Raw genomic sequence first — 121,896 nt, 5'->3', positions numbered from 1 at the left:
CACGTCACATGAATCCCGAGAGCACGGGGCTGGCCCCGGTGTCCCTGAAGACTCGTTGCCTTTTCTCAGAATGATCAACAAGTCACTGTCTTCAGAGAAGCGTCAAGCCCTGGTCAGCGTCCTTAGCAAACATGTGTCATTATTTGATTTCGCGCAGAACGCTAACAAAGTTCGCGTTCCAACTACGCGGGCGCGCCACAGGATTGACACGGGGTCCGCGCATCCCATAAGGCAGAAGCCTTACCGCGTGTCCGCGTCAGAGCGCAAGATCATCGCTGAACAGGTGGACGACATGCTAGCCAAGGGCGTCATCCAAGATTCCTCTAGCCCTTGGGCTGCGCCGGTCATCCTCGTGAAAAAGAAAGATGGGTCCTGGAGGTTTTGTGTCGACTACCGGCGTCTCAATTCTGTGACGAAAAAGGACGTGTATCCACTTCCCCGGATCGATGACGTTATTGACTGCCTTCATTCCGCATCCTACTTTTCATCTGTGGACCTCCGATCAGGCTATTGGCAGATACCCATGCATTCAGCTGACAAAGAGAAAACCGCTTTTGTGACCCCAGACGGCTTGTTTGAATTCAACGTCATGCCTTTCGGTTTGTGCAACGCGCCTGCAACATTCGAAAGGTTTATGGACACGGTACTGCGCGGCCTTAAATGGGAGATTTGTTTGTGTTATCTTGACGACGTCGTCATTTTTGGCCGCACCTTTGCAGAACACAACCATCGACTGGACGTTGTTCTGACGTGCCTTGAACAAGCTGCCCTTACACTCAATTAAAAAAAATGTCACTTTGGCCAACGAGAGGCGCTAGTACTAGGACATCTGGTGGACAAGCACGGGGTACGACCAGACCCACAGAAGGTCGCTGCAGTTAGCGGCTTTAAACAACCGCAGTCACAACGCGAGCTGAGGAGCTTCTTGGGTCTTTGCTCGTACTTCCGACGTTTTGTGCCCAACTTTGCCGATACTGCCTACCCCCTGACTTCATTGCTGCGCAAGGATAACCCTTTCACCTGGACAGCAGATTGCGATTCCTCGTTTCGTCAACTGAAGTTCCTGCTCTCTTCTGGACCCATACTTCGTCATTTTGACCCCTCTGCCACTACAGAATTGCACACCGACGCGAGTGGAATCGGCCTCGGCGCCGTCCTCGTGCAGCGCTTTGGTGACGCCGAGCATGCCATTGCCTACGCCAGCCGTTCGTTGAGCAGGGCCGAACAAAATTACACCGTCACTGAGCAAGAGTGTCTTGCCGTCGTCTTTGCAGTCCAGAAGTTCCGGCCATATCTCTACGGACGTCGCTTCACAATCGTTACGGACCACCATTCACTATGTTGGTTGGTTGGTCTCCGCGACCCGTCTGGCCGCCTTGCTCGATGGGCGCTACGTTTACAGGAATTTGACTTTGCAGTCCGTTACAAGAGTGGCAGACATCATGCGGACGCTGACTGTCTTTCGAGGCTCCTTCTACCAACAAGTGAATGTGACGCCGACAATTTCGATGAGTTTCTGGCCGCCATCGACGACATTCTTTTTCCTGATCTGGCCACCTTCCGGGAAGAGCAGCGTGACGACCGCAGCCTGGATGCCCTCTTCGCCTCAGCTGCTCAGCCAACAGGCAACAATGGCTTTGTCATCCAAAGTGGCCTGCTCTACAAGAAGAATTATGCGGCTGATGGTGCCCGCCTCCTCTTAGTGGTCCCTAAAAATTTAAGAACCCACGTGCTCCGTGCTATTCACGACGACTCGACCGCTGGGCACCTGGGTTTCACCAGAACATACCACCGCATTCAGGGCCGATTCTACTGGACCAGTATGCGACGGGATATAGAGAAGTATGTGGCCAGTTGTAACAAGTGCCAACAATTCAAGCGCCCTAATACTGCTCCGGTTGGACTGCTTCACCCTGTGGCGCCAACATCAGCTCCTTTCGAAATGATTGGAGCGGATCTTCTCGGCCCATTCCCGCGCTCAACAAACGACAACCGTTGGATTATAGTCTGCGTCGACCATCTGACGCGCTATGCTGAAACCGCAGCGATGCCAACGGCCACGGCTCTTGATGTTTCGAGCTTCCTCCTATCCTCCGTTATACTCCGTCATGGACCCCCTCGTGTTATTGTGAGTGATCGCGGTCGCCAGTTCGTGGCCGACGTAGTCGAAGAGCTGTTGCGTCTCTGTGCTTGCCAGTTTCGCCACGCGACCCCGTATCACCCACAGACAAATGGTCTCGTCGAGCGCACTAACAGAACTTTGACCAACATGCTTTCGATGTACGTGGATTCCAGGCACAAAAATTGGGATGACATCTTGCCTTTTATCACATACGCCTACAACACCGCAAAGCATGAAACTACAGGCTACAGCCCTTTCTATCTTCTTTATGTTAGACCACCCCGCAACTTCCTTGACACCATTCTACCTTTTACTCCTCATGGGGACTCTTCTATTGCCCAGACTCTCTGCCGCGCTGAGGAAGCACGCCGCATAGCTCAACTCCGTACGTTGGCATCCCAGGACCACTCCAAGATCCGCTACGATTCAAGACATAAGAATGTGTCATACGACAAAGGGGACATTGTATGGCTTTGGACACCACTTCGCAAGCGCGGCCTGTGCCAGAAGTTTCTGGCTCGTTACACCGGGCCTTTCGTCATCACCGATCGCCTAAGTGATGTAACCTACTCGATTGCTCGGCTCGTGTCCAATGGCTACCGGTCTAAGAAGACGCAGCTTGTTCATGTCGCTCGCCTGAAACGCTGTCATCCACGTGACTCCGAGTGGACGTAACAGTTACTCGCCCAGCGGGCTTCGTCTGTGAAGGGAGGAGTGTTACGCAAAAGCTACGGCAAGGACGGAGGAAGAGGAGAACGAAGTGCGCTTGTCTTGGTAGCAGCTCGGTGTCGGCGCGGCCCCTTATCATCAATTCATCTGTAAAATAAACGCACCCCATCGTAACAATATATCGATTCGTACTTTTTGTGTAATATATCGCTGTAACTTGTGCACAGCTGTCAAGCTTTCATCACAACTTATAGAAGTAACGACAGTTGGACGGGATAAGACACAATAAAATTAGTTTCTTTTAACCGTACTTACCGACATCACCAATAAATGCATTAGATTTTCATAACTTCCTGGCCATTTAGGTGTTACAGGCAGGAGTGAATTGACATGATGGTGATAAAAATGTATTTATTGAATGATCGTTCGAATGCCTATTATGTTGAATAGAAAGGGGAGAGGGGTAGGAGTATTCAGAGCCCTCTTGAAGCTGCGCATCCTTAGCGAAGCACAAGAGCGAGTCTAGAATGGCCCTGTCGGAATCCGCTGATCCATTTGCTGGCCTAATCAACTTCTCGTAGGACGACACTCGCACCGCCCTCAGGTGGGGGTCCCGCTGCTTAGGGTAGCACTGGCACTCCCAAAACAAATGGGCTGCGGATGGTCGCGTGGCCACGCCACAGTCAGGGCACCTGTGCGGCGCCTGGGGTGCTTCTTGGTCCTCAGAGGCTGCCGATGGAACAGGTTCCTGCGACGGAAGGGATTCAGGAGAAGGGAAAAGGGACGTCTCTCCCGGCGTGGCTGGTACTGTCGGCACCGCTCCAGCACGTCCGGTGTGAGGACGAAGCCGGAACGGAGCCTATGCAGCAGCACCTGCCCCGACCCGGGAAGACCCGCAGGAAGTGGGCTTGGGTCTGGCGGGACACTCGCACGGAGTTCCCTCTTGCGTCGGTTGGCTGCTGCTCTCAATAGCTCTGCCTGGGTCATACGGTGGTCCTTTTGTTGTGGTGCTTGTGCTGGTGCTTAGGGTTTCCGGAGGATATCGGGAGACGACGCGGTTGGAAAGAAGGGCCCACGCCACATCATAGCCTCTCTCATTTCCCTCGATGCTCTGGTGACCAGGGCTCCAATGAAGTGTTGCAGTGACCCCGCGGGCCTCCGCACGCCTGTAGTCGCCTGCTTGACTAAGAGTACTTCTGATGAGGCTGTGTGGCGAGACTTGCAAGCATGCAGCGCATATTGGGAGTCAGTGTATATATCGGTGTGTTTTGCCAGCGTGCTGCTTGATACCTGGTCTATTGCCCAGTCTATCGAACGGAGTTCAAGGTCCAGTGGGTCGTCGGCATCAACAGTTATGAAGGTAGAATATGTCGCACAAGAACCTACTACGTGGTAGGCGACTACTCCGTCACTGGTGCGTGGGTCGAAAGCTGCGTCAGTGTAGACTTGTTCTTGGCTTGGTGGTGCGACATAAAAGCTGCTAGTTTACGTAAATAGTTCTTGCACAAGATTAATAATTAAAGCATGCCTGAAGGCAAAGAAGCGCTGTTGGATACGATTGCAGCAGGAACGTGGCTTCCGTCATACCTCGTGCTAAGCACATAGAAGCGAACCACTGGTGGGTCCAAAAATGTGGTACCGAACCTTTTAAGGAAAATCTGCATATGAGAACCTATGAGCCGGAAGTGTCTACAGGGTGCATTGTAGACCCTTGCTGTTGTAAGAGATATGGTACGGAATATAAAAATTGCCAGCGTTCAACGTATTTTTCATGAAAGAGACACTCGCAAGGCATGATGAGTATTGTTGCGAGCAATGAAGCGCATGGAAAGCTTCTGAACTGATTCGAGTGTTACTGCAAATCAGTCTTTAGAGTCGCAAAAGACAAAGCCTTATTCAAGTTAGGAGCGAGCAATAGTTTCTTACAGTAGTTATAGTAGGATTTTAAGAATGTTGGTACAAAAAAAAATAATCAGTGCCATTCCACTCATTGAAGGTGGATGACCAGCGAAGCTGTATATGTGGTGATTGATCGTTGCTTCGCTTAAACGTTCCAAGTTTGCGGGATCGGAGACACATAGACGGTTCGCATTTATTTCTCGTCGTGCTCCTGACGGGCTGCACGCCTACGCTGGCCCGCTCGTCGTCGGTGGTCTCCTTCCGCCGCGCCCATTCCCTTTTCTGTTCACGCCGGCGTTCTAGGTAGATACGCTGTTCTTCTTCAGACCGCAGAACACGCGGCCTACTCATTTCACAGTCAGCGCAGAACTGAAGAAAAGAACAGACGTAGAACATGACGTCAGGAGACAGAAGACACTCAGATTGGTTGGCACTATTCTGAATACGCGAGATGACATACTGGTGTATGGTGTGAACGTAGACATGGCTGACGCTGGTGAAAGTGTGGTATCTGTTCTTTTCAGCTTAATATATGATAATGGTTGTATTTGGACCGAAGCTATTAAACTTATTTTTGCAAGTTGGCGTAGTACTTAACGTCTGGTGAACCATCGCCGCGGGTCGTCCCGGTATTTCACTGTCTTCGGTACCGGCCCACGGTTTTTGTTCTGTGGACATCGCTCCGCTGAAAACTAGCCATATAGAGGTTCGCTGTAAAAGAACGCGACAGAGATAAGACAGAGTCCGGTTTGCGTTATTAGTAATGATTTGTCCTTCTGTATTAAAAGATTGGTTACTTGAAATATCAACATCAAATACATATATGCGTTGCTATGGTGCTTATTGTATCTTAGCGGCAAGGTCACGTAGGTCAAACGCGGAGCACTCTAGTAGTGCAAGGCATGTGCAAGCGCGAGCTGCTGTGTCGAGAATTGCACTGCATCGATACTGTGCCCTACCTTTAGGAGCGTTCTCTTCCATACAAGAAGATATATACCGATATGGTAATATTATCTTGTGCGGTAGTGTTCAAACGTATGCGGAAAAACGGAGAACCATTTTCCAGATGGTGGGGAGGGACGCGACTAATGTAGTGAACATTTTGCCGAGAGTGGGGTTAAAATGAGTGGTTAATCAGTTTTATACCCTATGGTATGCTGTGGACGTGTGGTGGATCATGTGGCGCTCGGTTAGTAGCGCTTCAGCCACTTTATACACACATACGTGCCCTCCATCACTGAGGCGTTCCCGAGGTGCCCAATGTGGAGGCACAAAATCGCGCACGATGAAGAAAGCAAGGTGAAGTGCTGTAGTGGCAGGAACGGCTGCTGTCACAGCGTAGTGGGTGAAGTGATCAACACTGACGATGACCCATCGGCTCGCACAGCTGATGTACCGAACGGACCATAAAGGCTGATACCTACGTGCTTGAGAGGATGCTCTGTGAAAAGTAGAGGTTAAAGTCGAGAAGGCGTTTGCGCCATTGACATGCGGTGCAGGCAACAATGCACCTGTGGGCAAAGCTGTATATACCACGCCACTAAAAGTGCTGGTACAAACTCGCATATACCTCCAGCCCGCCAACGCGAGATCTCTCAGGATCGGAATGAAAAATATCACAGACGCGACGGCTGACTACAAGAAGGCACTTCCAACTATCAGACATATGGTTGTGGCGGTATATTATGTTGTCTCGCATAGCGAATTGAGAGCATTGACGAAGGAATGCGTGGAAAGGAGAGATGGCAAGGAAAGCGGACATCTGATCAAGAATAGTAACAATCTAACAATAGTGTTCGCTCTGCTCCAAGGGCATATAATGAAGCATCCGCACCTACATATCTGTGTGATGTGCCGAGACAAACGCCGCGTCAGCGCTACCGGAAAGCCGTGAAGGGAGTCCGCGCCAGAGTGCTTGCGGCAAGATCTGTAGACAACTTGGATGTCGTTCTCAAGCCGCCGAAGTGCCAGAAGTGAAGGCTGCCCGGGGGATCCCTTAGGAACGACAACCAGCACAGTGCGTGATGGTCCATGATGACGCAGAAAAGACGGCCATAGAGGTAGGGTCGGAACATCACGAGATCCAGCGCAATGAGCAGGCATTCTTTTTTTGGTGACAGAATATTTGGTCTTTGCTTTCGTCCCTGTACTTCCGGGAGGAAATACAGGGGCGTTCTTCCTCCGTAGGGCTGTACGGGGGCTGTACTTCCTAAGTATGGCTGGGCCATGGAGTTCTGCTGAGGGGCGTCATCAGTCTAGGTAGCCACCTGACTTGTGCGTGCGTCATTGGTGTTGTAACCTTAGTATGCTGGTGGCTCTCCAATCTTCTGACGAATGACTGCTGCATGGTCGAAGAGAAAAGTTGTACGGATTTTTGGGTAAGCAGGAAGACCTGGCGGACCACCCCTTCACGAATGAAGGCCTTAATTCCAGGCAGGCGAGGAACCTTTATTTACACAGCCCCGTCATCAGTCTACCCATATGGTTTTTTAACATAGCCTAGTATGGAACTAATAAAGAGCGCATTGTATATTTTGCTCCGATTGGTCTTTTCTGTTATTTTCACCGATTTGATTTATTTAACATTAAATTCTCTACAGCAACCAACGATGCTATTGAAGTTACATTAATGATCGAGATAGTCAGGGGGGCTCGTTATTTCTCCTTATATAATGCATTCGTCAGCGGAAAGCCCTGCTTGCGACGACAGTTGGTCAGCACACCAGATTTTACTTGGTAGCGATGCGATGTAAGCATAGAAACGCGCTTAAGCGAAGTCCACGAAAAGGAGTGCGGAAACACATGGACTACGTGTGTGCCATGGTTCCTTTCACATATGTCTCTTAGGTGCGTTTCGATGCTTGCAATGCTCAACTAAATCGTCATACTAGCAGTAGTAATGCAGGTTGTCGTCATTAGCAGATACTTGGTTGGGGCAGGCAGCCGAGAAACTATCTATTTTACCACATTATGGCCGACATTAGGATTGAAAGTTTCAAGTTTGATTGCTAACTAAGATTTGCGCATGGCGCGGCAGTGACTAGCTTTATACTTTTCGCGGAATATCTATGCAAGAGTTGAATTGGACTTCGAGTATGTTACCCGCCTCAACTATAACCGTCTATTAGACGCGTGCTTCAGTTTTGCTGCTCCGCATGCACGACAACTTGTACGCTCTGGCTTCTGCGGCAAATTCATCACTGTATGGGCGATGTCCTGCACCGCAAAAGTCTACCCGCTAAAACAAAGTAGCGCCGGTGATTTTCCCAACTTAGCCCGCTCACCGACGAAATCGCCGCAGGTCATGTCTTATGCTCTCCAGAGCGAGCCTCTGACGTTGTTAACTTGTGTTCATTACAGTGAGTATCGTCAGTGGAAGGCTGGGACCATATTGTTTCCCTGCCACGCAATAGATTTTTTCAATGTGACGAAGAGGTGCATTTCACCCAAGCGCATCATCTTGTTCCTATTCAATGGCTGTTCCAACTCAAGTGGAGTGTTTGCAAGTTTGATTTAACAATAGCCACAGCTAGCACTCGCAATGGGGGCAACACGATTTAAGCCGCATGCTTTAACGAGCTAGAACGTTCGACCGCTAAACGACGTGGATAGTCTGCATATGAACCACAAACTTTCTTGTGTGTTTTCAGCTTGCAAGAGGCATTGAAATCACCACCATGGCATACCTTGGCGATTTAAGGGTACCATATTCGAAGCAAAATGCCCAGCAAAAAGCAGCGGGGATGTACCAGGCCTGCCTTGCCTTTGCCAAGTCACGCAGGACGGAAGTAAGCATCAATCTTATTTCAATGGCAAAGGAGAAAAAAAATTTTTGGACGTGAACATAATAGACGCAGCTAGATTCAAAGGTGATTTGACTGGACTGTCACTGCGGGTACTACGTCGTCGAAACGAAACTATATAGCCCAGCAGATTGGATACATCCTAGCACTTACTATTTCGGCTCCAAATTAGCGCAGCAAAAATACTAGCATTGTAAATAAAGTTACATTCTTTCCTGGGTAGCAAGCCGTAAATACCACGGAGCAGTGGGAGTCACACTATCCAGCTCTGACCTGGAGGTGAAACTGGCATTTGTGGGTCAAGTTAGGTGGGCGACAGACCTCAGTGGGGCCTTGGACTTCGGACCCCACTCATAACGTACGGTTCCCATTTGCGCTTTCACTCTTTACAATAAAATTTTCAGTAAATAGAATAATTGGTTGAAAGGATGGGCCACGTTCACCGCCTTAGATATAAGCAGCGCTGGCTAACACAACCAGGGCTATTCGCAAACACAAGCGGCCAAGAAAGTGGACATCGAGTAACGGTGTGGTAGCGTAAGAATTTGTAAAGCAGCACACGCGCAATGCCGAACACCTGCGTTTAGTCCCCGCATGCGCAAAACTATCTCCTTTCATTTCCCGTCGTCTTATTATTTCTTCATTTCAGTTAGGCATAACAATAGCTTTTATTGGACTTCGTGTGACCTTATTTTATTGCATACTCTCAACATCAAATATTTCCATATCTTTGTTAGTAGTCATAGAACGTTCACATTAATTATTAGAAAATGTGGTATAGAAAAAATGTGCTGATTCAACACGCATGTCAGTGTTCGTATGAAGCGTATCTTTAGTGAAGCGGTTGAATAAATGCTATACAACTAACAACGATGTGCACAATTCAGTATACTTTCATCATGTGCCACGTGTTATGTGATGCAATCATTGGGTTGTTTTGCGCGCCAATGAACGCAACTTCTGTAGTTCTTGTATTACAGTTCCACAGCCCACTCTAGCGGATAAGCCAAAACTTCACACCGGCCAACAGTTTAAGTCACGAAAAATCAATATATTGTAAAGGCGTTTATTAGGCACCATGCTTTTGGGCCGACCGTTAGCTTAGGGTCTGAGATCTCAGCACGAGCGGCGTTTGACCCGTGTGAGATCGCGTCACTCTTCAGCAAGTCTTGCCATGCCAGAAATTAGCGCTTATTCAGATACATCCGCCTAGTACGGTAGAATTGTGTCGATGGTGTGCGACGGGTGCCGCCCGTACAGAAAAAAAAATTGGTGAAAAGCCAGTGGTGGTCTGAGTAGCAGTGCAATACACGTAAATTACAAAGGGCAGAATGGTGTCCCAATTAGAGCGGACGGAAGCGACGTACATGGCAAACATGTCCCCTAGCGTACGGTTGAAGCGTTCTGTAAGGCCATTGGTTTGTGGGTGGTTCGCCGCAGTTGTGCGATGAACAACGTGGCCCTCATTGAGAATGGCTTCAGCTACTTCGGACAGGAAGACACGTCCGCGATCACTGAGCCGTTCCTGGGGTGGCCCATGTCGCCGGATGAATCGTCGAAGCAGGAAGAAGGCAACATCGCTCGCTGTAACTGCCGGTAGGGCGTCTGTTTCGGCGTATCGCGTCAGGTGTTCGACTGCCACAATGGCCCAGGGATTTCCAGCCGACGTCAGGGGAAGGGGCCCATTCAAATCAATGCGGACGTGTCAAAATGGCCGGGTAGGGGAATGTGAAGGTTTGAGACAGACTGGCGAGAGGCGGGGTACTGGTAGTCGGGACAAAAGCGAACAAACTTGTGAACGTAGCTGCACATCCCGCGCCAGTAATACCACTGTTGAAGGCGCTGGTAAGTCTTTAAAACTCCGGAGTGCGCACACTGTGGATCAGCATGAAAAGCTGCGCATACTTTGGAACGCAGACTGCGGGGCACCACTAACAACCACTGGCGCCCGTCATGGCTTTAATTGCGTCGGTGCAGCAGGTTGTCCCGCATGGCAAAATGACGTGCTTGGCGACCGAACGTGCCAGTGCTTGGTTGTGCTGAAGAACCAGGACGGAACTCTATCAGGGTGGCAAGCCAATGGTCCTTGTGCTGCTCAGAAACGATGGTGTTAAAGTCTATGGAAGAAACAATAATCTGGGATAGAGAGGAGCAGGGATTCTCAGGCAAGGGAGAGGGCGTTGGCGTCAGAATGCTGGCGTCCGTTGCGGTGCAGCACGTGGATATCGTACTCCTGCAGGTGAAGTGCCCATCGAGCAAGACGGCCCGTGGGGTCCTTCAAGAACGACAGCCAACATAGAGCATGGTGATCTGTGACTTAGTCAAGTGGACGGCCATATAAATAAGGCCAGAACTTAGTCAGAGCCCAGATGATGGCCAAGCAATCTTTTTCTATCACAGCATAATTTGTCTCAGCTTTCGTTAGCGTACGACTTGCATAAGCAACGACAGTACCGAGGCCAACTCTGCTGGCATCTGTAGCACCTCAGTAGGAGCTGTCGAGTCGTAGTGGTGCAAAATGGCCGGAGTCGTAAGCAGATGACGGAGCTATGTGAAGGCCCCGTCGCAATAGAATAACCACAAAGTGAGGGGCCCGTTGTGTGTAAGGCGCTTCGTCAGTGGTGAGATGATGGCGGCGAAATTCCGAATAAAGTGTGTGAAGTAAGAACAGATACCAATAAAACTGCGCAATTTTCGACGGTCGTTGGCTTAGGGAATTCGGCGATGGCCTGAACTTTGGCTGGATCTGGGAGTATCCCATCCTTGGATACGACGTAAACGAAGATTGTCAGCTGCCGAGCTGCAAATCCGCACTTCTTTAGGTTTAGTTGTAGGCCGGCGTTTGTTAAGCACGTCAAAACACACTGTACGCGTAAGCCTACTTGTAGGCTAAATCCGCAGCATACGACTGCCAGAATCCAGATGCGAAAAATAGTTCGGCATTTTCCGTCCGTGAGGGTCATCGACGACGCCCTGACGGCATGAATTCGTGACGCGTAGTCACGTGATGCACCGTCCATCCCGGAAAAGACGGATTTAGTCCGTCGTGTGGATCCACCATAAAGATAGCTAATATGCATATGCTGACGCAGTATGCGGCTGCATTCTATGGACATTACGTACACTACGTGTGTTCCTGCATTTAGCCATGTTGGTCGATCACGTAGTTTCACTCAAACAGAACTAGGAGGAAGATATCGTTCCTGCGGTTACAAAAATGCCGATGTGGAGAAATGACCTACCGGCGGTTTTTATTGCTGGGTGCATGGAACCAAGCAACTAAATTTTTTTTACGAATGTTCCTTTTGTTTCTCATTTGTTGTTTGACGCATAAAACTGGAGATATTGGTTTGACTGCCATCGGTTGCAAGCTGTCTTTCCGTCCACTTGCCCTTTTTCTTAGAATTCCTACAGCAATACAACTTAAACGTATTTCCCCTGGGCTTACGTTGGATTTGTGGTATGTTGGCTTCCTGCGGTCGCGAGCGACAAGAAGCCTGCGTTTCCCTTATTCTGGTTCATCGTATAGAACGTCTGAACAACGGCAGCCTTCGATATTTTCGGGCCGCATGCGAGTTTTCTTGTCGCCACGTGCCTGCTCGTGACGTTGACTAACTGCGCGACGCTTAGAATTAAGAGGACACGCCCATCCGCTGCAACAGCCATAATTGGTGCTGGCTAACACTGTTTGGGCCAGACCTGGTACAGATGCACCAATACGAAAGAAAATGGGCAAGTGCATAGATGTCGCCACAGTTGAGATGCTACAGCCTGCCACACCTAATGGAGAAGGCGCGGATTAGGCATTACCTTTCTCGTTTTATTTTTCAATTACGTTCAAAAGCTTCCAATGATGTCATTTATTCCGTTTTGCGTTTGCAAAGCTTGGAACGTGCAAACGCACAGTGATTTGCCCATCTGGCTCTCAAGTGTGCCAGTTGAGTCCACAGCTGCTGTATTGACCAAAGTTATTGCTCTTTTAGGACATCCGAGTGTGGTATTGCCTTAGAGTTCCGCATTGAGAAAATAGTTTTGATTGAGGTTTCTTTGCATGATTTCTGCATATGTGAGTCAAACAAATATACTCTCTTCCCACGTGTTAACAAGTTTAGCAACATGAGCAGTCTGCATTTTTGAACATTCACAAGTACACGTGTCAGATCGTACTTGCCTGAAAGTTGAACGCGTGGGAGTGTGTGCTGGTGCCCGTTGGTATTAAGCTCCTGCTTGTTACCGTTTTCCTGATTTTATTACCTTTCCAGTGCACGGCAAGCAAGAGCGATTAACGTGGTCAACCCATATATGCCACTTCACGTGTCCACTTCTCATTTGTCAATACTACTCTTCATAGTGCTTGTAATTTTCAGCCCCCAGCGACGTTCGGCGCTTGGTTCAGCTGATAAGTGCCAGTTTACGTTTACGCGAATGCGCTGCAGTATGCCTTGTTCGATCCCAAACTGGCAGCTAATGTGCAGGGGCGTTGCTTCTCTGACCTAAGATCGAAGGATGAAATTACCAGCGCTTGAGAGGTCTCTTCAATTCTTAAAAGCGTGTGAATGAGAGCTAGCTGGTACGAATCCAACGGTGAAAAAAGAGCGCTAAATAAACACGGACAAGAGAGGAACACAAGACAAGCGCTGAGTGCCAACGATTTAACCGTAATAACCGCCTGCGTGAGTACGCTAATACCGTGATGACAAAAAGCGGGAGTAGGGAGTTTTAGTACAGCGGAAAACAGCAAATGCAAGGATTTAGCGTTAGCGTTAGCGCTGCGTGCTGCAAACTGCGCATGCGCAGACTGTAAACGTAGCCAGAACTCTTACGTACGTACGCTATTTGCGGAATATAGCGTTCAAAGCTAGCGCACGCAAGGGATTCCGTACGTAGGGCAAGATGGCAGTGCCTGTTGAAGCGAGAGCCGTCTACTTCGGATCTATCGAGTCGTCGGCCTGCACTGTTCGGCTCATTCGTTCCCCACTAATGCTCGTGTTTGCTTTAGATTAGTATGATGATGCTTCGACAGCGGCGTATAGGTGACAAATGGGCGTTGTTTCCGATATACGTTCTCGATTAGCGGCGGAGTAGGCTTAACGAGAGGGTTTGCTCATGTTTGCTGTATCCGCCTCGAGATGGCGCCCAAGTGCATTTGCGTTAGCGTTTTGCTCCGTTCCGCTATTCTAAAACACTACCTTGTACCGCGCAGCGCAGCCTTTCTTTGGGTTAGCGTTGCGTCGCGCGCTAACACTAACTTAAGCGTTTTCCGCTATACTAAAGCTGCCTAGTAATCTGGCCATCCACTGTGCAAAATGTGGCTGCTATCCGGTTTTTCAAGAGACACTTCTTCTGCGCCGGTACAGAACCCAAGTAGCACGCGAGATATTCGAAGTGTTTGAAATTATGTGCAAAGCTGACGCATGCGTCAGAGCTTCTTCGATCGCTTTTACGAGTTTAGGCATCTCCGCCACTAATCTGATAATGTTTTAGTTTGACCTTTACAAGTACACTTCTTAATCACTTCACACAAGTGCGGTTGAAGTGCATGATAATTCGCCCTCCCCGCATCCCCCTTTTTCTAAGGTATATTTGTACATCAGCACAATAAACCCAATTAGTTGGCAGTCAGCACTAGAGCACTGCACGGGCCGATTTTTGCGGCCCGGGCCCGGCCCGGGCCCGTTTTTACATTGGGCGGCCCGCCCAAGCCCGATCAAAACTTTTATGGCGAGACCCGGGCCCGGCCCGGGCCCGGAAATAATCTCCGTTACCCGCCCGGCCCGGCCCGCCACCCCTTTACCTTAAGCCTGAGCCCGGCCCGAGCCCGACTCGAACCCGGCACCCGGCCCGAGACCAAAAAATACATGTTTTTCAGAGTTGAGAAGCCCGAGAATAACTCGCACAAAGCCCGAGCCCGGCGCGGGCCTGCGTCAAAAAGCACACGCCGTGCCCGAGCCCGGCCCGAGCCCGTGGAAAAGCTCCTCTACCCGGCCCGGCCCGGCCCACGGGCCGGGCCTGGGCCCGGGCTTTCGGGTAAGCCCGAGCCCGTGCAGTGCTCTAGTCAGCACTTGTCATGCGTTCCTCCCTTGTCCATGCTTACGTAGCGCTGTTTTTGCGACGATGGTTTCTTCAATTCGTCTGGCAATTCCTGCTGGACCTTTGGAAAGCGCTCGTAAATGTCAGCGAATTATACTGTAACAGGGTGTTTTATTTGATGATGTTTTGATTTATGTTCATCGCAGACTCATTATCTCGTCGAATGGATGGCATCCCTGGACCTGGACCTGATGAACAAGACAAGATTGGCTGCAGTCAACCCAGTTGCAATGATGGTGCGCAGTTCTCTTGACCTAGGAGTCAAGGCTGTGGTCGCCGTTGTACTTTTCGACCGGCACTTCGAATTCGGCAAGAGAGTGATGCAGGTGTGGAAATTAATTCTTGTTTATTGTGCAGCTTGCATAACGATGTGAGATCCACGTGTGTATGGTGCAGCAATACTGGCGATGAAGGCGGAATGAAGTTTGAACAACATGCATTTTCGATAACGAAGCCCAATCACAGTGTTTTTTAGCAACGTTGTAGTGATAGTGAATGGTAAGGCATGTTGACACAACATAGTTGACATAACGGAGCCTTATCACTGTGGTGGGCGTCTTAGCAAGGCTGTAGTAATACTGAACATGAACGCTGAATTATGTTTTTATGGCATGCAGTTTCTATAGCAAGGATATACAACTTTGCGTGCGTTATAGAAAAGCAGTAGTAATACAGTTGTTATGACGCTCTTTGGCCAAACTTGGCCCTTGCGCCAAAAAAACCTACAAATCATCACCAGTAATACTATTGTTGGAAGCGAATAAAGGTTAGTAAAGGACGAGCGTTTATTGGTGGTATATATAAAAATCGATATTGACATTATAGCGAAAAATTCAGGTGGAGTTGTCCCATGTGAGCTAGCCTCAAGTTTATCATGTTTGTTTGAATTTATGGCACCCATCGCTACTAATGCAATATTATCATTTATTTCATAGAAGCAAATAATGTGCAACGAAAATACCCTCTATGAGATTTGAGATTGTGATTCTTATGTTATAATCCATTTTGTAAAAACAGTGCAGACAACACACAGCCACGAAATAATTTGCAAAAAAGAGCTTACTAGCAATAGGTATTATTCATACAAGCGAAATGATATATGTGCACACAATATCTATTTCTTAATTCAAGGTCTTCACAGGCTTGGAAGTGGAGTATTGCATGGAGGGGGGTTACAAAAGGTTAAACAATAAAAAGGAGCAAAAATCTTGTTACACATAAACTCACCAAAATGGAACGTATACAATAGTGAGCGATAAAGGTGACTTCCAGTTCAAGCAATTCAGCTGGAGTAGGAAATTTGTAATTCTACAGGTAATTAAATTTACAACACAATCACATGACATATTCGCGTAATCAATTCAAAATCAACGTTTAAAATGTGCGCTTAACTGTTGTCTAAAAATCACGGCATTATCAGTATTAGCGGTTGTGTCAGGAAGATCATTCCAATATTTAATAGCCTGCGGTAGGGCGGATGAATTAAACACGTTAGTTTTGCCAAAAAGGCGTTGAAACCTATGTTCATTATGCAGATGTCTTGATAAACGGAATGTACGAGTTAAGGTTAAGGGAAACGAATGATCACTGTGAATTATTCTGTGCAATAAACAAAGTAGCGAAATAATTCGACGTTTTTCTAAAAGCGGGAGTGTTAGTGCTATCTTGATGCTTGTTATGCTAGAATGCATGCTATAATCTCTGATGATGAAACGAGCAGCTCGGTTCTGAATAGCTTCAAGGTGATTGATTAGATAAATTTGGTAAGGGGACCAAATGGGCGCATTATATTCAAGTTGAGGGTGGACAAATGTCAGATATGCTAGCTAGCGAGTAGTTCATTTATTTATTTATTTATTTATTTATTTATTTATTTATTTATTTATTTATTTATTATTTATTTATTTATTTATTTATTTATTTATTTATTTATTCATTCATTCATTCATTTATACATACCGTCAATCCAAATAGGGATGATAACAACATTTAAAATGTGCACCAACGTGTTGTCTAAAAATCACGGGATTATCAGTATTAGCTGTAGTACGTGTCAGGAATAAGGATTTGAGGAGCATCGTAAAGATTACGCTTCAGATAGCCGAGTGTACGTGATGCTTTTGCTGTAATTATGGTGGTATGAGTTGACTGTGAAAGAGTTGGTATAAGATGGACGCCTAGATTCTTATACGAGGATGGGCTGGAAAGAGAATGGTTGTTAAGCGTGCTAGCTAGCGAGTAGTTTGAGGAGCATCGTAAGATTACGCTTCAGATGGCCGAGTGTACGTGATGCTTACATCTATTACGCGTAAGTTCCTTCCTTTGGGGCCACGTTAAAGATCCCCTGGTGATTAAAATTAATCCGGAGTCCCCCACTACGCTGTGTCTCGTAATGAAATCGTGGTTTTGGCACGTAAAATTCCCGAATTCATTCATTCCTTTCCTGAGCATCGTGTTTCTGGGATCTGTAGATAGGATCTTAACGGGGTTCTAAACTACCTCTGATTGCAGTCCAGAAATAGATTAAATGTTAAAACAGACTACTTGCGAAACACTTGCCGCACAGTGTACTTCAATGTGTTTAACAGAACAAAAATTACTGGCAATCAAAGATCGGCTGTAAACACCTTCACAGTGCTCACGGTGCTTCTTCAATGCCTTGCACAGTAAAGGTTACGGCGGAACGGGGTAGTGCCCACAACACTCTGTTTAGTTTACGTAACCGGGGCGTGCAGTTCAAATTTAACTTGTGGACGTTCACATAGACGCCACTACTTCTTATTTGGCGCCTACGAGACACCAATCTCAGAGGCTATCCATAAGCTTAGGGTTCGAGTTCACGGCGTCTCATTCCTTTGCTGTGGCTACTAGATAGCTACGCACGGCTATTTTCGCACCAAGTGACATGATCAGAACATACCTTTTCTTATGTCTACGACAATCACACAATTGCCAAGGCTTGAACAAACTTAATATTCATGTTCGCTCGTGGGTGTACGACGGCTCGGCGCGCATTGGCTAAGCAATGGATGCCGTGCTCCGTGCATCTGGTGCATCTTGCTCCGTCTCCTAAGGATAACGGGCTTCGAACATAATGGCGACACACCTCGACGGTGTGCAACTCGTGAAGCAGACGACCTGTTCGCCAGATGTTGGCGTTCGCACCTTGAGTAATCGTCACCAACAGATACCAATTAGAGCCCGCTGTTGTCCTCAACGAGCCGCAGGAGCACAGCGAGCTCGTTTGTCGCAAAACCACACGGCGGCCGCGGTGTCTACGGATGCTACAGACACACCTAAGTGCAACTAAAGTGGCTAATTTATGTGCAGTACAGGGCTGATGTGCGCGCTCGCACTCATGTGCTCCAGTCTGACAGCTGATATTGTGCGGACCAATTTGGCGCTGAACCAGCCTGACCGACGGATAGTACCGGCTTGGAAATTGCGCGTTTTGAATCGCCATCAACAGCTCAATAGGAAACGGAAGAATGCCAAGGCGTCTAGCCAGGAGCTGCCAAGAGTGAGCGCGTGTTGGCAACCGTATGTCTGGTGTGACCTGATGTTTCGCACGCTTCGTGGCTAGTAGAGTGTTCAAATATGAGTTAGCGAGGCCGACCGCTACGAAACTAATAAGCAGTGTAGCCAAAGCTTCATTCCACGCGGCGGGCGCGGCCAATCGTTAGCAAATGATAGTCGGCTATAGTACGATAGTTGAACTAACGGAAGTACCCAATTCCTATCAAAATTCAAAACGCACAATTTCGCTTATTTCAGCCTGTTTATAAGCGGTGTGTATAAGTACACCCTGTAACAGAAGGGTGAAATGCACTGATTCGGACACCCTTCTTGATGGATGTCAGCTATCGGCTATTAGTAGCCATCCAGGGAAATCTGGTATATGACGAAATGTAGCTGTCAGAAAGAGTGAGCAGAACGCTTTTCAAAAGAGAGTGTTTGAGAAAAACCCAAATTCGTGCTCCACTTGCTAGCCCCACGAGCCGTGCACGAGTGGAACATTTGGCACACGTGTGCACAGCAGCATATGCCACCCGCTGAATGTGTTTTTTGCAAAGCAAGAGGCGTGGTTCAGGGCCCCTTCAGGACGATGTCTTTGGGATATATCATTCCAAGTGTTGTAGTAAGTTAAAAAATATATTGTGTTCATTGACAAACCAATTTTATACTTCTATAAATTTCCTTCTCATGATCAGGGTCCCTTGTGAGTAATTGACCTAGATAAACGTACTCCTTTAAAGACTCTAGAGGATGACTACAAATCCTGAATTCTTGTGCTCTTGCCAGGCTATTGAGCATTCTCTTTGTCTTCTGCATATTCATCTTCAACCTAACTGTAACACGTTCTCTGCTAAGGTCCTCAGTCATTTGTTTTATTTCATGTCCATTGTTGCTGAATAGGAAAATGCCATCTGCAAACCGAAGGTTGCTGAGATATTCGCCGTTGATCCTCATTTCAATGCCTTCCCATTCTAAGAGCTTGAATACTTCTTCTAAGCATGCAATGAAGAGCATTGGAGAGATTGTGTCTCATAGCCTGACCCCTTTCTTGATAGGTAACTTTCTACTTTTCTTGTGGAGAACCAATGTTTCTGTGGAATCTTCGTAGATATTTCCCAAAATATTCACGTATGCCTCCTGTAATCTTCGATTTCGCAATACCTCTATGACAGCTTTGATCTCTACTGAATCAAATGCCCTTTCATAATGTATGAGCGACGTATAGAGAGGTCAATTGTACTCCGCAGATTTTTCGATTGCCTGATTGATGAAATGAATGTGATCCATTCTAGAATACCCTTTCCTGAAGCCAACCTATTCTCTTGGTTGATTGAAGTCAAGTGTTGCCCTGATTATCTTGGAAATTATCTTGGGAAATGTTTATACAGCACTGGGAAATCAGGCTAATGGGCCTAGAAATTTCAATTCTCTAACGTCTCCCTTCTTATGGATTAGTATAATATTGGCATTCTTCCAATTTCTGGTACACTTGAAGTCCTGAGTGATTCCGTATAATTGAGCGAAAGATTTTCGAGCATGATATCTCCTTCGTCTTTTAATAAATCGACTGTTATTCCTTCTTCTCCAACAACGTTTCCCTGGGTCATGTCATTGCAAGGCCCTTCTAACTTCATCGGTAGTTTTAGAAGGAACCTGTGTATCCTGTTCATCACTACTTGGAATGAAAGTAGCCTGGCTGCTTTGGGTACTGTAGAAGTCAGTATACGATTATTGCGCTGCTTTTACTATGTCATCGAAATTGCTGATGATATCACCCTGCTTATATTTCAGTGCATACATCTTGCTTTGTCCTATGCCAACTATTATTATCGCTGATTTCATGCTGCGCTCATATTTTACGGCTTCCTTAATCTTTCCCACGTTATAATTTCGACTATCTCTTAGTTTCTTCTTGTTGATCAGCTTTGACAGTCCAGCGAATTCTATTTCATCTCTTGAGTATGACATTTTCATCCTTTATCGCTTGTTTATTAGGTCTTTTGTTACTTGTGAGAGCTTACGTAACTGGTTGCCTTGGTGCCTTACCTCCCACTTCAATTGCTGCTTCTGAGATCAGCCTAGTTACGGTTTCATTCACTACATCTACGTTACCTTCATCGTTCTGTTCTAGAGCCGCATATTTGTTTGCGAGCACCAGCTTGGATTGGTCTATTTTGTCCTTACTGCGTCTAGGTTGGCCTGTTTCATCTTTTCTAATATTACTCTTTCCTGTCTTCACATTGATAGACATTCTAGACCTCAGTAACCTAAGGTAATTGCACTTTACCCCACCTAACACTTCTACATCCTGCACTATGCAGGGACTGGCAGAAAATATGAAATCTATTTCATTCCTTGTTTCTCCATTAGGGCTTTTCCAGGTCCAATTCCTAATGCTGCGCTTCCTGAAGAAGGTATTCATTATTCGGAGCCTACTCCTTACCGCGAATTCTACTAACATCTCTCCTCTTGCATTCCTAGAATCGATGCCGCAGTTGCCAATTGCTTGCTCACCAACCTGCTTTTCCCCCACTTTTGCATTGAAGTCGCCCATGACTACAGTATACTGAGTTTGCACCTTTCTCATTGCTAATTGAACATCTTGATAAAACTGTTGTATTTCTTCATCGTCGTCACTGGAGGTTGGGGCGTAGGCTTGTACTACCTTTGTTCTATATCTCCTATTCAGCGTTATTATAATGACTGCTATAGTCTCATTAAAGCTGTAGAATTCATCAAGGTTGCCCGCTATGTCCAATTGGATTAGAAATCCTTCCCAGTGTTGTCTCTTATCTGGAATACCTATGTAGCAGAGGACGTGGCCGTTAGTCAGCACTGTATAAGCCTCACCAGGTCTTCTAACCTCACTAAGGCCAATAATATCCCAGGCAATGACTGATAATTCCTCAAACAGCCTGCTAGGCTAGCCTCACTCGAGAGCACTCGTGTGTTGAACGTTACCAGGTTCTGTTGCCAGTGGTGCTCTGTCCGGATCCAGATATTCTTAGCATCCTCTGACGCGTCACAGGTCCGACCGCCGCCTTGGTGAGGTGCTCCGCCGTTGCTGGGGACTGAGGTCCGTGGGTTAACGGTTGTGGTCATGAAGGAGGTAGTGGCCGAATACAGCCCCAAGGGAGGCTAATTCCTGTTATGGTGAAAGTGTGCCTATGTTGAAGCTGAGTGCACCTTCCTAATTTGGTTCCACCTGGACTAGTATAGCCCCACTGGCACTCAGCAACTTTTTTTTGCCGGTGTCAGGCGCCACTGCAAGCCTGAAAGGTAGTGGACTAGAGGAGAATTCTAATCTACCACCTTCGAATTAGAAGCCCGGTTTTCTACCACTGCTCCACGCCACTACCTTTTTCGCCAATAGCCCTCCGCTACTGGTATAAAGATTTCTGTCTACACCCACTTCGCCTATATGTAACTCGACGTCCCAAATCCACGCAAACTGGTGGTTGCTCCAGTGACACGTACGCCTAAATGATGCATTAACATGACGAAGAAAACAGAGCTTCTTTTGAAATAGCTGAAGACTGCCCCGTTCCGATAAGAATAGAAGATGGCTGCCCGCTGAATGCTCTAGCAATGGCTACTCGGAGCTGCTGGGGAGAATGACTTTATTTGCGTATACAATCATATTGTTCTTGGCAGTATAACTTCGTCGGGTTCATTGTACACCTATACGACATGATTCTGCCAACTCTTCTTCACTGAGGATCGAGTCTAGGCGGCATTTCGATCCTTACGTTGCAGGCCGCCGCAATTTTTGACAAGTTTCCTCAAGCAATGAAGTGGAAGCGGTCCAATCGCAGACGCCTGCACCACCCTCCAAATGCGTTTTTTTCTTGTTTCCCTGTGCTAGATCCACCTTACTGATTTCCTCTCCCATTTTGCGTGTTGCTTGGCTCTTATCAGCCAATTCGGTCAGAAGAAAGTGTCAAGGTAGGCAATGCTATTTTAATTGAAAGAAAGCGAAAGAGAGCTCGTATAAACCAGGAGAGCGTTTGATAGGGTTGTTGCATCAGCGGCTGCGTAGACGTGATGTCAGGAGATTGCACTTATGGCCGTTGTTATTAACATATGCTAATAGTACTTGCCTCCTTCGGCTAAGCTTCTTTTGAACTACAGCACCGATGACAGAAAAAATGGAAGCCATTTCACTTTGTGAATGTGGGCTATACCAGCGGAGATGTTCTTCGGCAGTATGCACTGCACGCGGCCTCTCCATACCAGCGCGCCTACATACTAACTGTCTATTTGGTTCCTTGCGCTGGCGCCGAAATTCAGCAGGTGGCTTGTTTGAAACTATTTGTTACACCAAATTATCGATGCGCACTACGAGCATTAGCGCTCCCTCGGAGCAGCCGACCGGAGCAGCCGTGTAATTCAGTGGAGCTGGGGTAGCGGTCATAACCACATCACGTTCACGCTTCATGAAATCTCGAACAATACCAATCACCATAAAATTCGTACACCGCACCACTGAATCCGAAATGTCTCTCCAGAAAGTTTCTCTGAAATTTTGCATCGCACCCTTGTGCTTGTCCGATTGACTGGCGTTTTACCTACGTCACTCCGCCGCATTCTCCGCTTGCGTACAAGTTACTAGAAAACGTAGCGCTATCTTCGTTTGCGTAATTTCTTTCAATATTATAGGTATCCGGCACATTCAAAAAGGAAATGCACAACACGAAAGTGATCTTCAGAGTCGCCTATGCACGGGCAGCTCACGCGCCTTTATTCCAAGCTGCGACACGACACAGACATTTATGACCCCACAATATAGCGTTATTTAAGAGAGGAGACTAGTACCTGCCAATAAACTTGTATCAAGCAATTAATATTGAGCAGCGCCTATACTTCTTGCGTACTGGAAGCAGTGCGGCCCAAACTCAACCAGCGCTGTTTTCTAATACGAGCCAGCGAGCTCCAGCGAATAAATGTGCGTTCACAACACAAACCAGTGCGCCCCAGCGTCATGGCAATGAAACCAGCGACTCGTCCAGTGTGACTCGGCTCATATCTAGCGATCTCACCGGTGTCCCTGTGACTCCCAGCGAGTGCCAACGCCCCCATTGCTATCCAGTGTCAAAAACGCGCTGGTTTGACACTGGGAGGCACTGGAGGACGCGGGTTTTTGCTATAGGGATGTCTCCCCTCACATGGACTTTTCAATATCAGCGCCTGAGTATTTCCGTGTCGACGCAAAGCAAACCAGTAGGGCATGTGCTGACATTTTTCGTATTCAGCTTAGGCGTTGCGCTGCTAAGCACGAGATCGCGGGATCGAATCCTGGCCGCGGCGGCCGCATTTTGATGGAGGCGAAATGCAAAAAGCCCGTAAGCTTTCGATGTAGTGCACGTTAAAGAACCGCAGGCGGTCAAAATTAATCCGGAGCCCTCCACAACGGCGTGCCTCATAATCTGACATGGTTTTGGCACGTAAAACCCCAGAAAGAAGAAGACACCTTGCGTAGCAAGTTGAAAGTTAGGAAACCACCCAATGCTACATGTCACCGACCCCGTGAACGAGGCGCAAACGCCGGACGAAATTCCAAAGCCGACTTATCAGCTTCCGAAAATAATCCCACGAAAGCAAGGACAATTAAGAATGGGCCCTCTGGTGCGCCAGCGAACTCTCCTCCTCCGCCTTCCTTCCTCCTCGTTTCTCCTCTCTTTCGCGCTCCTTTTTCGACCGTTGCGCCGCCTACACCACTTGAAACACGTGCACTTGTTTATCTTTCACCGCTGATCAGGTTCGACGATCGCCGACTGTGTTCGTTGCTATCGTCGTGCTCCTAGCCAGTCGGTAGACGCTTCTCGGTCGAAAAAGGCGATGGAGCGTGATCGTAAACAAACGCAGCCAGCGCCCGGGGGCTCGACGGTCCACCTGATGCCATTAGGCTAATACCTACGCGGCGTCGGCCTCGGACAGGGTGTGCGAGGACGCGGCGGCATTCTTCAAAGCGTGACGCTACTTTTTATATATAAGGGCTCTAGGTTTTCGCGCCACCGTAACGTGACGAACGTGGCGTCGCCAAGCTCCACCGACGCTGGCTAACGCGCACACTGCGTCGGACTACAACGTGGCCTGAAAGGCGTCGCCATGTTGCTACCACTTGTTTTCGTAACGCTAAAAATATCCAAGTTATGTGGAAACAACGAGCACTTGCAGCTAGCACGTACGTAAGGAGAATGTGTACAGTTCATTGCGCATACTTAATTGACAGACCAGAAGGCTATTTGTAAGATTAGGACTCAATATTTAAGGTGCAATAAATGGTGCGTTTGCAGGCGCCTCAACTAGAATGACACCATAGTGAGGGAAGCTCAATATCGCGTTGATTGCGCCTCTCGCCTGAGTCGCATTTAGTCGTGTGCGCTTGCGCGCGTGCGCAAAATTGCAACGTGGGGGTGCCCTTGCGGTTGCTGATTTCATTGCGTGGGCGCTATGGGTAGCCTTTCCGCTAGGATTGGTTATAATAACTCCTTTCGCCAGGAAAATGGTTCATAACGTCTATGTGCGTTTTGCTCACTTCTTGCGTACAGTCACATTCAAAAACGGTGTGCTGTGCAGCACTACAACTATCCCCGAGATGTACAATCTCTCAAGGAACCATGAGCAGCTAAAATGAGGGCTAAGTTATTTTGCTATTTACCTTTGCTTCCTGCGGCTCACAAATCCATTGCTGGATGGTGCTGCATAAACTTAACAGGAATATCCTCGCCGTGGGATTTTGGAAGTGTTGACACCTTTTTTTTTCGTTTTTATTCACAGATAGAGTACAGCAAAGAACAAGCCGAGTGGCTAACGGAGTGGCGCCTGAGTTCTGAACGTAATAACCTCAACGACTACGTAAGTCTTCTCAGGGAATATGGCTTCAACTCACCTGATGACGCGCAGCTGGCCTCGAAGATACTTGGATACGAAAAAGAACGTGAGACGTGTTCATGTGCTTTTTATCCTGTGTATGTAAGTCGTGGGGATAGCGTTTGCGCTGCTTCGAGCAACCTCGTATGTGCTGTTCTGTGAGAGCGCGTACATCGTCATCATGTAGTGACATAACGCTTGATAATATTTCCTTGAATAATTCTCCAATGATGTTTTTAACAAACTTTGACAACATAAATTACAAATGTATATGATTTTATTATAGTTAAAGGAATCAAAATAAAAAAGATATTTTGCGGTAATGTAATGCACATCGTAAAGAAATTCCTGTGAAGCTGCTTACTACCTTGATGAAACTGCGTTATCACATTCTAAATCTTAAAGCGACATTTCTGCTTTCACATGATCTCTTACCACGATATTTAGCTTTCTTCAAGTTTGATAATTTTAAGTGTACCCTGTCTGCTTAGGCTACGACACCGTCCTGTGATAGTTCATGCTTTCCACAGAGTGATTCTTCTACTTTTCCGACCACTGGCTATTTAGCGTTGCATACGACTTCTCGTAGCAGGAATAATGTATGGCTTATTGAAAGTGTTCTGCAGATGCCATTTCCCAAGCCAACGCTTCCTTCACCTGTCCCAATTATTTATCAATGTAATATAGCCCTGGGTCAAAATTATCTGTTCAGACTGAATCAGTGCCTGACATAAACCGCCGTATACTTATATCTCTGCACTATAAGTATAAGGATACGTGTTATTTCCAATCACGCAAGTAATCTTTTTGCGTTTACAATAAGGACAAATGTGTTTGTTTCTACATTAGTCGCAGTATTTCAATATGCCCCTAAATAGCACCACCGTGTAGAAACAAATATTCGTAACACAAGAACAAACCCGTGTGCACTTGACTTACTTGCCTATTCGAAGGGCAGTTCAGCACTAGAACTTCACAAAATTCATGTTCACACCTTAAGGTTCTCTATGCGCAGTCCATGTGTCACAATATTATAGCCTTGCACCTCCACCGAAATTGTCGCGTAAACGCTGTTTAAGTACACGCTGAGTCAGTCTCCAGGCGTCAGCACTTTCCGAAGCATTAGCGTCGATCGACATGTGATTCCAAGAAGAACCTCATTCTCCTCTTCTTCATTCATTTGCTCTGCCACACTCTGAGACAATATATTAGACTAGTGCACTTCTGTCGGTGAGAACGTCAAAAGCAACAGCCTCACTTCTTAAACAAGGAGTTATGTTAGTGTTTCTCTTCAACTTACCGCCTCTTTTTTACTTTTTAACACGAAAGTGTTTTATGCCGGGGTCCACCAAGACTTCACTGACGTATTTCCGTCACGGAAATACGTCATAGAACATAATACAAAGAAAGAAACCAGAAGAAAAAGTTCCACAAACATGCAAAATTTGGAAATCGAACCCACGACCTCTCGGTCCGCGACGATAGATCGCCGAGCGTTTAACCCATTGCGCCACAAACGCATTTGCAGAGAGCTACACAGACGCGCCTTATATATCTAACACTCCTCCGTGTACCCGCGCTCTTGCTCGGGGCGGTGCCGCCGCCTACGAGCAGAAAAGAGAAGTACTGCATTATGACACTAACGCGCACCGACAGTGAACGCTTCGGTGGTCTCAGCACTACGACGCCTCGATGCCAGCATTCGAAGGGACGCTGGCATCAAGAAGCACTACCAACGCCACCTAGGTGGCGTTCACCGTACTCAGCACAGTGGAGCGTGGCCTCCGCAATTAGCTCTGAAAATGTTTCTGAAGTTGATCGCGGAGGCTGCAATTACGACGCGCTGTACGCGCTGATTTGACTCGGTGACGATTCAGTTACGTGCTTTGTCTTGCGCGTTGTATTAGTGTGTCAGTTACGTGCTTCGTCTTTCGCGTTGTGCTAGCGTGTGCAGCGTAGTCCAGCTTCCATATGCACGACGGTTGCTCATGGTCATCGACGTTGGTAGTCGTGATGGAGGAGACGTGCCACCAGGCGTCAGCGTAGGTGCATCAACGCCTAAGGGCGCTTTAGCCACAAAACACCAATAGACATTATATATCAATGTGCAATAAACATTACACTACTTCTGTGAAGACACGTTTCACTTTCGTGTTCTATACCGATTCCTATATAAGAGGGATCAACCACATTTTTTGTATAAACGTACTGAAGCAGATTAGTCTTTTGTTATATATCATTGACGCGAAATACGAGAGCTTCTCTTTGTGTCACCCTAAAATAATTATGATGTAAAAAATTATCAGTGATTTCACTTCTTTATTGTACCCGTTCGATTCTTGGGACGAGTTATTAGAGGGAGACTGGAGAGATTTCATCCCGAAATATGCTTCGACCGCCACTACTAGCTTGCACACTTTCCTGAAGTCATATCTTTAACGCAGTTCTTCTGACATCCAGTCTCTTTTATGGCAAACGCAATTAATTGAGGGCATCGTAGTGCAGGCATGCCAAATCAATACTCGATCACTCAAAGCATAGTAGTGTGTGCCATTTCCACCAAAACCGTTAATATTTATCTACGTATTGGCCGAGTAATACGAAACTACTCCCGATTTCCACATACTTCCTTAGTTTAGATAAATAATGAGTAAGAGTCCTTTAGGATTTTGCATAGTACGGCCACTTATCTCAAGCACTCACTCATTATATGTATGTCATCACCTCACGACCTGTTCAGTATATTTAGGTACGTGTTATATTGTGTATTTCTTTTTCTCCTTGTGCGCTGTATCCTCTAGCAGTTTGCTGCCAGTGTGGCACGGACAAGTGAGGTATTTTCTTGGCCTTTTGCCGCTTCTCCCACGGCAGTCAGGTTCTGATCTTGTCTGATATAAAGCAAATGCAATAAATTAATTAAAGACGCCATAATAGACAAAACTGTGTACAGCACTAACGACCAGACCGCGAAGTGAGGGCAGGTCTATAGTGCATAAAGCTGTTTATTCATAAACGTGAAGGGTGCCGATCATGCGTGAATAGGATAGTGCTTGGTATTGTCGGTTGTATGTGCTGTTATTGCATGACAGATGCAATTAAGCATTCCTTCGTTCCACCTACAGTCAGGTAATAGAGCGAACAAGCTGCAAAAAACGCAGATTTTGTAACATTTGCGTCATTTTGTATAAAGTGGCAAAATCATGGTAGTTTTCTTTGTAGTTAACCTTTTAGTATTATAGTGCCCTGAGAGACAATGCAATCACAGCATGACACGGCTGCTTCTCTCAGGCATTTAAAACATCTACTAAATCTCATGAACATGTGTAGATGCAGGCTATTTTGTGCTATTTTAAGTTTTGGAGCCACCGCTACGTCTCATGTGCGTACGTGCAATGTGTTCATTTCGCATGAATGCGGCTATTTAGGATAGAATACGAGTTTTCTGTAAATGTGTGCCATTTAAATGCAATCTATTGCCAACTTCTTGTTCATGTCTCAAAAGTAGTTTAGGTGAGTGAATGAATGAACTATTGAGTGAACAAACGAAAAATTCGGGCAAGTTTGCACTCGCTCGTGCAAAACTTAGGCAGAGCGAAACTATCCATCCTCAAGTCTTACTGGCTGCTACTATTACTAGGTATTAACTTTGTTGCTGCTAGGTCTTACCTTGGTTTAACCTAACTACGCATGTAAGGAAGGTATTCTCGAGCGATCATTTTCGGAGGTACTTTCCCTTTCGCGACATTTCGCGTGATTAGCGGTGGACGCGTCGGCGCCTACGAGCGACATCGTTCCTTGCATGCCACAAACGCAGGCAGGCTAACAACGATTGGCACAGTGCCAAGAACGCTGTTGCTTGCCGACGCCGAATGCTTCGGAGGATAGCCGCTCGAAATCAAGCGAATGTTGACACGACTAGGTGCAGCCCCTTTTATGGCAATCTGCGAGGCCAAGCCATGCACACTGGGCGAAAGCTATGCACAGTGTACGGGATGCGCGCAGTTGACGACACGCAGGGATGACGTCACCACGCATGCGCAGTAGCGCGCAGCTGGCGGGAGCTCGGCGGAGCCGTGTCTGTGTCGGGCGTAAGCGCGCGCGTACCTGCGCCGGCGGTTACTAGGCAACGCGAGGTGACGTCATTGCTACTGCTTCGGCGCATGCGCGGCAAGGCGAGGTTAGACCAGGTGGTGCGCAGCTGTGGCTTGGTTGTTGCTAGGCAGCCTCGCGGAGTTTCTGCGAACTTCGGACGTTTCTGGTCCAGCTTTAACAGCTTCGCTGTTAATATAAAATAAACAAATAACTAAATACATAAAAATCACCTGAAAGTTAAATGAGGAGGATGACTGCAGCGAATGAAGGGCTGCCACTCAGCTATGCTAAATACCAGTGACTAATATTGACAGAAGAGCGAATGATCGATCACAAGCTGTTCATCGTCCGGTTGATAGAAAAATATTGTCAGATTCGTTGTCACACTAGGAGCGGAAGAGAAGTCCCTTAAACACAAGTAGATGTTTCGGACGACGAGTTAGACGTAGTGCAAACCATTTCCGTTAACTTTTTGCAGCTGCTTTCGGCGTGAGCTGCTTCGAGAGAAAGGAGTAGGGGCTGCATAGTACTGGCCAATAGAGTGTTAGAGTTCATGAGAAATACGAACAATTTCGCCCACACTTCGGTTAGCTCATCAAAGTTTGTACATCGAAGCTGTTAAGGGCTCACTCTTCGATGGTCGCGTCCGGCAATAGAAAAAACTCTCATTGGCTGTATACTGGATGTGCGAGTGAAAGTGCGCGGGGGCGAGGGACGCGCGCTTTCACGGGGAGCGAACGCACGGCGGGGAGCAAACGCGACTTATGTGCGCGTGAAAGCGCGCGAGCGCGAGGGACGCGCGCTTTCACGCGGAGCGAACGCACGGCGGAGAGGAAACGCGACTGCCCAGTGGAAGGGGAGTGGGGAGCGGTGAAGAGGAGCGGCTAAACACCGTGTCGACAACGGCGTACGACACGCGAACAACTGTTGGTGGTTGTGGTAAAAACTTATTTATAGGCCTTAAAATTGCTGCGAAGAGACTCCGGCTGGTCGGACGTTCTTGGCTTGCAGGGGGGGCTCAGTCCAGCGCTCTGCTTGCGGCTGCCGCTCTGCGGGCCCGGTCACTCAGACTTAGCTGATCGTCCAGGCTCTCGCCGGCCAGCAGCTCTTCCGATCGCTCCGCTGTGGGATGTTGTATGGGGGGTACGGCAGTGATAGCCTGACATGCCCACGTGATATGATATAAGGTTGCTTTATCTGAGCACCATGGGCAGCGAGGAGCGTATGCCGTAGGATGGATGTATTCTACTGAGGATGTGCAAATTGGGATACGTGCCGGTTTGGATTTGTCTCCAAGTGACTGATTCCTCTTTATTTATTGTTCGGTGTGGTGGGGAATGGCAGACTTCTCGGCAGACTTGCGAGAGGCCTGCTGGGGCTGTTGGCGTGTGGGTTGCTGCTGTTGCCCCTTGGACTTCCGGTCCTGGTTCTGCGGCTGTTGCTACTGGCCAGGTCCTGCAGGGGGTAGGGGAGGGAAAGACTGCGACCGCGAGTGAGAGAGGCTGCACGAAGTCTCCCCCTCCTTGCTGAACCACCTGCGTTTGGGATTGGGTGGGTTGCGCTGGGGGTTGTGCCCACGGGGTTGGGTGGGTGGGGTTGGCCGTGGCCGCAGGGTCTTCAGTCTCTGTGAGCACTGTTTGGCGCCCGTCAGGTGGCCTTCCCCACATATTTGGCATTTGGGAGCACAGGGGTGACCGTACCGCACTGCCGACACACTCAAGCGCTCGGCGTAGGACACACGTCTGTTCGGTGCCCCGCTTGTAAGCAGACTTGGTAGGCTTGCCGCGTCGGCTTCTATGGGTGGCAGGCTACCTCCCCCCCTCCCCCGTAATACAGTACATAGCGCGGGATGAGGTGGCCCTCGAAGGTGAGCAAAGCAGATTTGGTAGCACCAAGCATCCGCGCACTGTGCACTCTCGCCCCCTGTGTGCGCACGCGGAGGTTGGCAGTGAGTTCTTCAGGAGTAGTTCCGGGGTCTGTATGTCCGCGTCTAACCTCTTCCATGCCAACTGGGTCACTGGTTAGTGCCGGCACTTCCACAAGACCCTCGTAATCATATACCTGCTCACTGCATCTGGAGTGTAAATACATTGAGCAGCTTTTATTATATATCAAAATTCATCTTCGTAACTAATCTGTGTGCTTCATTTTGCAGTTGAAGTTATCACCAAAAGCCAGAATTCTTCCAAGAACGTCGTTGAGCGCACACCCATTCGTTCCCTCGGTAACTACACAAAGCCACACATTACTTCAGGTATCTGGAACTGCTTTACTACATTCACTGCATGCTTGCAAAATAATTTACGCGCAATTTTGTGATGCTGCTTAACGCGAATTAACGATGATTCATTACAGTGCACATTTCAAAAAGCAATAGGCGCTCTGGTGCCAAACACACCTGCCAAAAACGCAATCCCCTCTAATTAATTTTTAAAATTCTAGACATTTAAAATTCTAAAAGATGCATTTGTAAGATAGGTTGTGCGAACAAAGATTTATCTACCTCAGTGCCATTCGGATTGTTCCCTGAGAGCAACTCATGATATTGAAAAAAAAAATAACCATAATTGACGGAGAGCGAAAATTTTGCCTTATCATCTTAGAAAGATTGTGCGTCACTAGGCACAATGCGATGTGCGCCCCGGCTTTATTTGTTCTTATATAGCCGTAATTCGTACAAAAATAGTAATTTAGAGCATATTCCAAACTTTTTCATGATGTGTGTACATGTATCCTTAGTAGTTGGGATCACTACTTCCGTGAGTATTATGTCGTATAATATGGCTAAAACATTTCAGCGTAACGCAGTAACACGTTAGAAAAAAAGCATCCCCAAGTTGAAAAAATCACACTTTTCTCGTGTTTCCAGCTGAAACTTCCGCATTAAGGTTTTTGACCTAAATACATGAGAGACTACACGTTTCACAGAAGGACACATAGCAAGTTGCCTCGGATAGCTGAACATAGTAACTTTATGAAATTTTTTGCCTTCATACGGAGCCGTGGACCAGCAGCGAATCTTCGTTTGAATACACGCAACAGGGTGAAGTCGAGGTTTTGACGGAAGCCCGTCTGGTCGGGAGGCATCATGAAGAAGGTTAAAAAAAAGGCCACCGACCACTGAATGAATACAACAAAAGACGTTTCGGCTCCCCTGACGGGAGCCTTGTTCACAATGAAATCAAGGACGTGCGATACAATGTTTACACGGTTTAAAATATGACATAAGCTGCGCGTGTAGATAGGAGGGGGGGAAGGTTCCGTCCTTCCGGTTGAGGGTGCTATCTATCATTTGGATTGTGAGGGATTCTAAGTGATGTCTTGAAGTTAAATTTGACTTCAAGACACCACTTGGAATCCCTCCTTGTAATATCTAACCCCGCAAATAGGGCATAAATCAATTTTTCTAAGAAATCTGAAATTGCCAGCGGTGAAAGGTGACCTTGGGCCAGTAGTGACTATATTGAAAATGATGACAAGTTACAATGTTCAATTGGCTCTTAAGTACCGCCATCACCAATGAAATAAGGGGTGTTCGTCATTTTCTGCTTCCAGGGGAGCATTGAAAAGTACATGGTGACGTCAATTATACACTTGCACATTTCGTAACGTTTTGGTGTTCAGAGTCGTTCTGTGCACCATAAGGCTTTCATCAACAATGCAAAGGAAGGAGAAGTCGGGCATGGAAGTCGAGAACTAGTCAAGAAAGCGACAGAACATTTATTAGGTCACCAGCGATCTCGGCTGACGCCCGAGTTACTGCACAAAATAACACAGATAATCAATACGCGTTTGAATCAGATATTTAGTTTCCTAATATTGAAGGACAGTCAGAACTGCAGAGACACGTGTAGAAAAAAGAAGTAAAATGTAGTCGTGCTTATGAGCTTTACTAAGGCAACCATTTTCCTTTTCTTCGACTTCCGATCGAGGGTTACCAAACCAGTGTATACATAGCAGTTTGCTCGATTAATAAATTGAACAGTTTGGAAAAGGTAATCACTTTACTACATACTGAGCAGCACAAAGTATCGCAATATGTCAGCGCTCTAACATACAGATCCCAATTACCTAAGTACACTTTAAGCTGTCGTGTTTGTTATGGCCTGATGATATCGAAGTAAGTGCTCTCTTGACCAACATACAGACTGTCCCAACTATCATGCACAAAGATTTGAAAATATGCATATGTCACGTAGCTGGACCGAACCAAGGCAATATTTGCGGTCTTTTGGAGATTATGGGATAATTTTTAGCATTCCGCCTAATTATATATTTAGCTTTAATGACTTATTCTACTTCTCAAATAATATAACTAAATGAAAAGTGTCAATGATAAAATGGTTGAGCAACGTGGAAGACTGCTTATACAGCCTTCTGTTCTTGAATAAATGCTACATAAAAGTGCTTTTCCGAGCATGAAACAAGCCTGCGAATACACGCAAAGTGCCTCGAGCAGCCAGTCGCGCTGCACTGATCAATAAAGCCAACAAATAATGCAGCGAACGAAAAAAATAACGGAAATTACTTGTAGCTTGTGATTGAAGTGCAAAAGAGTGGAGGGGAATAAAACGACTTGCCGCGGCTGGAGACGGAACCCACAGTCTTGGGTACTTAAACATATCAACCTAGCACTTTTTTTTTCTATAGCCACTCAACGTCGTGGCACTGAATGTGTTAATAGCTTTCAATTTAGCAGTTATTCGTAGCCGATGTTAAACAGCGGCAAGATATTTTCCGTCTACTTTAATTCCTCTTGATCTTATCACTTCTAAACTTCTATTAAAAACTACAGAGAACTTCCCCTATGATTGCCTTGCCTTATTCTTCTTGGCTTCTTATGGTTGTAGATAAACCTCCAGGCCCCTTAGTGGCCCTTGCTATCGTTTCTACACTAATATTAACTTCTTGCCGTTTCTTTATTCTTTTTATACTATCCAGATGAATGGGAGGCCTATTTTTCCAAGTACACCAACGGCCTCTATAAGGGTTCGGATTCAATTCAACATGAACGACTTGTGGTCAAGGTGCTCGTGAAGCTGTTCGAGAGCAAGTTTGTGGGTGAAAACGGGCTCAGATACCTTGTCGCCTGGAGCATCTACAGGCAGCTGCTTACTTATACAGTGCCAGAACGGCTTTTTGGAAAAAGTCCTGTTAGCTACCAGCACGTCAAGAAATATTGCTACGCGCTCGTTGGAAAAGTGATGAATCGGGCGATGAAGAGCCCCTACTTTCAGTCACGTACGTCTCCTACGTTTAAAACTTCTCACAGCGTTAGGCATAGAGACATTGTCGAGCTACAAGTTTGTTGTGCAGATGTGCCGAAAGCATTATACTGTCCCTGAAGAAAATTGAGTAATTTTGAGAATTACGCCATTAGTAAATATAAAGGTACCAGCTAGAAAGGGGATTCCCAATATAGCTCCCACTTTTTTTAAGGGTGGGCTAGTTGCAACATTAGAACTGCCGGCCGGCTGCAGTTGAGGCCAGCTTCGTCCAGACCATAGTAACTCGACATGGGGCGAATCACTTTAAGCATAAATCACTAGTGCGCTCATGTTTGTTGAAGCGCGCACAGCCTTTGCATCATCACCAAATGAGGAGACAGTTGCATTTAACGGGCTCTATGATCGCGTCACCGCTAGTCCGTCCATTTCACGGGTTCTTTAACGCATTTAGAAGCTATCCTTTCAATGGTATTATGAGTTTATCTGGCGATGAAAAGAAACTCTTTGGAAGGTAGATTACGGCGGAGGTCGCCTTCACAAAGCCGGACAAATATGTTAGCGCGGAATAAACTAAACATTGCATACTTCATATTTCTGTTGATAGAAGTGCATAATTGTGTTCCTTGAAAAACAGTGCGTCGTTCTACGTGTTACTGAGCTTTCACGCAAAAGTGTTTCATGTTCTTTAACATCTCACCGAGTGCTGTAGACGTCCAGATCGCACACGATTTACCGGCAACATCCTTCATGGATATTTTACTAGGCCACAAATATTTGTTTAAAGGGATACGGACATAAAAGTTGGCGGGTGTTTTTTTTTTGCGTCGGAACAAAAGTTGACCTGTTGAAAATGACGAATACAACAAGCTGCTTTAAAAAAAACGAGAAACATGTTTTTTTTTGCGATCTTAAGCTGCACCCCGCCTCCAAGCGGCTGCCGGCAAAAGCTGAAATTTGACGTCATAACACCCACCCTCACGCGCGCGCGGCCAAGGTCAGCCACAGCCGTTGCAGTGTTTCCGGGGGTATCGGTCCCTTGCAGCGTTTGTTTAACTTCTTTCGGCGATCTTTGCACGTGGTTCGTCGGAAACATTATTCCCGTCGACGCTCCACGCAGGTGGTACGTCTTACATGCGCCTTCCCGCGGTAGTCGCTTGGTGTGGAACGCGTTCGTCGCGGCGGAATGAAATGCCGAGACATTGCTGTTATAACAGCATCATCAGTCGTGACACGCCGTCGCACACGTTTCCCAGATACGAGAAGGTGCGTAGACTTTGGATACCTGGCTGTCAGCCATCATGCCCAGCCCTATAAAAAATGACTTCATTTGCGCGGACCACTTCGTCGGCGATGATTATGTGACCAGCCCGGCTGTGCTGAAAAGCCTCGGCATGCCGCTCAAAAGGCAACGCCTAAAGCCTGACGTTGTGCCATCAGATTTCTCACGAAAACGCAAGGCAGCAATGATCAGTGGCGCGTTTGAAAAGAGGAGGCGAAAAGATGTCGGTACTGTTTTCGTTCACTTACAGCCTTCTTGAGTTGTGTGAGGGCGAGGCTGGGGCGAGATGCCCGAGGCTGGGCACGAAGGCAGTAATGTCTTTAAAGAAGTTGGCAAAGCATAGTAAAACAATACAAGGCTTGCGCGCGCGAGCGCGACTCACGAGATCAGTCCTACATGGCAGCGGGGCAAACACACACACAGTTCTGCTTCTCCACAGGCTAAAAGGGGGAAAACTGGGGAGAACGCCAGCAGGCGCTGTCATCTGTCGGGTGGCTGGCGAAGTGGACGTGATAGTCTCGGAGGCACTGATACTTTACAGCAGCTACATAAACTACTATTCAGTCATCCAGGCAGTGCTGAAGTACCCCCGAGCTGGCTCGCCTACGTGCGCTCTTGGAAAAGCAAATTTACAGAGGAAATGACAAATAATTCTTCCACAAGTGTGTGGTGCAGAGGTAAATCTTCACGCCACGGTTCGCGAAAACCTGACTGGCACTTCGACGGCCGCCTGCTCTTCTCTGTCGCTTGACGCGGAAAGCTCGTAACCGTAAGCGGTAATATTTCTTGCCAAGTTGGAATGGTCCTCGTGTTCAGACGTGTACTCATCGCTGGTAGACGTACCACAACTCGAATCCATGCTTACGATGGCGGCGTCAGCGCGCTTCTAATGACCGCTCCCGCCTGCTGGCTATCCGACGAGGGTGTCGTGACGTCACGCCTTCCAACTGGCGTGGGTCGGGCGGCGAGGCGCACGCTCACAAAAACGCCAAAAATAAAGCCATCGGATCAAAAGTGAGCTAAGTGAGTACTTTTCTGTGTAATCACACACTGAGGATTCATTTTCAGCATTTTCGTAAAATTTTCAGATTTTGTGTCCGTATCCCTTTAAGCAAATGACGCTTAACGTCATTAAACCGTGTGGGTTTCCCTACTTTCATTGCATAACTCATCTCGATTGGCAGAGGAGCATAGGTCGTCTTGGCTGTTTTCTGTTTTCTCCCGCCTATTTAGAATTTTGTAAATAAATTGTGTGTAAGGTATCTGCCTTTTTAAATAATGTTTATATTGCCACGCATCTTCAATAGGGGGCTGACGACGTTTATTGAGAGCGGCTGGGCTCTGGCGAAAACGGCGGCGATAGCTAACTATCGAGCGGGGCGGTTAGCACGCGCACTTCTTTCTTCTTGCGCCTCTGCGCTTGCCCTATTCCCACTACTACAGGTGACCATTTCCCCCTTCCTTGGTAAGGGCATAGGCTCGATGCTCAAGAAGTGGTGTAAGAAAGAAAAAAAAAACAACAACAACAAAACAACACACGCTCAATGAAGATGCTCGCGCACAGAACACAGCGAGAGCTACAGCAGCGTAGCTAGAAACAATTCTCTACCTCTCTAGAAACGGAGAGGTAAGTGCATTAGGTGCAAATGGGAGCGTAAAAATCACGAACGCGCAACGTAGGGCTTCATGCGTACGACGTGAACTACGTCAGAACTACGTGGTTGTCGACGCCGTGTTTGCGCCGCACTGTCTGGAACGACTTCATAGTTCACGTCACTAATGCGGCGCAGCACTTTGTAGGGGCCAAAATACCGGCTGAGAAACTTTGCACAAAGGCCACGGCGGCGAACAGGGGTCCACACCAACACTTGGTCTCCGGGACTGTAGCGCACTTGCCGGTGACGGATGTTATAGCGCCGTGCATCTGCGTGTTGCTGCTCACCGATGTGCAGCCGCGCGAGCTGGCGAGCCTCCTCAGCGCGCTGAGCAAATTCTTCGGCGTCAGTAGTTAGGTGCTCGGCGTCGTGGCACGGAAGCATAGCGTCAAGCATCGTCTGTACTTCGCGGCCGTAGACAAGGCGAAATGGTGTGAAGCACGTTGTTTCTTGTACGGCGGTATTATACGCGAACGTCACATAAGGCAGGATACGATCCCATGTTTTGTGCTGGACGTCGATGTACATAGAAATCATGTCTGTGACGGTCTGGTTTAATCGCTCCGTAAGGCCGTTGGACTGTGGATGGTAAGCGGTCATCTTTCGATGCCTGGTGTTGCTTAGTTGAAAAATTTCGTGCGTGAGCTGTGCCGTGAACGCCGTTCCTCTATCTGTGATAACAGTGGCTGGGGCACCATGGCGCAATACAATTTGACACATGAATAACTGCGCTACCTCAGAAGCCGTGGCTCGTGGGAGCGCCTCTGTCTCGGCATAGCGGGTTAAATAGTCAGTGGCGACAATCACCCACTTGTTGCCGTCGGTTGACAGAGGAAAAGGCCCAAGAATGTCCAAGCCAACTTGGTCGAATGGCTTATGAGGTGGTTCAATGGGTTGCAATAACCCGGCGGGCTTCAGGGGTGGTGACTTTCGTCGCTGACATTCACGGCAGCCTTTCACATACTGCTTGATGCTTGCCGAAAGTCCGGGCCAGTAATACATCTCGCGCACTCTAGCAAGCGTTAGTGAGGAGCCGAGGTGGCCAGATGTAGGCTCGTCGTGGCAAGCGAAAAGAATATCGTCCCGCGAGTCTTTGGGAACTACTAGGAGGTAGGCTCGATCATTCGGGCGGGCGTTCTTCTTGTACAGCACATTGTCTCGTAGACAGAAGGACGTCAAGACGTGACGTAGATGGCGTGGTATGGTTGTTTCATGGCCCTCTAAGTGGTCGATGAGAGGTCGAATTTCAGCGTCGTCACGCTGCGATTTGACCAAGTCTGACGTAGTAAGGGCGCCAAGGAATCCGTCGTCGTCCTCTGACTGTCGACTGACAGATTCGGCGGGAGCACGCCACAACGTATCGGCGTCTTCATGCTTGCGGCCAGACTTATAAACTATGGTGACGTCGAATTCCTGTAGCCGAAAGCTCCACCGTGCCAGCCGTCCTGAAGGATCGCGTATGTTCACCAACCAACATAGAGCATGGTGGTCTGTCACCACTTTGAAGGGACAGCCGTAGAGATAAGGGCGAAACTTCGTGATCGCCCAGACGACCGCGAGACACTCTTTTTCTGTAGTAGAGTAGTTCGCCTCGGCACGGGACAGCAAGCGGCTAGCAGAGGCTATTACTCGTTCAATGCCGTCTTGACGTTGGACGAGTACTGCGCCAAGGCCGATGTTGCTGACGTCAGTATGCACCTCGGTGTCAGCCTCTTCGTCGAAATATGCCAGGACGGGTGCTGACTGCATGCGTTGGCGTAGTTCAGCGAAGGCCGCTTGTTGCTCATTCGTCCAGGCAAATGGCGTCCAGGCAAATGCCAATCTTCGAGAAGTTGTCGATGAAGCGGCGATAATACGCACACAAGCCAGGAAGCGTCGGACGGCCTTCTTGTCGGTAGGAAGAGAAAAAGCTGCTACAGCGGCAAGGTTGTCGGGATCGGGTCAAACTTCTTTCGCGCTGACGACATGTCCGAGAAACTTGAGCTCTTCATAACCGAAGTGGCACTTCTCTGGTTTAAGCGTGAGGCCAGCCGATCGGAGCGCTTCTAGCACATGCCGCAGGCGATTAAGATGTTGCTCAAATGTTTCAGAAAAGACAACTACGTCGTCAAGATACACAAGGCAAGTCTGCCACTTCAATCCAGCGAGGACAATATCCATCATTCGCTGGAAAGTTGCTGGGGCTGAACACAAACCGAAAGGGAGCACTCGAAATTCGTAAAGGCCATCGGGAGTCACAAAGGCAGTTTTCTCGCGGTCTCGTTCGTCTACCTCGATCTGCCAGTATCCACTTTTCAAATCGAGTGACAAAAAGTACTGGGCACGCCGCAGTCTATCTAACGAGTCGTCGATACGTGGCAGTGGGTACACGTCCTTTTTAGTTACGTTGTTGAGCTTCCGGTAGTCGACGCAAAAGCGCAGCGTTCCGTCTTTCTTTTTGACACGAACGACCGGAAACGACCATGAGCTGTTGGAAGGTTCGATCACGCCGTCTTCAAGCATCTCTTGTACTTGCGTACGAATCGCTGCGCGTTCCTTTGCCGACACGCGGTAAGGCTGCTGGTGTATCGGGCGTGCGTCGTCGCATGTGATGATCCTGTGCCTTGTAACCGAAGTCTGGCGTACGTTTGACGAGCTTGCGAAGCATGCCCTGAATTCAAGCAAGAGCTCGTGCAGTGCTACCTGTTTGTCGTTCGATAACTCGGGATTAATGTCGACGGTGCCCAGTGACTTGTCAACCAGCCTCACTGTTTCAGGGGCAAAACATTCAGCCACGTTTTCTATTTATTCGGCAAACGCTACCGAAGTACCGCGGAAGAGGTGTCGAAGCTCTTTACTAAAGTTGGTGACTAGCAACTTAGATCGGCCATCACGAAGCTGCAGCACACTCCTGGCCGCACAAACACCTTGCGTCAGTAGATTCGCTAAGTTACTTTCTGCGACCACTCTACCTTCGCGCATTCCACCGCACATCACTTCGACTAGAACACTGGCTCGTGGAGGAAGCGTAACACTTTCAGCGGAAACACGTAACGCGTCGTCACGTCGTTTGTCGTCGTTTGTGTCGATTGCTTGGTCGGCTGAGAAGGTGACTACACCTCCCTGTAAGTCAATAACAGCGCCGTATTCCTGCAGCAAGCCAACTCCGAGAATGACGTCGCGGGAGCATTCACGTAGGACAAGGCAACTCGCCACGAATGTCGATCCTCGAATTCGAACTCTTGTCGTGCAGGATCCCAGTGGAGTAACGACGTGACCGCCAGCCGTTCGAATCTGCGAGCCATGCCAAGGGGTAACAACTTTCTTCAGAAACGTCGCCATCTTCCCGCTTAATATAGAATAGTCCGCTCCGGTATCCACTAAAGCGCTAACCGCGTAACCGTCGATCGCTACCGGTATGTCGAGCGAAAGCCGGTCATTCCGTTCAGCTGCAGTTGATGTCGGGCCGGTACCCTTGTTTACTCGCGTCGATCGGAGGTCTTCAGCGCGTCGACTGCCAGCGGCCTTGCCCCCAAAGGTCGCTGTAGTTAGTTTTCCCGGCGGGGACTTGGCGACCGTCCGCTCGAATACCGCTGGGGCGATGGTGAAAATCGCCTTGGCGACGGCAAGCGTGACTTCCGCCCGGTAGGCGGTGGCGTGCGTTGCTGAGCCAGATAATCCTCAATGTCCCGAGGTCGTTGGCCCAGTCGGGGCGGCGGCGAATAGGCGGAAAAGCCCCGCAACCCGAGGCGTCGGTATGGGCACTGGCGGTACAAATGATCTGCCTCACCACAGTGTAAACACAGAGGACGGCGATCCGGAGTGCACCAAACGTCTGACTTCCGAGGGGACATGCGTCGATCATCGGCATAATGCACCATTGCTCTTGCGGAAGCACAACCGGAGAAGCGGCATGGGGAAAGGGTGGAGGCGTGCGTCGTTCCTCGATGTATGTGTGATGTGTTTGTCACCGATCTCGGAGGCGTGCGGGTGTTAGACGAGATGGAGAAGGAAGACGGATGGCGACACAGCAAACAGATTTTTTTAATAACACACACACTCAAAACTCAAACTAAAAATCAAGCACATCTAAGCACACTACGAGAAGAAATACTAATAAAAATACAAACTAAAATACAAAGCCTAATGTGCAAAACATTCTACTTGGCGCCTATGCGCGTCCGTGGCGGCTAACTCTTCACAGTCAGGCAACCCTGTCTTATCTCAGAGACGCTACAAACAAAGAGTCACCTTGCTGCGTTCGTCGTTGCACGTCTGTCCGAGTTCGAAGCTCGTCGGTCCCTTTTCTCCAGCAGTCGGTGTACTCGTTGATGCTATAGTCGCTTTTGCCTTGTTGTCGGCGCGTCGTCTCTTTACCAGTAGGGAGCTCGCTGGTGCTTCGTCGGTGATGAGCTCGTCGGCTCGTCCGCAACGGCGGTCGCCGTAGCTTAGGCCTACCTGCCTAGGCCTAGCGTCGGGACGCGTCCCAACTCCTTCAAGAGTGCTGACGTGGCGTCCCGAGGAGGATCAATCGTGCCGGTCTGCCGCAGAAGGGGGAGCCTCTCTGGGGTGCCTGGTCCTGCCGTGAGCAGCTGCAGCTCGTCCAGGAGCCTCGCCCGAACTTGCCGAGGTCGACGGCCACGCCTTGGACGGCCAACGTCACGGACTCGGCCAGACCCCCAAGTCTCCCGTCGCCAGAGCGGTGCTGGCGATGCGACCTTCCTGGCCCGGAACCACGTCGATAATCCTCAGACAGCGCCGTTCATCCCTCGATTACGGCTCGGCTCACGCGCCTCGAGAGCTCGTGCCGTTCGGAACGCTCCGATCACATCGTCCTCGTCTTCTTTTATTTCGCCGCCGGCGTCTTACTCATGACAGTATGGCACCGGTTGGGCTGGTGGGAGTGCAACCAGCTGAGCGGCCTGCACAAACCGCGGCGGGAACGAAGAAGGCTGTCGCAAGACTTCTGCGTAGGTCGCACGGTGGTGTACAGAAGGCGCAGGCGCGGTGTTAGGAAAAGGAACGGTGGACCGGAGCGCTTGGTGCACTTCAACTCTTATTACACTCGCAATGGAGCTCACAGTGGCTTGTGGGGTGCCGTAAACCTTCAGTATCTCTTCGCGCACAACGGTGCGGATGAGGTCTCGAAGGTTGTCATTGTGGCTTCCGATGGCCGCCTACATGTCCGTAGTCGCGTTCACTTGCCGCTCGTAAAAGTTAGAGCGCTGCTGAAGCATCTTCTCCATACTGACCGCCTCGGATAGAAATTCGGCGACAGTCGTCGGAGGATTGCGCACCAGACCAGTGAAGAGCTGCTCCTTCACCCCTCGCATCAGGTAACGCAACTTCTCGTCCTCGGTCATTCCAGGGTCTGCTCGTCTGAAGAGGCGCGTCATAGCTTCGACAAACGCGGTAACGCTTTCGCTGGGAAGCTGGACGCGGACCTGAATTGCTCGTTCGGCTCGTTCGCGGCGAGTAGGACTGGCCTAAGTGTCCAGTAGATGACGGCGGAACTCGCGCCACGACGTCAGTTGCTCCTCACGGTTTTGAAACCATGCACGCGCGCCGTCCTCGAGGCAAAAGTAGACATTCCTACGTTTAGTCGCGTCGTCCCATTAGTTGTATTCGGCGACGCGCTCGAAGTCGGTCATCCAATCTTCGACGTCTTCGAAGACGTCACCATGGAACGACTTCGACACCAGCGGGTTCTGAAGTGTATACCGGTTCGTCTTTGCACGTTCATACCGGTTGGGGTAGTCTGAAGCACTACGGTGCCTTCAGGGGGCAGTCCCCGGATCCTGCGGCTTGTCCGATGGACGGGATTATGGACTAACACAGGGCTGGTGCTTCTGCTCCCAGGAGGAGTCTGTGGCATGAGTAAGAAATACCCCGCACCTCCACCACTTTGCCACGCGTCTTCAAAAGGGGGCTGACGACGTTTATTGAGAGCGGCTGGGCTCTGGCGAAAACGGCGGCGAGAACTAACTATCGAGCGGGGCGGTTAGCACGCATACTTCTTTCTTCTTGCGCCTCTGCGCTTGCCCTATTCCCACTACTACAGGTGACAATATGATATGTAAATTCTTGTTGTTTATTTAAATTTAATATAACTGCTCGCTATTTTATTGACTGAGAAGTTAAGAGCGTCCTCAATTTTTTTCTGCAGCAAGAAAAGAACCAGGAGGAATAATAGCAATGTTCATGTAATCCTTAATATATTTATACGGTCTCTGAAGTTCTTCTGGTCAGCAAAATGTTTTTTCGTAATACAGGTAAAAAACGGTAGTGTGTGCTTTGAGAACAAACACTCCCCTCTAGCATATACATAGGCCCAGTGTACTTGACAAAGTACACCTGCATTCGTTTTCTTGCGATGCTATAAGCGTGTATATTGTATAAAATGTCATGACTTCATCGTTTACGCCATTACTTTCTAAAACTTTTCCACAATCTTCATCTTAGAGAAGCATATGTTATGCTTGTCAAAAAATAAAGAAGGTGCATGTACAGCAGCATCTGCTATGTCCCACACTTCTCCAAGATTGGAGATGAATAGATCAAACGTACTAAAATCCACTAAAACGGCACACCGGTGCCCTAGGTTCGTGAGTATACTTGCTTTTATTTTAAAGGTTTGCGGTGAAGTTACAGGTGCCTGGTTCAACCGTATATTATTGCTCTTCAACGAAAGGAGACAGCGATATATGCATCGTGTAAATCACGATATCACCTGCACTTTTTTCTCGAGGGCGCCATAGCGCCGCATGCTCAACAGCGAGAACGCTCCGGCCACTGCTCATACTGAACGCCATAGTAACTCAAACGGAGTTGGTGGATCTATATTTTACATTGCGAACTATACGTCACATGTGAGAAAACAAACGAAGAATACGAGTGTCATCGTGCAAATGAAGCTTATTGAATTGTCTTCGTAGCACTATGCTGTAAAAGGTTATGTTTTACAGTCATCTGTGCGGCGAAAAAGGCATCTGGCATAACAAAATGAAAGTGAAAACATAGGACATAATCCGTTGGCACCCTAAAAACTTATTGCGAAGGCACAACAATTCTGGATCGTCCTATTTTCTACAATCACAGCAGCTTTTGTGTGCCTCCATGCCTCTTTCTGACTCACTCAGTACTTCCAACATTATTTCTGTGAGTGGTATCGTGTCTATCTTGGCTCAATTTATTGCGTATTGCCGTGTTGTGTACAGTAAATATAGATTGAACAATACATGTTAACAGCATAGCTGTTTAAGCAAGTCGTAATTTGTACCTGTGGCACGAGACTGCCGCACCGTAGCCATGGCAACCAGGCGACGCCACACAGACACGGCTCCGCCGAGCTCCCGCCACCTGCGCGCTACTGCGCATGCGCCGTGCCGTCATCATGGCGGGTTTGCGATCGCGGCCTGTCATCAATAAATAACTAAAAGAGAATGAACGTTCTTGGCAACGAAGGATTCGAACCCGGGTAGCCACGGTCCGAAGGCGAGCATCATAACCACTGCGCTATACACCCACGCTTGCAGAACGTGCATTTATGGCAATCATATGGTTGCATTACTGACGATTGCAACACAACTTCTTTTGGGAGAGAGAAAGAGAAAATAGGAGTGAGAGAGAAAGATAGAAGGAGAGAGAGAAATAAAAGAAAGGAAGAGAGAGAGAAAGATAAAGAAGGAGAGATAGAGAGAAAATAGAAATTGAGAAAGAAAGAGATGGAAAGAAAGAGCGGGAGAAAGAAAGAAAGCGAGAGAAAGAAACAAGGAGAGATAACCTAGCTACAACCAAGAGACGCCATCAATCGGCCAGCTTCGCTGAGTCTTGAGCATTGCGCGGCCTATAGTGCAAGCTTTCGCCCTTTTGTGTATTCTAGAGTAGATATCCAAATTTCTTTCCATTACCAGAAGCAGAAACCAAGCATCAACAAAGAACGCCATCAACGTCTTTGTATTAAAGCGCATCTTCTAACAAAATGCTAAGTTCACCTCTCTTTCCTTCGCATTTATGTTGCTACATTGCATTGCTTTAAGGGTTCAGAGGCATTAGGTAATCAAAAAGTACAGGAGGCATACGTGAATATCTTGACAAATATCTACAAGGATTCTACAGCCACCTTGGTTCTCCACAAGAACAGTGGAAAGTTAGTTATCAAGAAAGGGGTCGGGCAAATAGACACAATATCTCCACTGCTATTCGCTGCATGCTTAGAAAAAGTATTCAAGCTCTTAGACTGGGAAAGTTTAGGAGTGAGAATCAACGGCGAATATCTCCGCAACCTTCGGTTTGCAGATGACATTGTCTGATTCAGCAACAATGGGGATGAATTACAGCAAATGATTTAGGACCTTAACCGATAAAGTGTAAGAGTGGGGTTGAAGTTTAATATGCAGAAGACAAAGATAATGTTCAATAGCCTGCCAAGGAAACAAGAATTCAGAATCGCCAGTCAGCCTCTAGAGTCTGTAAAAGAGTACGTTTATCTAGGTCAATACTCACAAGGGACACTGATCATGAGAAGTAAATTTACAGAATAATAAAATTGCGTTGGGGTGCATACGGCAGATATTGACAAATCCTGACTGGAAGCTTACCTCTGTCGTTGAAAAGAAAAGTGTACAATCATTGCGTTCTACCGGTGTTAAATATGGGCCAGAAACTTCGAGGTTAACAAAGACGTTCGAGAACAAGTTAAAGACCGCTCAAAGAGTGATGGAACGAAAAATGTTACGTCTAACGTTATGAAACAGGAAGAGAGTGGTTTGGATCAGAGAGCCAAACGGGGATAGCCGATATCCTAATTGACATTAAGAGAAAAAAATGGAGCTGGGTAGGCCATGTAATGCGTAGGATGGATAACAGGTTCACCATTAGAGTTACAGAATGGATACCAAGAGAAGGGAAGCGCAGTTGAGGGTGGCAGAAAACTAGGTGAGGTGATGAAGTTAGGAAATTTGCAGGCGCAAGTTGGAATCAGCTAGCGCAAGTGAAGGGTAATGGGTGATCGCAGGGATTAATCTTCAACCCCCCTCTTACGCTTTCTCGGATAAGGTCCCCGATAATTTGTTGCAATTCGTCTCCATTGTTGCCGAATAGGACAATGTCATCTACAAACCGAAGGCTGCTGAGATATTCGCCGTTGATCCTCACTCCTAAACCTTCCCACTCCTCAATCCTAAACCACAAAGTGTATTTGTGTTTTGTTTTATTTCGTGCTAAATTTCTTGGAAAAATGCTGCTGTTGCAAAAATACGAGCACTGTCGCCAATTATTTTTCGCTTTTGGATTTTGCGAGAACTGGGCATGGTGTGTTCTTTTTTTCCTTTTCTTTCTCTCTATATGTATGCAATGTTCCTCCTACCTGGGCCACAGTGGTCTACAGTATAGCGAAATAAGTATATAAATAATACACCTGGGCGCCACATTCCTGAGACCAAGAACAATGCGAACGAAGGTATAACATAGTACAAAAGGTACACATTATCCGAGCCATGTAGTGTCTTGTTGGTACTTCATTTTGCAGTGCCTAACTTGAGTCACATATTTTTCACGTATTTGCCAGTGCTTCTTGTAGCATCAGGCTTGTTGCAACTCGATCGTCTGGCATATTTTTTCTATTTAACAGAGGTGCCACTGGAGATGGTTGACCGGGCTAAGCGTATGGTGACCAGACTCCGCAGTGCCTTCCGCAAGTCTTTGGAGTCATCAAGCTGGTTCACGGGCAGAGGTCGAGAAGTGGCCCTCCGCAAGCTAGACAACCTCACCTCCTACGTGGGAAGTCCAGATAATCGATTGGACCCCGTGTCGCTCGAAAAGCATTACAGTCAGTTTTCATTTTACTCGTAGTCTAAATGTGGCATATACAGGGTGCTTTTTTTTCCGACAATACAGATTTTTTTTAAAAACGCTCTCACCGTAACACACCTATTCTCTTAATCTATTAGGAGAATACAAATTAATACATTTAATAAGTTTCTTGTTATTACCCGAGGGGCTGTTTAAATTGCGAAATTGAAGGCAGTCACATTTAATGCACCTTATTTTTTTCAGAGATGTTGAAATTGGCACGTAATTCCATATATTTACCCCATAATTTCAACGGTAAATCCGGGCAAGTTGAAACCGAGCGCCGCGGGAACGCAGAGCAGGTGGTGTCGCTATCGTATCAGCCCGAAGTGCCCGGACAAAAATCAAGTTCAATGCCTCGATAAGTTAGGACAGCTACTGATACGGCTCGCTTTGGCGGGCAAGCATGTGTCGCTGAGTGTCGGGTCAGGCTTTGCCGAGACGTGCTATCATTCAGACATCGCATAACTTCTTTACGGGGCGTTACCGTCTGACGTGCAACGGGACGCGCTCATTCCAGATATTGCCTGGATTTGCGTTCGCTTTCAATGATCAATATCTCAAATCAGGGGCGGTATTTCAGATTTCAAAAGAATTATTATGCCATAAATTGTGACGCCCTACAAATGTTCAGTGTAAACAACTGCCTTCAACTTATTAACAAGAACGACAATAAACAAATGTTTGTTAATTATTCAAGTGAGACTAACTTAGGCAGCGGCATACGGCTTCCGCTTCGCCGCACAGCTTGTTTGCGAAGACGAGAGCTGTGTCCCGGTCATAACTTCTTGTCTAAAAAACTGTATTGCAAAAAACGCCCTGTAGGTATTGTTACGTGGGCGACATGTAGCTGGCCAAGAACACTCAAGCGCACATGCATAGGAACAACGCGCTACACTTCGCGTCCGTCCGGGTGGACGTTGTAGCGATATAATATGCCATCTTTAAGCACGAAGAGGCGAAGGGAAGGATCGGGCGTTGCGTAATCCAGCTTCTGAATAACCTCACTTAAAATGGGATCACGGCGCTGTTCGTCACGGATGTGGCTTAAAGCGGAGAGCGAGAGCACACATGCAGGCGCGTCATGGCGGATCCACTGGATTGCGCGACAAACAGTCAGCATCCTGGTGCAATCGGTCAGATTTATAAGAAACAGAGTAAGTGTATTCTAGGAGGCGGAGTGCCCAGCGACCAAGATAGACGCCCAGTGGGACCCTTAAGCGACGAAAGCCAGTGAAGTGCGTAGTGATAGGTAGTGACGGTGAAATGCTGGCCATATAAGTAGGGGCGGAATTTACCCACCACCCAAACGAGGGCAAGACACTCCCGTTCCGTAATAGAGTTGTTCTGTTCGGCTAGGGCAAGGAGAAGGCTGGCATAGGCGATAACACGGGCGTACCCATTCTGATGCCGGACTAGAACAGCGCCCGTTCGGTAGCCGCTGGCATCGGTGCGGAGTTCTGTTGGAGCGGAGCTGTCGAAATGATCCAGAACAGGTGATGTAGTGAGCGACGTGATGAGGGTAGAGAAAGTGGAAGCCTGCGCAGCACCCCCCCCCCCCCAAAAAAAAAATAAATAAAAAACGAGATGCCTTTCTTCAGTAAGTTTGTGAGAGGGCGTGCGATTTCCGCGAAATTCTTCACAAAACGACCGAAGTAGGAGCACAGTCCCAGAAAGCTGCCAACTTCCTTTGTGCAAATCGAAACGGTGAACTGCTGCACTGCTCGAACTTGTCAGGGTCGGGGCGAACACCGCTTCAGTCGACGAGATGATCGAGCATGATAAGTTGCTGACGCCTGAAGTGGCACTTAGTTTAATTCAGTTGCAGGCTGACTTTGCGACACACCGAAAGTATAGAAGAAAGTCGGTCAAGATGCGTTTCAAATGTCGGTGAAAATACAATGACGTTGTAGTGGGGAAGAGGGTCACGAACTACTGAGAGACGACGACGACGTCCGGCAGCCCGGAGAGCGTGAGACAGCGACCGACGCTCTTGGGCCAAGGTTGTTGTTACGTAGCCCCTGCTTGTAAATAAACCCCCTTACAACGTAATCAAGATAACACAGGCTAACAGACCAGTTGAAACCGTGTGAGAGGGTGTCCATCATGGGTTCGAAGGTGGCCGGGGCGTTGCATAAGCCGAAGGACATGCATTTAAATTGGTAAAGGTCGTCAGAGGTAACAAAAGCAGTCTTCTAAAGGTTCATGTCATCAACAGCGATCCGCCAGTACCCGGACCGAAGGTTGATTGAAGAAAGTAATTGGCGCCGTGAGGGAAATCCAGTGCGTCGTCTATGTGTGGGAGCGGGTACACGTCTTTTTTGGTGATCTTGTTGAGATGCCAGTAATTCACGCAAAATCTCCTACTGTCATCTTTCTTTTTAACAAGAACCACAGGAGAAGCCAAAGGGCTGCAGGACGGCTTGATTATATCTTTGGCGAGCATTTTGTCGACGTCCTTTTGGTTGATGCGGCGCTCTGCAGGAGATGCGCAGTGTGGACGTCGGTGAACCGGATGGGCATCGCCAGTGTTTATTCGATGCCGGATAGCGCAGGTTGGAGCCAGAGAATGATCACAAAGGTCAAAGACGTCCCTATAAGAGTAGAGGAGGTGAAGGAGATCTTCAGCGTGATGGGGCGAAAGGTCTGGAGCGATCATTTCGTTCAGGTTGGAAGGAGACAGATCTGGAGAAGAACACGGGATATCGGTGGTTTGCTAGTGACCAGCATCAGGAGGAGACAAGGTCGAGATAACATAGTCGTAGGGGGGCGTCAGCATAGTGAATGAAATGCCCTGTGAACACAGTCCGAAATTTATCACAGGAAGACAAGTGAGATTGTCGCGTAGAGTTATAACAGTGTGAGGCAAACCAACACTGCGCGTCCACAAAACGGTGGTGATGGGAGTCCGTACATAGTCACCATCGGGTACTGGTGAGGAGGGCGTCATAGCAACAAAAGTCACGGTTTGCGGCGGCAAATGGACGTTGTCAGCATAACAGGGCCGACTGTTGATTGGTCCTGGTTGATCAATTACACTTGGTAGGTCAAGCTGTACAGTACCAACAGAACAATCGATGAGGGCGGAGTGGGCGGACATAAAGTCAAGACCGACGATGAAGTCATTGGAAGAGCAGGCGAGGATGATGAACAAAACAAAGTTTGACGGCCGGCAACACTGACACTTGCAGTACAAAGGCCAGCTACGGGATACGTACCACCGTCGGCCACACGTACAGCATGTGATGAGGCAGGGGTCATAACTTTCTTCAATTGCTGGTGGAGGTGAGAGTTCCTAAAAGAAATATGGGCGCTGGTGTCAATCAAAGCTGTGACAGGCAGGCCATTAACTTCAACGTCGATCAGGTTCTGATTGGTAGGGAGCGTCATCGGAGAAATTGGAGGGCAAGTCGCAATAGCAGCGTCACCTCCAGGAGCTACAGCCGTCAGTTTCCCGAAGGAAAACGCTGGGAGTAAGACGGGGGCGGGGAACGGCGTGGTGGAGGGGACCGAGAAGGTCGGCGTCGTGGTGAAGGAGAGCGGCTGTAATGGGCGGTGTTAGTAGTGGTCTCGGGAGATGTTTCTTGGTCAGGTTGGTTTGGTACTTGGTTCTGACTTCGGGGTGGATTGCGGAAGCTGAAGAAGCTGGGTCGAGAAGACGAGGGCCAAGAACTTCGGCAATATCGTGAAATGTGTCCAACACATCCACATCGAAAGCAAATTGGCTTGTGGTCAGACGTTCTCCACGCATTCGGATAGCGATAATTCGGGGTGGGATAATGGCATTGGAGATGTTTGAAGGGGGCCGAAGGGTAAGTGTCAAGGCGGTTCACAGAGCAGATGTTTTGAAGGCCCAAGTTTGCCACTTCTTGACAAACAAACGATTGTATAAGGGATATTGTAGGTTGGGCATCACTGGGCTATCCTCGCATTAAAGGTGCAGGCGATGCGGCTTCAATTTCCAATCGAACGATTCAGGTGATAGTCTCCGATGTTGAAGGCTGAGTCAACATACGAAAATCCTCTCACGTTGGTGTCGCTGCCGTGTTCGGAAGGCGGGCGAATCGGTGGGCGATACGTCGGCTTTTAGCATCTTCGAAGCGTCGGCATTCAGTAATAATCTCGTTCACAGTCGAAGAGTTTTTAAACACGATCAGGTTAAACGCATCCTCCGCGATTCCTTTCAGTACGTGCGCGACATAATCCGCTTCAGTGATCTTGGCGTCAACCTTCCGCACATCCTAATGCAGGTTGTGCGGATCATCAGCACATCCTACAGAGACGCGCCAGATCATCAGCGTCTTCTTCATCCACGCCCCAATTGGAGAACAGTACCGTGACAATATGAATACAACTGTTCTCCTTGCAATGCTTATGCCAATTCTCAATGCTTGCTGGAGATTTTCAGAAATGACTAACCTGTACGTACTACAAGTCAGGCAGGGTAATTGTACTTTAAGGTATCCCTGGCCAAAAAGGTGCGGTCACTGATCAAGCAAAGCTGACAAACAAAATATGAAAAGAAGTCAAGATGAAAAAGAAATGACTGTGAGGATTCACTGGTCACATTAGGACAGACAAGAACCGTTTGCCATTTTATGGGAAGATGTGACATAGTGTCATGGCTTCTTCATCGTTATGGCAATTTCGCACACAAACTTAAAGCGAACACTTCAATACACCCCTAACAAATCTAACCACCGGAGGAGACGTCACCAGAGATTTGTCTCTTTGTTTCGCGACACACATATTATCAGCATAAAACTAGAAATGCAACTTGTCTGCTTTAGTGTGACCAAGGAAGCCGTACGTACTCGGAAACGTAGCTTATTGTTAACTGACAATTTATCATGCTAACTGACAAGACAAACTTTCGTCCAATCCTTTGCTACTACTTTCATCGGCGAAGCCCTGATTTCTCATCTCAGCTGTCAGAAATTATGAGCACGGGGGACAGGAATAGTCCACATGGTATTTATGATATTGAAATGAATGTTCAAATGGGGGCAATGAACACGGTCTCAGAATCCTGCCATCGGTCTTTCAAACCACTAAAGGCATTTTTGCTGTACTCCCCATCGCTTCTGATGTATTTAACCATTGTCACGTCAACTGAGCTCACTGGGTAAACCATGCTGTAATGGATAAAGCGCCAGGCTGCTGTGCTGAGAGAAACAGGTTCAAAACCAACAATGGGACCAATATGCGCCACTGTTTATGTGGTGCTGTGTATGTACTCCTCTGCTATGAACCTCTTTAACGCCAGCTTGTTTCACTGGTTGTATTCCACTGGATATGTGGCTATGTGGTTGTGTGGCTATATTCCCATATCCATATATGTGGGCATGTGGCTATTCCACTGGATGTGTAGATATGGCTCTTCAAGGACAAAAAAGTGTTTTAAAGGCTCGTCAAGCACCAAAAAAGTGTTTTAAAATTTCTCCGGCTGTGGGCGCAGTCCAACCAACGTCGCACACATTTCGATCATTTCAAGGTTTATAAAATTTTAATAAGTTGACTGTTGCAAATAACACAATTCTACTCCTTGAGCTGAATTATTCACAGAACCGGTCATTAATTCCACGAGCAACACATAATAATCTAATTAACAAAACCCTCTAATTATCCTTTGAACTAATTACTTTATGGCACAGATTGCAATTTATTAATTGTACCCCATGAGCTTACAAGGCGTATCCACTTGGAATTAGTTTTGAGAATGTCGCTAGTTTGGAGATATGCACCACCAAACTTACCCAAAAAATGCATTGTTGTTGCAATTTGATTTTATTGCAATAAAAATGATATGGACACTCAAAGCAGATTTTTGCCGTCGCCGTCGCCGTGAGGTTTCGTATGACGTCAACGGCGATGAAATGTCGCTGCGCGCCGGACGCTGTATGTGCAAGTGAAAGGACGCGAGGGAAGCGCGCTTTCACGGGGAGCGAACGCACGGCGGAGAACAAACGCGCGTTTCGCGCCGTGCTCCGTGGAGGGCTGCAGAATTAAGCCTCTCTTTCCACCTTTACAATCACCATATATATATATATATATATATAGAGAGAGAGAGAGAGCAAACGCGACTTCTTCCGTCGCGCGAAAGGCCGTGGGGGGCGGTAGGGATGGAGGGAGGGGAGGCGACGTTTAGCTGCGGCATTTATATATATATATATAAATTTTATATATATAAAAATGCGGTATAAATGCGTATTTATACAAAAACGGTGCGAGGCGAGGAGGTGCTAAAGACTTCCGACGCTGCTCGACGAGTTTCCTGTTCTGATCTCTTCGAAAACCTCCGAGCCGCCCTCAGAGGCCCGCCCTGGCAACAGTCACCAACGCCGCGCGCGTTCGGTGCGAACGCGGGCAAAACGGCGACGGCGTCGACAACAGTTGTGCGCGTTACTGGTGCTGCTACATGTCCAAGTTTACGCAGCTGATAAAACTACTATCCTTACTCCGTATAGCTCTCTACTAAGTTGCTATCGCAATTAATGCTTCGCCTTTTGGGTGAAACTGCGACATTCTTTAACAAAACGCTCTTTTACGCTTGGAAACACCAAAGAAAGTAGAACGCCCATGTATTTTGTGTCATACTTTGGGTGTCGTCCGGTGTCGTCTTGAAAATTCAATGCATGTGGATAAGTCTTACAAGTTCACCGGCTACAATTTGCAATATGTGCCGCATAAACTGATCAATTACCCGCAGGGGCGTCTGCGTCAGCAGGCGTTTGGTGAGTTGCGACACCATGTACCCGAGCAAATGAGGGTTAGAACCTCACGCGTTTAGCCGTGCGCGGCTGAGCCGTGTCTAGGGAAAGGGGGATACTGGGGGTTGAGCCGACGCCGGGTGTTTGGACCTTTAAGGCCCCCGGCAGAGGCAACACACCTCTCTGGCCTCTGCTTCACATAGGCGGCACCCCTGGGCTGACCCACCCAGGGGAAATCGGCAGTTGCTTTTTCCTGTCCTCCTTTTAAACCTTCATCTTTCTCTCTCACTTTCAATCTATCCTGTCTTTTCACTTCCTTTTCAATTTCGCAGACAGCTAGGGTTAACCTTGTGTGGGTATCCAACCTTGGGTATTTCACATTTGGTTATAGTGGTGGCGTACAGTTGGCGTTTGCAGGACCTGTCCTATACAGATTCGGCAGCGTCCCCTTGTTGGGCTCCATGGTGGGTGGCTGGCGCCACCGCCGAAACACATTCCGCATACATGGATACTTCCTTTCCTGCATTCCTGATCCGCGCCAGAAACGGGAGCGCACTGAAGCATTTCAATTTTTTGGCCACAAAACAAATTTTTCCGCGCTTTCACGTTATTCATAGTGAGAAGCCAGACAAGAGCGTAAGAGTTGCATCACCTTTTCTCGTGCGAAATGTTTGACCGAAACCACAGGACCAGGCTACAAGGCAAGTTGGCAAGTGAAGATCTCCTGCTGGAACTGCGCGACAAAAAACAACATGAAAAGTTACATACCTTATTGTCCTTTGGCGAAATACCCATAACAGTGACCCCGCACCGCACGATGAACAGCACTCGTGGTGTCGTCTCAGATGATGATCTCATGGACCTAACCGAAGTTGAACTTCTAGAAGGCTGGAAAGATGAAAATGTGGTCAATTTAAAACGAATTAAGATGAGGCGAGATAGCAAAGAGATCCAAACGAAACACATTATTCTCACATTTGGTACAAGTGTTCTGCCCGAGACCATAGAGACAGGATACATAAAGATCAAAGTCAGGCCCTACATTCCGAATCCTCTCCGTTACTTGAAGTGTCAAAAATTTGGCCACAGTTCGCAGAAATGTCGTGGCCGACTCACCTGTGCGATATGTGCCCGCGAACATGGATCTAAATCCTGTGAAAGCAAACTGCAATGTGTCAACTGCGACGGCGAGCATGGCGCCTACTAGCGGTCCTGCCCGTCGTGGAAAAAGGAAAAAGAAATTGCCACAATCAAAGTCAAAGAAAATATTACGTTCAAAGAGGCACGAAGGCGGCTATCATACCTGCCAAAGAACACCTTCGCCGAAGTGGCACGTCAGGGGGCAGCGTCGCAATCGCTTCCGGTGGCTGTCTGGCCCACACACCGTGAGCCGGCAGTGACGTCATCCGCCCCCTCGGCGGCTGCAGCTAGTGCTGCTCCGCCAACTCACAAGAAGGGGTCATCGACCTCCGGGCTGGTGACCTCCAGGGCCTCGTCCCTTGAGGCTAGGCCTTCCCGTCAAACCAACCGCTCGCAGGAGTGCGTGTCCAGCGCCTCGCAAGAGCGGATGGACACAACAACCGGCCAGACGGCGCCGCCAGCGCCTAAGGAGCGGCAAGATTCTCGCGATCGCTCCAAGAGAGAAAAAGCTCGCATCACAGGGCCCGACAAGGTCTCTGTAAGTTAAGTTAGTCTCTTTTACACACAGCACAAAAACACTTTAAACATGAATACACTGTAATACAATGGAACGTCAGAGTATTCCTACATAACTCTGATGACATCAAAGAAATGCTACACAGGTTTAATCCTAAGGTGCTGTGTGTTCAAGAGACACACCTTAAATCTACACAATCCAACTTTCTCCGGCAATACGCCATTTTTCGTAAGCACCGTGATGACACAGTCGTGCCTTCCGGTGGTTCTCCGGTCAAGAGAGGTATTGCCTGCCGTAAATTAAAACTTCCTACGACCCTAGAGGCAGTTGCTGTCCGAGGGGTGTTGTTTGACAAGCTGGTCACTGTCAGCTCTATCTACATACCTCCCAATTATCAACTACGTAAAACCGAATTCGAAAACTACATAAATGAACTTCTGGAGCCATGCATAGTTGTCGGAGATTTAAACGCACATAACACTTTGTGGGGAAACTCGCGTTGTGATGCAAGAGGTCGCCTAATTAAAAACTTTCTTTTTTCTTCAGGAGCATGTTTACTTAATAAGAAAGAGCCAACGTACTACAGCGTGGCGCATAATTCATACTCCTCCATAGATTTAAGTATCGTGTCTAGTACACTAATTCCGTACCTGGAGTGGTCCGTTCTGAACAACCCCTTTGGGAGCGACCACTTTCCAAGTATGCTAAGCTTAACAAAACAAGATGGATGCTCACCACATGTTCCCCGATGGAAGGTTGACTCTGCTAACTGAGTCAACCGAAACCGAAACAACCGTCAGCTGAAAACCTTATAAATTTTAAACAAGCAAAGTCTCGGGGCAGAAGAACGCGTCGACATGCAAAGAGAGAGAGTTGGGAAAGGTACATTTCCAGTATTAATTCTTACACGGACGAGACCCAAGTTTGGAATAGGGTAAATAAATTAATAGGACGGGAATCACATCTCCTACCCTTAGTAATTAGTAGCCAAGGCAGTAGCCTGGTAGACCAGGCGGAGTGTCTAGAACCCGTTCAAAATGTCTCGAGTGCATCGCACTATACACAAACTTTCCTGATGTTCAAAGTACGCGAAGAGCGGCGACCCCTAAATCGTAAAGGCTCATTGAGTGAGCCCTACAATTGCCCATTTAGCCCTGCTGAACTTAAGGCACCCCTCACTTGTTGCAACAACTCGGCACCAGGTGGCGATCGTAGCATCTATGGTTAGAGGCGCCACCTAGACGCCTCTAAATCATATGCCGGGATGTCTTATGCAGCCGTCGGCCCATTCTTCTCAGAATGCGGTGTACTCCACCCGGAAACAAGTATCTTTACGGCTGAGGCCTATGCACTATTGTCAGCTGTAAAACACATAATTAAATCAGAACTTCAAAAAGCAATTATATTTACAGATTCCCAAAGCGTTGTAAAAGCCCTGAAATCGCTCTGTAAGCACAAAAATCCTGTCTCCATTGATCTGTATTCTGTTCTGTGTAGCAGCGTACATATCTAACCAGCATGTCATTATATGCTGGGTGCCTGGCCATAGAGGCATCGAGGGCACTGTTCAAGCTGATGAAATGGCCACATCAACTACATCGCGAACCCTTAACCCTATCGCTTTAATCCCTGCCAGAGATCTCAAGCTCTACTTGAGAAAGAAACGTCAAAGCCACTGGCAGCGCTTGTGGGACGCTGAAACGAACAATAATCCTCCACTTAGTTAAGCCACAGATAGTTCCCTGGCATCCCGTTGCGAAAATACGAACTAATGTCCTATTCTCTCGTCTGAGAATAGGACATACATACGGTACCCACAATTTTCTCTTAACGGGAAATGACCCGCCAACCTGTGGTAGATGTGGAGAGAGGCTTACCATGCTCCACGTTCTCGTGGAGTGCAGGGAAGCCGAAAGAGAGAGAAAACGGCACTTTCCTCTAGCGTACCGGTACCGTCTCCCTCTCCATCCCGCTATGTTTCTTGGCGACGAACCTCTCTTTAACACTAAAGCTGTCCTGGATTTTCTGAGTGATGCAGTATTGCATGTTATTTGCCCAATAGTTTCGTAGCGCATCCTCTCTCTTGAGGATGTCGCCGCGATAGTAGTTTTGCATAGCACGCGCCTCCAGGTCCTTGCGTTTCAAAGGGTCTGGTCAAGGCAGTAGTGCTTTTTGAAAAGCTTTATCTGTGATATACTTTCGCTTATCTCCATTATCTTGCAATTTGTTCTGTCGTGTTCATAGTGCACCTCATTAGTCATTGCCATAATTTTATAATATATATATTTTACGCATTTTACAGCGATTGCTTTTTAGGCGCTTTTACAGCCACGACACGTCAACCTTTCGCAATTCATTGCTCCATTGTTAACTCATTAACACTGGCCTAGCGCTCTTTCGCCATACCTGGCCCTTGCGCCATTAAACACCATACATCATCATCAAACTAATAGACTAAGGAGTAATTAGTGCAAACTTGTGTTATGTGAATATGTTCCTCGATATCTCGTTCTTATAATGGCCACCTCTTCAAATAAACCAGCTCAAGGACAGGAATTATGCTGTCTCCAACAAGCGATATAAATAAAAATCTGTAACACCTAAAAACAATCACGCTGTATATTCAGACACGAGACACGTGCAGGCTTCGTGGCGCCGGTGCTAGATGGTGTCGGGAGTCAAATGCGAAGCGCGACACCTTTAAGGAGCCCTGCTGCAAACATGCCACATACGTGACCATTCACATCTTGGCAATACAATGTTAAAATACTAATAGCTAAACACTATATCTCCATTGAAGAGAGGTTGGTTCTGTTGAAATTTTAGCTTCATGCATTATTTTTTCCTTCGTGCAACGGGTCTCTCATCGGCATTTAAAATTTGAAGTGGTGACATGCAGTCCTGCACCATGATCACAGAGCCCATGCGGTAGCTTTTCAAGTTCGGCTTTCAGGACCCCCCACGCTTTCACTGCTCCAGGCTGCTGTACGGTAGAACATGGCGAACGAGGGCATTCCCACGCACCTTAGTTTCTATTTTTCTTTCTCTATATCTACAGAAATTACTTGTAATCGACGTCAAGCTTTTTATTTCCTTGGCTGTCGCACTGGTCGCGTAGTCCATTCCGTTGCCTCTGCCCGTGCCGTCATCTAGACCATTTTTCAGTTAAATCGCTTTCGTACATTTTTCAGTTATATCGTACTTTCGGCTCACCGACGGCCATATACCTTTGATATATCATATAACATATACCTTACCTATACCATGTGCATTCGGGAACCATATGGATGGTAAGCGATCACCATATACATGTGAAAGCCATGACGCCACGCTCTGTTGCCACGCCATCTTCACCGCCTCGCACCACGAAAGCACCACAGCTTCTGATGGTCAAGTAAAATTATGTACCTCTCCCTGAAACTCTCTTGTTGGAATAAGTGGGCAGTGGTGAGAAACAAACAAAATCCTTCAGTAACAATTTCAGTTGAACGGGGCCAGGTGCGAAACGTTGCTGTATGGCGAGACGAAGGGTTCTCACGAATGGTGTCAGTCTTCTGGAGCGAAATCGCAATCGCAAATGTAGCGTCTATGTCAACTGATGTATGGCAAATAGTCAATGCAAATAGATATTATAATCAATTATATATGTGTACGACGAAGAAATACACGAAGTCTACTCACGTGTTTTCTTTTCTTTTGTTGTGTATTTTTTTGTTTTGCTTGTCAAGGCTGCGTGAATTCTACTATACTAATACTTTGGCTGTGTTCAGCCAAAATAGTGTGTTTTGAACACCACATATTTGTTCACGTCTTTCATTTGGCTATACTGGCCGTACGGCTTGGCGTCCGACGATGCGGCTAGCATCGCTTTCCCTTCTTCAGTCGCTGGCGGCGCGGGTGTTTACCATGAAAGAAGCGGGACCTTTAGACCGCCAGGCAATTCGACGCGCTCGAGATTGGGAGCGAGAACGCCTAGCCCGCAGCACAGCTTGAGCTTCACCATTTGCACTACGCAGTAGTAACTACCGTGCGAGTTTTTTTTATTTGCTTCATCGTTCTCATCGGTATTTGCATTCTATTGTCAAGGCTAGAATAATTTTCGCCAGTGTTTTCAGGTTGCGGGAAATGAAGTCGCTGATGAATGGTATCACTAATTCTTAGACGTAAGTACCAGAATCTATGGGCATATGACATTGCTTCTATAAGATTCAGGTACATGAAGTTACCCATTATTCCATGTCAGTGAAGCGAGAGTATCAATCCTTTCAGTCAGTCATAGGTAATAAAGCTTCTGAGCCTAGAAATATGGCTCATTAGGCTCATATTTGCTGAAAGTTAGAAAGATGAAGCACATTTACGATGTTGCGAAACGAAACGATGTTACGAAGCATTTTGCTGGTAGCTATCTACCCTCCATTGTTTGTGTTACACAAAGTGTTACGCAAAGTATTACCAGGTAGACAAATGCGCTTGCGTAAGACGAACAGCTATATATCCGACATGAGCGCGTGTGTGACAACAGCACCAAGGCGATGGTCATAACGGTCACGTAACGCCGACGGCGTAATTTCTATCTTGGTCTTCTGACGCGAGCTCGTGACATGCAGACTGCTGGGTTATACATAAGTACTATGTGGTCAGCACTTATGCTATACATATGCTACTATACATATGTGGTCAGCATCTATGTGTCACGTAGTTTAGGTTAAAAAGACGAAGGAATTTTCACTCCGTAGAGGAAACTTTAAAACCTGTCGAGTCGGGCCGATCATGAACGCGGTACAACATCGAACAGTTTCTAATTAGCGTTAGCAGGTTAGAGGAAAAGTACTAAGGAATCTCGGCCGATCCGGGAAACGGTGTAATCTAGCATAACGTCTCAAAGCGCGAGCTGTCAGGAGAAAAGAAAACAAGAAAGTTGCACATGACACAAGGTCGATCCACATAGGTCGCGAAGCTTCGGGCGAAAAGCGGTTCAGAACAAATTGTCACCGATATGAGGAAGGGTGGTTATGGGAGCAGCGATTGAAGCGCGACTATGTTTGGAGAGAACAAACATTGGGAAAAAAAACCGTTCTATAATTAAAGATAGACGCAGTTAGATTTATTCAATGAAAATAAAATTGCTAATCAATTTTATATATGCTTGGCGAGAAAAGAAGAGGCAATTCTAATTTACTTGATCATTATCAATAAACACCTTTTTTTCAGCGTCCACCTTAAGAGCGCCCATCGATAGCGGCGGGCGTTGATGCCACTGCCACTTGCAATGCAATGCAGCTCTTGAAGTGTGCAGAAAGGCGTGCTCGTAAGGTTCACCTGTTACAATACGCCTCCCCTGGCAACTGGCAAGCGAACAATGTCGGTGCAGCACAAGTAGTCACACGAACGGCGAGTCACGGCAAAATGAAAAGCCTATTCAAAGCAGAAGGCAATAGAGTGGCAGTCAATAAGAGTAGACAAAGAAGGACGTAGAAAAAGACCAAGTGCGAATGCTATGTCGGGCGCAGTACAAAATGACGCTAAATATACCAGCTGCATTGCGACCGGCTGCGATTAGAAAGCGAGTATACTTGAAAACCTGATTTCACCCCCCCCCCCCCCCATTCCTGTCATGGGGCAAAATCACGTGACGCGAAAGACTGCAACTGACTAGATGGAAGGTATCCATGGTATTCTCTTGGCACGCCAACAAATAAATGATTACGGGAGCATGATCCACGCACTGCCTGATAAACGATGAGCTGTAAGACCACCTGCCAAATGCTTTACCGATCTAGTATTCCTGTTTCAAAGCAGAAACCATGAATACCATGCGACGTTAAGCGGCACGAAGTCTGAACCGGGTGTCCAACAAGTGGGAGCAGAGTTTCAAACCCCGACCTTCAAGAACTGCTCCAATTATGTGGCACGATTTTCCGAGAAGTGTTCGCCACCGTTTATTTGCTTCGCCTCCACGCAGCGCTGCGATTTTGTGATTTATAACGCAGAGTTTTAGTCGAATATAGACTGACTTTCCTGCCATCTCCCAACTGTCGAACCGTTTTTGTGGGGCGACAAGGTTAATATATGCGATTTTGTCTTTTATAACGCAGCATTTTTGTCGAATATGGCGTGAATTTCCGACCATCTGCTAAATGTCGAACCATTTTTGAGGGGCGACAAGGTTAATATACATGGTAGCGAAGATTCCATATAATCTTGTTCTAAGCATGGCGGTTCATTGAAGGTTCATGGGGCTTAGCGTTATCTGCGTTACGAAACAACACTTCCGGTGCAACAAAATTTGCGTACGCCGCATCAGGGACGCAGCCACGGTGGGTTCCGTGAGACATACTGTGAGCTCTGCAGAACTTGTAAGGACAATAGGGTATATATGTAGGCATACAAAGTCGTTATATTTATGCATACATTAAAAAACTATGCCTCACTTATTGTTAATTGGGTTCTATGGGCCTTTGGAGCTTTGAGAGCGGAAAACGATGCCGCGAAAGGCCAGCCGCGCGGGTATCGCGACAGCACTCATACGCCGAACATCGCTTCTATACGGGCCGCAAGAAGCTGATCGCAGCGCGCCAGAAGTTCCGTGACACTGCGGGTGTAGTCAATGGTTTCCGTCGCTGGTGATGTGCGGAGGACACCATCATATAGTGGTGTTGCACGGAAGTGAGGTTGGATAGTTCTCATCCGTTAATCACTCACCTTTGTTGTTGAACTATCAGGTGTCAACCTAGGCCGCAGTGCCACCATTCTCGAGTGATGTACCACAACGCGATAGCTACCGAGCCGGTGACGTTATGCGCACAGCCTTGACTCTGGTGATAGTACTAATGGGTAAAGGAGGCAAAAGGCAATACTGTGTATGGCCATGCAGACGATGACATCGCAAAACTGCAGCACAAGATAAAAAAAGCTCTCGCTTTAAAGATGAACTCTACTAGCACATGATGGTGTAATTTTTTATGGCCGTAATGCTATTACTGAGGGCATCAACGTTACACTAAGGGTGCTAATCGACCATTGCGAAACTCCAAAGAAGATCTGTGCAGAAGAAACGTTACTTGCGATGGAATTACACACACACACACACACACACACACACAAACAACGTTACTTCGTGTTTCATAAATTCATTGAATGCGCTTTCAGTTTCTAACTGCCCATGTTGAAACAAGAAATTGCTTAAATGAACTGAATAACTGTGACTTCGTCGCACGGTTGAAATGATTAGACAGCTACATATACATTCCTCAAAACTTAGTCCGGGTAAACACCCTTTAAATAGCAATCGTGGTTTAAACTGCCTGAGAGATTTAAGTCAGAGTATGACTGGAATGGTTTGTTTATGTCGATTCTTTCTCTCCTTTCTTTCTTTTTTTCGGATTTCGTTCTTTTTACCTTAACAGGCAAAAGGAATCTATTTTTTAGCATAGTCCTAAGTTATGGAACCTCTCAACAGATTGTTTTTGCTGCAATGTTTAATTTCATCAGTAAGCGGAGTAGTTCAGCATCACATAATTTTTCCTTCGCATGCCGCAGAACCGTACCCGGATGCACTTCCGGACCGTGTTTTCCCCACGTGGATCAAGGCTCTCTCTCTCTCGACCCAGGACGTTTGGCTCGACAAGACGACATGGCTCTACGACGAGACGGAAGTGACTGCCTTCTATAATTACAACTATAATACTCTCGTCGTACCAACAAGCCTCTTGCAGCGACCCTTCTTTTATCCGTACGGACTACTTGGTCTGAACTATGGGGGCCTCGGAGCGGTAAGCATACAGATATTCTGTTGTTGGGCTGTACACAAGCTGCACTTGTGGGAGATAGTACTAACTTCATTGTAGCGCTTAGAACCAACAGTAAAAACGAAAATAATTGTCATCAACGTCATTTTCTTCCAACTTAGGGAGCACTACCAGACGGTCTCTCCCAGGAATCTCCATTGCTCTGCCTTGCGCTAGCTGACTTCAGGTTATGCCAGCAAACTTACTGATTTCCTCGCGCCATCTAATTTTCGGCAGACCACGGATACGCTTTCCTTCTCTTGGCACCTATTATGTAGCTCTAATATATTTATCATCGGTTGTCTGCCCCACGTATTACACGGCCTACAAAGCTGCATTCCTTACGATTAATTTCAAGTAGAATATGGCTACCCCTGTTTTCTGTCTAAGGCACATCGCTTTATTCACGGTCGTAATATCAGGGTTAATTATTTTCATTTCATCGCTCGTTGCGCGATGCCTAAAGGGCCCTTCACCAGGCTTGGCCATTTTAAAAAGCAGGCATATCCCACGCCCTGTGGGAATCGATCTTATGCGAAGCATTGTGCAGGGAGCTGGCTGTGCCGCATGACTTGACGTTCAGCCAACGTATTTTCTGTATTTCATGACCTACATGACACGCATTTCATGATATCCACTCTTGACCTATCATTTATGTTCGTTTTGCACTCTTGTCCTACTATGCCAATTTTGGCACCTACCAAGTTAACGAAACGACCATGAGAGCACTATGGTCGTAGGCGGCTAAATAGATAAATTGATAGATAGATCGATAGATAGAGAGATAGATTGATAAATGAAGAGATAGATAGATAGATTGATTGATTGATAAAGAGATAGATAGCTAGCTCGCTGGCTAGCTAGCTAGCTAGCTAGCTAGATAGATAGATAGATAGATAGATAGATAGATAGATAGATATCCTCAAAATGGCAAATGTTCGCCAAGAAATCCTTTGCATTTAACAGGTAAGCACAGCGTTTACAATGCGCACTGACGATCGTGTCTGCAAATTATTGCCCCGCTACGCACCCATAAAAACAGCTGAAATTTCAAACGAAAGGCCGCGCGCCATTCTGAAGGAAGCTCTATCGCAGTCGCAGGGTGGTCGACGTCAGATGCACGAGTACGCCTGCGTGATTCGTATTGCAGAAACGTCCTTCACCGTGACACGTGACTTGGAAAATTATTATAGGCTACCACTGTTATGTGTTTGATGCGTTGCTTCACTAGACCATATTAAGTTGTTTGTTCACGTCGTGCATAGACGCGAGCAGAGAAGGAAACTACATCCAAATGTGTGTGCACTGCGAGATTCATTTCAACTTAGTGCAGAAGCAGGCAGACAACAACGCATGTGTGCTCGTGGACAACGAGAAAAATTGTAGCCAGCACGAAGCGTGACAAACGCAACAGCTCGCGCGCGAGACGGTGATTGGAAGAGCGCCGCGCATAAGAAGTGAAAAAGAAAAAAAAACGGCAGATCCCACATCCTGTGGGAGTCGATGTTATGCGAAGCAGTGTGCGGGGAGCCTACCAAGTTAACGACACGACCATGAGAGCACCAAGGCGTAGGCGGCTCTTTCATGAACTACATGACACGCATTTTATGACATTCAAGTCACGAGTCCTCAGGAGTCCTTTTTACAAAACCTAAGAGAACTTAAAGTGAAAGCCTTAACCATGGTCATGACTATGACTTCTACCACAATCCTTTAGTGTTTTATTCACCGTAGTGCCCATGTCCGAACTCATTTCAGTGGTTTCTGCGTGTTAATCTTTTTTTTCGCTGTGTCATTGTCATTTCTGCTAAGTCATTATCATGACTATGGCTTATACCATCATCCTTTAGTGTTTGCTTCACTTAGTACCCACGCCAGAACTCATTTCAGTGGCTTTTGAGCATTCATCTTTTTTCGCTGAGTCATTGACATTTTTGTTGAGTCATGCTCATGACAATGATTTCTACCATCATCATTTAGTGTTTCCTTCAGTTAGTGCCCACGTCCGAACCTATTCCAGTGGTTTTTGAGTGTTACTCTTTTTGCGGAGTCATTTTCATGAGCATGACAGTCATAGTCATGATCATGACTGAGCAAAAATGATTAACACTTAAAAACCACTAGAATGGGTTCGGACTTGGGCACTAAGTCAAGGAAACACTAAAGGATGATGGTAGAAATCATAGTCCTGAGCATGACTCAGCGAAATGAGAATGACTCTGCGAAAAAAGATTAATACTCAAAAACCGCTGAAACGGATTCGGACGTGGGTACTGAGGGAAGGAAACACTAAAGGATGATGGTAGAAATCATATGAGCTTGCAGAGCAAAAATGAGAATGACCCAGCGAAAAACATTAACACTCAAAAAACCACTGGAATGTGTTCGGATATGGGCACTAAGAGATGGAAACACTAAATGATGTTGGTAGAACTTATAGTCCTGAGCATAACCCAGTAAAAATGACAATGACTCTGCTAAAAAATATTAACACTTAAGAACCACTAAAATAGGTTTGGATGTGGGTACTAAGTGAAGGAAGCACTACGGGCTGCTGGTAGAAGGCATAGTCATGAGCATGACTCTGCAAAAATGACAAGGACTCAGTGAAAAAAGATTAACGCTCAAAAACCACTGGAATTGGTTTGGACATGAGTACTAACTGAAGGAAACACTGAATGATGATGGTAAAAATCATAGTCATGAGCATGACTCATCAAAGAGACAATAATTCAGGGAAAGATTAACACTGAAAAACCACTGAAATCGGTTTGGTCGTGGGCTATAAGTGAAGGAAACACTAAAGCATGGTGGTAGAAATCATAGTCATGAGCAAAACTCAGAAAAAACGTCAATGGGTCAGCGAAAAAATTTAACACTCAAAAGCCACTGAAATTGGTTCTGGCGTATGTAATTAGTGAAGTAAACACTAAAGGATGGTGATAGAAGTCATAGTCATGACCATTGCTGAGAAAAAAAGACAATGGCCCAACGAAAATACTACCACTCAAAGAACACTGAAATGGGTTCGGACGTGGGTACTAATGCACAAACACTAAAGGATCATGGTAGAAGTCATAGTCATGAGCATGACCGAGGCTTTCACCTTAAAGTCTCTTAGGTGTAGTTAAAAAGACTCCTGAGGACTCATGACTTGAATACCATGACATGCGAGCCGCCTATGTCTTGGTGTTTTCATGGTCGTTTCGTTAACTTGGTAGGTTACCCTCGCACTGCTTCGCATAACATCGATTCCCACAGGGCGTGGGATCCAATGTTTTTTTTTCTGAGCCATTGCCATTTTTGCGCAGTCATGGTCATGACCGTGACTTCTACCACAATGCTTTAGTGTTTCCCTCACTTAGTGACTACGTCTGAACCCATTTCAGTGGTTTTTGAGTGTTAATCTTTCCTTGTTGTGTCATTGTTGTTTTTGCTCAGTCATGGTCATGACTATGACTATCATCCTTTATAGTTCCCTTCACTTAGTACCCACGTTGGTAACACTTAAAAATTATTGCAGCGGCTTTTGAGTGTTAATGGTTTCTGCTGAGTCATTGTCATATTTGCTGAATCATGCTAATGACAATGAGTTCTACCAGCATCCTTTAGTGTTTCCCTCACTTAGTACCTACGTCCAAACCCATTTCAGTGGTTTTTAAGTGTAATCGTTTTTGCACGGTCATTGTCATGACCTACATGACACCCATTTCATGTCATTTATGTCATAACCTATCACTTATGTTCTTCATACACTCCTGTCCTACTATGCGAATTTTGATACCTAGCAAGCTAACAAAAAGAGAGCACCAAGATAGACTATGGCCAGCTGTTTCATGACCTACATGACACGCATGTCATGATGTCCGTGTCATGAAATATCATTTATCTTCGCCATATGCTTTTGTCATATTATACCAATTTTGGTACATACCGAGTTCACGAAACGACCATAAGAGCACACAGACATAAGCGGCTAGATAGATAGATACTGTCAAATTAGCACATGTTCGCCAAGAAAGGCTTTGCATTTAATTAAAAAAATTACGGTTGATCCCTCTTTCAGAGGAATTGGTAGAACACAAAAGTGAAACGTGTCTTCACAGAAGCTGTTGCATGTTTGCTTTATAAACTCATGGTCTGCTGCACTGAAAGGCGCACGACTTGTGGGAAAGAGAGCATTGCATGTTTGCTTCGCGCCCGGCGTCCTGTTGGCAAGCAGCGTTGAAACGCGCCAGGCGCCTCGACGCGCTGACTTGTCCGAAATAAATTGATAAGGGCGTTCTAAGCTGCGTGTCGGTGCATGTGTCCGTGGCATTATGGTTTCAATATCAAGCTTCTTTACTGGAATTCTATGGCTTGAATACAGCCGTCGGACACTTAGTAATGTTTATTTTATGAAATGCGAGGCATTTTTTGGAGAACATTTGTCATTCTGACAGTATCTATCTAGTCGCTTACGTCTTGGTGCTCTCATGATCGTTTCGTTATCTTGGTATTTACCAAAATTGGCATAGTATGGCAAGAGTGTATGACGACCATGTATGAAAGGTTGTGACATGAATATCATGATATGTGTGTAATTTAGGTCATGAAACACCTGCCTACGTCTCGGTGCTGTCATGGTCAGTTCGTTAACTTGGTAGGTACCAAAATTGGCTTAGTATGACAACAGTGTACGACGAACATAAATGACTTGGTAACTTGGTATGTACCAAAATTGGCACTGTACGCGTATGACAAGAGTGTTTGATGAACATACATGATAGTTCATGACATAAATGTCATTACATGCGTGTCATGTAGGTCATTAAACAGCTGCCTAAGAGGACAGTGACCCAGCAAAAAGCATTAATACTCAAAAACCACTGCAATGGTTTCTGACATGGGTACTAAGTATTGGAAACACTAAAGTATGTAGGTAGAAGTCATACTAATCATGAAGATGGCATGCATGCGTGTCATGTTTGTCATCAAACAGCCGCCTATGTCTTGGTGCTCTCATGGTCGTTTTGTTAACTTGGTAGGCTCTCCGCACACTGATTCGCATCACGTCAATTCTGACAGGGCGTGGGATCTGCGGTTTTTAAATGCGAAGCATTTCTTGGCGAACATTTGCAATTTTGTCAGTATCTGTCTATCTATTTATATCCATCCATCTATCTATCTACTACCTATCTAGCCGTCTACAGTTTTGGTGCTCTCATGGTCGTTTCGGTAACTTGGTATGTACCAAAATTGGCACTGTACGCGTATGACAAGAGTGTATGATGAACTTAAATGATAGTTCATGACATAAATGTCATGACATGCGTGTCATGTAGGTCATGAAACAGCTGCCTAAAGTGGCAATGACCAAGCAAAAAACAAATAACACTCAAAAACCACTGAAATGGGTTCGTACGTGTGAACTAAGTGAGGAAACCACTAGAGGATTACGGTAGAAGTCATAGTCATGAGCATGACTGAACAAAATTGATAATTACTGAGCGAAAGAAGATTAACAGTCAAAAACTCGGGAATGGAATCGGAGGGGGCACGAAGTGAAGGAAACACTAAAAGATGATGGTAGAATTCATGGCCATGAGCATGACCCAGCAAAAATGACAATGACTCAGCGAAAAAAGATTAACACTCAAAAACCACTGAAATGAGTTCTGACGTTGGTACTAAGTGAAGGAAGCACTAAATTGTGATGGTAGAAGTCATAGTCATGAGCATGACTCAGCAAATATGACAATGACTCAGCGAGGAATGATAAGTTACAACCACTGGAATTTTGTTCGGGCGTGGGCGCTAAGTGAAGGAAACACTAAAGTATGACGGTAGAAGTCATAGTATTGAGCATGGCTCAGTAAAAATGATAATGACTCAGCAAAAATGATCAATGCTCAAAAACCACTGAAATGGGTTTCGACGTGGTTACTAAGTGAAGGAAACACTAAAAGATAGTGTTAGAAATCAGTCATGGCCATGACTCAGCAAAAATGATAATGATTCAGCGAAAAACTGTCAGCCCTTCCACTGGGGTAGCAATTGAAGACCAGTGAAGCTGTACTATGGTGGGAATGATGTATTTTCAATTGTGACTATTAGATGTGATGGTGTAATTGGTTATTTGAACTATTAAACACTGCGAACTGTATATGATCTGGTGGTTTTATTTATTTAGTGACCACAGTGACCGTGACCCTGTGGTCGCTACGGTACAGCGCCATAGGGTGTACGGTAAAGGTTGGCACGTTCTTGATAAACACGTCACCAACGCCCCGCGTGTTCGTTGCGAACGCGGGCAAAACGCCACCGGCGGTGACAACAGTTGTGCGCATTGTTTGTGTGACCACACACAACCACTGTCGAAACGCTGGCTACGTCACGAACGGCTGAACGCCGTTGTCGACACTATTAAGGGAGAGGCGGGCGAGAGCCTAGAGAGAGTTGGCGGCAGAGGCCGGCAGGGTTGCGCACATGCGCCGCAGTGGGAGAGCAGGCGCGCACAGGCACAGTCTAGGGTGCCTCGATTCCCTCCTCGCCCACCACTCCCCTTCCACTGGGAAGTCGCGTTTGCTCTTTGCCGGGCGTTCGCTCCCTGTGAAAACACGCTTCCCTCGCCCTCGTGCGTCCCTTGCCCTCGCGCGCTTTCACTCGCACATACTGCATACGGCCAATGAGAGTTTTTTTCTATTGCCGGACGCCACGATCGAAATGCGAGCCCTTAACAGCTTCGCTGTGAAAGACCACTCGAGGACCACTGAAATGAGTTCGAATGTTTTTCAAAGTGAAGGAAAAGGCTAAAAGTTGACGGTCGAAGTCATAGTCATTAGCATCGCTAAGGCTTTCGCCTTAAGCTCTCTCAGGCATTGCTGAAGGGACTCCTGAGGACTCGTGGCATCAATGTCATGACATACATGTCATATAGGTCATGAAATAGCCGCCTACGACTTGGTGCTCTCATAGTTGTTTCATTAACTTGGTAGGCTATCTGCACACTGGTTCGCATACCATTGATTCCCACAGGGCGTGGGGTCTGTCCGGTTTATTATTTGTTGCCCATTACTTCGTTGAAAATGACGAAGTTTACAAAGTCAAGAAGCCATTTACACTTGCTTCATTATTAAGTGGCTACACCGGGTTGGAGCTTCCGCTGCGCTGTGATTACCTGTCGGGGCTCGTTATTGTAACGACGCACTACTTCGCTTCACAGCTCCTAGATGGCGGCACGCCACATCAGTTTTATCCTTTGCAGGAATTCATTCGTGAAAGCAGGCATAAAACACTTTCGTGTTAAAAGAAGGCGGGATCAGTGACTCATACGTGCGGCAATCCTCTGGCTCCAGTATGGAGAATGCAGAGAAGCGATTTTGAACGCGAACGCTAGAAAGACAAAGTGGAGAGAGCGTCTATGTTGGCGATGAAGCTCGCCTCCTGAAATCATGAGTTCATGACAATAGAGTATTTTATTGTTATAGCAATTATATAGCACCCCAGGCGCATTTATGCTGCCGGCATCACCGTCGCCGTGAGGTTCTGTATAAAATCCAAGGGTGATAAAAAGCTGACAGATCCCACACACTGTGGGAATCGATGTTATTCGAAACAGTGTGCAGGGAGCCTACCATGTCAATGAAACGACCATGAGAGCACCAAGACGTACGCGGCTGTTTCATGACCTACATGACAAGCAAGTTATTACATGCATGCCATGAGTCCTCAGGAATCCCTTTAGCTACACATAAGATACCTTAAGGCGAAATCCCTAGTCATGCTCATGACTATGACTTTGACCATCAACCTTTAGTCTTTTCCTTCACTTAGTACCACATCCGAACCCATTGCATTGGTTTTCGAGTGCTAATCTTTTTTCGGCGAGTCATTTTAATTTTTTCGGAGTCATGGTCATGACTGACTTCTACCACAATCGTTTAAGGTTTCCTTCACTTTGTGCCCACGTGCAAGCCCAATTCAGCAATTTTTGAGTCTTAATGTTTTATTGCTGAGTCATTGTCATTTTTGCTGAGCCATGTCTATGATATGACTTCTACCGACATCCTTTTATGTTTCCTTCCATTAGTGCCCACGTCCGAACCCTTTCCAGTGGTTTTTAAGTGTCATTATTTTCCTGAGTCATAGTCATGACTATGACTTCTACCATCGTCCTTTAGTGTCTCCTTCACTTATTACCAACGTCAGAGTCCATTTCAGTGGTTTTTGAGTTTAATATTTTTTTGCTGAGTCATTGTCATTTTAGCTGAGTCATGCTCATGACTATGACTCTACGAGCCTGCTATAGTGTTTCCTTCACTTAGTACCCACATCCGAACCCATTTTAGTGGTTTTTGAGTGTTAATATTTTCGCAGAGTCATTGTCATGACCTACATGACAGGCACGTCATGAAATCTATGTCATGACCTATCACTTATGTTCGTCAGACACTCCTGTCATACTATGCGACTTTTGGTACTTACTAAGATAAGAAAACCACCATGAGAGCACCATGATGTAGGCGGCTGTTTCATGACCTACATGACACGCATGTCATGACATGAATGTCATGACATATCATTTATGTTCGTCATATGCTCTCGTCATAGTATGCCCATGTGGTAAATACCATGTTAACGAAACGACCATGAGAGCACGAAGTCGTAGGCGGCTAGAAAGATACATACTGTCAAAGTAGCAAATGTTCGCCAAGAAATGCTTCGCATTTGATATCGTCGCCGCGCGCCGTATGCTTTATGTACGAGCGAAAGTGCGCGAGGTTTAGCCGGCGGTCGCGGCTCAATCTCTGGCACGTAAGTGAAGAAAACGGGGAGGAAGCGCGATATCAAATAGTTAGACGGCCGATAAAACCACGAGCCTTACTTCGTACGCCTAAGTTAAACTTCGCTAACTAACTAAATTGACAAGCATGGTGTCAAGCGCGCACTGGAAAACATCAACACATCTCACACGATGATCGTGGACACTTTCTGTCAGAACGCTGGTGTGCAAAACAGTGTCAGCAGTAGCTAGAGAATTACAGTTCGTATTGCTTCTTGCTTCAACGCGGACTAAACGGCGAAAAGACAGCCCTCTTTTCTCCATGCTTATAGGCGTTACATTTAATGCGTAGAAAGCTTGTGTGATGTCATTAGATAACCTATGGCCACAGCGGCAATTATTTTTGGAGAGGACGGCACACACGTTATTGATGATGCCCATCGAACGTACAAAGCTTGCATGTAACGTAGTGTTCTTGTAGGTGATTGCTATATACCCAATTTTTTGAACTTATTGAACTCAGGCGCAATATATATGACTTACAATTATAGTTAAAGTATGCCTCTTAACTACTGCCTCTACAACACAATACGTATGCGAACGTGAGAGAGCTTGATAAGGGTTTTATATTCAATACTTCCAGGTATACACAGAGAACAGCACGTGCCAGAGTTCACATTTGTTAGCAAATGGGAGCATGTGAGTGGCAATGTGTGGTAAATGCGCCATGGGTTAGTTGCATGACTTTCAAAGAATTACTTCACAGTCGTCCTGTGCATTTACTCGAGCGACACCAGTAGGAATTTGTCCCGGTGTCTATGGTGAAATGACTGTAGAGTGTTGCATGTTATGTGTGATGGGCAAGAAAAGGTGAAAGTATGTCGGCTAGATCCAAACTTTGCAGGTTGTTACTAACGAAGTTCATGAAAGTTTTACGCAGCATAGCCCAGAAAGAGTTAAATTTGGCTGCGGCATAAAATCTCGTGGTTATTGGTATTAGATCATGAACGATGTCCAGCGAATCGAACACTTAATGGTCATCGAATAAGCAGTAAGACTGCTTAAGAGCTATGACATTTCTCCTCATAAATCTGAGATTTCCAATATCTCGGACACCAAGTTCCGCCATGTAGGAAGGGTACGAAAAAAATGTCACAGTTTCGCCCTAAGGGCGAAGCAATGAATGCGATAGCAACACAGCAATGTCATACGAAGTAAGGTGAGCGGCTTTGGTAGCAATATGAATTGTAGTAAACATGAGCTGATTGAGTAAGCAGGTGGGCTGCGGCGTAAGTATATAGACCGACATGAAGAGAGACTCGATGACCACGAGAAGGCGCGTGTGAAACGGTGGTGTTGGTGAGAAGCGCTTCCCGTGGGCAGCGCGCGTGCGAAGGGACACACCTGTAGCGCTGCACTGCCGATCCGGGCAGCATTACATGTGTAGCGTGCGTTCGAAAATGTGGCCCGACTATTACTAACTGAATGAACAAGCGTGGTGTGAGCGCGCACAAACAAACATGAATAGATCACACTGAATGACTGCAGACAACGACTGTCAAAATGCTGGCAGCAAGCCCATACGCTGCAGCGGGCGAAGGTACGTGCGGTCTATCGCTTCAACAGAAACTGAGCGGCGAATGCACAGTGCATAAAGGTCAGAGCCGTGTAGAGATAAGAGACGGTGTGGCGAGCGACGAGCGCGCTTGTTGTCAGAGGAAAAGTGCGCCCCCCCCCCGCTCCCTCCGGCGCTGGCTTCCCGCTTCCTTGCTTGCGCGTGGGAGAGATAGGAGACCGTGCGATCGAGCGACGAGCGCGGTTGTTGGCACAGTAGAAGTGCCGCCCCCCCGCTCTCTCGGGCACTGGCTTCCCGCTTCGTTGCTTGCGCGTGGGAGATTGAGTGCGTTCGCTCTCCGTGATAGCGCGCGTCCCCGCGCGCTTCCGCTCGGGCATAGGGCGCGCGGTGAAGATTTTATCTATACGGAACCTCACGGCGACGGCGACGCCGACGGCAGAAATCCGGTTGAAGTGTCCATATAATTGCTATCGCACTAAAATAAATCAGCCACAACGCCGGTAAAGATATTTAAACTGGCGAAAATGATCAGTGTGGCGGGTTACGGTGATCGTCAGTGAAATAAGTGCCGCTTTCTGTACTTCGTTTGATTCGATGTCATATCCGAGGAACTTAATGGCCCAGTAATAGACAGAGACCCCACAGGCGTGAAAATGTTTGTTGGATGCGTGCTGGAGCAGAATTTGCATAATTTTACGTGTAGAATTATTTGGGCATTGGGGCCTGGACGGCCATTCTAAATCAATAGATTCGATGCACGTCGCAGTGGTAGATATGCTATAGTCGTCGGTTGTACTAATTTGTAATAAAAAGCAGCCTCGTCTTTCTCCTTCGAGAACAGGCTTGCCGGCACTGAGGACAAAACCAGCAAAATCTGCTCAGGTTTCCTGCAAGCTAGGTGAAAAACACGGCCATTACCCAATTTCAACGCGACAGCGTTAAGAGCTCCAGTGTCGCAGAAAATCCGGCGTCGGCGTGCGCGGCCGAGTAAATCATCCCGAACTACCCCGACCACGCAGGCCCTCCGCCTGGCGCAGAGGCTTTAGTGAACTAATTGAATTTCTCAAAGTAAAATCTGTCAGATAAATCGTAAAGTATGACTCAACCACAATCTACAGACATGATAGCGTTAGACTATAATTTGAATATACGAAAAAACATAATTCTTTGAGAAAAATTAAACCCCTTTTCCAGCATTTCTACCAGTCATGCAGTGCTGTGCCCCGGCCTGTTCCTTGCAAAAACATCTTCCATATGGCGCTCGCCTCCTCGGCAGCGTGGAACGGCAGCTGCGCGCGGAGGCGAAGGTGAAGAAAACAGAAAGCTTCAATTGCCGGGGATCTTTGAATGCAGGGATCTTTGAATGCTATCGCGTTCCAGTCTTAAAGGCGAAGCTTAAGCGTCCTCCAAATACTTAACAATGGCAGAGGCGGCTAACGATGCCTGTTCAGTCTTCAGTTTTGCAGCATGAAAGTAAAGTATCACAGCGACGGCGTTATACGCTAGGTTCCAGGAGATCTGCGAACACATCTGCCGAAATGCCTCCCGATCCTTGGGATATTTACGCCGCAACCTTCGTAAGAAGCCGACTAATGTCCGCAAATTAGCCTATCTTACATTTGTTCGCCCTAAACTTGAATTTGTTTCTTCAGTATGGTCCCGTCAATACATTTATTGAACCACTATGTTAGAATCAGTTCAGAATAGAGCCGCTCGATTCATCTCACAAAACTACAACTACAACAAAAGCATAACGTAAATTAAAAAGAATTTATCAATTCCTTCTTTGAACACTCGTCGTGATGTAGCACTTTTTTTGCTGTTTCACAAGTACTGTATGTTCACGGACCAAGGCCATCACCAATAGCTGTGCAAGTCTCTCCATTCACCTCACGAAGATTACATAATCATCTTTCTTTTACACGCATCTATGGTAAAACAGACGCTTTTAACTCATCTGCGCTTCTACGTGTCATCCGCTTATGGAACGACCTTCCCGATATCCTGGTAGCTGAGCTAACAAAGAAGAATTCCGTCACGACATAAACGTGCATTTCTTACTTTAAATAACTTCTGTCTGCGATGCTTCTTGCATGCATTTGATCTGAGGATTTTAGAGTTTGTTTAAACATGATTCTTCCTTGTATTATTATTAACAATGTGCTTTATGTTCTGTATACTTGTAGGCTATTTATACTATGTGAAATAGTATAAATAACATATATATAGTCCTCTTGCCCTATATAATAGCAATATATAGCTCCCCTTACCCAATGCCCATTTTTCGGGCCTGTAAGGTATTTTGAATAAATTAAGTATCACAGCGATGGCGTTATAGGCTAGGTTTCAGGAGATCGCGTCGGCAACGGAAGTAGATCAACAACTTTCGGCTCCATGTGCGTGGTAGGTTTGGCTCCGTCTGCGTGGCGGTTTCCCGCAAGTTGTGCGGAAAACCACCACACGTATCAAAACGGATTTGGATGGCCATTGTTATACCCCTCGCCACATCTGATGCCTCTTTCAGTGTAGCGATACGCTGCAGCGGTACGTCCCACTAATCGTTGTCTCCCTTTGTCTCGTGACATAGAGATCTGCTATCAGCAGTTGCCCTTTGGACTCACTATGGCACGGACGCTCGTTTAACCGCATCTTCCAGGATCCTGACGATGCCGTGCACTTTGCCGCGGCTGTGAACGCTGTGGCTCATACGCCAGTATATGACGACGAGGCGGACTTGGTGCAGAAAACTCACTACGTGGCCATCGCGCGGGTGAAAGCAAGACGCCGGTGTCCATGCTCTTTGACGAACATGCCGAAGACGCTCAATATAGTCAATAATGATTAAAAAATTGGAGAACGCTTAAGCTTCGCCTTTAAGAGTGGAAAGTGATACCATTCAAAGATCCCTGGCTGCTTATCAGGCTTCCCGGCAACTGCTGCTTTCGTTTTTTTCCAACTTGGCCTTTGCATGCGGCTGCCTTAAAGATGTTGCTGCCGAGGAGGCGAGCGCCCTCTGGATCGTATTTTTGAAAGGAGCAAACCACGGCGCGCCGCTGCATGAGTGGTAGAAATGGTGGCAAAAGGGGCTTGCGTTTGAGTTTCCGAGTAAGAGAATTATAATTTCTAGTATATTCAAATTAGAATCCGACGCCATCACGCGTGTAGGTTAGAGAACTGCACGGGCTCGGGCTTAACCGAAAGCCCGAGCCGGGTAGAGCAGTTTTTTCACGGGCTCGGGCCGGGCTCGGGCACTGCGTGTGCTTTTTGACCCGGGCCCGGGCAGGGCTCGGGCTTTCTGGTGGTGTGCATGTAAGTGCAACGAGTTATTTTCGGGCATCTCAACTCTGAAAAACATGTACTTTTCGGTCTCGGGCCGGGTTCGGGCCGGTTTCGAGAAGGGCTCGGGCCGGGCTTGGGCCTAAGGTAAAGGGGTGGCGGGACGGGCCGGGCGGGTAACGTAGATGATTTCCGGGCCCGGGCCGGGCCCGGGTCTCGCCATAAAAGTTTTGATCTGGCTCGGGCGGGCAGCCCAACGTAAAAATGGGCCCGGGCCGGGCCCGGGCTAAACAATCGGCCCGTGCAGTGCTCTAGTGTAGGTTATGGATACTTCGTACTTTACGATTTTTTTGACACATTCAACTTGAGGATTTCGATTAGTTAACGAGCGCCTCTGCGCCACGCGGAGGGCCTGCGTGGTTGGGGTGGATCGGGATGATTTTCTTAGCCGCGGACGCCGACGTCGAGAATGACGCCGACAAGGGATTTTCTGTGACACGGGGTCTTGAACGCTATCGTGTTAATATATAAATTCACTATAGCAATATTCACTCTACCAGACCCACCATAGCCACAGATTTGCTGGCTTCCATCTTCACAGTAGTGGAAGGGCTCCGATTTTTTTTCTGTGTTATATGCGGTTTGTTGGCATCAACCAGGGTGGTTTTTGAGTTTCCTCATCAACTCGAAATCGCCGGGGAACGTTTTCACCAGAACGGAAACTGCTACTTTCGCAATTTTTGTCTTATTTTGCCATTACGAATTATCCTAAAGACAGCGCTAATTTACGTCTTCCTATAGCCGCCATTTTTCAGCGTATGCAATTAGCCTAAGGAAAGACCAGGCAGAGTCCCAATGTCCAGAATAGTAGGCATAGTGCTGCACCTAAGGAACCTATTGTATACAAATACTACTTCACACTTTTCACGTGTGCACTCATAAAAAGACGTTTTAAAGATTTTAAAATAATCTGTAATTCTAAATCCTGTCTGCGACGCCTCTTGTTCAACAGAAGATTCAACGTGAAGTTGAAGTCGCTGAAAGACTGTCTTCCTGGGTGAGGAGGGGGATAATAGGGTGTATTAACTGTCTATTTTGAGAGCAGCGCTGTAGCGACAGCGTTTATTCGACATCATTTAGAGGTTGAATCGCCTTCAAGGTTTTGTGATCAGTTGTATTAGCCATGACATTTACCATTGTTATCACCATCATCAGAATTGTTGTAACTATAATAATTATTATGATTATGATTATCATACTCATCACGTGGCCCTTACCTAGTGGAGTATAAACACAGTGGCAGCAGCGGCACATAGACTGCACTATTTTACGGACTGTTGCGCGTTAGTACAAAGGTAAGCGCTGTAGTTTCTGCATCACTTTTGCGGGCGTTCACGGACTATCACAAGTGTCGAGAGGCCATTGTGACGACGCAATTGAAACGTCCAAACGAGCTTCTGGCGTCGCATTTCCTCTCTGCCACTCACCTGTGAACAACCTCCTGACGCGGCGTGAAAGACAGGAGCAGCGGAAAAGTCGAAAGAAGAGTCAAAGAAAGCTTCACTTCAAAAAGTCTTCTTACGTGAAATCGGTTCGTCAACTGCTGAGTTTGCTTGTTGACGCTTGTACATATTCTTAGCTTTTCTCAACAAATATTTCTGCTTGCAGATTGCGGCCCACGAGCTGATGCACGCGTTCGACGTAAAAGGGATAACGCTCACAGAAGCATACCAACCCTGGAACGCTAGCGATATTATAAAGGAATACACTAAAAGGGCGCTGTGCCTGCGGCAGATGCACATATCGGTCGTGAGTAGATGAACCTTCGTAATTTTTTGGAAAAATAAGTTTAATTCTAGTGTGCTGCGTGCCGAAACCTCGATCTGATTGCGAGGCACTCGTACTGGACGAATGCCGATTAATTCGACCACCTGGGGTTCTTTCACGTGCACCCGATGCGCGGTACACGGACCTTTTTACATTTTACCAACATCGAAATGCGGCCACCGCGGCAAGAAGTTACTCCTGTGACCTCGTGCTTAGCAGCGCACCCTCAAATGCACTAAGCAACCACGGCGGGCACATTGTGATGGTTATCATACAGGCCTTTTAAAATTACACTAACCGTAATTTTATGAAAAAGTCAATGCTCACAAGGAAGGATCTGCTTTCACGTGTGGGTTATTGGTTTCGCCGGTAGCAGTGTTATCAAACGAACAACAGTCAACAAGAAAAACATTTATTTGCATTTTTTTTCTTCAAGATAATGTTACATAATGACATTTCAAACGTTAAGATAATCGCATTTGAAGGCACGGTAAGTTCGTTTGATTCTAGTTGAGCACTTCTGTTTCGAGATCTGGTACTCAGACTCCGAATTTCGCTTTCGCGGACACTTATCCCTAGAGCACGTCAAGCTTGACGACGACGCTGCAGCTTGCTCGAGGGTAATAAAAGTAATGTATGTTATTGCTTGTTTTCATCAGCCGAGAACAAGAGCGCAGTTATTAACAGCTTCGCTCAAGTTCCAAACAATGTGCCACACGCAGTCAGCTGCGTTACAAAGAGGGTTTGACGTTGTATCAATATCCACCTATACCTGAATGCGAAATTAGCCCACGTGGTATCAAATTTATGATGAATATCTCAGAATCTGCACATTTTCTTTAGGACATGTCTGGTAACACCATTGCAACTTCTTCGCTATTTATACGAGGGGAAGTCAAAAAGTAAAGGGACTTTTGAGAAAAGCTATATTTATTCTATAGATATATAATGGTTGAAAAACTTCTTCTTTCTGCAGTTTTACGTGCCAAAACCAGTTCTGATTATGAGGCACGCCGTAGTGAAGGGCTCCGGATTAATTTTGACCACCTGTGGTTCTTTAACGTGCACTACAACGCAAGCACACGGGAGTTTTTGCATTTCGCCTCCATTGAAATGCGGCCGCCGCGGCCGGGATTCGATCTCGCGATCTCGTGCTCAGCAGCACAACGCCTTAGCTGACTGAGCCACCCCGGCGGGTAATGGTTGAAAACTGAAACATACATTATGTTTCTACATAACCTCCCTGCACTTCAACGCGCTTTGCCTGATGTTTCGCAAGTTTTTTGATTCCGTCAGAAAAAAAAGTTTTCTGGGTTCCACCTGTAACCGATTTTGCACCGAATCAATGACTTCTGCATCGTTTGCAAATCTTCTTCCCCTGAGCGCATCCCACAATGGTCCAAACTAATGAAAATTGCTTGGGTCCAGGTCTGGAGTGTATAGCTCGTGTTCCAGCAATTCAAATCCCAACTCCTTTGAATTTCAAATCCCAACTCCTTAGGATTTGGCCGGGCGTTATTTTGCTGCAGTATGAAACCTTTTCGCACTTTTCCACGAGGTTTGGATCTGATTTCAGGTTTCAGTTTAGTTCGCAACACATCACAATAGCTCTCACCGTTCACAGTTTCGCCTCTCGGGAAGAAATGAACGGCTACCACACCTTCCATGCCCCGCAATATTTTTAGCATACTCTTAACTGCTGACGCTGACGTTTAAATTTCTTAACTTCTGGTGATGATGAGTGTTTCCAAACCATGCTCGCAGCCTTACTTTCCGGTTCGTGATGATGCACCGAACTTTTATCTGCAGCAACAATTTGCTGTAAAAATCCATCTCCCTCGCTACAACAACGGGCCAAATGTTTACGAGAGATGTCCATACTTTATGCCTCATGTTGTGCTGCAAATTCTTGCACAGACGTTCCGAAAATTTAGCCTATCGTGAAAGATGGAATACGTTGAACCACGACTGATATGTAAAATATTGGCGATTTCGTCCACTGTGATTCGTCTGTTTTCTTACCATACGCTCAACGACTTTCGAATTGTCCTCAGTCGTTGACATCGATAGCCAGCCCGATCTTTCCTCTTCACACAAAGACGTTCTTCCCTGTTTGAAACGCTCTATCCATTCGTAGATCTTGCTTCGCGATAAACAACCCCTCACCATACTGCGCTTGCATTTGACAAATAAATTGCGCAGGTTTAACACCTTCGGCAAACAAAAAGGGAATCACTGCCCTCACTTCCTCCTTGGCGCAGATCGACAATGGAGCTGCCATTTTTAACTGTCTGCTACACTCTAACGACTAACGCGGCAATAAGAGTGACACGTTCCATAGAAGTGTTGTAGACGACACTAATTCAGCGCTGGATACTAGCAGTTTTACCAAACCATTGTGTGATAAATTGCAAAAGTCGGTTTACTTTTCCCTTACCCTTCTAGAAGGAGCCTGTGCATCGTATTCATCGCTAGCTCTAATGCAGGTTGATTGGCTGCTCAGGGAAGTGTACAGAATCGTCCACTATTAGAGGAAACACGCGAGCGTGCGGCCGAGCGCCACATGCGGCCGCTGGACGAACTGCTTGCACATGCGCGTTAAGAGCTAATGCAAGGGGATACGGCGTTTCGTCTGCTACTGTGAAGAGAGAGACACATTCAATTGTCGCACGGTGTAATAAAAGTTACTGCTAACCGTAAACTGTAGTGATTATGTGTTTTAAAGCACTAACAAGAAATTATTAGAACATTCGCATACTAATCCGACTTTGACGCACGCGGCATCCGCTCCACATTTTACCCATATTTTAAGAAACATTTTCACAATGTACCACACAGCCAGCGCCTTAAGTATATATCCCCTCAACAACCGCGAGTTGTCTGGCGAAGATAGCGAAGCCTTCGTGCTTTACGCACGTCTCCTAAAACCACATCATCAGATCACGCAGGTTGTCATTCCTGAAAGGAACCATGCTGCAAGGTTTGCATTCACATGACTACATGGAAAACTGTTTCCAGGACTTTTCAAACTTATCCGAACAATTAACGGTGTCCTCAGGTTCGTATACTTTCTGGCGTGTTTAACATGCAAAATGCAATACATCACCACAAACAAAAACTATAGTGTTAGGGTACGTGTAATAACCTTCGTGCGCATGCTATCAGCCTTCTTAATCTGCCATTGTCTAAATATGTCCGTAGCCCTAGTGACTGTTGTGATAAAATTAAGACCGCCATTCTTTAGTCTCGTTTGAAAACGCATCCAACCAGGTAAACGAGAAAATCATGCTGAATCCAATAATTGTATCTGTACGTTCAGCCATCAACGAAAATACTGGTAACGTCATCTGTCTCCCACTAGAGTGACACGCGTTTTGTGATGGTTGGGTGGCAGTGCTTGCTGATGCTTATCCTTATACTGTAGTACCCGTTTTTTTTCCCTGAGCTATCTTTGTTTGTCATGTATATGATATTGCTCTAAGGTGTGTTGCTCCTGAAGGTAAAATTGTAAACGCTTGGCTTGTCACATGTTGCCCCTCTTTACCATAATCACCTCTGCTGATTGTTCTGATCACCTCTGCTAATACTGGTCACTGAAATACCAGTAGTTTTTATTTTTATGCAATTAGTTTCCTTATTGATAATGCATACGCGTGACTCCATAATAAAAGTGGCCGCATTGTAACCCCCTCTTCACTGTGACGAAGGCCATGCTATAGCCGAAACGTCAGTGAAGAAACATTTCTTTCAAATGTGTACCGCCTGCACATTCTTTCGATAAGTCAATACCCGACATGTAGGATCTCTTTTCTTCGAGCATATTTATATATTTAAATAATGAAAGAGTGGCCTTTTGAGACGCTAGCTTATTCTACGTTTCGGCCGGAGGAGCGGCTTTTTTTGCACTCTTATTCAAAGCATTCCTCCAGTCGAAACGCCGAGTAACGAAATGTCTCAATGGACTATACTCTTAAAATAAGTTGGACAGCAAGGAAAGACTAGTGGACTGTAGGACTATTGGACTGTACAAGCCTTCGTCTTATCGCCAACAAGGTGCGATAGAGCTTTTGTGGTCTCCAAAACAGGAAACGCAAAAGCTGCCGCATCGTTTATGTATATATGAGCCTGCCTGGAAACAGGTGTAATCGCGCCGCGGTGGGCGATAAGCAATCGAGTAATACCCCAGTCACACGGGCACTTTCAAAGACCTTTGAACCAAAGATCCTTTACTTCAAGGGAGATTGCGCGCTGTCACACGAGCGCATCAAAGGAGGCCTTCTCGAAAGGAGCTTTGAGCCAAAGGAGTTCGCATTCGTCCTTTGAAATCTCAAGGGAATACTCTCGAGCCTAGAGGGTGTCCGATAGCAGAAATAACAATGTTTATAAATACGGAACTTTAATTTTGACCTGTTTAGAACAAGCTTCTAAGTACTAAATACTAGTAATAAAATACTAAACATTTTCGGGATACCCGCAATCTCGATCATGAACGTGCCGGTACAGCAGCGCCGGTACGGCCTGTCATCAGCGGCAACACTGACACAACACGGGTGCATGTGCGCCCATGTGCGATTTGGTTCTGTAGTATGTGGCTGTATCTGGTGATCGGCGGCTAGGCAGCGAAGTCTCCTCGGCATTTTTTCTTCGCGTCCTTAGCTTTTCTTTCCTGGTCACTGTGCTTTTTTGGTTTTCTGTTACTGCGTTCACGCGCACCTTGCCAGAAGAAATGAGCTGCTCCGACCCCACCCAAACGTCAACCCAACAGACGGCCCCGCCGCAACCACGAACAACGTGGGGCGAACGGGAGACGTGGGCTTTGATAAGCCTTTGGGAAGAATACCTGGAGCAGCTGAGAGGAGAGCGGAGGAACGCTGGAGTTTACGAGAGCATTGTGCGACGCCTCGCCGCGCTCGGAATCGTCCGAACCAGAAAGCAGGTGCAGAGCAAGATTGATAACCTCACCCAAATGTACAGGTAAGCCTTAATATTACGCGCTGCACATTCGGCAGCAACAGAGTTGGTACTTCCAGTAATTTGAGGCTAGTATTTGTAGGTTTTGTCGTTCGGCCGTGGTTTATTTACGGGGCGACTGCTTTTTTTTTTCGTTTTCTTGTGTGTGGCACGGACGCACTTGATACGCCTACAGAAGTGAAACGTCAAAACCAACAGCCGAATTCCTGCACAAGAACCAACGCCTCCTAGTTAGATGAGGCGCTAACAAGAACCCTGCCGCAGCGTCCGATTCACATCCGTGTGTGCTAAGCTTATGTCCGTTAAAACAAAAAAGTGTGTAACTATTAACTATAGTGCGATTTGATGGCATGTAAAATAAACCAAAATATTCATTCCCCATTGCCAATACGGCAATGGGGAATATCATCATCCAAATACTGGATGATGAAAAATCCGCTAGCCTGCCCAGTTACAGTGAAAACAGCTGAAGCAGTAGTGTGTGCATGCATGTGAATTTTGATAGTTGCGCAAGTGCTAGTTATGTTAAGCTTCATCGAAGTCACTGGCATACGGGAGCTGTCACCACTATTTATTTTGAAGGTATAGCATGAAAGCACATACTGGAATTTTCTTCCTGCATGAAGTGTGCTTAATATGCCTGTGCATTTTGCCTAATTTATGCAATGGCACTTCTGCTGTTCACTGAACTTTCCAGGAGTTGGGCAAAGAAACGGACAACAGGCTCTGCACCAGTGCCGTGGCTTTATTTCACTGAAATACACCGCTTTCTGGGGACGCTGCCAGCAAACGACCACTCTCTGGTAGAAGAGAGTACAGGGCACACAAACGCCACAGTTGAAGAGGCAAGTTTGTCGTGATTCACTTGTACAAATGCATGCCTATAAATGGGCATGAAGCAGACTCAGCATGGTGTAGTTTTAAATGCATGACAATGGACCAACTCGGCCAGTTTGCAATTTCATGCCTGAAAACGCAAACAAAACAAATTGCCAGTCAAGACAGGAGAAGTGGTTCTCAAAATTTTTTTATTCGGAAGCATGTAAATTATATACATCAAGTGAGTGCTGATGAGGCAAATGACAAAAAAAGAAAGCATAGAAAGCAAAATGAAATAACAGCACGATTCAAGTGCAGTCTAATGATGCAGTCGAATTGCTTACACACTTGAAGCTTAAAATGTTTCAGCAATTTCCTTTGCACCCGTACCTTCATTGGAATAAATAAATGGTGTGCACTCAAAAGCTGGAACAAGGCCGCATAACGAGCAATGCACCTGCATATGCAGACCAAGAATTCCCTTTAAAGCATTGCAACGTGCATGCAGGTATACAATATGTAGTGCCCCATCTTTTCATGCATATTATTGCAGGATAGAAGACTGCTGTAAATTGTGTTGAAATTTCATGCTTTCTGGGAAAACTGGATGCTGAAAATGTGCAACAGGAAGATTTTGCGTGTCATGAACAGCCTATGACCACATTGTAAAGAAAAGGGCCTACAGAAAGATGACAAGTGCATGGTTGTAATAATAAGGTGTGATGAGGTAACCTTAAAAAGCTAAGCAGGATGCTACTAAATAAGATATCACTTTTATGTGTCTGTGCTTAAGACCCAATTCTTTTCACCCTTCAGCTGATTTGTAGCATGGAAAATGGCTACCAGTCGCCACAGCACAGCCAAGATCAATGGCAGCTGGAGCCACCAGCCTCGGAAGCAGTACCCACATCGGGACCGGAAGATGAGGGGCCATCGCAGGAGAGTCGGCTCACACAAAATGAGAACCAGCGTCGTCCTCGAAAGAGGAAGCTAACTTCGACAGGGGAGTTCCAACGGGAATTGCTCAATGAGCAACGCCTGCTTCGGCAGACATTCGAAAATGCTGCAAAGGAAGAGCGGGTGCTGAAAGAGCGGCAAATAAATGCCCAAGAAAAGCTTGTTGACCTGATGAGTCGATATTTTAATAAAGATTGACGGCAGGTCTTTTTCCTGCTTTTGTTGCCACCTATTAGTCGTTTACTCCTTGCGCCTAGTGAAGGCTGAAAGTGTAATACAGCTCAGCTTACAGGCTCGCAACTATCAGCTGCAGGTTGTTTGACAGCCAACTGGGACAAATTTAGGCACATCATAAATGACAGTGCCCCGACAACAATCAATGACAGTCTCATGGACAGAGAAATTCGAGGCACCTAGAATCTGTCACTGCGGAAATTCCCACCGTAGAAGAAACTGGCATAGTGGAGAGTGGACTCCTGTATATCTGGGAGGCCTACAACAGCCTCACAAAGAGGTGGAACAATCAGAAACTCCGACTAAGAATACCGAAACTCTCCAAAAAAATGGAAGAGCACGTGGCATACGTTACCAGACAGCCATGGGGCCAGACGTGCGATAGCATGAACGGCAAGCTAGGAAAGACACGTGGTCGATGCTAAGACAACTCCTCGATCCTACAAAATCAAAAAGGGAAAGCAGTCAAGGTATAACTAAAATCCTACACAAACCCTTGCTCATTGATAAGGAGATCGAGGATATCAAAAATAGATACCTATACATTGCCCCACAGATCCTGCTAGGAGCCTACAAAGGGAAGGCTAACACCACAATGGACAGGCCCATCAAGGAAGCAGAGGTCGAGCAACCATGCAGCTGTGCACCGCATCAGTTCCAGGAAAGATCGGAATCACAAACAAGATGCTAAGGAACCCCAGCGACGCATCTGTTACCGCCATAACCAGATACAGAACTTCAATGCCAGGACAAAAACAGTCCCTAAGGAAATGAAGTGCTGAAGATGTCTGGGAAACTGCTCCTACCCTCAACAATTTTCCCGAAATAAAAGTATGTAATTCATTCACTGTGCATGACGCTACAATTCTCTACTAGTGCGTAAGCATTCCCTAATAGATGTTTTATATTGTGAATATACAGGAGTGCCAGCTTCAGCTGGTGCAAATTGACAACACGCATGTATAAAAGTGACAAAACATGGTTTCAATGAATCCAGTCTCCTGTCATTTAATACGGAACAGCTGCTTCACTAAACAAAAATGGCAATTGAATAAATGGGGTAAGGAAAAATTTGTCGGAACTACTGGCTGCACTAGAGCGGAGTTGCCACCTAATGATCACTAGCTAAACCACGCTTAGTGCTTTTGTCAATGTCTGCTACACACCACGTTTACATGTGCTAGTACAGCTTGCATCATGTCCTCTAAAGACTGTTCTGTGGTTGCAGTGCAGCCTGCCTATAAATGCTGGTTTGCACTTTTGGACCGTGTACATGGCGCTGCGCTGTTATTGCATTATATGATCAGTGCCTGCACGTGCTGCTCAGCGCAAGTGATCACTGTACCTTTTGTTTGCCCTCAGTAATAACTGTTTTACCGTTTTGCACTTCAAGCACGTAAGAAAACGTTTGACATTATTGTAAGCAAATAAAGTGGTCACACCAAGACATGAATGAAGCGCTTTAGCAACCCCTTGTTGCAATATGTTGATTGCTTCACAATCTCTGTTGTACCATAAAACATGAACGAGGGGGCATGAAGGTCACTCAGCAGTAGAAGAAAAAAAAAAAGCAAACATAAGCACCAATATTGTGGGATAGACCACAGCTATTCTTAGCCTAAAAAAAATATTAATGGACTGCAAAATAATTTCAACTATTTTACATCACTGTCATGCACACAACCATGCAGGCAACTTTGTGTTTAAAATGCGTTCTTTTGTTGCTACTGCCGTAAAGATATTTTACATCACTGTCATGCACACAACCATCCAGGCAACTTTGTTTAAATGCATTCTTTTGTTGCTACTGCCATAAAGATAACTTGTGAAGCAACATGATGATCCTGCTAGCACGCTGTCACTGAGTAACATAGCTAGTTCAACTTAAAAACTGTTTTGCATTTCACAGAAAGGTGAAAAAGGAAAAAAAAAGGTGGAAATGTATGCATACAAGTGGACAATGACGAGCAGCACAGTAAACTGAACACTGCCATGCTACTTAAGTCCAGCTTCTTTGTAGATAGGTGGCCATTCACCAGCGTATGGCACTACATCACAAACTTCAGTGACATTCACGCTGGCGATAATATTCTACAAGGGCTCCTCTAACATCTGGTCCGCTTCCAACTTGCACATCTGTACAATGGTCTGGTTGCACATAGAGCATGCTTTCGATCTCAGACTCGTGCAGCCACTGCTGTGGAAGAGCGTCTGAAAAGTGCTCACATATATTGTGCAGCACACAACATGCCCTTATGATCATCGGGACATTCCCAATGTCTGCATCCATTTTTTTGAGCACAAGCCGGAATCTAGCTTTAAGCCTCCCAAAGGCGTTTTCTACAATCCTCCGGGACCTTGACAAATTGTAATTGTATGATCTGTGTCTAGTGTTCTCTCCGAAACTCTTGAAGGGCTTCATTAGGTTAGCAGTAAGCGGAAATGCCTGGTCGCACAGGATCAATGGTGGCACAACAACTCCGTTGATTCTTGCTGCTGGCGCTTGGAACAATGGTCCCTCAACCATATCGGCCAATGCAGACTGCCGGTACACATATGCATCGTGACAGCGCCCTGGTGATCCGACATTTACGTACCTGAACAGGTACTTATGATCTACCAGGGCAAGCAATATGATGCTGTACCTGCAATGAACAAAATTAGAGCCATGAAGTTAGAGAACAAGATAATAAATAGCAATAAATTACAATCACACAGAGCATAGTGCACCACTAAGAACGAGCACAATGACTAGTCAAATGTCAAGAAACACAGCAATCCTACTATTTATTTTTCAACTGCTTTGAAAACACCTAACGGAGGCAATGTTAAATGTGAATCCTGCAGCTTGGTGAAACGTTTTCACCGACTACATCCATAATTATTCATCACGCCAACGATGACAACAAAAAGACCCATAGCGACATACTTACCAGCCTTTATAGTTGTAATAATCACTGGCGTGCTCCTTTGGCGGCGATACTGGTATGTGGCAGCCGTCCAGGGCCCCGACGCCTTGCGGGAAGTCACACGCTGCCTGAAATTCCTTTACGTGAGCTGGCATCTCGTCCGGCGAAGGCATTTTTACCCATTCCTTTTCGAGGGTAGCAACAACTGTGGCGCAAAATTCCCTGTATATGACGTTCACAGTGGAACGACCTATGCCAAAGATGTCCGCAACTGCTCTGTCCTCCGCGCACGAGCACAGCTTGTACAAGCTGACGGCCACACGTTTTTCAATAGCGACGCACTCGCGCATATTTGTCGTCTGCCGCTGCATTGCTGGCCTGCAGACGTCAACTAAGTATCTGAATGTCGTTTCCGATACTCTGAACGACTGTTTGAAGTGCCGGCTGCCGAGATTCGGTAGAGTTCTCTCAAACCATTCTTCATGGCGACGATAGGCCCAGACGCGTCGCTGAACTGCGCGCCGCGATGAAGCGAGGGCCGTCAGCAGGCAATTGTTTGCGATGAGACGCCGCCGTATATCGCGCACCTTATTGCTTGCTGCCTCGACGTCTAGTTCCAGCGATGACACTGCAGCCATTGCCAGCGCTACTTCATATTTTGTAACACCTTCAGCGTCGTCACTCATTTTCACAATCTTTGCTTTGAGCAAACAAGGCGAGAACACCAAACAAAGCTGAAGCAAGGGCAACAACGAATGATAGACGCGAGCATGCGGTGTACGAAGCGATGCACATGGTGGCCATCATTACAATAAATACCTCTGTATTTGGTAAAGTAACCACCTAACTACGCGTACATTTTGTTTTGATGTTTCAATGTATTAAACAAAAGTAAATATCGCAGAAAAAATACTCAATAAATTTATTGTAAGACGTATTCGGGCCCATATTTTTTATTACTTTTGAGGCGACGGCAGCGCTAAGGATACGTTGCGGTTTCTGTTAAAAGCTTAAACGGAGACCGTGTAGCACTGACACATATCCCTTGAACTAATGTTCCTTTGAAAGCTCTATGCTCCTTAACTGCAAAGGACCTTTGGCACGCCCGTGTGACTGGGGTATAACAAGCGGTCACCCTTTGAGAGATTTGAAACCAGATAGCCGTCAGTTTAGCGCGTGCAACAAGCGGGATCCGCCGCAGGAGAAAACCGTAACTTGCCGCCGGTGCCCCGCGCGCGCGCGCCCGGATGCGCAAACGATAGCTGACGCTCCGTCGCCATTAAAGAAAAAAAAACGGAGAGGTATTTGCGTAAGTAAACAATTCCACGTGTTCCGGTCGAGTGGCAGCACATGCCATGCGAAAGAAATGATCGAAAGAGGCGCGCACTTGCCGCCGCCGCCTGCGCGCGCGCCCGGATGCGCGAGCGATAGCCGACGCGCCGTTTCCATAAAACACACACACACACACACATGCACACACACACACACACACACAAAAACGGAGAGGCATTGGCGCAAGTAAAAAATTCCACATGTTTCGGTCGATTGAGCCTTTTGAAGGTGTTCGCGGAGGACGTCCATACATATACGACATTGACCCTGTCAGGGTTCATCAACGTAGACGCCGCTTATGCCATTGAATATCCCGGGATCACGAGGGTGCAAGAGAATCCCTGGTGACGGGCCTTGCTCACACTGGTCGCTTGGTCGGTCATTGTGGTGGCAGGAACGCGCCGTCCGCTGTGAAGATCCAGCTCTCGGTGTTGTAACGAACTTACCCAGCACATCCACCGAAGATGTTAGGGGGAGATTCTATATACAATGGTTATATTTACAAGGTAAGGCGCACAATGCTATAGCGATGGTAAGGTAAGCGCGTGCACACCAGACATCCACACCGTCGTCGTCATCGTCCAAGCACCAACCACAAGATCGCCGCTCGTGGCAATATATATATATATATATATATATATATATATATATATATATATATATATATATATATACTAGACTTGGGAGCGGGAGCTCGCACGACGGGCGCTGGCAGGAGGCGATGTGGCAGGTAATAGAACAGCCACCCCCGTGAACGGGTGTTGTCTCTGTTCTTTCCTTTCCAATATATATATATATATATATATATATATATATATATGCGAAGGAGCAACTATATATATTCTGAAACGACATCAGCGTACTTTTATGTCCACTGCAGGACGAAGGCCACGATAAGTAATTTTCCACTTGCGGCTAATTAAACCATGTGAAGCCACAAATATCACTAAGGCAGTGTAGAAGCCTGAGAAATTGCGGATACGTGTGCTGTCTATAGGCAAATATGGACGTTACACACAAATGAAAAAACTATTGGGTTGTCAGCCGTATGCCGCAAGCCCTCCGGCATTAATGTGAAGTTTGTTCAGTCCTTCCGTGCGATCCCTTCAATATGCACTTACACCGCTTATTAGATAGAAATGTAGCTTTGTCCAAGCGTGCTGAATTAATCACGATACCGGGCCACTGTGACCACATTTATCGCACCGTCCTGTTGACCTGATTACGTAGGACTGTTGCCGGCTGGGCGAAAATTCTTGCACTAGATTCACAAACGCCTATGAAGGGCTTCTTAGGTAAGAATAAGTGAGAGAGGGAACTATAGAAAGAACATCGCACGAAGCAAGTGAAGGACGTGAGTGACGTCATTTCGCAAAGAACTGATGTTAGTCTGGTGTTTAGAATAAGCATCTCCGGCGAATCATAACAAGACGATGGCTGTCGTCTGCTGTGGCATTCTTTTTTTTTTTGCCGTCTCCTTTCACCATTGGATGTTGCCCGTACTGACTTTGTGTATGCAAAACAAAATAGTAGTGGTGTCTTTAGGTGCATTATGCTGCGCTAGTTTTTACAAAAAAACTAAGTGTCTCCAGTTATACGCCTCTTTGTGGTTATAAACATAAGTGTGTGTGTGTGTGTGTGTTTCATCACAATGGTAGTACGTCATTTTATACGCCATTTCTTTTTTTATGTCATCGTATCGACGTCCCGCGTCATATCATAAGCAAAATTGCCATCCGTCGTACGCATACGTTGGTTCCCACCGTAGGCCACATAATGAGCAACACCGTGGGCACAGACACTACGTGGCTTCAACTTTGGGCTGAATTAAATCTAAAAGCTATATAATAGGCGCAGCACAGAAGATGACCGCGAATTGTGCAACAGCAACAAGTTTCGATAACTATAAACGTTTAGGCGTTTTTTTTCATTACTTCATCCTGCATTAGAATAATAGCGTCAAAGCGTTGGAAAAAATAATTATCCGCCACCCTATGAGCAATAGCAAGCTCAAACTAGAAAAAGAATACGATAGACTTGGGCTCCAAACACATAAATGGCAATCTTGACGGTTGTCAGGGACGGACACTGCACTTATGTTTGCTAACACCCAATAGACTGTCTTGACGAGTATGAAAATTCAGGCTACTGCGCGCATGCAGAAACACAGCCTATCAGACGTTGGGCAGAAGTTCGCTGCACAGCATTAATGTTACTGCCTTCCACAACAGCGCACGCTCGATACAATTATGCACTCAAACACCTTAATGCACCTTGAGAAGACAAATCAGAGTGCGCCACAAAGATATAAGCATGCACCAGCTCGGTTATCAGTTATGGCCCTGGCCAGTCAGCCGCAACGGCGCGTTCCAACGCTTACCTGCGTCAGCTCGAGCGGCGCAGATAGACATAATGATGATCGTCATTGATAGACATAATGATAATGAAGTCGCCATCTGTGACGGCTGTTTAGGTTTTGTGAATCGACTTACGCTTACTATTGGCGAAAGTGCTGAAGTTCTCACCTGTGCTACCCTTATATACATGCATTTTTTCGACTACAGCGCTCGTCTTTGCAGCGACGGGCATCGCAAGCTTGCTGATCTTACGAACAGTTTCACCTTTGTGAATTCGCTTTTTTCGTAAGATTTTTCTTACGCCAAAATTTCTTCGTAACTTCGCTTTGTGAATTCCGCCCCAGTTTAAGGCTAGCAGGAAATTCTAGTTATACCACCCGAAGCTACGCAGTCCAGTCGCTATCATGAGCGTCTCTGCACTCCATAGCCCTATGCGAAGTATTTCGGCGGTTGTCGAGTTGATCCCTCACGGTACGGCGTCATTGTGTCGACATGCCTTGACGCCGCAACAGAAAGGCGGCACTGTAACACCGTCACCGCGACTGCCCGCTAGTAATTCGACGGGCGGGCATGCCGCGGAACCGCCCGCTCTTGTCAGCCGACTCGCGGTGAGGGTTTGGCCCGATGGGTGAAGGGACCACGGAGTCGCACGAGCTCTTCGATAGGTCTCACGCGCGCTCCAAGAACAGCCGGCTGGACGGAGAAAGTAACTGCCCACGCTCGGCCGCGGGACTCGGCGGTGGCTGCACACAAAGTAGGTGGCCGAGCGGACCGGTAGCCGCCGGCGATAGCCCACGTGACCTAGCTGCTGCGTCGTTTCCCGTGGCAGCCGTCGTCGAATCTCTTCTGACCGAATCAAAGTCCGCACCGCACCGCCGCACGCACTTTTTCTTATTTGATGTCTGTCGTGTCTTGATAACATAGCCGCGCCGCAGTTGTCGCTATTGTCCCATACTAGTGTTTGTCTACGCCAGTCGCGGTTTCAATACCTTAGGCTATGCCTAGAAGTACCACTGCCCGACCACAACATATCTACATGTAGAACCATCACCAAGTCGGGCCTCCTTAAGTAGTTAAAGTACTTAGTTCATAGGAATATGGGGGGTCATGCCACAACAATAACCTTGGAACTGAAGTGGCAACGACGACATTCGTATTGCCGTCTTCCCTGCAATGTTACGCCTACGCAGCGGTGTTGCGTCCTAACACTTCTTTTTTTGTCTTTAAGTGAGGATGAAAACTTTAGGCAAAACCTTCTGCGGTGTCACAGACGCTTTATCGTTGCTTGTATGCAGCGTGTACATGCTGAGAGTAGAGTCAAAAGTACAGAGTTCTGGATCATATGCCGCTGTCCATGCTCTCGAAGCTGTAATTAGTATTGTGCAGATCTCACGGTGCGTGAAAGCTTGATTACAAGAAATGATCACGACAGCGCTACGCAGTGACGTCGTTAACGCTAGCTTGTAGGCCTAATGATAGAGAATATGGCTCCCATAAAGTAGATCAATACGAGACATATTTTCTTTATGTTATCCGACAACACCCACAATGAAATGCAAGTCTAAAGAACAAATGACGGAATATCGGCCACGTTACTTATCTAAACAAACTCAAGCGGCCTTTTGTAACCTGCGTAGTGAATTCATTCGCATTAACATTTGCCTCAGAAATGTAATCTCAAGCGTGACCGCTATTCGCAGCTACCATACAGCGCCTGGAAGGAGGTGTCGAATGCAAAGATGGACTCCGAGAACCTGGCGGACTGGGTCGGAACCATCACTGCGTACGCTGCCTTCGCTGCGTTGTCCCCGTCGGAGAGCAACGTCACACTAGCGGGGCTCGACATGTCGGCGGAGCGCCTGTTCTACGTCAATCACTGTGTGACATGGTGCCATCAGTACAGCACGTTAACGGGCAACTATGCACCATACCGGTCCCGCTGTATAGTGCCCCTTATGAACATGCCCGAGTTCTCGCGTGCCTTTGGCTGCGCCCCCGGTGAACCCATGAATCCACGAAATAAATGCACCTTTTGGCATTGACCAGTTTGCAGCTGCTCCTCCTGTTTTCAGCACTTTTGCATTAGCGTTTGCTCCTTTATATTTCCATGCAGAGTAAATAATGCAAAAAGCTCGAGGAAAGCTCCAATAAAGCAAATTCGGAAGTCAGCGTTGGATTATTTATTTCAAGTGACGGGGTTTTGGACGGAAGGGTCTTTGATAATGAGATTTTCTGAATAGGTTCTTACCAAACCGTCGAAGGAGCACCATGCGCCCAATTACTGGTCTCTGAATACTAGATGGCTAATCAATTTATATGTGATATCTACTGCAGTCATTTTATTTTTGTTCAGACAACATTGTGTGTGCATAATAAACATATTAAGCTTTATTGTATAAGAACTGCAGTGCATTTGATGTCAGCACTTGTGGTAGTGCACTATAGTATGAACTCGCCTGCTCAGGACGGTCGTCTCATGCATAGCAACGGTGCAAACAACGTGCGCGAATTTCGGAAACAATAGTATTTGCTAGCTATGGAAAAGGCTCGCCGCGTCTATTTTGTATTCATATAGACGAAACGTTATGTAACGAAAAAGGCAAGATGTATTGCAGCACGCGCACTTGGTATCAGACCTACGCTAAATAATCAAAAGAGCATGTCACTGAGGCTCATTAGCCTAAGCAAACTTAGCCAAGCAAGCCTCATTAGCCTAAGCAAGTATCCTCCCGGAGCATTCCTTCTTCCTCATCTCTCACGCTGCAATTAAAGTAATAATCTGGACCCCTCGACTCCCTATTTCGTCATCTGTCCAGGCGATTCCTCGGAATCATAACCGCCGCCACAGCATCTGCAGTTCCCTTCAGTGCAGCTGCGTGATCTGCTAGCGCAGGTGTTCCCTGACTGTTTACGTAGTGTCCAAGTAATAATAAACAGAGGGAAGGTGAATGCAAATAAGCAGCAATTGTGCATGTAATACAACTCTTGTTTTCTTTAGTAGTCTTCACCCGTCATAACTTCTAGCGTTATACTACCATAGTACAAACAAAGGAGGCTGCTTCAGTGTATGGTTGTGAGAATAAAGTATGCAATCCCAGCTGAAGTTGAGAGCCAGAACCCATACAGCGCGCGCGCACAACAATGACTCAATAAAAAAACGTACGTTTATATTCTCGAAGTTATATTGGCATGTCACCCATAGCAAAAACCAAGTCAAGGAGATCATCGACATAGTTGTGAATTTGCAAACTGCTTCCAATTACAAGTGCGCCAACCTGTAACAAATTTAGTACTTGGGGGGAGGAGGGAGGGGGGGCAATGGTGCACTTTACGCAGATATGTCTAGTGTCCTACATGTAGTACACCTACTTTCTTCGCAGCAACTCCTCACGCTTATAAAATCTTGCATTTTCCAGATTGTATCCATAGCGTCACAATTTTATTAGTGCAAGCTTTGGTACGATTGTATGCAGACGGTTCTGCGTAACAATAGCTACAACATTGCAGATTTTGTTACTTCAAAAAAGGGCCCCAACTCATGGGAGATAAAGTTAACAAAATTGATTCAATATTGTTACGCGCTATGCCGAGCATGGAAGAATGCGCCAAAAAGGCGGTGAAGACGACGATCGGAGCAGCGCTCGTGTTGTTGTTCTGCCATCTTGCCTGCAGCCGTCTCTCTTTGTATATATCGTATAAATATAATTTTCCTATCCCTTTTGCTACTCATATCCCCGTGGCATTTTGGTGGGAGGTGCGGGGTACCCACACGGTACAACGGAGCTCCGCAGCGGCCGACGCTTGGCTTTATCCACGATGGCGGAAAAGGTGTCTGCGCCCACTGAGGCGGCACAAACGACAACGGTCGTCCTGGCTCAGCTGAAGAACCCAGGCACATTCTGGGGGACTGACAACGTCGACATCGAGGACTGGCTATCCCTGTACGAGCGTGCAAGTAAGAATAATCGCTGGGATGAGACGATCATGTTGGCCAACATACTATTTTATCTCGAGGGAACCGCGAAGGTGTGGTTTCAGAATAATGAAGAGGAAATTGGGAGCTGGGATGCATGCAAGAAAAAGATGCGTTCCCTCTTCGGCAAGTCCACAGGGAGAAAGGCAGCAGCAAAGAAGGAGCTGGCGTCTCGTGCGCAGACAGCGACAGAGTCATACCTGACTTATATACAGGACGTGCTTGCCCTTTGCCGCAAAGCCGACGACAGCATGACGGAGTCTGAGAAAGTAGGCCACGTGTTAAAAGGCATAGCAGATGATGCCTTCAACCTGCTAATTTGCAAGGACTGCGACGCCATCGATGCCATCATCCAAGAGTGCAAGCGCTTTGAGGCCGCCAAAAGTCGACGTATTGCCAATAACTTCGCTCGACTTCCGAACACGGCAGCAACGTGGTCCTGCGAAGACGTACCTGAGCCGTCGGCGCCACTCACCGTGGAACACGTGAAGAAGATCATCCGACGTGAACTTGATGCTGCGTCTCCTGCTTCTACGTGCGGTCGTACTTGTGATCCTAGTTCCCAGATGGTGCCACTAGTCCAAGCTATCGTTCATCGGGAGCTCTCCAATGCTGGCCTGGACTCTGTGTGCGCCGCAGCTCCTTCGCAGCCGATCGACCGCCGTCCCTCACTTTCGCACGCCCAAGGTCAAAGGCCGCCTTTCCGTACTCGCAACCCAGCCGAATGGAGGACTGCTGATGACCGTCCAATTTGCTTTAACTGCCGTCGTATTGGACACGTGGCCCGCCATTGTAACAGCCGGTGGTATTGGTATCAGGCTCCCTATGGAAACAACCGTCACCCCGACATGGATCATGGCCGATTTCAGCCCTACCACGAGCATCCCCAAACCACCGCTGAAGACGCTCCCCCCATGCCGTATCGTCGTTCGCCTTCCCCACGTGGTCACCATTCCCGTTCGCCGTTGTCGCGTCGCCAATCGTCTCGCTCGCCCCAATTCCGCCACCCTACGTCGCCGATTGCACGACTCCCTCGGGAAAACTAGACGATGCAGCTCCCAGAGGTGATGCTGCATCGACGACCCGCCTGCCAAATCCTCTGACCACACTGCAGACCAGACGAAACCTGATAGACGTTAAACTGGATGACGCACATGTTGTCGCTCTAGTGGACACTGGGGCTCAGATATCAGTGATGAATTCGGAGCTTCGTCGCCGCCTTAAGAAGGTCCTAACACCACCCACAGTACCGCTCATTCGTGTCGCCGATGGCGGAACGTTTCCCGTGCTAGGGATGTGCTCCGCGCGAATAAGTGTTGCCGACCGATCCACAAGCGTACTCCTTGCCGTGCTCGAGAAATGCTCCCATGACCTCATTCTCGGTATGGATTTTCTGTCTGCCCATTCTGCCTTTATTGACTGTGGAACCGGCTTGCTTCAGCTAGACCTACCGTGCTACCATGACGCTCCTACTACACGCCAGCCTCGCTTGTGCTCAGTGGATTACGCTCGGCTACCTCCTCAAGCCGTTATGTATGTGAACTTGCGGTCTTGTTCGCCCATTCCCGATGGCGATTACATTTTGACCCCGATCGTTGACGTCTTATTCGCCAAAAACGTCGCTCTTCCTCACACCCTTATCAGAGTTGCAGATAATCACACGTCTCTACCCATACTGAACTTTAGCTGGTGCACGCAACTCATCCCAAGCGGCATGACTATAGGCCACATTGCTTCTATCGATGAGTGTGCCGTTTCTGCATTCGTCACCGACGCTTCTTTATCCTCTGCCCCTTCCTCTTCCTCGCACAATCTCGACGACGGTAACATTGACAAGATGATTGCGTCTGACCTCCTTCCTGCACAGACAGCCGATATGCGGCGCGTGTTGAAGTCCTACCGCGACATCTTTGACTTCAATGACCGTCCTTTGGGGCAGACGTCTGTGGTCACTCACAAGATCAATACTGGGGACGCCAGCCCAATCAGACGACGTCCCTATCGCGTGTCCCACGCCGAGCGAGAAGTGATACAGCGTGAAGTCGACAAGATGCTCATCAAACACGTCATTGAGCCTTCATGTAGTCCATGGGCATCACCAGTCGTCCTGGTGAAGAAGAAAGATGGCAGCTGGCGCTTCTGCGTCGACTACCGGCACCTAAACAAGGTAACGCGCAAGGACGTCTACCCTTTGCCGCGGATCGATGACGCTCTCGACTGTCTACACGGCTCTGCATACTTCTCTTCTATCGACCTGATTTCAGGCTACTGGCAGATTTCCGTCGATGATCAAGACCGTGAAAAAAACGCATTTGTTACGCCTGATGGACTTTACCAGTTTAAGGTAATGCCCTTTGGACTGTGTAATGCCCCAGCCACATTTGAAAGGATGATGGACTCCCTCCTTCGTGGATACAAATGGTCAACTTGCCTGTGTTACCTTGTTGATGTCATCGTGTTCTCACCGACATTTGATAGTCACCTTAGCCGATTGTCGGCAGTTCTTGAAGTTTTCAGGCGAGCAGGCCTTCAGCTCAACTATACCAAATGCCGTTTTGGCAGCCGCGAAATCACTGTGCTTGGCCACCTTGTGAGTGCTGAAGGCGTGCAACCTGACCCAGAAAAAATTCGTGTTGTGAAAGACTTCCCTATACCACATTCTACTAAAGACGTCCGAAGCTTTGTAGGCTTGTGCTCCTATTTTCGATGTTTTGTCAAGAACTTCGTCGACGTTGCCCGCCCACTCACGGAACTCTTGAAGAAGGAAACGCCATTTTCTTGGGGTCCTGAACAGGCCACTGCGTTTCACACGCTCACGACGTTACTTACGTCACCACCCATCTTGGCCCATTTTGACCCGTCTGCCCCCACTGAACTTCGCAATGACGCCTGTGGACATGGCATCGGCGCTGTTCTCGCCCAGCAGCAACAAGGTCGCGATCGCGTCATCGCCTATGCCAGTCGCCTTCTTTCCTCTTCAGAGTGCAAATTTTCGATCACTGAACGCGAGTGCCTCGCACTAGTTTGGGCTGTCGGCAAGCTTCGACTATACTTGTTTGGCCGCACCTTTTCGGTCATCACCGACCACCATGCGCTTTGCTGCTTGTCTTCCCTCAAGGATCCGACTGGACGACTTGGTCGCTGGGCACTGAAACTGCAAGAATACAGCTTTGACGTCACTTACAAGTCTGGCAGACTGCACCAGGATGCGGACTGCCTATCCGGTCATCCAGTGGACCCTCCCGACTTGTCAGCGCACGATTCGGACGCCTGTGTCTTCGCGATATCCGCTTTATCCGACATACGCAGCGAACATCTCAGCGATGCCACTTTGCGGTCAATTATCCTCCGTGTACACTCTTATGACTGTGCCCCATCCCTACAATTATTCGTGCTTCGTGACGGCATCTTATACAGACGCAACACCAGCTCCGATGGCCCAGAGATTCTACTAGTTGTACCCGAAACACTCCGTTCCACTGTCCTCGAACAGCTTCATGATACCCCAACAGCTGGACATCTCGGAGCAACTCGCACGTACGATCGCGTTCGGCGTCGGTTCTTCTGGCCAGGCTTCCACCGCTCTGTGCGCCGATACGTTGCTTCTTGCGAGTCTTGTCAGCGTCACAAGCAACCATCCTTGTCGCCAGCCGGTCCTCTTCAGCCCATCGACATTCCCGGTGTCCCCTTCTACCGCGAGGTGAGGCTTATAGCGCATGAAAAGACAAGGACGAATGAAGAGGTGACACACACAGGCGCTAGCGGATGATGGTGACCGCTCGACGTGCGCTCCAGAATACAGAGACTGCTCTATCGTGGGAAGAGCACGAGGAAGAATAACTCGCGAAATTATCGAAGCAGAAATGATTAATAGGCTCGGGGATAACTGTATTTCACAACCATCACTTGCCCTTTCCCGCCTGGGCGACTGGGTCTTGTGGGGGAAGCGTTTGCCGTTTGCAGCCAGATGGCAGCGACAGATGCGCTAGATTACGACAACGTTAAGAAGGCTCTCCGACACAACGCTTCATGCTAATTGCCAAAGGTTTCAGGGTGAAATTCCAAAGCTACAAGCCACAAGAAAGCGAGACGGGCCAGCAGTTTGCTTCTCGAATCTTCAACAAGATCGTTGGTTGGAGATGGATAACATAGGGAGCACATTTGAGGACTTGAGGGACAAGATGAATGCAGAACAGTTCCTGGCAGCAAGTCTTCAGGGAATAGTAGTATTCCTGAAAGAGCGCAACTTTTTATTCCTTGACCTTGAAACATCGTAGTAACGTGTTTCGAACTTTGTTACTTGCCCTAGAAAGATTCTTTTAACTGTTTCCAATTTTCTGTTGTTCGATCTCGAAACAGCCTGGTATCTTTATTACACGTTTTACAAACATCCTGGCAACATTTACCCACTTTCTTCACCATTATCAAAAATTTTACGGTACTGTTCTGATGTGACCTTGAAAATGAGTGGCATATAAATGTATGTGCCTGTTACCTAAACACACAAATCTTTTCGAACACTGATATTTATTTTCCAACCCTTTTATGCGTGTCCTCAGACGCCACAAGCAAGAAGCGACGAATATGTGTTCTTGATATCCCCTGTGGTGATATTAAGATACCTTGCTGCAAGCCTAAATGAGGAAAAATAAGTAAATATCTTTAGAACAGTCTAATGAATTGTGTATGCAGACGTAACAGCATGTAGCAGCCATCCACAAGAATTTGACTTGAAATGGCAAACATTTAAAGCCAAGATTTCAACTGACTGCCTTGCCACACATACTTAGAATGGCGTTGACACCTCTGGAGTCTAAAGCCTCTTTTTGGCCGATATCCTTGTGGGTATTGTAACGGCACCCAAAAAGTGACTGAAGCATTGGTGAACCAGTACTGCTGCACAGAATATGCACATGTTACATGCGGGTATCATATACTTGCTTGAAGTAACCAAAAATAAGTTGCAGTAAGGATATTCGGAGTTTTTTGAACGGCTTCAGCCGGATATACCTTGAGCCAGATGACATCAATTAAGCAGTATACAACTTTACTAACAAACTTGCGAGGTCCTTCAAACAGTCATTGGTATTGAAATTTTCTTGTATATAACAACAGTAAATTGACCAGTACTGACCAGCCTGGAGTGCTAAGCTATAAGATGTCTAAATTAACAGTTTTTCACAAAGAGTATTTGGCGTTATAGTTCAAAGATTACTTCCGAACAAGTTTTTCGAAGAAATGCTCCATATGGAATAGAGTTATGGAAAAAGTTCAAAAACAGGAATTGCCAAATTAGATATCGATCTTCTGGCTTGTATACTGAAGAAACTAAATGCACAGAATGTACCACAAAAGAAATCTATATGCACATACTTTGACAGGAACGTTCCGCAATTACTTGCCCTACACTCAAAAGTAAAATGCGCACGTTTTTTGGTATTTTGCGCAGCTAGCTTGAACCATGGCAGATAGGCAGCTAAAAACACGTGGCTTGAAGGAAAAGACGTAAACTCTTCAAAGACAGGACTCGTGTGAACTAATGGCGTTAAACATCTCTAAACAGCTATCAGGCATGTCGTAGTGGAGGGCTCCTGATTAATTTTGATCACCTGGAACTCTTTAAAGCACACTACGATGTATGAACACAGGCGTTTTTTTTTTCATTTTGCCTCTATACAAAATTTACTCATTTTGCTTCTGGCGAGTGCTACATACAATTATCTTCTTCATCAAGTAGTACAAATGGTATATATACTGTTTATTACCCAAGAACGCATGAATTCACTAAATTACGGCAGTCAAAGCTTTGGCAAAAGCTAAAATTAAAATTCACTAGCTGCTTCATGCAGAAGGCTTCTCCTTATAAATTAAGAACAAGGTTTGAGCAAAATCTTATACCACAAAAAAATCAGATAAGACAAAAACGATAGAAGACAGCAGACAGTTGAATACCGTGTTGCGCCTGACTAAGAAAGAAAAAATTTTTTAATTGCCCTTTTAACTTTTACTACATCACACGTCAATTTCCCCCACAATAAGTCTGTCAGAAGAAATCACATTAGCTCCTTACTTTTGGTACTGATACAACTGCGACAGGCTCTGGACCGGCACCAGCTAGACTCTTTTGATCATCCTTGCCGATTCCGCAAAAGAAAAACAACAGCCCAATAAAACAAGTGGAACATGCCTTCTTTTAAGGTGCACATGTTGACCCGGTTATGCTGGCCAATAATTAATACGCATTAATAGGCATAATCATTATTCGTTAAGAACAGCAATTGCAATGAAGTTCTTAGTAACGACTGTTGCAGTGGATTGAATTGTGCAGTGCAGAACATGATATGAGCTCTCATTTCTCACTAATTCCTCTCATTTCATTTCTGACTAAGAACAGTCAAAACCACCGCCGGTTGAAATCAAAATTGGCAAGTTGCACATACAACCTTCATCAAAAAAGGCCCACTGTCTCCATGCCTCCTTCTGAGTCTGGGTCATCTAGTTGGTCTTGAAGCTGCCACAATTGCAGTGACAAGCAATAATGTAGTCGAATTAACCAGGCAAACTAATAGAGACCGTAACACTCACTTTGACCAACCAGAAGTCTGTCACCACAGGACGTAGTGCTGAAAAAGCAAGAAGTTGCGGCACTCAATCAAGTTGAAAAAGGTAGGGCAGGAAATGCAGGAATTTCACTATACATAGATTTTTAGACATAGCATACTGTGATACAACAGTGTGAGAACAGTTTTTATCAAAAACATTACTTCAAGCACTTTCTGTCTAAACCATGTCTTTAGTTGGCCGAAAACATTTTCTACACCCTCTAGAGCGCATTATTCACAGTATGAAACCTCAATTCGCTGAAAGTACAACAAATATTACACTATCATAAAAAGTGACTATCTCAATAATTGCACCAAGTGTAGGCAGCTTGAGCATGAAGCAATTCCTTGTGTCATCTCAGTAAATCCGACGTGTCGAGCGAGGGGTACGACAAACCACATACGCACGCGTAAGTTCTGGGCAGTAGTTAGCACTGTTACCATGTCACCGGAAGCTTCTGTATTAGGCACCTACTGTGCTACTGCCCATCTTTTCAAAACGAAAAAAATTACCTCTGCAACGTTCTCAATAGGCTGGATAGAAGACCTTTCACCTTGAGCAAGATCTTGGGACCATGGCCTGGAATATCACAGCTGCAACAGGCCACAAAAGCCCTGCTGCGATTTTTGAAAACTACAGGACTGAGTTACCGTCTATGATCCGGACTGATTGATTGTCAGTGATAGAGCAGAGATCTGTTTCTACGTCGGCAATATCCTCAGCGGACTTTCTATTCTTCTCTTAATCTATCTCTGCCCTTTTCCCTTCCCCCAGTGTAGGGGAGCCAACCGGGCTCAGTCCTGGTTAACCTCCCTGCCTTTCATTAAATCATTTTCCCTCTCTCTCTCAGGCAGCTGACAAGTAATAACAGAAGTTAAAAAGGATTCTTCGCGTTTAAGATAACTGACAGCAAAGAACAAGCTTTATCTAATGTCAACTGGAGAAGGGCCGAGACACGCAGAATTATTGAAAGTATAGGGTGCCTAAACTTCGCCCTTCTACCTTCAAACGCATTCGTGACTTTGTACAAAGTACTAGGTTATAATTACGTAAGCATTATTAAAATTGTTCGATGGGAGGATTTGAGCACAGGACCTCTAGCAGAGAAGCCCAATATTGAAACCATTGAGCCACGAACGCATGCATTGGCAAGCGACATAAAACACCCTAATGAAATTATAGTGGGCAAGCCAGTGCTTTCAGCCGCTTGGCGCGTTTCAATTAGAGCATTTCGCCAAGCTGAAACGTTGCAATAAGTAGCGATTGTGCGTGTTCGCAGCGTCTTCTGCACTTAGAAAAGCATAGATACTCTGAAATTTACGATATTGACGACATATAAAGCCTAAAAAACAAAGCCACAAGAACGTCCGTATCCACAAGCACGACGATCAGACAAGTCCATGTACTTCCCAGATAGAGGAAAGAAAATACTAGGAGCAAAAAGGTTCCTACAATAATTACTAGATGGAACTGTGGCTCTGCAGTCATTCAGCCAACATGGGAATGATGGAAAATGATGGTGATGGCGCCTGTCACAAAAATAGGCAAAAGATGTGCAGAAATCTAAAACAAAATACAGGAAGTTCACAAAGTCAAAGTTGAAATAATAAGGTGAGGTGAGACCCGCAAACTAAGTATTTCAACATTAAAATACAATGCATCTTGCTGTAAGTAAAACTTAAAAAAAGCTTATGTAGCACTCACCATGAAAAAATTTGCGATGTCCAAGCTTAACCAGCACATAACAACATTAAGAGGCAACGGCTCTATTACACTGTGAAACTTAAATAAATGGATATTTCCTGGTACTTAAAACACTAATTAATTGGTGCATGCCAAATGTTCATGGTTACAGTGAATTTATCATCATAAAAGGCGATTATAAAGCTCGTAAACAAAGTGAGCACATTAAATTATTTTGGACGCAGTAAAACCAACGGTATTCCAGGTGACAGAAGCAAATGTCCACAAAGGTCAAGTAAAAGACATAAAGGAGCAGACTTTGAAAAATACATTGTCATCCTCAACAGAATGCTAAACTCACGCAAAATGTATTCACAGCATGTCAATGTTATCACACAGTTTGCCCTAGTGAAAGATAGGCCAGCTACCCTACCAACACGGTTCGTACTCTTTAGCTCTGTGCTGAACAGAGCAATTTCTTTAGCAGACTTCGCATCCAGGTCATTCAAGCTACAGCATTCACAACGACAACGAACATGCACTTGGATAATTTACAAATACGCATCAAATTTCTCCACTGAAAAAGTTTGCTGTCTGAATACAACACTCTTGAAGAATATATACGTTTTACAAAGGCATTCAAAAAAGAAATGCCTTAAAATAGAACCTTGTGGGACAGCGGAAGTTGATAAATAAAGGAACTGATTGCGTGAGCCATCACGAACATTATTTACCCGCGAGGAAAATTGTGTCGCAGTTTTTCCTGTAATTTGAGTAGCAGCAGGTAAATTAGATGACGAGCCATGGTGGCTCAGTGACAGTAATGCTTTATGAGTGCAAAGTCGCGGGTCTGATTAGTGTAGTTGCATTAATGTGAGCGCAGAATGCAAATTAAATTGTGTACTTGAGTTTAGATACATGTTGGGGGAACTACGGGCAGTCAAAATTAATCTAGAGCCCGCCACTATAGCATCTCTTAGAGCCCACGTGATGCTTTGGAATTTTTACTGCTTGATGAGCCCCATGTATTCTAACCGCATTGCTACTTGCATGTTGGAAGGCTTTATGCGCCCTAACTAAGCTTTGTCAGTGTGCAGCCAAGGCAAATTACCAACAAAATTGCGAGATTTCTATTTCTCTACACCAGGCACCAGCTTGGTTCTCTTCGCAGAAGCTACGTCTACTGACTGCCATGGTGGCAGAGTGCTTGTAGAATTATGCTGTCAGGTTCGCGATAATGTAGTGTTCGCGATATCGATAGTCACCTAAGCAGTTATCTGCCTATGTATACGCCGAGACCAGTCTGTCCTAAACAATGGATGTTAAAAAAGGAATAGAATGGAACAAAATGATCCTGCTCCTCTGCACGAGGTTGCAGGCATTATCCTCACCTTAGCGGCCATATATTGTTGTGGCAACACTCAACGAGGCCAATCTACTGTTTGGCTGCCAACTTTGAAGCTCAGGTGTTCTAATTTAGCCTCGAGGCCTCCAATACAACAAAGTTGATTACCCGCTGCGAGGTGTTCGCTTGTGAAACATATATTTTTAAAAGTCACCTCTTCTCTACTGAATGATTAGCTACCCTTAAACATACATGTAGGTCATGTGCTTCGACATGCAAAACTCACAGTCGGCAAGAATAATTATTCAATGATAGTGCAAATACTCTCATTACCTGGATTTATTGGCCCTTGAACTGCGTCAGCTTTGTAGGCTTTTGCCTAATTATTTCGTGCTGGAGACGTTCCGTTGCCATATTCGCAACATAGCGCAGTCGCGCATCTAGGTACTTGCCTTTGATTGCCCTCACAAGATGATATGCGTGGCATTGAAGCAGCTGATTTTATAGTATGTGCTGACCTAACACTTTCCAAAAGTCCTCGCTGACAAAGGATGTCGTAGTATCCACTGGAATTTTAGCTGCAAGCCTTGGGGATGCATTGGTGAGCGCAGCAGAGCCCTAAGCAGCTCTTTCTCACAGTGTCTACAGATGTGCAGAACGTCATTTGAAGCGTAGATCTGTCCGCCTCGCATTTTTCTCCGAATCAGGCAATATCCATGCATAGTTAGAGGAGTTGACACCTTTACTGCAAAAGCACACTCATCGCACTGGAGATCAAGCAGTAAATTGCGAACTACAAACCCGGCTATGTGCGCAACCATTCCATCTCCTAGCTGAGACACCCTGCCTGGGTCGACAGAGTAGCCATGATCTTGTAAAATTGTTTTCCGTGAGTGGTTCACTGGCTGCAGTGTTTCTCTGAGGTGAATTGACGTTAATTACATCGACGGAGGATGGTTTTTAGAAGTGCTTACAAAGAGAATTTTGGTGTGTTCCAACGACAACGCAATTTCCGCCATCAATGTCCTTGACCTCGTTGTCAGCTATCAGACGGTTGTATGCAGATGCAAACTGCTTTGCTCTTGGTTTGTCATTGCAGTGCAGAAGTGATCTTATTGCAGCGAAAAACAGCTCATTATGGTCCTGACTGAGCTTGGAAGTCAGAAGATATGTCAACAGGCCATTTTCTGCAACCAAGTGATAACAAATGAAGCCTGTCTTTCGGTTGGTGTCTGTACTTAGTTTACCAGCTGCAGACTCCCTGAGTGAGCAAATGTAGGCTTTCAGTTCTTCGACATTCGAAGTGACACAAGTCATATTTTCAGCACACAACAGCCTTCTCCATCTATCTTGCCGTGGATGCCTCGAATTTAAAAAGCCAAATGCATTGTTGACAAGTCCGATAAACTCTTCTGTTGGCAAAGGAATTGGAATTTTTCTTATTTTACAAACACAGCATTCACTAAGAGCATCTGCAATGATTGACTAAATGTTTGTACCGCCAATGAGACTTTCATGAGCTGGTTTTTCAAATTATTATGTGCCGATCTAAGTTTGATTGGCAATTGTAGGCCTTCTGTGTACTGAACTTAATGGAGCTCATCAATGTGTTTTCACAATATATGAACTGTTTGTTCACATCGAGAATAGCCTTTTTATCACACAGGGTGTTCCGCAGCTTATTCAACATATGACAAGGATCCAGCATGGTAATGACAAGATTGTTGTCAGTGGATGCGCAAAAGAAGCATCCAACGCTATCAGGTCCATGTTGCAGCCAAGGATGCGCAGCATTGACATATTCGCTGCAGAGTCATCACAGCTATAACTCACAATGTGTGCACCTTTAGCTTTGGCGAAGCTAGCAGCTTCCAGCACCAAATTACACCTCTGCTCACCGGCAAGCCCACCTACACATTAAGAAAAAAAAAGTATCCCTTACTCTTTTCGCGGAGTCTGGACTCACCACATATATGACACACTTTGGGGGGGGGGGGGACACCTGAACTCTCTTTCGCCAGAGAGTCCTTAACTCCTAAGGAGTTAAGGATTATTTAATAATAAATAACCCATAGCTAATCTGCTAAGAAGCATGTGGCCTAGTTAGCAACAAAAAGTGAATATTTCAACACTTTGTTAGTGTCTTCTGGAAGTGTCAAATTTATCAGTCAGCAGAGAATACCCATGTACACAAGACAGTTCTTTTTACTATTAACTAGAATCAATGGCCAACCAAGCAAAACAGTTTTAAAGAAACACAAAATATGCATCGTGCAGCTGCATGTGTATGACACTGCAATGTCAACCTGAACCATAATGACACCCCAAAATAGTATGTCACTCCTGTAAAAGTTCCATTCACTCCAACACAAGCCATAAGGTTGTAATATGTCAAATGGTTCCTAAGCTAAACCTATTTCACAGTTCTCACATGCATATTTTTATTTAGGATTTAATTTAACCCCCTATACAAATAAAGTAAACACAAATATAACGAAGGGCTACACTGGTGCAAAAAGGAGAACCAGATAATGAAGTGCAATGAGAAGAATATTCCAATTTATATTACATAACCTATGAATTGCAAAATGCAAACGGCAACTGGTTGGCAATCGATAGTCCAATTTAACAGTGAAAACAGCTGTCTTACCTTGTGGTACTCTTGTTGGCACTTTTCACACACAACTCATGTATGGTTCTTAGCTTGAGTTGAAAATTGATCTGAAAAACACCATACTAAAAAGTTATGCATCAATTTTATTCTTTCACACAATCTGCAACAGTGCATTAAAACTTAATAACTGACAATATTACAGAAAAGATACAGTAATCTTTAAGCTAAACATTTTATTTATGTTGACATAAACATGTTTTTTAAGACTAACTTTTTTAAGACACCAACAACTTCACTGATTGCGATAAGCACTCATGCAAGACTTGCCATAAAGCACACGCTGGCAAAATATGTAGCACAGGTAGCTTTATTTTGTTACGACAAAGATAGTGCATGAATCATGAGAACAAGGAAGGAAGCAGACCAGGTGATAATTAACAGTACCCAGCTGCACACATGCAGCTGTAACAATACAATACACATGGTGCACGAAGAGCCAAAAGACACATACAGAAAGCAGAGACGTGAGGAAGGCTTCTTTTACTCATCACAAGTCACCCTGTAAGAGCAGATTAGGTACCGGCTGTAATCTACCCTCAGTAAATTCATTAGGTTACATTAGGTGCCACCCTTTTAATGTCACTCATATAAAGTTATTCTGATTTTTCTTGTTCTGATTTTTAACTTAGCAAGCATGACTTACTTACGTAAGGCCTCCCTATGGCTTGGCACATACAGAAAAAAGGGGTTCATATGAACACTGGAGTTCACAGAAGGTTGACTGACACATAACAGTAATTTTTAATTCTTTTGTCTTAGCGATTACCTATCACAGTAGTCTTTTGTACAGTGAAACCTCCACACATTGCACAGTAGGCAGCCAAGTGTGAATATCTGTTTTTGCTTTCTACCTTTATCTGGTGTCCCCTTAAAGCAACATTGGTGTAAAGACTGGTGTACTCAACGTATACGTTGCCACACAACAGGAGCAGATGATAAGCCACATTAGTGGTGCGTGAAATAAAACATTTTCTGTGTTAAACTTTCCACTGCCGCTCCTATCTAGAGTGACTTTTTGCTTTGTTGTGTACTCTAGCAAATACGCTGCTCAGTTCATTTGATGCCGAAAGCAACTCTGACACGATAGGGGGATGTCACATTTTTTTAAATTGTATACAAACTTTTGAATATACGGCATGGTATCTTTATCTTTTCGTCGACCTTTAACTTTAGCCACTTTGCTACTTGCTTGCAGGTGCAGATAGGCCATTGCACCAATGCTAAGCTAAGACAACAACAAAGCAAGGTCGAAAGAAAGAACAGATATTCATAATTTGGGTGCCCACTGTGCAATGGGTGAATATGTTTCGATGTACGACAAAACGCCTTGATAGATAAACATAACATCAAACATTAGAAAATTAAACGCGAAGCCTGCGATATTAGTAACCGGGAAAGTTATGTGTCAATTAACTTTCGTGACTCGCAGTGATGAAGAAACAGTTTTTAGAATATGCGTCGAGGCTACTCATGTTCACAAAGGAAATAAAATAAAAACAAGCAACATCACGAGAAATTTGCACTTGCAACATAAAAATAAGACACCTCACATAATTGATTTATGTATTTACTGAGTATAAATGAAATGTGGCGAATAATCTGCTCTTAAAAGATGACACGCGACAAGTAAAAGCCTTGGTGGTCATTACTCTTTATGTGTGGTTTTCAACTCTTCTGAGCACATGCACATTGTATGGTACGGCTGCGTAGATGTAGCTGCGCACACTTGTGAGTCAACGCCAATCCTGTTATTGTCCTACACTATCATCGTTATAATTGATGATAACAAATAGCCTAACTATCTGGCCAGTCAGCAGTATTTTAAACAAGACATACTGACAGATTTCACTGTACATTGCTAAGGAGGCGAGTACATCATTTCAGATTTCGAAACAGTCGTGGTGCAAAACAAATGCTGAAGACCAAAAATCTACGAACGACTAGTACCTGTGTAATTAAATACAATGTACTAGCTCTTTCTGCAATGAATAACTCTATTACCAAGAAATCTTAGGCTGAAAAAAATAATTGGCAAATATTCACAAAACTGACAGATTACAAGTGCATGATAATTGCCAATTTCTTCTTAAAAATATCACACTAATCAAAGTAGAATAATTTTATCAAGCAAACAACTTCAGCAGAATGCTGACATCACACTATTGAGGCTAGTCAGCACTGAATGTATGGCTAGTTTGTAAGAGAACTCAGACGGGCAGCCCTGAAATATTTGTTACCATAGTTTTTGGAGCATGCTTTGCTGTTTCAGAGATTACTTTGCCACAAAGCCTTTTGTAAGCCCAGTAGCACGATTCTGTGTGGAACAGAAGTCTATTCTCTCATTGATTTTGGGGACGTGTTTCACAGAACTGGCACTAGTCTATTTATTACAAAGCAAAAATTCTTGTGTACTGCAATTCTAATGCCTGCCACTGCTATAAATTTTTGCTTACGAAAATTGCCACATTGTCCTAAAGCAGTTATGTTCAATAATTAGAGGCAGTCACCGCTGAAACACTCAGTACAAACACAAAAGAAAGATGAATTCAACATGTAAATGTCGAACGAAGTGATAGTCTTATCTGCCTTTTAGGGAACTTTTTCCCCCCTGTTAGGACACATTCACAAAAGTTTTAGTATTGCACTTCTGGAGAATGCAGGAAAACTCAGTGCTTCACAGCAGCCCAAGAGAATCCCGCAGGGGCGTCTGCGCAAGCAGGCGTTTGGTGAGTTGCGCCACCACGTACCCGAGCACAAGAGGGTTGGACCCTCCCTCGCTTAACCGTGCGTGGCTTAGCCGTGTCCGGGGAAAAGGGGATCCTGGAGGTTGAGCCGAAGCCAGGTGTTTGGACCTTTATGGCCCCCCGGCGGAGGCAACACACCTCTTTGGCCTCGGCTTCACGTAGACGGCACCCCCGGACTGACCCACCCGGGGGAAATCGGTAGTTGCCTTTTCCTGTCTCTCTCTCCAATCTTCGTCTTTCTCTCTCGCCTTTTCATCTTTCCTGTCTTCTACTATCTTCTATATTACTTCCGATCTTCTTGGCAGCGAGGGTTAACCCTGTGTGAGTAGCCGACCTAGGTTATCTCATATTCGGTTATAGTGGTGACGTACGGCTGGCGTGCGCAGGACTTGTTTTTATAAGACCTGTGGCGTCCCCTTGTTGGGCTCCACGGTGGGCGGCTGCGTTACTGCCGAAAACTGCAAACTTTCTATGGATAGCTCCTTTCCCAAACTCTCCGATCGCCCTCAGAAACGAGGGCGCACCGAAGAAGTATTTAAATTTTTTGGTCGCAACACTGAGAACTTTCCCCGATATCAAGTAATACACTGTGAGAAACCAGGAAAGACAACGAGAATGATCTCGCCTTTCCTCGTTTCCAAAAGTCTAACTCAGACAATTGGCCCAGGCTATAAGGCAACCAGACTAGCAAGTGGTGACCTTCTTCTAGAACTTCACGACAAAAAGCAACATGACAAACTATCTAACCTAGTGTCTCTCGGGGACATACCCGTTTCAGTTACCCCACACCGCACCATGAACACCATCCGCGGTGTGATTTCCGATGATGATCTCATGGAGCTGACCGAAGCTGAACTTCTGGAAGAATGGAAAGAACAAAACGTTATCAATGTAAAACGAATCAGAATTAGGCGTGATGGTAAAGAAATTGACACGAAGCATCTAATACTCACATTCGGTTCCAGTGTGCTGCCAGAAACCATCCAGGCAGGTTATATTAAACTCAGAGTAAGGCCGTACATCCCCAACCCTCTCCGTTGCTTTAAATGCCAAAGATTTGGCCACAGTTCACAGAACTGCCGAGGCCGTCAGACCTGTGCAAAATGCAGTGCGAACGAACATCTCTCTGAATCATGTGAAAACTCTCTCCACTGTGTGAACTGTGATGGGGAGCATGCCGCATAGTCGCGGTCGTGCCCTACCTGGAAAAGAGAAAAAGAAATAGTAACAATCAAAGTAAAGGAGAACATATGATTCAAGGAGGCACGTAGGCGGGTATCATACCTGCCCAAGAACACCTTTGCCGATGTGGCGCGTCAGGGGGCAGCGACACAACGGTTTCCGGCGGCTGTCCGGCTCACACGCGGTGAGCTGCCAGCGACGCCATCCGCCCCCTCGGCGGCTGCAGCTAACACTGCTCCGCCATCTCAGAACACGGGGCCATCGACCTCCGGGCAGGTGGCCTCGAGGGCCTCGTCTCTCGAGGCGAGGTCTTCTCGTCAAACCAACCGTTCGCAAGAACGCGTGTCCAGCGCCTCGCAAGAGGCTATAGACACAACAACCAGCCAGACGGCGCCACTTGCGCCTAAGGAGCCGCGAGAGTCTCGCGATCGCTCCAAACAAGAAAAACACCGCATCACGGCGCCCGGAAAGGGCTCTGTGAAGTAATTCTTCTTTCTTAACACACAGCACAAAAGCCACATTCAACATGGATACACAAATATTACAGTGGAATGTCCGAGGACTCCTCCACAATCTCGATGACATCAAAGAACTCCTACATAAGTATAATCCAAAGGTGCTGTGTGTCCAAGAAACACACCTCAAACACACGCAAACAGATTTTCTCCGACAATACGCCCTTTTTCGTAAGGACCGCGATGACACAGTCGTGTCTTCCGGTGGTGTGGCTATTGTAGTCGACAGAGGTATTGCCTGCCGGGAACTAAAACTTCGTACGCCCCTAGAGGCAGTTGCTGTCCGAGGGGTGTTGTTTGACAAACTGGTCACTGTCAGCTCTATATACATCCCTCCCAATTATCAACTACATAAAACCGAATTCCAAAACTATATAAATGAACTTCCGGAGCCATACATTGTTGTCGGAGATTTCAACGCACATAACACTTTGTGGGGAGACTCACGTTGCGATGCGAGAGGTCGCCTGATTGAAAATTTTCTGTTTTCTTCAGGCGCATCATTACTTAACAAGAAAGAGCCTACGTATTACAGCGTTACACATAACACATATTCATCCATTGACTTAAGTAAAGCATCAAGTACACTAATGCCATAGTTGGAGTGGTCTGTTCTCAAGAACCCCTTTGGGAGCGACCACTTCCCAATTATGCTAGGCTTAACAGAACATGATAGATGCTCGCCACACGTTCCCCGATGGAAGGTTGACTCGGCTAACTGGGAACTTTTCCGACAAATAACACATTTAAGCCGTGATGACATTGCCTCTTTTAACATAGACGATGCTGTGGCGTATATAAAAGGTTTTATCATTGACGCTGCTGAAAGGTGCATACAACAAACTAATGGACTAGCTAATAAACGTCGCTTGCCTTGGTGGAATGATGAATCCCAGAAAGCGTGTAAAAAGCAAAACAAAGCCTGGGGATTGTTTCGCAACTCCCCAACAGCTGAAAACCTGATAAATTTTAAACAAGCAAAGTCACAGGGCCGAAGAACGCGTCGACGTGCAAAGAGAGAGAGTTGGGAAAGGTACATTTCCAGTATAAATTCATACACCGACGAAACAAAAGTCTGGAACAGGGTAAATAAACTAATAGGCCGGGAGTCACATCCTCTACCCTTAGTAAGTAGCCAAGGTGATAGCCTGGAAGACCAGGCGGATTGTCTAGGTGAACACTTTCAATATGTATCGAGTGAATCGCATTATACAGACACTTTCCTGAAGTTCAAAGAACGCGCAGAGCGGCAGCCTCTTAACCGCAAAGGTTTTTCGAGTGAGGCTTACAATCAACCATTTAACTTAGCCGAACTTAAAGCATCTCTCGCTTGTTGTAACAACTCGGCGCCAGGTGGTGATCGTATCATGTATGAAATAGTTAGATACCTACACCCTGAAACACTGAAAATACTCTTATCTCTGTTTAATGCCATGTGGGCGGCTGGGTGTATCCCGTCCTCATGGAAAGAAGCCATAGTCATCCCTATACTTAAACAAGGCAAAGACCCGTCCTTAGCCAGCAGCTACAGGCCAATAGCACTAACTAGCTGCCTGTGCAAGCTGTATGAAAAAATGATAAACCGGCGTTTAATCAGTTTCCTAGAAAATAACAAAATACTAGACCCCTTCCAGTGTGGCTTCCGAGAAGGTAGGTCGACAATAGACCACCTTGTTCGCATTGAGGCAAACATCAGAGATGCATTTATTCATAAACAGTTTTTACTTTCTGTATTTATAGATTTAGAGAAAGCGTACGACACGACATGGCGCTTCGGAATTCTGCGAGATCTTTCTGCAATGGGGGTCCGCGGAAATATGTTTAACACAGTCGAAAGCTACTTGTCTAACCGCACGTTTCGCGTAAGAGTGGGCAATGTTTTATCTAGAACATTCACCCAGGAGGCTGGCGTGCCGCAAGGGGGTGTACTTAGTTGCACACTCTTCATTGTAAAAATGAACTCCCTGCATACAGTGATTCCACGCAGCATGTTTTATTCTGTGTACGTCGATGATGTACAGATAGGTTTCAAATCATGTAACATCGCTATCTGTGAACGACAGGTGCAGCTTGGATTAAACAAATTGTCTAAATGGGCGGATGTAAATGGGTTCAAAATAAACGCACAGAAAAGTACATGCATACTCTTCTCAAACAAAAGAGGCGTGACACCGGTACCAAATCTCACGATCAATCGAGAGGAACTATCCATGAGCAGTGAACATAAATTCCTGGGCATAATTCTGGACTCTAAGCTTACCTTCATCCCCCATCTTAAATATCTGAAGACAAAGTGTTTGAAGACTATGAACCTTTTAAAAATTCTCTCGCACACAACATGGGGTAGTGATCGAAAATGCCTCCTAAACTTGTACAACAGTCTTGTCCGCTCGCGCCTTGATTACGGAGCTATAGTTTATAACTCTGCAACGCCAAGTGCATTAAAAATACTAGACCCCATTCACCATTTGGGTATCCGCCTCGCGACCGGTGCTTTCCGAACAAGCCCGATCCAGAGTCTCTATGTAGAGTCGAACCAGTGGTCACTCCATCTGCAGCGCTCATATAGCAGTTTCGTATATTTTCTGACAGTACAAGCAAACAACGACCATCCTACTTATTCCACCATAAACGATATGACCGCCGCTGCACTCTTCCATAACCGACCTGCAGCGAGCAAACCGTTCTCTTTACGTGTAAGAAATCTTAGTGAGCAAATGGGTGTTCCAGTGCTTGAACATCGTCCTATGGCTCCTGCTAAATTGTTACCGCCGTGGCAGTGGCAGATCATAGAGTGCGACACATCGTTCGTAGAGGTCACGAAAGACGCTCCAGAGGGGCACATTAAAATGCATTTCCTGGAGCTTCAATCCAAGTACTCGTGTACAGAGTTTTACACGGACGCTTCTAGGTCACATGCCGGGGTTTATTATGCAGCCATCGGTCCATCGTTTTCGGAAACCGGTGTACTGCACCCGGAGACAAGTATCTTTACGGCTGAGGCCTATGCAATATTATCGGCTGTAAAGTTTATAATGAAATCAAAACTCAAAAAGGCTATCATATTTACGGACTCGCAAAGTGTTGTGAAAGCATTGCAATCACTCTGTAAACACAAAAACCCTGTACTTAATGAGCTCTATTCCATTCTGTGTAAAGCGTATATATCTAACCAGCATGTGATTTTATGCTGGGTACCGGGTCATAGAGGCATTGAGGGTAATGTTCGAGCAGATCAAATGGCCACATCAGTTACATCTCAGGCTATTAACCCTGCAACTGCTGCTCCTGCAACAGACTTGAAACCTTTCTTGCGAAAGAAGCTGCGAAGTCACTGGCAACACTTGTGGGACGCTGAAACAAATAATAAACTTCACATGATTAAACCACAGTTAGGCTTCTGGCCTCCCGTAACGAAAACACGACGAACTGATGTCCTATTCTGTCGCCTCAGAATAGGACATACATATGGCACCCACAATTTTTTGCTTACTGGTAGTGAACCACCAACCTGTGGTAGATGTGGTGAGAGGCTGACTGTCCTCCATGTCCTCGTGGAGTGCCGGGAAGCCGAAATACAAAGAAAGAAATATTTTTCACAAGCGTACCGATATCATGTCCCGCTTCACCCCATTATGTTTCTTGGCGAAGAACCGATTTTAATGCCAAAGCAGTCGTAGATTTTTTTAACGATGTGGTCCTGCATGTTATTAACCCAACTAGTTCGTAGCGCATCCTCTCTCCAGAGGATGCCGCTGTGATATATTTTTTATAGCACATGCCTCCAGGCCCTTGTGGTTCAAGGGCTCTGTCTAGGCAGTAGTGCTTTTTGCAAATTACTGCATCTTAAATATTTTAAATATCGTGTCACTCTTCCTCAATGCATTCTTCATTGCATAGTACACCTCATTAGTCATTGCCATGATTTTAGTACATGTATATTTTACGCACTTTACAGCGATTATTTTTAGGCCCCTTTACAGCCCCGTCACATCTACTTCTCAGAATTCATCACTTCACTGCGAACTAACAAACACTGGCATGGCGCTCTTTGGCCATACCTGGCCCTTGCGCCACTAAACCACACACATTCAAGCCCAAGAGAAGACAGCCCAGAGTCGCTTAGACAAAAGGACTTGCCTTCAACTTTGTGTTGCTATGTTGTAGGTGACTATAGCAAGGGACACGTTTTGTTTATTAAATTTTGTGTTCAAGGAAGATGCTACTCAAAAAGTTTTTTTTATTTTTTTTGTGCTAGAGGTTTGAAAATTAAGCCAATTAGAGAGTTCTTCAACCCGACTTCGCATATATTATTTTTGTTTAGCTGCTACATTTCTGCAGTTATGTCTTAAACAATGGCACAATATATAGTGATTTTTGCAGGCACTTTCTTCTGTAATTAATTTTCACAGAAAGCGTTGTGCTATAGCTAACTTAGCTCTTTGTATATGGCAAAGTGCCGATATCTAACCAAACAACATGTAAACTTAGTGGGACTATGAAAGGAAATCTCAGTACACTTTAATAATTTTTTCACAATCCCATGAGAATAACCTTGTGCACTTACAATTGTCCGATACTAACGAAATTTGGCATATATACGCTTAAAGATATGTAGAATGCTAATATCTACTTGAAATTGCAGAGTAATTCGTTAGGATGTAAAACCGGTGGACCATTAGCGTTACATAATGGATACCAAGAGAAGGGAAGCACAGTCGAGGCCGGCAAAAAACAAGGTGCGGTGATGAAGTTAGGAAATTTGCATGCGCAAGTTAGAATCAGCTAGCGCACGACAGGGGTAATTGGAGATCACACGGAGAGGCCTTCGTCCTGCAGTGTACATAAATATAGGGTGATGATGACGATGCTGATGAATTTTTGCATAGTTTCAGTAATTTTTAATGCTGTTTGGGTAGATATCGGCACTTTGCGGTCTACATTAAGCCGAATAAGATACAGCACGATGATTTTTGTGAAGCTGTTATATACAATAAAATGCCCGCAGATACTTTGCCACTGTGTAGGACATAACTAAAAAAATATAGCAGCTACACAAAAACCACTGACATGCTTAAAATGTACATATAAAACTCTATGCAGCAGTTTTTTTAATCTCTCGCAGAAATAATTTTAAAAGTTTGTTTCGAGGAGCATTTCCCCTTAATTAGTGGCTGCCAATGTATTCAACCCAAGCGTTAGACAATGCCTTCAGGCAGACCGTAGGGAGTTTTAAAAATAGCACACCAAAGAGTCTGCCTACGAAGCCCCATGTCATAATTGCATTACTTTGTTCTTTCTTGCATTCGGTTCTATGCCACCATTTGCATCCCTTAACATTGAGTGCGCAAAACCTTAAGCACCCCATTAATACATAGAATGTTTAGCCTGTAAAGGATTGGTATGCAAATGGGTACATGGTGCCATCAACTGTGTTGACAATAAACAAGTGTTTGTTCTCACATTAATGAGACCAGTAATACAAAATATATCACAAAGTTGGAAATGAATGCAGAAAGAACCTTGCCGATTGTCAAATTGGTGTCACGACCAAGATATTTTGATATTTATGATTCTTAGTGTAATTCAATTCCCTCTAGTGCATGAATTCTGGCTCAGAATCTTCAATGTAGTAGACTAACCCAGGCCTGAAACGCAATATTTAAATCTGAAGTAACCACATACATCCCGCCACCACATATCGTTGTTATATCATCAGAAGAAGTGTCTATGTATGGGCACATCGTCTAAAATAATTTTTACATGAGCTGTACCTTTACTCTTGCATCATAAATTCTGAAAATTAGGAAATATATTTGCCATTCAAAGCACTGCTGCAAACCTTTATGTTCGAGAAATGCAATACTCATAAGGTGTAACACAACCAATGTGTGCATGAAACCTGCATTACCGTTGGCATTCGTAAGTGTGGCAAACCCATTTGCCACGCTCACAAATGCCAAGGATATCATGGGTTTCATGCCTCAAACGTTGTCCACCAGTGCCACTGGTATCATTGCACTGAAAGGAAGTCACATCACTTATGATGGGCAGCCAGGTTTCCATACTATATTACTGTTTTCTTTTTCACGCTCCTATGTTCTTTCCTTTTTCAAAAATAATGGGTGCTTGATATAAGTGCCCTATGCTGCTCTTTAATTTATCCTGCCATAGAGCCCTAGTTAGGTTAATCTTTTTTAACATTGTACAACGCTGCAGATTAATAAATGAACAAAACATGACGCAAGTCAGCATTTTAGCTTTATGCATTACAAGAGTTAAGAACCTATCAATTACATACACAAGTACAAAATAACTACGAGAAACTGAGCATAAATACTAATATAATAGCAGGAGATGATGCTAAGAATTCCAAGAGAAAGGAAATATTAAAAAGTGGGTGTTAAAAACACATACATTATAACAGGAGTATTTGCTAAGAATCCTAAGGAGCAAATAGAATGTCAAGCCCACACTCTAAAAACAGTTGCACCCTTTGGGGTGGATTTTTGCCACACAACAATAATCGTCATCTGTCTTGCTTGCGTTTCCTATCTTGGAAACTCTGCACTTGCTACTTTCCTGTCAAGAACGCTGTGTCACGCTGATAACGCTCTTGTCGTTCGTGACCGAAAAGTGCCGGGCGCACAGCGTTAAAGAAAGGAAAACCACGCAAGTCAGATGACGATTATTGTTCTGTGGAAAAAATACGCCCCAAAGGGTGCAACTGTTTTTTTGAGTGCAGCGAACACTCGACGCCAATATTTGCTCATGGTTCGATAAGTGATCACAGCTGGCAATGCTGTTTGGATAGATGGCAGCCGAGGTACAGCTGCGAAGTAGGTGTAACATGTAGAGGGGTCACCAAGCATTGAATGCTGGGGCACAACAGGTTGCCTTGATCCCTGGCATCTTCTGACATGAACGCGTGGTGTCTTGTTATGTATCCTTTCCAAGAGGCCTGGCTCGAGCGTGTGGCACAGCTTGGGTAAAATTTCGCGGCAATCTGAAAAACAGAAGCCCACCATCTATAAGCACCAAAATATTCTTCACCATAGGACAAATCTTAATAAAAGCAGACACAGGTCACCAGACTGAAGGTAAATAAATGTGCAAAAGTATAAATATGAGGAACTACTTATAGGATGGAATGCTTGCCATTTTGCCTTGCGTGGATCAATAATTGCACCTTAACGTAAGGTCAACGGTACATTACTTGGCCTTCCGTATGCCCCATTTCTGTACGAAGGCTATTGCATGCCAACTGTCCCAACCTGACGCTTGATCATTTGGCATTTCCTTTTGAAAAATTGGAGGCCTTCAATATCAGAACAAATGATCATTTAATGGAATATTTCTAGGTAAACCATTTTTACTGGCGTAACGTATATGTGAGTTTTGTTCTAAGGCACCAAAAGGCATAGCCAAGATACCTGTTCCTTCAATATGAGAGCAGAACAAATTTTTGTCAGGAGAATGAAGAGGTCTCACACCTAAAATTGTATTCCTTGAGCATTGGCCATTGTTCAGTTTATTATGGGCCATTAAAATGCGCAAAATGACCTATTTTTATTTTCAGACAAATGGATTCTAGCAAAATCTGTCGACTAACTTGATCGAAATACTCAGGACATGTACTGAGTACACAAAACGGTTTCAGAAATATATATCTCATGCAGATGCACAAATATGAGGATGAACTTGCAGAAAACTCAGTTTTTGCGTATGTTTATCCACAGGTTTAAGAATGAGGCGGTCTTAAAGAAAATATGCCAAATATGACATCTTAGAACATATTATATTGCTTCCAAATTGGTAAAGCTTTATCAACATTGTTTCTGTGTTAAGCAATAAAACAATTTTATAAGTGGTCTCCACAAGTATCAAAATGTGCATCGTGGTTCGTCTAACCCACATAGCCTTTTGGTGGCTAAAACAAACTGCGTGGACTTGAGAATTGCTGCACCAATACCTGGGCGTCTAAACTACTTCCAAGTTAATTCATTGCTGAGTGGCTATAAGCTGCTTCAGTGAAGAAGACAGTGCTGGATTACATGTATTTACCTGCATCTTGCTGTCTGCCGTCGGCCTGCTTGGCATCATCACTAAGGCTGCCAACTCTCTAGTGGACACAGTCGGGACAGGGTGGTGGCGGAAGGCAGGAGCAGGAGCCACGAAGTTGTACCTGCATCAAATTTGCACAAACGTTCTAAGTTCTACCATGTCGTAATTTACAAAAATGCAGCAGTTCTCTGTGTAACATGGTTACAAATACAAAGAAAGGTAAACAGGTTCTACAACACAACTAGAATCCCGCCAAAAACGAAGCAGCAGTTATTTATATGAAAATGGCAGCAAAGACAAAAAAGAGTGTGTAACCCGAACCTGTGCTCACGCCTTGAAGTGATGTGCCTGTCAACTGCAAGCATGCCATCTTAAAATGTCATTGTATATTTTTTACCTGCAATAATATAAGTTCAACGTCTCTTCACATAAGTAAATTATCAAGCTACTTCAATTAACGAATTTATATGGTCATTAATGCAATAAAGTGCAGCCTGCGAGTAAAACTGCCCAACCAGGTAGTGAAGAATAACAATGTGCTTCTCTAAATCTTATTCTTGGTTTTCTGCCTGTGTCTTGGCTCTAGCATTAGAATACAGAAAAACTTTCACATTCTTACATATCGCCCTGCTAATTTTTATTCGATAATACATAATACTTCCTCAAGGGCAATAATGGTTCCTTTTAACGGTAAATAATGGTAGATCAAGGAATGTCGCTGGAGCCAACGCATCGAGAGATGACTTGTCTCCTTCTCCTTTTGAAGCTCTGGCTCCAGCAACGCTTCTTGTTCTATGGCTCTTCATCATTTGAAGTCTCCATCTTCCCGTGTGTGTACATATGTCCTTTCAATGCTGTGTTGATGAAATTGTGATAACAG

General features: G+C 46.1%; 3 protein-coding genes and 1 pseudogene across 3 annotated transcripts; 3 read left to right on the top strand and 1 right to left on the bottom strand.

The window, feature by feature from the left end:
- The first annotated feature begins 3,526 nt into the window (after nt 1-3,526).
- On the top strand, nt 3,527-78,648 carry LOC125944346 (neprilysin-3-like). Its single transcript, XM_049664741.1, has 9 exons — nt 3,527-3,703; nt 8,341-8,478; nt 14,730-14,909; nt 24,880-25,039; nt 31,220-31,288; nt 34,006-34,305; nt 46,837-47,034; nt 62,964-63,196; nt 78,496-78,648. Exons 1-9 carry the CDS (start codon nt 3,527-3,529, stop codon nt 78,646-78,648), a joined length of 1,608 nt encoding a protein of 535 aa, XP_049520698.1.
- On the top strand, nt 5,174-5,353 carry LOC119446913 (U2 spliceosomal RNA; annotated as a pseudogene).
- Nucleotides 78,649-86,995: 8,347 nt separating the features above from the next.
- On the bottom strand, nt 86,996-88,927 carry LOC119445790 (uncharacterized). Its single transcript, XM_037710066.2, has 2 exons — nt 88,569-88,927; nt 86,996-88,280 (listed from the first exon to the last, which is right to left on the bottom strand). Exons 1-2 carry the CDS (start codon nt 88,913-88,915, stop codon nt 87,698-87,700), a joined length of 930 nt encoding a protein of 309 aa, XP_037565994.2. The 5' UTR covers nt 88,916-88,927; the 3' UTR covers nt 86,996-87,697.
- Nucleotides 88,928-92,857: 3,930 nt separating this feature from the next.
- On the top strand, nt 92,858-94,275 carry LOC125944345 (neprilysin-1-like). The gene is made up of 2 exons (XM_049664740.1): nt 92,858-93,007; nt 93,934-94,275. Exons 1-2 carry the CDS (start codon nt 92,858-92,860, stop codon nt 94,273-94,275), a joined length of 492 nt encoding a protein of 163 aa, XP_049520697.1.
- The last annotated feature ends 27,621 nt before the right edge of the window (nt 94,276-121,896 follow it).

Source organism: Dermacentor silvarum, chromosome 3 (assembly GCF_013339745.2).
Source record: "Dermacentor silvarum isolate Dsil-2018 chromosome 3, BIME_Dsil_1.4, whole genome shotgun sequence".
Lineage (NCBI taxonomy): Eukaryota > Metazoa > Arthropoda > Arachnida > Ixodida > Ixodidae > Dermacentor > Dermacentor silvarum.
The sequence above is the reverse complement of the archived record's forward strand: the minus strand, read 5'-3'. Positions and strand labels throughout refer to the sequence as shown.

Coding starts and splice junctions, on each gene's coding strand:
- LOC125944346 (XM_049664741.1), top strand. CDS start 3,527: ATGGAACAGGTTCCTGCGACGGAAGGGATTCAGGAGAAGGGAAAAGGG. Junction 31,289..34,005: donor CACACCCATTCGTTCCCTCG/GTAACTACACAA, acceptor TATACTATCCAG/ATGAATGGGAGGCCTATTTT. Junction 34,306..46,836: donor GAGCCCCTACTTTCAGTCAC/GTACGTCTCCTA, acceptor TCTATTTAACAG/AGGTGCCACTGGAGATGGTT.
- LOC119445790 (XM_037710066.2), bottom strand. CDS start 88,915: ATGCAGCGGCAGACGACAAATATGCGCGAGTGCGTCGCTATTGAAAAA. Junction 88,281..88,568: donor TATTACAACTATAAAGGCTG/GTAAGTATGTCG, acceptor TGTTCATTGCAG/GTACAGCATCATATTGCTTG.
- LOC125944345 (XM_049664740.1), top strand. CDS start 92,858: ATGGGTGAAGGGACCACGGAGTCGCACGAGCTCTTCGATAGGTCTCAC. Junction 93,008..93,933: donor GTAGGTGGCCGAGCGGACCG/GTAGCCGCCGGC, acceptor CGCTATTCGCAG/CTACCATACAGCGCCTGGAA.